General features: G+C 40.6%; 3 long non-coding RNA genes across 3 annotated transcripts; 2 read left to right on the forward strand and 1 right to left on the reverse strand.

Annotated features, from left to right (window-relative positions):
* Window positions 1–36412: 36412 nt before the first annotated feature.
* On the forward strand, window positions 36413–42768 carry LOC125753338 (uncharacterized). The gene is made up of 3 exons (XR_007404928.1): window positions 36413–36460; window positions 37117–37272; window positions 42500–42768. It is a non-coding gene; the product is annotated as an uncharacterized LOC125753338 (long non-coding RNA).
* Window positions 42769–49496: 6728 nt separating this feature from the next.
* Window positions 49497–112194, reverse strand: LOC118351893 (uncharacterized). The gene is made up of 3 exons (XR_004808087.2): window positions 112056–112194; window positions 51318–51402; window positions 49497–49569 (listed from the first exon to the last, which is right to left on the reverse strand). It is a non-coding gene; the product is annotated as an uncharacterized LOC118351893 (long non-coding RNA).
* On the forward strand, window positions 62995–72588 carry LOC112678750 (uncharacterized). Its single transcript, XR_003147809.2, has 3 exons — window positions 62995–63100; window positions 65289–65455; window positions 72451–72588. It is a non-coding gene; the product is annotated as an uncharacterized LOC112678750 (long non-coding RNA).
* Window positions 112195–144179: the final 31985 nt, after the last annotated feature.

Genomic DNA, 144179 nt, shown 5'->3' on the forward strand with positions numbered 1-144179 from the left:
ATATTTATCTTCTAAGAGCAGAGTCCACATTAGATAGACCATAAATCCAACTGAGTTCTGAGAAATAATATATTCTCAGACTTGCCTGAGGTGGGGTTTGCATGGCTGTATGTTTTTCTTGGTTTTATTTGCATGAGAAAAAAAAGAATAGAAAAAAAAGCTTACCAAGCACAGCTGTAAGACTTTAGTTTCAACAAACTATTAAAATTACTCCTCCACTCAAAGGGTAGATTTTTTATTTTTCATGAGTATATCTTATGCCAAAAGGTAGCCCCATAATTTTCTTCCAAATTTAGGTTATTTTGTAGATTTTCTGTCTGTCTTTCATTTAGTCTATCATCCAAAATGCTTCTATATAATCATGAGTAAAGGAGAAAGGAAGCTAAGCGTTTTTTTTTTCACTCCTTAAAGAAAAATTGTCGAATTTATCAGTTCAGTTATGATTCTTTAGATAGATTGGCTGCAGTAAAAAAGGCTTACAAATGAGTGCTAACCATTTTTCTGGCTCATGTTTTTTACTTGTTTATATTCCTCATCCAGTAAATGCTTTAAATTATTTTCCACTTCCTCATTCACAATTATTCTTTGTTCTGAGGAAGAAAGTTGTTTGTCACAGGATGTAATAAAACATTATAATCAGCTTGAAACAGTAGAATTAGACATTGTAGAGTGGGACATTGTGCTTGGGAAGTATTGGCCTGACCTCTTGCATGTCTAACTTGAGGGGCAATGAATGTCTTCTGAAGTGGAAGAGTGATCACCCATGGGGAAGTGAAAGCAAGTGTTTCATTTGAAGATGCTCTTGCTGATAACTTGCTTGCCAAGCACACAAAGTTGGCTAGAAAGCAAAACCAGTTGCAACACAATATTTGGAGAAAACTTTGAAGTATAACTAATTTCCCCCTTTAATCATAATTTGCTGACCAAAAACCATGTTCCATAAAGAAGCTAAAAAAAATCTATTGGAAAGAAGTTGTATTTTAAATATAACTCCTCATAATTCTCTGTCAAATCCCAGGGAGCCAAGGTTAGACCCAATAAAAGTTATACAACATTCTGATACCCAGATGCTCCAATCCAATGAATCAGACCATAGGGATAAAGGGAAGTCTTTGCTCCACTAGATTCTTGTACCAAAATTGATGGTACCATGACCTTTTGACTATTTGAATCTTCTGGGGGAAAAAAGTGACAGCCCATGTATTCTAGACAAAACTAACAATTATAACTTCCAATAGGTATATTGATTGTCTAGGTGCCTGCCAAGTTTGATTCTTTCAGTTTTATCCTGTGAGCCTTTATTAAAAATGAACAAAATTGTTCAAGGACTTCAACTATCATTTAGTGGACTTGTCAAGTGTACCACTGGCAATAATAGGAGATTTTGCCTCGCCTGTGCTAATGAAATGCATTTGGCCACAATTTAAGGATTTTCATTCATTTTAACTTATTCTTACAGAACAAAACTCTTCAATTTACGTTTCTAGTAATTTCACAAATTAATACATTTCTCTCCCTCCAAATAACATAGTATAGGAAGAGGTATATTGATTTTAGAGGAAGATGGAAGTAGATTGAAATTAAGAGCTGTAAAAACTAGACAAATTACTAACCACCCACCTTCCAGCACTAGACACTTTTCTTCTGTACAATGACAAAAAGTCACCTGAATGGGATAATATGTGTAAAGTATCTGGTAAAGTGGTATATAATAGGTACTTGATAAATACTCTTTCCAATCATTTTTTGGTTCCAAAGAGTCTTATGCCCACAAAATAGACAGCTTTACATTTGAATTTTATTTGCAAATACCTACCTGTCTCCAAGGGTCAGACTGTCCTGCTCCAAAGACTAGATGACAATCTATTTAATGCACCTGCAACATCACTCCTGCAGCTACTAATGCTATCCATCTGTTCAGTGAACCCCTGTTGAGCATCTATTCCCTGTAGGCCACATGCTTGTGGATTCTAAGATGAAGAAGATCCAGAGTCAGCACACAAAAAGCTGACTTCTTGCAAGGGAGATGAGCAAGAAAGTTAATAGTTACATCACAGTCATAAGTTTTATCCAGGGGGTCTGCACAAACATATGAGAGAGTCTGGGCTCCCCAGTGACAACGGAGGGAAGCAGGAAGTCCAAGAATGCTTCAGCTGAGTCTAGACCTACCAGGAGTGATAACCAGGGCAAGATGGGGACAGGAGGAGATGCAGGAAAACAGAGCTCTGGGGGAAGAAATGATCTCTTTTTCTGGTAGCACAAAACCCATTACACTCAGTGTCTATAATCTTGTATTTCTATTTATCCTGAGAGAAAAGTTTTGAGCATCTGTTGTGGTCAAGGTAGACTGTTTAAAGGATGTAAAGATGGAATTAAGGTCTTCAGGAAGCTTGGATTCTAGCTGGAAGAGAGAGATGCATGTATTGCAATCCCCATGTAGCTTGAAATCAACACTTGTGCCTAGAACTGTATGTGCTATCCAAAATTGGTGATTTATTGAATTTATTTTACAGAATTATCACCTTCCCCAGAATAAAAACATTGCATCCCAAAGTATTAGAGCCCAAGATTTCCAAACTCAGTCTCTAAGACAAAGTTGGAGCAGATTCCAAATCACTAGTCTGCTCAAAAGGGATGTTTTTAAGTTGAGAACATGAAAGTGACTGAATTGCATGTCATATTATATTTTGAAATAATAGAAAAGTTGCAAAAATGGTTAGAAAATTAAGCAGTAGGGAAGAAAACAGATGACCTAAGCATCTTTGGAAAACAGTGTTTTGACTGGATACTGTAAGGCTAAATACAAGAAGAACTGCCACAAACAGTGTATTGGTAAATTTGTTCCTCACAGGGATATGGGTTCACAACTCTGAAACTATTTTATATACATAATAGGGTTGAACTAATGAATAAACATATAATGAAACTCTAGAAAAATATATTGTTGACAACTAACATGGCATATATTTCCAAATTATAATTGGAATATTTATAATTAAAATATTTATATAAAGAATAAAATATAAAGAGTTCACTTATAAGATTAACACAGAAATGATATTAACTAAAGATTATCTTAGGAAATGTAGTTTGATGAAGGTTTTTTTTTTTAATTTTTTTTTTTTTTGATGAAGGTTTAATTTGAGTAAAAGATTAGTTTTATAAGTATAGTCTTTTTTTCACTGCTAATGAGCTGGAAGGTACTTGATAAATACTCTTGATAACTTTGCCTGAGGAGAAAGTCCTTTATTTTGTGTTTTGGTCCAGGAAGTCCAATATTCTTTAGATTTGGAGAAATGAACCATGAAACAACCCACTGTTGCATCTGGCACGTGAAGGTAGAGGAACTACGTATGAGAGGGGGGCTCTCCTGGATCTGCAGGCCTCAACAACCTTCTAATGGAGTTCAGCTCTGGAAGGCACAACACCTCAAAACCTAGGGCCACTCTTGGGGAAGGGACCTTCTGGCAAGTTTGGAAAAGCTCCTTGTGACGTAGTGAGTCTCATGATGTCTTTTGGGGCCTCAGGCATTTTAAATATCTCCACCATCTCTTCATCTTGTTTTGAGCATTTGGATTTCTCCACCATCTCTTCATCTTGTTTTGAGCATTTGGATTTCTCTTCTTTCAGCTCTTGAATCAGAGAAGTTAATTCTTCCATCAACAATGAGTTGGTTCTCTTGACCTTTCTGTAAGTGTCCATAAGGCTAGTTATATTTAAAGACTCTTTCTCTAGCCTGGTATTCTCTGAAAAGGGTTTAACCCCAGTATCCTCTTTAGTAGCCCTCAGCTTGTCAACTAGTTGGACTTTCTCTCTAATCCATGTAACCAGCATTTTTGAAAGCTGCTTTTCATGTCTTACATAAAGCCAGCTTCTAACAGACTGAACAAGTCTGAATAGAAATAAGAGACCCACCAATAAGGTGATGACAAGTGGACACATCACTATTTCCCACTGGATGTTGTGGAAAGCCAGTTGTGGACTCAGATAATTGGGCAGCATTTTCTCCACCACCTTGCCCAGCTTCCCAAGAATCAGCCCAAATCCAAACTTTGTAGAAGATAACAGCTCCTCCATGGCATGGATCTACCACTGGGTTCTGCCCAGTAACCATGGAACCACCAGCCACAACAAAACCTTGGGAACACCCCAACATTCCACCTAGAACCCAACCAAGGCAACTGACAGCCTGGAATGGTCAGTGATATGGTCAATGGAGGAGGGAGATTTGCAAGTAAAATATACTTGTCTTAAAAACATAAAGTAAGTAAATATATTTATAGCCTGGTTTCTCACAGTTGGAAACATAAATTCTAAATAAGAAAAGGGAGGAAGTTAAAACAAACCATATGATGCAGGATTGGAGTTAGAGAAAACAGTATGAACTGATTTAAAATACACACACACAGAGTATATATAAATGTGTATATGTGCATGTGTTACTTTACATATTCATATCTCTAGCTTTGTCTGCAATGAGGGCTTAGAAGTAATGACACTCCAGTAGCAATAAGCACGCCTAGTGCCCAGATCTTGGTTGTTTCCTGGGGGAGGGAAAAGTCAAGGTGAGCTGTACTAAAAAAAAAAAAAAAAAAAAAAAAAAAAAAACCAAGAAAAAGAAAATACAATAAAGGCACATTGAAAGGGCACAGGAGCCTACTTGAAAAGAGTTCCTAATGCCCAACTCTGAAACAATTTTAGCAACAAAATAATTAACAATAGGATTGGATCATAACCCAAAGGACTAAATAAATATCCTTGAGTTCATAAATAAACAAATAAAAGGTAAAGAAGAGACAACACTTCCTTACAGAACTCCCACTAATAAATGTGGAAGGAATAAGGGAACTATAAAGTCTCCATGATCATATCTGAATAGTAATTGCTGCTGGGAATAATCATGGATGGATAATAAAATTAGTGGGCAAATGTTTAAGGAGAAACCAAATATTTTTTTTTAATTTTTTTTTAATTTTTATTTATTTATGATAGTCACACACAGAGAGAGAGAGAGAGAGAGAGAGAGAGAGAGGCAGAGACACAGGCAGAGGGAGAAGCAGGCTCCATGCACCGGGAGCCCGATGTGGGATTCGATCCCGGGTCTCCAGGATCGCGCCCTGGGCCAAAGGCAGGCGCCAAACCGCTGCGCCACCCAGGGATCCCCCCAAATATTTATATAGTCTTAAAGTACCTCTCCTAAAATATATTTTTAAGTGAAAGATGAAACTATGGTAAAAAGGCCTATAGCCAAGTGATCAAGCTTAGCATCACCAGTAATAAGATAAATCAACATCCTGTATCCTTGATATGATGGCCTGAGGAAGGCACATCTCTGCGGTTTTCTTTACAATAATATATAACTTCAATTTAATCATAAGAAAACATTGGACAAACCCATATTAAAGAAACTCAACAGGCATGAAAGACAAGGAAAGTCTGAGAAACTGTCATAGATTGGAAGACACCAAGGACACAGGACAACTAAATGCAAAGTGGGAATCTAGAATAGAAAAAAAAGGACTTTGGTAGAAAAACTGGTAAAATCCATATAAAATCAATAGTTTACTTAATAGTATTACACCAATATTAATTTCTTAACCCTGATCATTCTACTATTTTATGTTTACTATGTTCACATCATGGAAAGCTGAGTAAAGGGGATATGGAAACTGTTCTATTGGCAACTCTTTGTATATTTTTTTCAATTTTTTATTTATTTATGATAGTCACAGAGAGAGAGAGAGAGAGGCAGAGACACAGGCAGAGGGAGAAGCAGGCTCCATGCACCGGGAGCCCGATGTGGGATTCGATCCCGGGTCTCCAGGATCGCGCCCTGGGCCAAAGGCAGACGCCAAACCGCTGCGCCACCCAGGGATCCCTATTGGCAACTCTTTGTAAGTCCAAAATTACGTCAAAATAAAAGTTTAAAAATAAAAACCAATAAAGTTAAGCATTCTGACTCTTCTTTCCACAAATGGATTTGAGATCACTCAAGTACTATTCTAGTTTCCTATGGCTGCTATAACAAATTACCAGAAATGCGGTGGCTTTTAACAATGCAAATTTGTTATCTTACAGTTTCATAGGTCAGAATTCAATGTGGGTCTTGTTGGACCAAATAGGTGTCAGCAGGACCATTTTCATTTCTGGAAACTCTAGTGAAGAATCCTTTTACTTGCCTTTTTAGTTTCCAGGAACTGCCTGAATAGGATGGCTTCTTCATCTTCAAAGCCAACAACGGCAGGTCACACTGCCATCTCTCTGTCTGACTACAGCTGGGAAAAGTTTGCCTTTTTTAGGGACACGTGTGATTAGACTGGACCTACCTTCATAATCTCCATCTCACAGTCTTTAACTTAATCTCCCCTGCAAAGTCCCAATTGCTATGTAACGCAACATATTCATAGGTTTTGGAATTAGGACATCCTTGGGTGGGGGGTATTATTCTGCTTACCATACGGACTTTTCAGGGAAAATGAGACTTAACTCTCTCTGTCAGCACCAGGGAACTCCTAAAAGACAGACAAAACAAATTCCCAGAGTTTTCCTATGAAGTCAGTTGAAGTATCCTGCACAGTGTTGGCTCTTAATTAATGATCAATGATTTGCCCTGAAGATGAAACTACTACACTACTACCATCAGTTCTTTAGTCAATGTTGGACTACCATCCAGGTGGTTCATTTGTATCCAGATGGTGTTCCCATTTCCACTAGGAAGTTCTCAGCCTTTGTTAGAACTACACCTCCAGGCCCTCCCATTCTCATTTTGGCTGGGTCCTGTGGCCAAGTTGAGATCTACTCAAGTGCCCTGCACTGCACCAGGCACAGGGTAAATATGTAATAAATAATTGTTGAGACGAACTATCATGAAGGTGTTGCCCATGCAGTAGACCTATATGTCCTTGTTTCATATCTGCTTTGGCCTGTTAAGAAATGAAAATCCATTTTTGCCCTGCTTTCAGAAGAATGTAAGAAAAGAACAGAAAGTGGTTCTTTCCATAATTTTGGTGTGATAGAGCAGATAATGTTTTTTTATTATGGTCTTTGATGCAAACAGGGAGAGTCAGGCTGAAAATATGATTTTCATGGACTATTTAAATGTTAAACCTTAGCACTTTGAAGCACCTTATACAATGCCGGATCCTCAAATTATTCTCAGATATTTATATGAATAAATGTACATTTTATTCATGGACCCTTTGCAAAAACCATTAATAGTTTTTGGATCCACTTGCCAACGCAGCTAAATCTGAGCTAAACCATTACCTGAGGGGCTTTTAAAACTACTGATATCCAGATGTCTGCACTTGCCCTAAAATAATCCTGATTTAATTATTCCAATAGGGTCTCAGTCATTAGTATATTTATGCTTCCTAAGTGATTATGATTGAAACCAAGAAGCAAAACAACTAACTTAAAGAAATGGTGCCTCTCAAAATGTGCTTTGCAGAAGAAATGGGTGTGAGGTTGCCCTCCCGCCCCCGGTTGAATTCGGCCTCCATTTCTTATGTACAGGTGACATCCATTTAGTAATCCGATGGCTTCTTCAGAGGTCTAACTGGCACAGTCCTTTTCACTGCTTGCCCAAGTTGTTCATTCTGGAAGCATCACTCTCTCTCGGTTGTCATTTCTGCCCCCACCTGGCTTGCTTCAGTTTGCTCTGTTGCTAGACCAGGACTAATGTTCTATGCAACACCCACTCTGCCCCCTGCAGCCACCTTCATGCATCCTCATTTGTCACTTTCATGGCTCCGATGCTTTCTTTCATCCTTCTGTGATACATCCTCATCCATTGTAATCCTTTACTATTTTCTTTTTGTTGTTGTTAGAGAAAGTGAGTATGCGTGTGTGCATGTGAAGTGGGGAAGGGGCAGAGAAGGAGGGAGAGAAAATCACAAGCAGGCTCATATCCAGTGCAGAGCTCAAGAGGGGGCTTAATCTTATGACTCCAAGATCATGACCTAAGCTGAAATCAAGAGTTGGGGACTCAACCAACTGATCCACTGATGTGCCCCTCTTTGCTATTTCTTAGTCCAAATGATGGGAAGAATTAGAGTGGGAAAGGAATTCAATGAGGTGCTGTGGCCACCATAAAAATATGTCTCCCAGATCTCCAACTACAGGAAGCTGAGTTGACCTATGGGTCCAGGTGCTATGCTTAGGACTCCACTATCCCATTAGCACAAGGCCACCCTTCCTTTGGATGCTCCCAGGCTATGGCTTAGCATTACAAGATGCTAAGTTTGACGTATCCCTGAAAGCCTTCAGCTCCTCTGACTAGTGACTTGGGTTCAAGGGCTCCTTATGGGCCTTGCCAAATGTACCCAGAACTGCACCATCAAGTGAGACTCTTCCCCACCCTTTTCTCCTTTCTTTCTTCAAAGATCAGGACTACAGCCAACATTTATGGCTCTCCCTGTCTTCCCAGCTCCCTCTGCATTTTTTCCCTCCCATGCATCTCCCTAGATAAATTTATTACACATTTAATCCCATCTTGGTCTGCTTCTTGGAGAACCCAAACTAGCATGTGTACTATAGGGGGATATGGAAAGAATAAGTGAATTTCAGTCTAAAAGAAAATAATAACTATTCCTAAATTCATTTATTTAATCATCATCAACTAATGCATACGTGTGTGTGTGTGCACATCCATTCACTTTCAAAGAAGAGATGTAAGGAACAAACAAATTGGGCAATTGGATAGCAAAAGGAAAAAACCAATAATATATGCCAAAAGGACTCACAGCACTGGTTCTCAAACCCTGGTTTCACATTAGAATCACTCAGAAAACTTTAAAAAGTGTCCTTCTTGAGTTTCCAATGCAAATGGGGGGATGATCCTGGGAATTTGCACTTAAAAAGCTCCCCAAATGATTCAAGTGTGCAGTAACATTTGAGACCCTTACCCTATAGGTGTGCATACAGATAGGCCACAATTTATGGTACCTATAATACGTAAACTACCGAGTTGCTCAGGAGAAATGTGGTTAATCGCAGTCCTGAGGGAAGAGAAAAATTTCTTCAGCAGATCTTCACAAAGGAAATACTGTGGGATGTCATCAACCACATCCTTAACAACATCCTTACAGTAAACACAAAAATGACTTTCAAAGAGTTGCTCCCTATGACATCCTTCAATGTTGCCAGGTTCTTTCCATGTGCTACCACTTAGCACAGGCAGGTTCTGCTCACGTACATATTTGGAGAGGAATTTTCCACGTTGGTTAGTGTATCTCACCCCAAGAAGGCTTCACGCTGTCTTAGGGTAAAGTTTCATGGTTGAACTCCAGGGGTAGCAGAGAATATACACTTTTATCTTTTTTTTTAATACTGGGATTCTGTATAAAATTGTTTCTTCAGAAGATTCTACTGCTAATGAGCATTTGAAAATCACTCCTCAGCCTAAAGAAAAAGAAACCCTCCCACTTTTCAGCAACTCTAGGTTGACCTCAATTGAACCCACATAAATCCTGACTTCAAAATCATGGAAATAATTCACTTCACTGTGGAATGATCAATAGAGATGAATTTCAGACTGACTTGATATCCAAATAGATAGGGCATGCCTGGCCAGGAGTGCAGAGGTAGGTGCCACACAGCTAATGCTAGGCTACAACACACGAGAGAAACACATTCCTCTTACATGGCTGAAGTTTCAATGACAGTAACTCAAAGACTGACAGAGTCCCCATCTTAGAGTTAATTCTTTTCATTTCCTCACAGCCGTTCAGACAAACTATATAAAATCTGAATATGAAGAAATGAGTTTGTAAAAGTCCAGGTTTCTTGGGACTTGATACATCAAAATAAGTCACCTTGTTGGGATTCTTACCTCTAGACTCTAATCTGGCCATCCTCTATCTTCAGAAGGAACACCCCAGGGAACCTCCTCATCTGGGCATGGGCCACACCTGCACAGATCAGATGGGTCTCACCAGCTTCCTGTGCCTGGCTCATGTCAGTGCTGCATACTGAACTTCTGGCTGCTTCCCCTTCCTGAACTTTTCTACCCAGCACCCTTGCAACAAACCTGGAATGGCAGGTTTTAAGAAGTTCAATAAATTAGCTCTCCATCACTTCAGATTTACTAATCTCCTTTGCTTATTGAGCTGCAGTTCACAGCACCTCTGCTGAAACTGATTAGAAAAAAACTTAATATACAGTTCCATTACCTATGAATTAATGTATGCTTCAAGGATATTGCTTTTCAGCCAATGGAAGGTGCATGCTATTAACATTTTGGAATGACCCTAGTAGTGACTTTGAAAAACTTAAGCAGGAGGTGTATTAAAAATCACAGAACCAGGCAGCAGCAACAGTTGAATGTGAGTTCCAGGGTGGGTCTTTATACCATGCCAAACAAATGAGCAAGACTGTCCAAAGAATCAGAGTTCAAGGATACCCAGAAGAGAGGGGGAGAAAAGAGTCATTATATCTGCTGATCAACTTGGATCTTTGTTATTATATCACTTCTATTCTTGCTTCAAATGGACATGCACAGAAAATGCTGATGTGGAGCAAGAGATTCATTTTTTAAGTATCATGACTTATAATTTGAAATGACCATTCACCTACTCCACCCCTATTCCATATTCACCAACAGCCTATCATTCTGCATGGATGGTAGAAGTAAAAAGAGCCATCATTACTTTCCTTACAAGAAGAAAGGGAGTCTTGTTTGACTGCAGAATTCCAGATGCAAGGCAGATGCCTCATCCTTGCCTCCTACTCCAGTTTACCAACACTTGCCTTCTGCTAAGGCATGGGGGTAAAAAAACTTACCAGATTCTTTCTGGAGAGAAAAGTCTAGATAGTGCAGAAATATAAAAAATTGAGCTTGTGAGTAAAATAAAGCCACCACGGGAGGATAAAGGTAGAAAATGACTGAAGAGCCAAGATACAACATTTTACCGACATCACCGCCATCCTGGTTTTTACCCTATGCTGGCCTATGTATAGTCCTGATGTTAGCGGAGCATGGGTATGCCAAAGGGCTCACTATTCTAGCCCAGCACTGACATTCTTCTGGAGTGAGCCTCCCCCTTTTCAGTTTTGGGTTCCTGTCATCCCTTCTCTTCCCCTTGCCACTATTCTAGGTCCCCATCCTGCTGCCCCAGTGTGGCCACATCAGGATGGCTTGGGAAGCAGTCACATGGGGACAGGTTCTCCCCAAGAGTTTGCTCAAAGCTTGTGGCAGGTTTACCAGTTAGCAAAATAAAATCTGCTTCCTCACTTCTAGTTTTAAAGCTCTTCAATGGTGCACGTGAGTAATGACATGGGTAGAATTTAATATCTAGTGATTTGCTAAACTTCTTTTGAAAACTGCAAAACCTTTTCAGAGGCAATGCAAGAACACACTTTGAGATCCCCGTTTCCATCCTAAGTGAAAGACAGGGACCAAGAAGTTAAAAGAATAGAGCTGTAATAGTGCCAGGCTGAGGGCAAATGAGCAAAATGCCAGGCTGTGGAAAATCTCAGTAAATCAGTTCTGGAAATTGTTCTTCTCCTTTCTTGCCCCGAGACCAAAAAAAAGTGAAGTAAGGAATGAGAAATTTTATCAAATTGGACTTCACTTCATTATTCTCCTTCTCACAAATCCACCACTCTCCAGGGCAACCTAACCCCAGGTGATGCTTTTTTTTTTTTTTTTTTTTCAGGTGATGCTTTTTAAATAAGGTGTTCTGTCTCAGATTTGCCTGGTCACAATTCACTGGTGACTGCACAGGAGAGTTAAGGGTGGGAGGTTTTGCCACCAATGCTTTTAAGAAAGGCCTGCAATGTTCTTAATTTTATTGAGCTTTTCTACTGTGTGTCCGTATATGCATGTGTGTGGTCAACGGCATTTGTGAAAATAATCTTTTAAACATAGATATAGATAGATTGATTGATTGATTGATTGATAGATAGATAGATATAATATATATTTATATATAACAACAGGAACATTTTATTTTTTCATTAAGCTTAGTTTCTTTTTTTAAGATTTTATTTATTCATGAGAGACACAGAGAGAGAAGCACAAAGATAGGCAGAAGGAGAAGCAGAGGAGCCCGATGAGAGACTTAATCCCAGGACCCCAGGATCACGACCTAGCCAAAGGCAGATGTTCGACTGCTGAGCCACCCAGGTGCCCCAGCTACTTAGTTTCTTATTAAATATTTTTAAAAAGTGTTTTCTATCTGATTATAATTTTTTAAATGATTACTGTAGAAAAGGTACCATAAGGAAATACTCAGAAAGGTACATAGGATTTATTGACAAGGGGATTTTTCCCTTGCAACATTTTTCATTCTTAAATTGTAAATAACCCAGATAGTCAAAAATAGGGTTTAGACAAACATAGCTGTACAGCACAGTCATTAAGAATCATTTAAGGATATGGGATAGTGATCACAATATATAAAGAGGGAAAAATATGGTTATAAACAATATGTACTTTATGATTCCATTTACTTTTTTAAAAAGATGTTATTTATTTATTTATTCATTCATTCATTCATTAGAGACACACACACACACACAGAGAGAGAGAGAGAGAGAGACGCAGAGACACAGGCAGAGGGAGAAGCAGGCTCCATGCAGGGAACCTGATGTGGGACTCGATCCCAGGACCCCAGGATCATGCCCTGGGCCAAAGGCAGCCACTAAACCGCTGAGCCACCAGGGATCCCCTATCCCATTTACTTTTAAGTATTTATTAATTTATTCATGTAAAAAAGAAGAGCTTATTCCAAAAGATTAAATGTTATAATTTCAGGTCGATTCCAAGTGATTTTTATCTTCTTTACAATTTCTTTGTGTGAAATACTTGCAGTTACCATGTGTTATTTTTGGAATTAAAAGAATAATTCTTTATTACTTTCAAGTTCAAAAGGGATAATTACTCCAATACCTAAAGAACTAGTTGTGTTCATAGTGGTTAAGTCTATCCTTTGAGGGGCTGGTCTTCCTTCTAAAAATTAAAGAATGAGGTGTCCCTGCCTTCCTTGTAGTGAAGGCAGTGAACTTCTCACTAAGCTCCTTGTCCTTCTAGGTGTTTGGCTTCTCAAACATCTCAGAGCCTCTGTCCTCCCTTTTCTTTCTAGGTCTAGCAGGCAGGAAGAAGATGCACGCACTTTGCCGCAGCTGTTCCATCCAGGCACTGACTGTGCACCTCCAAGTTTCTCTGGAAGACAGAGCGCATCACCACCCACCTACCATCACTGACAGGCAATAAGAATTGACATGTTCCAGGCAAGGAGTCTCAGGACCAGAGAGATGAAGTGATAAAAGTTCTAGAAAAGCACCTCACTTTCCTGCTTCTCCAACACCAGCCACATCCACTGTCATTTGCTTTTAGGAAACCAGGGCACATCTAAGTGAGAAAATGAAATGACATAGTGACTACTCTCTGTGATAGTGAATCCAGGTCTCCTTACTTACATTCCTTCTCAGGTAGTTAGCCATTAAATCAGTGCTCCAAAATTTTAATTTCAACACACATGGGTGTATCCATCCTCATCAACAAATTCTCATTGGGTACCTTCTCTGCACTTGGCAAAATCATAGGTATAAGGAAATAACTGCAATTTTCCTGCTCTGAGGAATTCGAATCAAGGGAAAGTTATGTAACTATATGGGAGCATGAGTTTACTGTGGGTGGAATATTATATGGGGACTTTCATCTTTTTATTTTAAATCATTCTGTGCTATCAATAAACAGAATGACCAGAATAATCTGAATCAGTTTTACTGTGCAAAATTAAAATTCAAAAACTTTTTATTGTATTCTCCCCAGATCTCAAGAGTAGAGTTTAATGAGTGTAGTAGTTTAGAGATATAAATGAGCCATCACTCTTCTTTTTTTCATAAGGATAGTGATTTTAATGATATCATTATCTCCACCAGCTTCTAACACAAGGAAACATAAGATTGATCCATTTTCCCCAAATCTTTTGTGTAGTAAGTTTTTATGCAAGTGGAAAACTTAATGCTAACAGAAACAAATTTGACCACGCTTTTTAAATTATAGGATAATTACTAATTCTGTGGTCATTCATTCCCATGCCATCAACTCCAACACAGGAAACTATGAGAAATATAACCACTGGTAAAATTAAACCTGCAATTATAGCACCAATTTCTAGGATATGTTGATTTTTCTCTGTTTTGCAACATGTACATAGATATATAAAATTTTCTCATTTATTCCTCACAATTTGACTTTGTAAGTGCAGAGTTTGTCATGTTATAATGATTTTAATACATTTAAGAGGGTATTTGATCCTTCTTATAGCTTTCCTTTTCAGTTTTTAATTTGAGAGTTATAGTATCGTCAATGTTTTCAGTTTCCATCCAAACCGCCCTTGAAAACACTAATAAAAAAAGAAAGAAAGAAAACAAAAAAGAAAAAGAAACAAACATGAGGCAAACATGCTTTATCTTAATTCATCATCATCATTTTAGCCAATAATTATCCTTGTCATCTACCATTTGGATCAATCACTGTGTTTGCAGTGAATTCCCATCACACTTGATATTTTTACTAATACCTACCATCTACTTGCAGAATTTTTTCTAGGTACTCTATATTTCTCCCATTCACTACCCTCAACCCTTCTCAGTTTTGAGGGCAGTGTATTCAAAATTTCATTATGCCTCTACTTACAACCATTCAAACAGCTCCCCAGTTTTCCTCATTGGTTGAAGCTCCCTCTAACCAGAATCCTCACTCCACCAATACTATTTGTATAATTGGTTTTTGGTCTTTTTCCTTTTCTATAGCCAATATAAACTATTAGTTTAACAAATTTCATTCAATTCTCCATATTGTTCTTTCCTCTCTGGATCAGTATTGTTAGTCTTAAATTACCAGTTCCATTGGCAGGGGCCCTGGCTAATCCAAATGCCACAACTACACATCTGACATGACATAACCTTACCCACAGACTGGAAGTGGGCAGGATGATAATCTTAGTAATAATAGTTAGCCCTTGGTGCTTTGTGTGTGTTATCTGGAACTGAACTCAGTTTAAATGTGGAGCTATTGTGATGTGATGAAGAAGAGGACCAAGAAGGCAGAGAAAGAAGCAAGAAAAGTAGAATAGCTGTGGTTAAATCTCCAGTGCCAGAAAAGTACTGGAATGGAATCTTGGCTCCCTAGCTATATGCTACACACTGTCTGGTGAACAAAAAGTGATAACACCCCTGCCCTCCCAGTATTAGCAGTTTAGTACTAGAGATAGGTAAAGGGGCACAGAAGGACACAGGATCAGAGAGTCTCCTTGAGGGAAGTGTTGTCTGAAAGACAGGTCTGTGTTAACCAGGAAGAGGCAGAGAGGAGCATAGTAAGCAAAGGTCCTACTTCATATGAAAGATAAGGCTTATTAAAATAGTGCAAAAAAAGCACCCAACATGGTTTCTAGTACATGGTAGTGGTTGATAATGTTAACAATGGTGATAGTGGTAGTAATGATGATGATGATGGTGATAGAGATGGTAGTAGTGATGCTGATGCTGCTGGCAGTGGAGGTGGTGGTGATGATGGTGATGGCAGCAGTGGTGGTTGTAGTGATGGTGATGGTGACGGTGGTGGTGGTGTTGGGGATGGCGGTGGTGACCACAATAACTGTGATGGAGGAAATCTCCTTTCAAATTATTGCCATCTCATTCTCTTAACCAACAGTAGAACTGATTACTGACATTTATTCTTTTTCCCAGGTTCTAGGTCATGCTTTAGTGAAAGTACTTATTTGAAGTGCATTTCCTTAAGAACAGGCAAGACAAAGGAAAAAAAAGAACTAAAAATCTGGATTATGGACATCTGACTAACAATTTCTTTTATCTGTCAATTGTTAGTGCAGTATTGCAAAGCTTACTGATATAATCTTTATAAATGGAAGAAAAAAATATAGACAATCTATTGTGTTCATTAAGGTGTGAGTGTCCACTTTCTCCAGGGGAAAAAAAATCTCACTGGAGCAATTAGATAAGACATTTGCCTAATACTACAAGTTCCTCAGTCCTAGTAGAACAAGGAAAACAATATTTCTTCCAGAATAAATAATATTTTTCCAAACCACTCCCCCTTCAGACCACTTCTGGGTAATGGTCGTTAATGGCAGCATGAGTTTTCTAACAGTCTTGCAGAGACTATGGAAATCATGGTCCATGAAGTTTCCCTGTTCACCTTCACATTTACCAGCCATTTCAATAGGTAGGCACTTACATTAAAAACTTCTGAAGTGCTGTGGCAAAATATGCAGTGAAATATAATTTGCCTGGATGATTAAACCCCTATCCATGCCCTTTACCTCCTTGTACAGCTGCTGTACATATATCAAGGTTCAAAGGATAAGAGAATCTAACAGTTACAAACACTGAGTTCACACACCCAGAAGATTTCCATGAAAGCCAAATAAAAACACACAGACAGGTGTGGTTGTTCATCCTTGTTTTCTTTTAAGTAGAGTGGCTATTTTCTATTTAGACCTTACCTGATTTGTTTATGTAATGTTTATTCCCAGTAGGCAATTGCCTGAAAAAAGAGAAGGTGATCATTGTAAGCATGAGCTAGAGGAACTGCCATCTTCCTACCAGTGTGTAGGAAATAAATCAATTCTTTAAGGCAGAAGTTCTAGGAGAAGCATTCCTCCCACCTAAATCCTGAAATTATGTGTCCATATGCACAGGTGAATTCCCCTCACCCTGTGCTTCCTCCCCCCAAAAGGCCAATGCTTTCTTTAGATCTTGGGTGGAGTCTATAACCACAGAAGAATTGCTAAAACCCATTGCTCAGCAGAGTCTTCCTTTTGTTATTCTTCCACTGGGCAACTTTTAAACACCTAGAAAGATAACTTTAAAAGGGCAGTGCCTCTGTTTAATTGCTCATAAATTAGGTATGAGCAGCATAATGTGCAATAAGTATTAGAATGATATGGATGTTAAACAGGTAATAGAATAAAGTGATCGCCTGTCCAGTCATCAGAAAATATCATCAAGCAGGGTAACAATAAGAATACACGGCTATTTAATTTTTTTCAATTGCTATTTAAAAACACTTCAAAACGTCAGGGTGTGTGTGGATGATTATGCGATATCCTTCTGACAAAACTCTCTTCAGTTGACATATAGGGCAGGAATTTGAGTGCTGTAGAGAAATCACCACATTTGCTGATATTATGCTTTTTGCAATTGTCATGGTCTGTGAATTTTTGAAGTCATATTCCCGCACTCGGTCCTTCTGTGCTTTGCTCATTTTTTCCAATGCACTTCATGCTTCAGTGGTTGTCATTTTAAGTTTCCTTAAAAGCAGGATTCTATGGATAATAACTGAGTTCATGTCCACCTATAACTGGCAACCTCTACTGGAGAACCAAACCAGCAGTTCTGGAACAGAGTGAGATACTGGAGGGCGGTGGTTGTCTATTTATATAGGTGGTCCTAGTCACTCACCTGCAGGGATATAATAAGTACCTTGGATTCCTTCCCTACAAAAGTAAAAGATTTCACTGGATTTATACTAATTATGCGATGTGTCTTTTAAGATGTCTTTTAAGGTATATCATAACTAATGATGTGGCTTTGTAAAAGAATAGAAAGTGTTGTTTTTAAGGGGAGGAGGTCAAGAAGAAGAAAGAAGACAAGAAAGAGAAAAGGAAGAAGAGAGGAGGAGGAGGTCAACTGGGGGTGGAGGGAGAGAAATGGAAAGAGGGAGAAGGAGAGAGAAAGGAGGGGGAGAGAAATGAATGGCCAATGGAAAAAATGTTTTGCAATACAGCCTTCAAAGAACATACTGGGTCAATATACACCAATGTCTTAGAGCTACATTTCTGTGAACAGAAGCTTAAAATGAGGGAAAGAAGCCAGGTGATGGGGCTCTCAGTCTTTTCTTCTGAGTTCTATAGAGTGGGAAACAGATATGAGGAAATATAAATGGTGCCCCCATAGCACTGAGACTGTGCACAATGAAATTATTTCTCTAAAGCTAGAGTCCTAGGAGGAACATTCCCCCATCCAAATCCTGAATTTATACTCAAAATTGTGTATTCAAACTGAGAGTTGCTGGAAGGGAGGCGGGTGCAGGGATGGAGTAACTAGGTGATAGGCATTAAGGAGGGCACCTGATGTAATGAGTACTGGGTGTTATATGCAACTGACAAATCACTAAATTCTACCTCTGAAACTAATAATACACTATGTGTTAAGTAAATTAAATTTAAATAAAAATTTTTAAGCTTATGTGTTCATATGCGTAAGTATATTTTCCCCTCCAAGAAGAGGAGACACAGCTTTCTTTAGATATTCAATTTAGCCCATGACCTCAAAAACTTTGTTAAAACACACTGCTCAGAGTCTGGGTTTCCCAGAACCTCTCTTTCCAGAAGGGTCCAAGTTTCTCTGCTTCTCCTAAACTTAGATTCTAACAGAAGGGGGAGATGCAACAATGAGGGGCTTTGGAATAGCTTTTTTCTGGAGTGTAAGTAAAACCTAATCCATAGCCTCATTCTCCCGAAGCTCATGTCCTAACCTGGTTTACAAGCCCAGAATGCAGATAACTGCCACAGTTCTATGTGGGAAGTCCTTTGCAATTTCCCAAAATCTGTTCCCATTTGCTATGCATTTGTTATTCATCACACCTCTAGAGATAACTAGGTCACCTTACCATTAGTTCACATTTACAGAACAGGAAATTGAGGCCCAGAGAACTAAAGTAGAGTCACTTAAGTTCACAAGTAGTGAACTTGTTTAAGTAGTGGTAGCCTGCCAGGCTAAGAATCTAGGCCTCTGACTCCTAGGTCAGTGGTAGTCCTACTGCAGCACAGTGAGCCCAATTTCCATTGTGTGCAGGAATTCAAAGAAGGGTAAGACATGTCTGTCCACAAGAAAGTTAAAATCAAAACACAGTGTGTTTGTTTTTCTATCCCAGTAGCAAAAAGATTTGTTTAATCATCTCAACCCAACCCTACACATATCCCTGCAACATACCCTGCCCTTTCTCAGAGGCACACAGAATCCAAATCATTTAAAGGGAGACAGTGCTCTTCCTAGACAATAAAGAAAGGAGCCAGAGCTTATTATGCTGCCACAAAATTCCAGGCAGATCAGAAAAACAAATAATGTTCTTTATCACATTTTTGAAGATCTCTTTTGTTTAAAAGAACAGGGCCACAGCCTTGCTAATAAGGGAAATCATTTCCCTTTAATAAACATTTTTACAAATTAATATTTTTAGGAATATGTTTATTTACTGGAATCTGTGATACAGAGTGTTATTAGCTTTAATTTTTCACCTCTTCCTCTATCCACACTATTTTCCACTTAACTATGCAATGTACACCCAATGCGGGTGGGGTGTGCTTCTGTGATTCTTGGCAGAACATTCTTGGGTTTGGACATATGACTGGGTATTGCCAATAGAATAAGACCAAAGTCATATTGTGCCTATTCTGAGCCAATGCCTCAAGAGTCCTTATGGTTTTTCACTAGCCTCATGTAAATCTGCCAACACCTTGAGAAGGCCATACCAGGCTAGCCCACTGGTACCAGTAAGAGGAAGCTGAACATTTGGGACAAGGCTGCATCAACCAAGTCACCTTGGCTGAGCTAGCTGAGTCCACATTTGCCAATCTCTCAAAAGAAGCCTCTCTGAAGATGTCTTCAAGACTAAGTTATCAGCTGTGCTTTTTACAAAGTGAAGTTCTTTTCATAACAGACCATGTATTTTTTGTCCCAATGCAGCAGATAAGGCAATTTTAGTTTAACTTTTCCTGTTGCATTTTAACAAAGAAGTTTCAAGACTTCTAGTTTCACTCTCACGAAATGCTTTTATAGAGGGAACTACCAGATATACCTGAGGGGTCTGGTCCAATTATGAACTAGACTGTGAACCAGTATCTCATCTACCATACTCACCCATGATTCTAGTCCACATGAAAGTTTGTGACTAGGAAGATGGAACCATAAAGAGGATAATTACCCAGTTGATAGGCATCCTATGATGAAAATGCCTCAATTTTTCTATGGGAAAATTATTTGTGCCTGGGAATTTCATACCCAGCTAAACCATCATTCAAGTGTATGGGTCGACAAAGACATTTTCAGATATATAAGAATTTCCTGAGAATATGTTTCAGCAAAATAATGGAGTAAACCAAGAAATATGGAGTTCTAAGATTTAGGAAACAGTGGATCTACTCCCAGGTATGGCAATGAAAGAAAAACTGAGGATGACAACTTTGCAGCAGATTTTGAGAACTACTAGATATGATCAGAACAGGAAGACAGAAATCCTAGGGAGAAGGTCTCCAGGGAAAGTAAAAAGTTAGTATAATGGAGCAAAATTAGAACGTAGGATAGACAGGTTACAACAATACATAACATAAAGAAGCTGGATATAAATGAATGATAACTGAATCCACACAATGAGGAGAAGATTACGTATAGTTCACTCTAGATAACTTTAGCATTATTATACAAAAGTAACCTCAAATCATATTCACTGAGATTGCAATATTAATTACCAGGCCCTCCTGTTTAAGGATTTGATGAAAACACTTATGTAAGTATGACAAAAAACTTTGTTTCAACCAGGGTCTCATAACAGAATTAAGCTTGGAGGGATTATTTTTTTTAATTACCCTGTAGATACATAGCTAGTACCATTTGTGGATGCAAAAAATATTCAGAATGAAATTTCTCACAAGGAGCACTTGGGTGGCTCAGTGGTTGAGTATCTGCCTTTGGCTCATGATCCTAGGGTCCTGGGATTGATTCCCGCATTGGGCTCCCCACAGAGAGCCTGCTTCTCCCTCTGCCTATGTCTCTGCCTCTCTGTGTGTCTTTCATGAATAAATAAATAATTTTTTTTTAAAAAAAAGCTCTCACACAACCTCAGTTGAGAGGAGCCAGTAGTAAGGATAGTTTCTGATCTGATTAAATCCTTATTTCTCTGCTTTTAATGCCCAGTTCTACTTGTCTCCTATGGTCTTATATTTTATCTGCTGTTGGCCCACATCAGTATGATTCATACCAGTCTGTGTATCCATTGTATATATTTAGATATTTGTGATTGCTAAAAATTCCCTATGCACAATTTTTAATCAATTGTATTGCTAAGAGATCATTATCAGGGAAGTTCCCCACATTGTTCCAGCTGGACTTTTATTCAGATGGTATGATTATACTTCCCCTGACTTCTTGAAGTTAGATGTGGCCATGTAACTTCCTTTGGTGAAAGCAATGAGTGTTATTTCCAAAAGGAGTCTTCAAGAGCTAGTGCATATGTTTTCCGGGTCATTTGACTCTGCCTTCTGCTGTCCATGATATGTGGAGGGCTATTTCTTTTCCAGAACTGTACCAAAAGCAGGGAATTGGGAATTATCCACCTCAGGTGAGGCCAGCAAGGTGGCGAATTGTGTGTAGAAAATTCTAAAACAATAATAAAATGAATTAAAAATCAGTGTGCATTTTAGTATCACCACGTGGGTGTTAGTACAAGACAGTATGAAAGTGCCCATTGCATAGCCTGCTTAAGATCTCCACCAGCAATATGCAAACCAGCTGGGATACATAAATGCATTCATTTATTTACTCAGCACCTTCTATGTGCAAGGTGCAGTGCTCTGCAACACCGATGAAGTAATGAACACCACTGGCATAGTCCCTGACCTCACAGAGTTAACAGCTGGGGTGCTGGAATTCAATGTGTGTGCAAGTTGTCTTAAAAAGGCATTTTTCAAAAAAAAAAAGGCATTTTTCTGTCTTCTTGAGAAGATGACATTTGGATTAGACCTGAATGACAAGGAAGAGACAATGGTAGAAGATCTAAGAGAACATTTCAAGCAGAGTGAACAACACCAATGCAAAAGACTTGAAACATGAACAAGGCTACACTGGAAGCTTTGTGAATGAGGTGGTGAGTGTAGAAAGGTAAGGGAGAGAGAGAGAGGCCAGAAGCAAGCACTTTGCAGAATTTTGTGCAGAATTTTATGCAGAATTTTGCAAGCCATGGTTTCAAAGATCTGGATTTTAGTCTGGTTGCAAATGGAAAATACTGGATGGCTTTGAGCTACAAAGCAATATAATATGACTTTAAAAAGACCCCCCCTGGCTGCTATGTGGAGTACAGAGAGGCAAGAGGAAAGCAGGAAACCAGTTAGGGGGCTGTTGCATTGAGCCAGAAGAGGGATGATCATGCCTTGGCTGAGGGTCTTGGCAGTGAATATGATGAAAATGGTCAAATTAAAGAAATCTTATGGGATAGGAAGGTTAAGACTTACTAATGGCTTGTATATTGGTTGTGAGAGAAAGAGAGGATACATAAATGGCTCCTGGTTAAAATTATGGATTAAACAATTGGGTGGGTGGTGAGCATTAGTTACTGAGAAATTGTTTTCTTAACTTACACTCTGCTAAACTAGAAAAAGAAAAAGCTGATCTGCCTTCCCCAAATTTCTCCTGTACTGGCAAAAAAATTACTAAAGAAACAGGATGAAAGAAATATTTTTCAGTTCATTAACATTATCATATTATTCAGGCTACCAGACAATAATCATAGGCCAATCATCTGGGAGTCACCATCCTGGAGCATCCAGGACTGAACTCAGACAAGTGATCTGATTGGCCCACAGTGATATCACGATTCTATTTCAGAGTAGAACTCAGGGTCTGAGTGTTAGTGTCCAGAGCCTGAGGTCTGGCCACCCACTGGTCCCTAAGCCCTGGCAAGAGCCACACTGTGAAGAGACCATTCTATGAGCTGATAAAAAGCTCACATGGCTGGGCCTTGGGTCAGAGGGTTGTGTAATGCAGTCCATAATGGCAGTGGAGGTAAGATTAGAAACCAAAAAATATATGTCAGTGTGGTCTGACCCTTTGCTGGGTTCACATGAAAATCCCATTTGCTTTCCAGAAAGTAGTGGTACAAACCATTATTGCTGCTCATGAGCTTTCTGGGGGCAGTTCTTCTAGGACACAATCCTCTCTTATAGTAGAATTTTTTTTGAACTAAACAACACAAGATATCATTATTTAAAGATCTATCTATCTATCTGCCTTTTAGAAATGACACTGTTTAATTCTGTCTCCTAGATGTGGCCAGACCACCCATGATCTCCACCTTCTTTATAGATCAATAAAGCTCTTTGTAGTGAAGTCCATTTTTGTGCAACTATAAAAGGTTTCTAGAATTTTAGAGCCATATATATACATACATATATGTATGACATATGCTGACACAGTGCAGGTTTTCAAAAGTAATGCTACTCCTACAATTACTTGTTAGCTTCCCCTCCCAGAAAACTAGTAGCCTCTCTCAGAAGACCTCATGGCCAATGGCCATTTTACTATTTAAACATGATTTATTGTCATTCTTTTGTAAAAACAAAAAACAAAAACCCTCAAAAAAGCCATAACATTTTAATTCATTACATATATAATAAAAGAAAAATAGTGGCATGTGCTTTCATAATTAGCATGTATTCACCGTTTAGCCTGATATATTTGACAATTGCTTTTTATTCCTCCTGTAGCTTTTTTTTTTAAACAAAAGAATAAAAGTTAATTAAAAAGAGAGAAAAATGAGGTGATGGCCAATACTTCCGAGATGACAGGGAGTGATGTAGTAATCTAGGGGGCTTATCCTAACTATTTACCCTGAATGAATCAATGGCTTTTCCAACCAAATCTTCAGACTTTGAGGGATGTGAGTCTTACCATTTTGAGGACAGAGGGGCTGTGAAATGACAGATATTTCGATATCACTAGCCTTTCCTTTTGGTTCCAAGGCAGTAATGGGGATGTACAACTACACAATATATACAATTAAGGCCCTCAGGCTTGCAAACATGCCTAGCATAGCAGCAGACACTGGCCACAACACACAAGGCCAATTGGCCTCATTGATGATTATATATACAATTGTGTTGAGTTGGGTGACAGAAGGTGCCAGGGGTTAAGCAGCCTGACATGAGGTGAAGCTTGACTAGTACTAGCATCGGTATGGCCCATATTTGACAGGACAAATGTGCCCTGGGGTCAGGAGAGAGACGCCAGCAGGGATAAGCCATGAATCTAGAAAGGAACTCCTTACCAGAAGAGGTCACTTTTTCAACTTCTAAATATGATACACCCTTCTGATGACCTAGAGAGATTACTGGGGCTCCCTGCCCCAGCAGTATTGCTGCACTATAATCACAGCCAAACCAATCAGGAATTCATTCCCTCAACAAATATTTATTGAGTATCTATTATATGAATAAAATATGTCAAATTTCCATGGCCTAATGGTGCTTACATTCTAGCAAAGCAAGACAGATAATAAATAAGTAAATTATTTAGTATATTGGAAGATTAAAAGTGCTAAGAGAAACAACAAATAAGGTAAAGGGGACTGAAAATGTCAATGTAGGGCTATAGTTTTAAATACAGTGGCCAGGGCAGGGCTCGTTTTTTAAAAAAAATGATTTTTGAGCAAAGACTTTAAGAAGTGAGAGAGTAAGTCACCTCATAATCTGAGTCAAGGATGTGCCAGGTGGGCTGACCGCCCTTGCGAAGACCTAAGGTGGAGCCCACTCAAGGCCAGTATGGCTGGAGCACCAAAAAGGGGCTATCAGACAGATGACAAAGGTTTGACCAGGCCGTGGAAGAGTTTAAGAACTTCAATTTTTATTGAGTAAAATGTGGAGCCATGCAGAGTTTTGAGCAGCGGAGTGACATGATCTAACTAATGTTTTTAATTATTTAAATTTTAATTGGAGTTCAATTTGCCAACATATAGCATATCACCCAGTGCTCATCCTGTCAAGTGCCCCCCTCAGTGCCCATCACCCAGTCACCCCAATCCCCTACCCACCTCCCTTTCCACTACCCCTTAACTAATGTTTTTTTTGTTTTGTTTTGTTTTGTTTTTTTAAGATGAGGAGGCTGTTGTACTAATGCAGGTAAAATACAAGGGCAGTTTAGACCACAGTGGTAGCAGCAGAGGGGGGGAGAAGTGGTTCAAATTTTTAACTTCTGAATCAGGATTTCCTGATGGATTAACTGTTGGACATGGCAGAGAAGACTTGGGAATGACTCCAAAGTTTTTCTATCCTGGACAGCTGGAAGGCTGAGGTGGTTATCAACTAAGATTTGGAAGGAGCAGCTTTTGGGGGAAGATCAGAAGTTCAATTTTTGACATGATAGATCTGAGCTGCCTGTGCGATATGCTAGAGGAAGTGTAGACCCTTGTGCATGATAAGCCTAGAGTTCAGGAGGGAGGTCAACCCTGGAGATTCAATGGCAAAGGCTTTATGGCAGGATGATATCTCTAAGGTAAGGGCGCTGACAGAGAGGAGAGTCAAGGATAGGACACTCCAATTTTAAAAGGTAACCAAGAGAAGGAACCACCAAAAGAGGTGAAGGGTTGACCAGTGAGGCAATTTCTTGCAAAGCAGGAGGGAGAAACTTCTCAACTGGGAGGAGGGAGGCTATTCGCCAGACTGTCTCTACAATATAAAATGTGTGATTTGGGGTGATGTGATGTGATCCTTGTGTATGGCTCATGGTGGTTTCATGGAGGCTCTGGGGTTGGGGAAAGCAGCCTGGATTATGTTTTTGTGTGTGTTTTTTAGCATGTTTGGATTATGTGGCTGGATGGACCCACATGCCCCAAGAGATTGAACCTCGTGACCAGGGAAGACCTCTGGATACGGCTGCTGGGGGCATCTCCTTCCACTTAAACAAAAGGGATAACATTTTATTGTTTTACTTTTTCAGTTGAAAGCATTTAAAAAATAATTTCCTAATCTTGTGCTAACATGAAGTCTGTTAGGCATAAATGGCCTACATAAGCCTTTTCTTCTGAATTCACCGTCTCTTCACACAAGGGGGTTTTCTTGGTGTTACTGACCATTACTGTTTTATCTTCTTTTGAAAATCCTCCTCCTTAATTTATGTCCTTTTAATCTTTTTTTTTTTTCTCTAAGTCAAGAATCACTTACTTCCAATTACTTGGCTATACAATCGACAGTCGTGTCCCATTCCATTTAAAGAAATTTGTCACTAAACTGGCTCAGGTCCAGCATCAGAACCTAAAGATTACCTCTTCATGAAATGCTCCCTTCATGGGAGCAATTGAAAATTACTTGGTCCCACAGACACAGGATATTTCTCTATAACTTGAGATAGTATCTTCCAGGTTTTCCCTGGGGTGGAACTATGCAAAAGATTGTAAATGTTTCTGTTTCTTATCCTAAGTATTTAACAACCATCACACAGCCACTATGATGGGATGGGCCAGACCTAAGAGCTTGACTCATTTTATCCTCTCAACTACTCAAGAGGTAGGGATCTTTTTCATCATCATCCCCATTTTGTGGATGAAGCGGATGAGTATCAGAGAAGTCAACTTATTGACATAGGACACACAGGTAGTAAGTAGCAGAGGCCGAATTTGAACCTACACAGTTGGGCTCCACAGCTCCTGTGCTTACCTTCCTTTGCTATGGTCTGTGCCTCTTCTGGTAGTTTTCCACCATGTGAGCTGCTTCTTTTTTGTGTGTGGGGTTTTTAGGTTTTTCTGCTTTTTGGTGGGATCAGAACGTTATATCTGGCACTTTTGGATTGCCTTTAAGTTCACAAAACAACAGCTGGAAAACAGGTGAGCAAACATGCTTCAATGACGACATGGTGGACCAGTGAAGTCGCTGACCTTAAAACAAGGTGGAATCACTCGGTCAGCAGATATTCTCGATGCTCCTAGCTACAGCGATGAGAGCTATTGGTATCTTACGCCCATCCCATGCAAAAGTGACTGCTTCAATGCTCAAGAGAACACGTCCCTATAAAGATGAAAATGTCTAGTCTATCTCTTCTCATCTGATTTTTTTTAAATGAAAGCCTTGTGGCAAGAAACTGTGTTTGGAGGTATTTAAAAGCAACGCTGCTCAGAGGGTTCAGTCCCTGGTGTTCTCCTGCTCTGAACACTGTGCAGTGTGACCGCAAGAGCATGCTTCCTGTTTCTGCAGATGTTTGGTTCCCATCCTACAGCCAGCCTGACAAAATCTCTCCACAGGGCCTGATTTCTCCACAGGTGTCCCTCTGCATGCCCAAGTTTGTCAAGTCCCCTTGTTAGATGCAGATGCTGAGTCAGCAGTCTCCGGTGGGGCCTGAGAGTCTGCATTTCTAACACGTTCCCAGATGATGCCCCTGCTGCTGGGCAGCCCAGCTCGGTCTGAGAGGCAAGGGCCCAATGCTGTGGTCTTCAACCTTGGCCGCTTCATTGGAAACACCGGGAACTTTTGAAAAATACAATTGCCTGGGTTCTGTCTTTAGAAAATCTGACTCGTCTGATCTAGGGCGTGGCCTGGACAGTGGGATTTTTCCAAGCTCCTCAGGTGAATCTACTGTTCAGTGATGACTAAGACTCACTACTTCGGAGCAGTGGTCCCAGGCCAGCAGCACCAGCAGCATCTCCTGGGAACAGGTTAGAAATGCAAGTTCTTGGGCCTCACTCAAGCCTCTGTGTGGTGACAAGACTGTGTGATCCTGACGATCACCCAAGTTTGAGAACCACTGACTTAGAGGCTCAGAGAATAGATTTTCCATTTCTCTCCCTTCACCCTTCACTCTCCCCATCTTTTCTCTTCCCTCTGTCTCTTTCCACACCGCCTCTCATCTGTGCATGCCAACTGTTTGGAATAGTAGGATTGTACCAAAATACTGTGATAAAAACCTCAGAGTCTGAGGGGGGATGTGGAGAAATGATGAGATCATCTCAATAATTAGAGTTGGACACTTTTAGTGAATTCAAGCATTGTGTATCCCAAGCTGGAGTAAACCTGAGGCCAGAAATGTTTGTAAAACCCTTGTTTGCACATGTCCACATTTTTTTTTATTTTTTTTATTGGTGTTCAATTTACTAACATACAGAATAACACCCAGTGCCCGTCACCCATTCACTCCCACCCCCCACCCTCCTCCCCTTCTACCACCCCTAGTTCGTTTCCCAGAGTTAGCAGTCTTTACGTTCTGTCTCCCTTTCTGATATTTCCCACACATTTCTTCTCCCTTCCCTTATTTTCCCTTTCACTATTATTTATATTCCCCAATTAGAACCAGTCATGTCAAACTGTATAAATAACTGGAAAGAAACCAAATAGGGATTATTTTAGTATATGCTTCTGCCCATCACCGTCTAGTTCTTTTGATGAGTGCCACCTTAATCAATTCACTCAGAACATGCCAGAGTCCAGGCCAAAGCAGTGGTACTATCATTCAACCATCAGTGAGCACCCAGGGTGATGTTCTAAAGGCCCGTGCAACTAGGTTTTCAGTTACATCTTCTTTAGCTCTTGATCTCTGAGACTGCGAGTCTCCAGATACTTGAATGTCATTGATGTTCGCATCTGAGGAAGAGGCAGACATTCTTGGAAGGAAGACTAGTCAGGCTGCCCCGGGGGCTCAAGGAGGCAGAGCACTTCTTGCTGTGGAGTTTCCATCCCAGAGGAGTATGAACATAGTCCACAGAAATCAAGAAAGCCTAATATGAACACAGGGTCACCTGGCAATGCCATTTACTCCAGGAGAAGAGCCTCATGGGTGTGGCCCCATGGGGAGGAAGGATCCGTTTTACATGCGTTGTGCCCAAAGGCATTAATAGTAGGCATTAAAAAAAAAACAAAACCTTGTGACAAAATACACATAACAATATTTGCCATCTTAACCACTTTTGTGTACAGTTCAGTAGTGTTAAGTGTATTCACATTTTTGTGCAATCTCCAGAACTTTTTCATCTTGCAAAACTAAAACTCTGTACCCATCAAACAATAATTCCCAATATCCCCTTCCCTTAGCCCCTGGCAACCACCATTTCACTTTTTCTCCCTATGCTACTCTAGATACCACACGTAAATGGAATCAAATAGTGTTTGCCTTTTAGTGATTAGCTTATTTCACTTGGCATGGGATCCTTCCATTCATAGCATATAACAGAACTTCGTTTTTAAGGCTGAATAATATTTTGTATATGTATATCACATTTTATTTATCTACCCATTCATCAGTGGACATTTGGGTTGTTTCCAAATTTTGGCTATTACAAATAATGCTGCCACAAATATATAAATGTCTCCTTGAGACCCTACTTTCAGTTCTTTTGGATATGTACCCAGAGTGGAATTGCTAGATAACATGCTAGTTCTGTTTTTGATATTTTGAGGAACCGCTATTTTGTTTTCCATAGTGGTGAAAACATTTTACATTCTCACCAACAACGCACAAGGGTTTCCATTTCTCTACATCCTTACCAACATTTGTTATTTTCTGGGTTTCTTTGATATTAACCATCCCAGTGAATATAAGGTAATATTTCATTGTTTTTTTGAGTTGCATTTCCCTAAAGATTAATGATGTTGAACATCTTATCATATGTTTTATTAGCCATTTGTGTATCTTCTTTGGAAGCACATCCACTCTAGTCCTTTGCTCATGCTCAGGTTGTTTGTTTCTTCTTGTTGTTGAGTCATGGGTGTTCTTTATATATTTTGGATATCAACCACTTAACAAACTATGATTTGTAAGTGTTTTCTCCCATTCTATGGGTTGCCTTTTTACTCCATTGATCACAGCCTTAGATACACAGAGGTTTTAAATTTTGGTCTAGTCCAATTTATTTATTTTTACTTTTGTTACCTGTACTTTGGGTGTCGAAACCAAGAAATCATTTTCTAATTTTTTTTTAATTTTTATTTATTTATGATAGTCACAGAGAGACAGAGGCAGAGACACAGGCTCCATGCACCAGGAGCCCGATGTGGGATTCGATCCCGGGTCTCCAGGATCGCGCCCTGGGCCAAAGGCAGGCGCCAAACCGCTGCGCCACCCAGGGATCCCAAGAAATCATTTTCAAATGCAATGAAGCTTTCCTTCCATTTTCTTCTAAGAGTTTTATGTCTGGGTCTTTGACTTTAATTTTTGTATATGATGTAAGGTAAGGGTACAACTTCATTCTTTTGCACATGATATCCAGCTCTTTCAACACCAGTTGTTAAAAAGACTGTTCTTTTTCCCTCTGAAAGGTCTTGGCACACTTATCAAAACAATTTTGACCACATATGTGAGGGTTTATTTCTAGGCTTTCTAGTGATTGCATTGGTCTACTTGTCTGTCTTTATGCCAGTACCCCACTGTTTTGTTTGCTGTAGCTTTGCAATACGTTTTGAAATCAAGAAGTGTGAGGCCTCCAGTTTAGTTTTTTTTCCAAGGTTATTTTGACTCTTTGGAGCAATATTAGACAAACTTTTAAACCAATATTTATATTACTCCCATCTTAAAACTTTCCAATGAATTCCCCTAAAATGCAAATCCAAACTCCTTACCAAGAGGACCCACAGACCTCAACTCTCAGCATCCTCCACCCTGTCCATGGTGTTGCAGCCACACTGACCTCCTTCTGCTCCTCAGGCTGAACTCTCTACCCCAAGTACATTTTGCTCACACATCCATCCGTCCATTCATTCTGCACCATTTAGTGATGTCCTACTGTGTGTTGTTAGGCCCTATGATAGGCACTGCACTTATAGCAGCTAATAAACACTCATGCTGACTCTTTCCCAGTTTTTAATTGATTGAGAGACCTGCCTCCCCCTTGTGTCAAAATTGGCTCTCCTTCTCCACCTCTATACTTCAGTCTCCCATCTTTACACTCTTTTACTGCTTACATAGACTTTCATCTATTCTTTATTTTGTTTACCTGGGTATTATGTGTATCCTTCATGAGACTTTAAGCTCCAAAGAGTCAAGGACCCAAGGGAAATTTTGCAGGGGGCCCTCAATACACATTTTTTGAAATAGCAAACTGAGTTTCACTGACAATTTTCTAAGAAGACAGTAAAGCTGAGTAGCAAAGATTCTCTTTGAGAGGACAGAGTTGTCAGTCACATTTTTGAGCCCTGGACATTGCTATAGAATGGGACGGAGGCAAACCACCATTTAGAAGGTACTTCAAACCAGTACAAAACAAAGAGTAAAGTATTGAAACCACAATTGCATTGTTCGAGTATTTCTGAAGTCCCTGAACTTTTTTCCTCATCTTCCAATCTAACCCTTTCTAAAGGAAAAAGAGAGATAAGAAATGTACCTACCCAACAGCAAGAATCTGATATCTTCGAACAGGAGAGAAATTTCTTCTGAAGGACTAGCCTATATATATATATATATATATATATATATATATATATATATATATATTTTTTTTTTTTTTAATTTTACTTATAAATACTACTGACTGAGTCAAGGTCATTGACTTAAAGTAGAGAGTTGTAGATTCCATTAGTCTCCTAGAAAAAAAATGCTGTAAAATGTGAGTCAATTCAGGTTTAACCAAAATAAGAGGGAATGCCTCCCAATTAACCCCATTTTTGAGAGTCACTCAATTAAATGTAGCCATTGAAATTACAACTCCCCAAATTACAAACATGCCTATGCCATTTTTATGTTACCTGAGTAAACTGAAATTCATGAGGCCTTTTTACCACTTTCTTCCCTCGGGTTCACAATCTAAAAGTATTTGCTCGTAGTAGAGGAGTATAACACGGATTCACATGTGCAAGTTTACCTCATAGCCAGCCACAAGGTGAATGGATGTGTCCATGAAGTCAAAATACCATATTACATCTTTGCACCATTAAACCTGCTAAAAATTACATTTTATATCCTTCCAGAATGTGCAGCCCTAAAGTACTATTTTTTAAACAAAAGAAGAATGTCAGACCCCTTTTTCCTGTGTAAAACAAATCATGTGAGCTCTATTATTTTATCATACTTTGTTTTCACTCAGACAATTTTGATCTCCTGCAATACATTCAAGCTAAACTGTTTGTTTAGTGCACTCTCCTGGTCGATTACTCACGAAAGAATCAGATACTCTAGTGATTATCTTGTGGAGCCTCACTCATTGCTTTTGGAAACAGGCCATAGATGAAGTAACAGTAACCACACTGACAAAAAAAAAAAAAAAAAAAAGCTAAACCAGCAATAAGTATTATGACAACAGATCACATCTTGATTTGGAAAAGCAGAGGTGGCATTCTGGCTTTTTTGACTTTGTATACACATATTTCTCTTGACATTCTGCCTCTATTTACCACCAATAAACTTTCATCCAGGAAAGATAGGCTAAATTTTCCCTGAGGATCTTCAGGAATGACTAGCTGAATGTAGCTGACAAAACATGAGAAATTTTATTTTAAAAATAAGTATTTCCATTATGCTTCCGTAGGGGATATGTGAGGTCAGGATGTGTTACAGAATTTAGCTTCACAGCGTTTTACTAATTTTCACCACAATTATTTCTCCTCAACAAACACACTAGAGCCCCTGCCAGAACTTTCCTTACAAGATTGCTTAGAGTAACTAAAAATGAAAAGCAACCCAGATGTCTCACACCAGGGGAGATGGGTTGAATAAAACCCGATAAAGACGTATGAGTGAAATATGATGCAGCTATTAAAATGATGCTGTAAAAATATTTATTAATGTGGAAAGATATTCCCTGATGGCAAGTGATGCAGAGCATTTTCTCATATGCATGTTGGCCATGTCTATGTCTTCCTCTGTGAGATTTCTGTTCATGTCTTTTGCCCATTTCATGATTGGATTGTTTGTTTCTTTGGTGTTGAGTTTAATAAGTTCTTTATAGATCTTGGAAACTAGCCCTTTATCTGATATGTCATTTGCAAATATCTTCTCCCATTCTGTAGGTTGTCTTTGAGTTTTGTTGACTGTATCCTTTGCTGTGCAAAAGCTTCTTATCTTGATGAAGTCCCAATAGTTCATTTTTGCTTTTGTTTCTTTTGCCTTCGTGGATGTATCTTGCAAGAAGTTACTATGGCCGAGTTCAAAAAGGGTGTTGCCTGTGTTCTCCTCTAGGATTTTGATGGAATCTTGTCTCACATTTAGATCTTTCATCCATTTTGAGTTTATCTTTGTGTATGGTGAAAGAGAGTGGTCTAGTTTCATTCTTCTGCATGTGGATGTCCAATTTTCCCAGCACCATTTATTGAAGAGACTGTCTTTCTTCCAATGGATAGTCTTTCCTCCTTTATCGAATATTAGTTGCCCATAAAGTTCAGGGTCCACTTCTGGATTCTCTATTCTGTTCCATTGATCTATGTGTCTGTTTTTGTGCCAGTACCACACTGTCTCATTTTGTATTGTCTATTGAAGAGAATGTACTAGGCAATATCTGTATTATATTTATGTATCTGAGAAATATGTTTATACTGCATGAAATTACGTAATTATTATAATATATGAAACACTATGTATTACATGTATGAAATACATTGTAACATGCTTACCATATTATCTCTTTAGGAAAGCCTTTCCTGACCTCAGACTACCTCATGCCCTTGTTAGACACTGTCCTACCACACTGTATTCCCCTCTCATAATACTTAGAAGATTGTAAATGAATATTCGATTGCTTCAGAATTGTTCATGTTACTTTCCCACCTGAATATAATCTCCTTGAGGGCAGGGGTATGTCTATCTTAGACACTGCTGTATCTAGCTGCACCCACCTTTTTGGTAAGCAGATCAAAATCTATTTGTTGAATGAAAGAATAAATTAATATACACCAAAAAATCTGGAAATATGCAAATCAAAATGTTGATGAGGGCTTTCATCTGGACAGTGGAATTAAAGGTGACTTTTCTTCTCTTCGTTTTCTAATTTTTCTACAATGGTTATGTGCTTTTCTAAAAAAAGATTTTATTTATTTATTTGAGAGAGAGAGCATGAGCAGGGGGGACAGGAAGAAGCAGACTCCTTGCTGAGCAGGGAGTCCAACGTGGGGCTCGATCCCAGGACCCTGAGATCATGACCTGAGCTGGGGGTAGACACTTAACTGACTGAGCCATCCAGGCACCCTGGTTATGCACTTTTTTTTTTAAATAAAAATGATTTGATAGAAGTTTTAAAATAGAAATTGTTTTAGTCAAACTTTGGCTGTGATAATGCTATAATTAATTCCAAAATATTAAAGTCTTACAACAATGAGTCTTCATTTCTCACTTAGTGTCTTTGAGTAAGCTTGGGTAGCTCTGTTCCAGATTCTAGGTCAAGTTCAGGTCTGCTCCACAAGTTTTTTCCTAAAGGAAACAAGGGTTCCTATCTAGGACATGCTATCTTCATGAAAGGAAGCGGAAGCACAAGAGGAACCAGCAGAAACACGGTTTTGAAACCTCTGCTCAGAATCAGCATTCTGTCTCTTATACCTTCTATTGGCCAAAACAAGTCACATGGTCAGGCCCAAAAACCGTGAAGCAAGAATATGTATCTGCCTCCTGTGAGGTGTAATTAAGTCATATGGCAATGGGAAAAGTGTGCTGCAGAGAGGAAACTAGGATTTAGGTACCCTAATCCAATCTATCGTAATACATAATAGTTTCTAACACATGTGGTCAATTCTATGCCAGCCAGGTCTAAGTCTAAAAGTCAGAATCACAAACAATGAAGCTCTGAACAGAAGCGCTGAATCCCTGAACCAAAGAACAGCTTTTCAAATACACACACATTTCAATATAAATAATCAGCATGACTTCAGAATGCAAAGTTAACAATGGGGCAAGGAAAGGTACTACATCAAGTGTTGTATGGGGTAGGCTGTTGCATCAATAACCTCTACTGATTTATACCAGATTCATATCTCCCTATAAACAAGTGACTCTGCAATGAAGGTAATTTTGTAACCCCGATTGGCAGTGTCTAGAGACATATTTGGTTATCATGACCTAGGGGCTGTGGAGAGGGCTGTCATTGACATTTGATGGGTAGGAGTCAGGGATACTGCTGAACATCCTACAATGACAGAGTTGCTCCCACCACAAAGAATTACCCAGGCCCAAATATCAAAAGGGTGTTGATAAACCGTCCTGAAAACATACAGCCTTGGTTAGTCCCCTCCCACATCTACTCAGGGTTTGGCCATGTGATTTGCTTTAGCCAATGTGACATTACCAGCTATGACATATAACAGAGGTGTGAAAAGTGAATGATCACTGGGGCTTGCTATCTCTTGCTGTATTTGAAATTTTAGCCACAGTGTAAAGAAGCTGAGACCTCTTGCTAACAGCTAGGGACACATGGGTTCCTTGCTGCCATTGCCCCAGCTAACTGTCAATCATATGAGTAAGACCATACAGAGTCAGTGATCCCCTAGAAGATTCACCAGTTACCTGTAGTCATGTGAGTGAACTGTGGCAAAACTAGTAAAAAGATTTCCCAGCTACAGCATAGCCTAAATTGACAAACCACAGTAACAAGAGCTCATATACAATTGCTGTTTTAAGGCACTATGTTCCAGGGAAGTTTATCATGAAGCAAAGGTATATTGCACTTTTGGGGATACAGGCTAAGATGCTGTGATCAAAAGACTCAGACATATGGTAATTTAAAAAAGAAGGTTTTACATAGAAGTTCAAGACTCCAATATGTTTTCTATCTCTGGGTCCAAGTTGGCTTCTCTAGCTCCTGACATCGCATCTATATCCCAACCAGCATAAAGGAGGAAATACAATGGAGATTCATATGCAATCTTTTGGACTCGAATGTACCATATATCATTTCTGCTCACATACCTTTGCTTGAATAAAATCACATTGCAAAGGGGGCTGACAAGAAGTGACTTAATTTATCTGGGGCAAGATTCTTTGTGTCCAGGAAAAATTCCAGTTGAGCCGAAGAACAGAATGAATACCGGAGAACAACTGATTGCCGTAGTTATTTTAAACTTAAAAAAAGTTATTTTAACTCTATCACATGCATGTAGCAGATGCAGTAGTTAGCTGGTAGTCAGAGAAATCCAGAAAATTGAGTCAGTATTCCATTTCACTTTGCTAATATAACCCTCACTTGGTCCCTATAAAAAAATCACTTGCTCTTGAACCTGTAACACAATCTTTACTACTTTGTGGGGTAAAAGTTGGTTTCTATCAAAGCGGAAGATAACATAAGTTTTCATAATGCAAATATTGCTTCCTCGTTTCCATTGTGAAATCCAAATACATTCCTAAGGAGACATTCCCATTATGCCTTCAAAGGAAGAGTGAGTGCCAGACCCTCACATCTGGAAGGCTTTGGCATCATTTTCCCAATTTTATCATCTTCTTTCATAAATTGTTCCCTCAATTTTTCAGTCCGTGTTAAATTCTCAGATGCCTAGATACCAGGTCATAGAGCCTTGTAGAGCCTGAGAAGGGCTTAACTTTAACTGAGTAATACACTTAACATGATGTAACACTAGACAGCATGTGGATGAGAATGCATGGAAAAAGAAATCTGAATGACTTATAAGCCTAGAAATATGTGTATCCTCCCCTCATGGAAGGAGTGGCCATGGAAACTACACTGAGATAATAGTTTTCTCTTCTAGAACTCCATGTCTGAGAACACCTGTTGGTGAGAATGGGGAGGGACAGTTACTCTTAGGCATTGCTGGTAGGAATGTAAAACTGTTCAACCTATGGGGAGAAAAATTAAGCAGAAACTACAGAATTTCAAAAATTCACATCATTTTAATTTATCAATTCGAGGAATTTCTATCCATTTCTAAGAATTTATCCTACAGAGATACTTACACATATAAAAATTTATTTATGTTTAAGATTATTTCCCAAAGCAAGCTTGTCAAAGGGGAAAAAAAAGGAAACAATCTAACTACTCATTAGCCGGGGATTTATTACCTAGGACACATAATGGGATATGATACAACTATAAATGAAGAATAGACAGTAAATGATTACTAAAATACTCTGTTAAATTTTAAAAAGCAAAGTGCGAAGTCATGGAATGTTATACATAATGCTGTCATTTGTTTTTAAAGAAAAGAAATGTTCATAACCAATAAAGGCCTTCGACAGATAAGCCAGAGCAAGCACCAATGCTTACTTTCTGAGGGAGATAGGAATCAGGTTGATACAGGATGAGATGGGAAGGAGAAATTTCCAATAAACGCACTTTCACACTTTGTGGCATTGGAAACACGTGAAGATATTTCCTCTTTGAAGAAAAGGGTTTTGGGTTTTGTGGGTTGTTTTTGTTTATTTAAATGAAAAGTGCCACCAAACAATTACCTTTCTTGTGTATTAATGCAGCCTAAGGCGCTATTTCTTTACTCTTCATCATTACATCATATTGTGATCTTGGTAATACTCGTTCTACTGCTCCTGCAGCCACAACGCCTCACTGCAGATGCATTTGGTTCTCCAGTGCTCTACCTTCCCCAGGGAGCAGCATCTCCCTGTTTCCAGGTATTCTTTCATTGTCCTTTTGTGCCCAAAATATGTTTTCTACTTTGTTCCAAACACATTTCCCTGGCTCCTGCTCCACGCCTCACTTCCTCGTAGCTTGACACAACCCCCGCTCATCTTTCTAGACTCAGCTTCATCTGTGGATGGAGCTTGACTTTCCCAGCAGAGTGAGTTGCTTTGGCCAGGTATTCCAAAGGCTCTGGGTTGTTATCTCTGTAAGGGCACTATGTTCTTTGCTTTAAGATTTACCTCTGCACAATGGCTCTGGCCAGTGGACCAAGAGCTCTGTTAGGACAAGCCTCAGTCTTCTTCCCCAGCACATCCCCCAGGACCCAGGCCAGCGCCCAGCAGAGGGGAAATACTCACTGATTGTTTACGGAAGGAATTAATCAATTCTATTATACAGGTGAGGAAGTCAAGGCTCAAGGAGACGGACTACCTTGGTCAAGCGATACATCCATTCACTCCTATATCCTTTTCAGTTAGAGAAAGGCTTCAATGCAAATGAAATCTGTTAAAAATAGGAATCAGAAGGAATTAAAAATAAATTGAAATCCTGTAAAGGGCTCAGCTTATAAATGGTGAGCTGGGACCCACAGCCACGCTTTCTGCCTACAAACTCAGTGCTTTTCCACTGCGCCAGGCTCTTACCAAAAGTGGGTGTATGTCAGCTGGGTTGACTGGCAGAGGTTTATTTCTTATTTATTGTTTAGGTGACTTCAATCTTAAGGGTTGAACCAGAATACACTCGGGGCAGCATGTTTTCCCACTAATATTTTGCTACAGACAAGGCCATGAAACCTATGGCTTCTGGCCAGTGAAGCCCTCTGGTCACCACAATTGCACAATGAGGCAAATGCAATGTGTAAACAAAATGGCTTAAAACACAGAATGTAGAGAACTGACAGCTGCATAAAGCAGTAAGATACTCCAGCAAGTATCCCCTCGACAGCGTCCTGAGGAAGCAGACCAGTGCATTTATCTGGTGGCCACTTGGCTCCCAGAAAGCAGCTCGCCGACACAATTTGGCAGTACTCCCTGGGGCTGTGCTCATTCCTGGTGGCGTTGGGCAGGGTGCCAGGCATCACCCTCTGTATGCAAGACAGCAGGGCAAGGTGCCCAAGGGTTAGAGACAAAAACATCTGTTGGAGTCACCGAGTTGTTGGTTGCCTGAGTTCACCCGCAGGGAACGTGGGGGGAGTCAACTGCCAGGCCGCTTCCAGGATGTGTCCTGACCCCGTGAGGGACACTGCAAGCTCCAGAACCCAAGCCCAAAGGTCAGCCAACATGGAAACAAACGCAAAAGCCTCCCCACCAGCATCAGCAAGCAGACAAGGGTTGGGGGCAGAAACCTAGCCCCTGCTCCTCAGACTAAGCTGCAAAACCAGGTTTGGGCCAAGCAAATGACAGCCAACCAACCAGTAGAAAAGTAAAGAAAAAGGGCCATCACGATTTTCTTTTTTTGATTTTGTCTTTTCAACAAGTAACAACTTGATGAATTTTTTTTTTCACAGAAAATACAGCTTCCAAGAGCAGCTGTTTTGTCTTATTGTGTGGGTTTTTATGGATTTAGAACATTTCAGGGATGTGAGGGTCCATAAGGGTCATGTCTTCCAGCCCCTGACCTTGGAGCTAGCTCAGTCATTCGTTGAGTTAGTGGTTGCTCCCCTTAGTAACAGAGCCATTGGATGTAGAGGAGTCCGGCCCAGCAGGCATCAGCTAAGACACCTCCTTGGAAGGAACCACATTCCTCACCAGTGAACAACCCAAGTCACTTAGCCATTCAGGGCACTTTTTTGCTTCTTTTAAATTGTAATTTATTCCTAATTCACATAATTCCCATGCTTTGATTATGATCTGTGGACATGATGTGATCATTTGAAGGGTAAAAGCAATGTGACCAGTTTATTTACAAAATAATCTATTTGCTAATCAGCCAATGAATAAATACGTACTGAGCTTTCAAGGTCAGTTTACTTCATGTTGGCAAATCTAAATGCACCCATTGGTTCAATCAAGATACCTCAATGTCCACTACTCTTGGGGTATTGTCTTAGTCCATTTGGACTTCTCTAACAAAATACCATAGACTGGGTGCCTTATAAACCACAGAAATTTACTTCTCATAGTTCTGGAGGCTGGGAAGTCCAAGATCAAGGCGCCAGCAGATTCGTAGTCTGGTTAAGAACCCACTTCCTGGTTCATAGACGGCCGTCTTCTGGCTGTGTCTCTTCTGGCTGTATCCTCACATGGCAGAAGGGACAAAAGAGCTCTCTGGGGTCTCTTTTATAAGGCCACTAATTCCATTTTTGAAGGCTCCACCCTCATGACCTAAGCACCTCCCAAAGGCCCAGCCTCCAGATACCATCATATTGAGAATTGGGTTCCAACAGATGCCTTTTGAGAGGAACTAACTTTCAGTCTGCTGCAGGCACCATGTAGGCACTGGGGCTAAATGCTGAATAAAAGCCTGCAGCTCCTTCCAGAAAACTTAAAGGTTTTGCCAAACCTTTTAAAGGTTTGGCAAAAAATTCTTTATCTACCAAATCTAAGAATTCGAAAGATGGAGAAGGCATGGAAACTCTATTTTGGCACAGTCTGGAAGTGGTAGGGCAGATCCGATGACCACGTTGGCTTCCAAGGAAGCCCAGCATTTGCCTTAGAGAACTCAGTAAAAACAGTGATCTAAATAACACACGTCTTCAGTTTTTCTATTTTTAATCACTCACCTCAGGTCGGGCTATAAATTCTTGAAGATTAAAAGTATTAGATCTCACAATGCAATAGCAGGGCTGTACTTATTGGGTAATTCCAATTTCTAAAGCTCTTAAAAAAGAGAGAGAGAGAGTATTATATGCAAATAGCACGCGAGACACAAGGTGCCAAATCTGGAGCATAAGCCTGAGGCAGGTCGTAGCTCACAAAGTTGGTTGCTGCAAATATAACACTTGGAACTGGGTGTTGTGTAATTGTGACAGAAACCCAAACTGGGATTTGACTTGGCTAATGTAACTTTTATTCTAATTGCTCCCCAGCTCACTATGATCTGTATATTATGCCACTGAGCAAATGTTTCCCCTGTTCTCTCATTTGTATAATTCAGATACTTTTCCTGATGGGCATTTGGCTATATGATTCTCAGTAGCATAGCTAAGATGGAAGAGTTATCCTGGAAGATCTACATGTAGTCTAGGGAGACATTCCACTCAGATTTACTAAGTTTCACAGGAAGCTAGCTGTTGGGTTAAGAAAACATATAGGCCAAACATACAATGACATCAGGCCTTCTTCCCTGACGCCAGCCGGGTGTTTGATGTGGTGACATCCTGCAGCCATGTGATGCCAGTGTTAGTTTCATGATTCACATTGTTAACCTTTGGAAATGCTGAACATAAGTGAATGACCCTCAATTCCACCCAGCTGTATGAGAAACACTATTTGTAAATAGTCTCTCCCCCATGGTAGTACTTGGACTTGAAGACAGTTACTCCGAATTTTCGGCAGTTAGTTCAATGGCTCACAGATTTGCAAACTGTGACTATGGTCACAAGTTGCAAGGGCTTTGGCTTCCCTTTGTCACTGTTGACAAACCCTAAACAGAATTCATTGTAACATATCATTATTCTCACACCCCTACTTAAAAGAAGTGAATCAAAAGCAATGGCTTCAAGTTTGGAAGGTCAGGTTCCCTTGGAGGTACCACCTCATCGTCCAGATAGAAGAAATCCTTAGAGAGTCCATATGACTGAATATTTGAGTCCTAACACACTCTCCAATCATGCAACTACAGAGAACATTTGGAATGGTAGGCCAGCACCTGACAGAAACCTTTCATTGTTTGTCCTTTCAGAACAAACGATGAGAAATGCTGCTACAGTTTCAATGCGGGTTGGATTTTCAGTGACCTGTGTTCAGAAAAGTCATGTGATAGCTTGTGCTTCGAAAATCATTTTATGATACAGATTCACCCAGTAAAAACAGTTTTGATGATATCTCTTTTATTTTTATTTATTTTTATTTATTTTTAAGTAATCTCTGTGCCCAACGTGGAGCTCAAACTCACAACCCCCGCAATCAAGAGCCGCCCACTGTACTGACTGAGCTAGCCAGGAACCCCAATATTATCTATTTTAAATTTAACTTTAGTGCAATAGAAAAATTAACAGACATGCAACATCCAAAGGTATTCAGTAAGTCATGTTAATAGGGATAATATCAGAGGTCAAAGTTTATAACAATATTTCCGAGAGTCATTTATAGTTTAATTCTTTTATTAACACACCTAGTCATAATTTCACAAGCAAAACAGCAAATAATTTACCCAAATATAATTCTTTGTTGCCTTTACCCTCCCATATATATTATTCTCAAAAGACCAGTAGCCTGATACTTCATTTTTCCCACTTTGAGATGCCTCTAATACACAAGCTTCATAGAAAGTATCCAATTTTAAGCATCTGGGGACTTTCAGATGTGATCACAACTGCATGTGTAAGTAGCCATCGGCTATATTGACTGTGCCAGACATCACATTCAGTGCTTTACACACCAGATCTTTCAACCTCAAACCCACCCTATTATTTTGTAGACTATTATATACCCTATTAGGTTATTATTCTATTATTATTCTGTTTCTCAGATGATAGAACTGAGTCACGGAGGTTTTAACAAGCTCTGTGTAGCCTGACAGTAAGGATATGGCAGGGCTGGGATTGAGACCTAGTTTTAAGTGGCTGTCAGATGTCCAAACACTCAACCCCTACCCTATGTGATCTCTTAGTAAAGAGGTCACTTGGTAAAGGCACTTTCCTCATCTTCTCATTTCTTCTGGGGCAAAGAATATCATGCTATGCTGTTTAATTTGTCTCACGTTGGCGGAGAGATTGGGATTTGGTAGGAAAGACAAATGACACTTTGAATCGGGGAAGTTGAGTTGGTGCTGCTGCCATGGTAACTGACCAGGAGAATTTCCTGATAGTTGAGAAACCGCTGGAGCTAGAGAAAGGCCCCTGCTGGTTAGCAGGCTGGCTTAAAATGAAGCAAGATTTTTTTTTTTAAGTCATAAAATTGAAGCTACATCCAAATCACAGAGACTATTTTCAATGTGTTTAATATTTCAGTGTGTTCTGAATTTGATTATCCCACCGGTGGAGATGAGCTGTAAAAGCCACATGAAACTACATAATGAGTATGACTAAATCTTTAACTGGTTGTCTTTATTTTACAGATAAGAAACAAGATAGAAGAGTCCAAAGATAAATTAAATAACACTGAGAAGTTCCCTCTATTGTCTGCAAATCTCAAACTGTTCATAAAAATAAAGTCTCTTTGAATTTTATTTAAAAAAACAACTGCAATCTCCCCATCCAGAGCAAACATGGTAATGTATTTGGATCTGTATTTAGAAATGTTTTGTCTGTGTATACATTTCCTTTTATAAGAAAAAGGGATCAAACTATTTTGGACCATGTTTTATTCTTTTTAACAATAAATGATGAACACTGTAAGTATTGAGAAATATTTTTCTACAACCACATTTTTAGTGGTTGCATATGCATATGACTGAATTTCTTTAACTACTGCTTCAAGGACTTTCATTTTCTTCTCCCTCTCCCCCCGCCCCCCCACCCCCCACCCCCCCCACCCCCCGCTTTTTTTCCGAGAGAGAGAGAGAGAGAGAGAGAGAGAGAGAGAGAGAGAGACCTCAGGAGGTGAGGGTGAAGTGGAGAAGGGAAGGGCAGAGGGAAAGAGAGTGTCTTAAGCAGCCTCCATGCTAAGCACAGAGCCCCAACTTGGGGCTGGATCCCATGACCCTGAGATCATGACCTGAGCCAAAATCAAGAGTCGGATGCTTAACTGACTGAGCCACCCAGGCGCTTCTGTTTCCCATTTTTTGACACTAATACACAACAGTGTTTAGGGTTTTGTCTTTTTTGTTTGCTCTATAAAATGTACAAAATGGAATCATGTCACACATGGTGTTTTCTATTCTGCTTATGTCACTCACAGTACATTGTAAACATCTCTCCAAGTCAATGAATATGATCTACAACATACAGAGCCAAAATCTGGGCCCTCATCAACAGCTGCATCCAGTAGCTAAGAATGATCGATGTTCTTTCAAGTTGAGACTTCATAAAAAACCATGAAAGAACATAGAATTGTATCATGAATTAAGCAGAGTTTATTCTTAGATGAACTTAAGTAGGAATTTGCATGAAACAACCCACATCCACAACACTCATTCAGCTATGATACGACTCTCGTCTTAACTGGTAATGTCTCGCTAATAAGAGATGTGGCCAAGGGCCAGGTCTCTGCTCTGGTTCTGGAGTTCTGTTGCCCTATTTTGAAGTCATCTGCCGATTCTTGTTGCACTACTTCTGTGCCTACAAACCACACATCACTGGTGGGTATCAGGATTTACCTACAAATTTCCAAGAATTTCAAACCTTTCTGTAGTTACTCAAAGACTAGTTTTTTTTAAGCACCGAATCCACGTCTATTTTTACTTGTCACTTTATAGATTCCAATTATATACGAAGGGATAAGCTATATAGAGCACACAGCATGGCACACAGTAATAATTCCGTAAGTGCTATTGGTTACTGTCATCGATACAAACGCTGTAAACACAACTCTCCTGTGAGTCCACAGAATGACTGCTCTAAAATGTCTCACTGTGGTAGGAGAAAGAGCTTTAAAGCATCTCCTAGCTTTTGGCAGGAAAGGATCAATTTCTGTTCTGTGTAATTCCTAAAAGACCTCCAACTTCTCCATTTTATACATGTCAGTTACTCTATATGTATTTTTCATATATCACAATATCCCTCTGCAGCCACTCTAATTATGGTTAAGAAAGCAACCCTTTTGCTGCCTCACCAGGTTTCTTCTGTGGAACATTAATCATAATGATATGCATGTTGTATTTGCACATCTGAACAGTAAATTGGATTTCAGACTTACAGAGGTACAAGGAAGGTGTACATCTATGACACAAGTCATAATCTCCCTGTGTCCTCATTATCCCATTTGTGACGTGGGAATTACAAATCATTTGCAATATCCCTGTTTACATAGCGACTTCAGAAATATTGAAATAACCCCAATTAAGCTCTGGTGAGTGAAAAGCCTTCAGAAAGAAGTACTCTAGTACACAGACCTCACTTACTCACGTAGGTCTGGTTTTGCCACTACAGTATTTAGATAGCACTGCTTAAGTGCAAGAAGGGCTCCGTCTGCATAGTTTGCTGTTCCCCAACCCTTGTGTTTCTTTAAGTTAAAAAAATCTACTCATATTTCCATTTCTTGTTTATTTGCTATCAATCTATCCACTGACATCCCAAGTCTCAGTCTACTTATGAGTTAAGCAGGTTTTATATCGCTCTGTGTTTCGACTCCCCTGTATGGGTGCTAATCTCTGTGGGTTATCAGTTTTTTAAATACTTGACCCTCCCTGGCTTCTCCTTCTGTCTCTGTCATGTTCTTTGTTCTTTCCGGGACCCACTTCACACAAAGCTCCACCTAAGCTTTGCACTCTTCACTTCGCTTCTGATTAGATGACATGATAGAGCTACATCACCTGCTCCCACCTGAGGCTCCATGAGTGGTGTCCCCACTGCGAGAATCCACTACCCACAGAGTTCTCGGAGGCTCCATGGAGCTCCAGCTCTGTTCCTCCACATGGAAGGAGGTTCCTGGGCATATCGGGGAAACAGACAGAGTGTATCCTGGACCCACTTGGGCACCTCCCAGCTGCTTAAGCCCATCACTGCTCCTCTGGACAGTATAAGATTTTATTGTTCTCCTTTCTTAAAATGTACTGTTCCCATATTCTAAAACACCCTGCAAGGTATTTACCTGACATCCATGTTGATGTGTGAATGAATAGGGACATGCTCAGTAAAGATAACCACACCTTAATACAAAATCTTCTGGAGCTAATGTCATAACCCAGAGGAAAGCCTGTGAAGAAACAATTTTCCAACTTCCAAGACTGTGGTGGGACAAGTATCTGAAGCACATAAAGTTTTCAGCACTTCCAAAATCATAGGATGTGAGCGGCTATTTATTATTTTTTAGTAGGCCTCCTTCCAGGGCACATGTGTCCTTATAAGAAGTGTCACCAGATGCAAAGCGGGCGGAACAGTGGAGAATTAATCATATGTACATCAGGCTGGAGGAGAGATAATCACTAGGTATAGGATTTACTTTACTGCTTTCACCTGGGAGGAAAGAAAGGCAATGAACATTTATTGAACCTCAACTGTGGGCTAGCCATTGTACCAGGAACTTCATATGTACCATCTCATTAATCCCAAGAATAGCTACCATTTATTGACTGCTTGCTTTGTGCCATATCCAAATGTGTTACTTATTTTAATCCTTCCAATAATCCTATAATCAATTTTATACTATCCTAAAATATTGTATAAGTATTATGTAAGCATATAAAATACTATAAAAGCCAGGAAATGAGGTTAGAGAAGTCCATTTGCCCAGAACCATGGAGTTAGTAAATGGGAGAGCAAGACTCAAACTTCGATGCAACTATAAAACCTGTGGTCTTAAGCCAGTTCTGTAAGATAGTGATTATGCTTCCACTTTTCAGATAAGGAAACTGAGACTCAGAGAGGTTAAGTGGTGTGCTCTATGTCTCAGAACTTAGTCAGTTGATAGACCTCACTTCTTCAAACTTGATTCTACCTAGGTATAAAGCCCACAAGCTCCGTACCTGTTGACTTGGCAGGAGTCGAAGACATGCTGTCCTCCCGAAGACCTTTGTTTAAGTACAAGACATCTCCAAGATAAATAACGTGGGTGAAAATAAAATAATATATATATGTCCAGAGAGCACAACGACCAGTCCCTAAAAAAAAAAAAAAAAAAAATTGACCTAAATGCCTGGGATCTAATCTCTGGGCATATTAGTATGCCAATGTCCAAATGTCTGTCTCAATTTTATCATCATCATACTTTCCAGTACATGGAAAGTAGACAAAATCATCAAGTCACCATATAAGATAAGGAAGGACTTGTTGAGGGAAGGCTCCCAATACTATTTTCTGCAGTTAATTGCTTACATTGCTTATTCTGGTACAAACAAGGATAGTAGGAGTTCTGAGGGCAGAAATGGGAGTAGAGCCCATGTTGAAATGAAATGTAAAGCAATGTGTATGGGTACGTATACAAATTATTCTGCAGGAAGGGATTAGGGAGTGTGGTGGGAGAGAAATGGATAATTGAGAGAAGAACCAAACTTGTGGACTAGAGGAGAGAGGAAGAAACACATGGGAAACACAAACAGGCTTCCAACCATTCTGTGGTGGGGAAAAGAACACCAGCAAGGACCTTACCTCTTTCTCCAGAGCTATTCCTGGGCAGCTGCTGGTTCTCAGCAATCCATGGGGGCTGCTGGGTGGCATTGGTCTGCACTTCCCTGGCTTTGGTTTCATGACCCCACCCCTACTCCCCACTGTAGGTAGGCTGGGGACACAAAGATAGACCCTCCAAGAATTTAATACAGACATGGGTGGGAATGACTGTATGAAGCAAAGGTTGGTGGCCAGGGGAAAGAGTGTTGATCCAGGGGCCAGCAGACATGCTTCAACACTCAGCTCTAATAGCCAAGAGTTTAACGTCTCAGGGCCCCCAACTATGACTAATTGTTTAACATTCTCCCATAGGGTTTAGGTAAAAAAAAAAAGTAGTGTTCTTCAAAATCTGTACCAAATTATTTTTCATATTTTCATGATACCAACCATGGTCTTGATTTGGAGAATTATCCAAATATCTCTAAGCATCAAACCTGGTAGACAAGATTTTTTTTTAGTTTAAAAATATAGATGGAAGATAGAAAGGAAGGAAGGGAGAGGGTAGAAAAAACGGGAAGAAGGGAGGAAGACAGACAGAAAAACACCCTAAGGCACTGACTTTTTTGGGTGACTCAAACTGACAAAATGTTAGCCCAAAAGCGTGTTTCTAAAAATGGCTACTACAGAAACAACACTGGAATAAGAACCTACTTGAAGGGAGCAAGAGGACTGCATTAGTGGATATGAATGTTGTTTTGTACTTTGGATTAAAAAAAAAAGAAGGCATGCAGCTTGTAAGCCTCTGAAAAGAGGACAGAGGGAGGGCGGAATGATGGCACTCCTCACTCATCCTCCCTCTCTCAGAGACCCTATTGTGTTGCGTAGTCACCTGGTTACATGTCTGTTGGTGACTTTCTGTATACCTCTGGATGGTAAAAGAGACTGCATTGTGTCGACTCCTACTATTTTCTCTGTTTTTACAAGGTATCCTGAAATATAGCAGAGAAACATCAGCCTGAAACTTGAGGTGAACAGAAGCGGATTCAAATGCTAATTCTTACACTCATGAGGTTGGGTCTTACCCTCTCTGAGTCTTGTTTCCTCATCTATCCATCTATATAACATCAGGATTGACTTTAAGGTCCTTCTGGACCAGCACTTCCTGGGGTTCCTGCCACATCCCTTTCTTCCCAGAGAAGCAGCATGAATCCCACCTTCTAGGGGTTCAGGAGTAGATTTTCAGGAAAGTAACGAAGCTTAAGATTCAGGGCCACTCCCCTGCCAAGGCCCTTCCCGGCCTCTGTGAGGGGCAGTGTGTATCTTTTTGTAAAACTTGCCGAAGTAGATATTTTCGTATCCCTTTCCTTAAACAGGACCTATGGAGTTGAAGGTTCAAGTTCCCCAAAGTTTGGGTCTGCTCCTGTACAGAGGAAGTATTTCTCACCAAACCCAACAAGAAAATGCAGAGTACATGGCAAGTAGACAAAATCATCAAGTCACCATGTAAGTCCAGACACTAGCTGAAAAAGCAACTGCTCTTGAGTTTCTCTGTAGGTCATCTCCCCTTTGGCTTTTCTGCTTTTGTTCGGGGAAGAAGCTCTGACCCCAAACAGCAAAACGGCTGACCCAAATTTGCAGCCTGAACTGAAATCATAAACTGCATTCTTAATGACAGCGTGCTGTTCTGTGCCCTCGTCCTGGGGGCCCCCCAAAGCCCTGAAAACATGTGGTTGATCTAATTTACCAACAAGAAATTGAAAACTGTACGGGACCACCAGTGAAACTGGATCGAGCCAGTTGCCATCCCTAGAAGGCCGGGTTTTCAGTTTTCATATTCACCTCATGTTTTTCTACATCATTTAAAATAGAGTCGCTGGTGGCTGTTTTTCAGGCACGGCAGAGATTATTTTTACTCTCAATTACAGTGACCAAAATAGCAACTGCAGCTCTGGGAATAGAGAACGCGCTGGCATTTATTTAATTGGTTTTCAAGGCAGAGTCAGTTTTCATAAAAAAAAAAAATTGGTTAGTTTATTATTATTTTTTAAAATATTTTATTTGTTTATTCATGAGAGACACAGAGAGAGAGAGGCAGAGACATAGGCAGAGGGAGAAGCAGGCTTCCCGCAAGGAGCCCGATGGGGGACTCGATCCCAGAACCCTGGCCCTGATCTGAAGGCAGATGCTCAACCACTGAGCCATCTAGCAGTCCCTATTATTATTATTTTTTTAATGGTTTCTCCCAGTTGCTTTATGCTCCTTGGGGCTTGCTTTCCTGGATGACATCTGCAAGTGCCATGACTCTGCCTTGCCTTTGTGCAACTACCTGTTGGTGCCCTCCTGCCAAAGCTTCCTCCACCATCTCGAGGCTTTTCACTTTTGCACAGAAGTCCTGGGACCCCCTCCTGCAGGCTGCACCCAGCCTGTTTTCCAGCTCCTCTTCTCATGGAGAGCACCCACAGTATGGGGCATTCCATTCCCAGAGGAGTCAGTCGCCGCGCGATTACTAAACACCAATTCTGAGTCCAGCGTGGGGAAGCCAGGAGAAGCGTCCTCGGGGGTTAACTACACACAAACATATTTATTCAACTTGTTGGGAATGTAAGCTGCTAAGTGATATTTCACAAGCCACTTATGCAATGGTCAGCCTCCTTCCCGAAACTTATACTGCTAGTGGTGCGGGTAGGAAAAATCTATCAAGGAAAATTTTCTAAACCAACAGTAATTATGCAAGTATTAAACTCTACATTCCTTTGTCCTTGCAAACTGTTTCTTTCCTCTGTCTTAGGCTCTGCCATTACTCTGGCTCTCTGCTCTGCCTCTACCCACATGTAGTATTGTCCTCTAGAGACATTAGTTGTCAAACACATTTAGTGTTCATTCAAAAAAAAAAAATTCATTGAGGGCCTACCTTTCACCAATGCTAGGTTTTGAAGGAGGAATGCCTTCTGCCCTCGTTGAGTCTAGTGGGAGTGCTGGAGACCTAAAAACAGCACAGGAGTGCATTGTAGTAAGTGTTTTGACAGACAGCAAGTTTCACTGATGGGACATCAGTGCATCTACATCTGAATCTGTGCGAGTGTTTGTAGGGCCTGCCTCCAAGGAGAGTGTCTTGGAGCCATGCCCTACATTTGACCTGCATTGAGCCCTGCAACAGTCCAGATATTTCATTGGAAGAAAATGTTCTACTTCTTTTAACATAATTAATATCTGGTTGTTGGTTTGTTTTTTTGTTTTTTTGTTTTGTTTTGTTTTGTTTTTGCTGCCATAATAAATTAACACAAACCCAGCAGCTTGAAACAACACTACTTTATGACCTTGCAGTTCTGTAGGTGTCAGTTGGCCTGGGACCTTGCCTGAAGGCTCTAGGAGAGAATCTGCTTCCAGGATCGCTTGGGCTGTTAGTAGAATTTCTTTCCTTCTCATGGCCCCGAAATGGCCCCCTCTATCTTTAAGCCAGTAATGGTGAGTTGAGTTTTTCTCATACTTTGAATCCCTCTGCTTCCCTCTTCTGATTTCAGGGATTCACAGGATTACATTGGGTTCCCCTGTACAGTCCAGGATAATTGCCCAACTTCAAGGTCATCTGATTAGTAACCTTAATTACATCTGCAAAGTTCCTTCTGCGTTGTAACTGCCGCAGAACAAAGACCAGGGGCAGAGAGCATGGGCTACCAAAATTCTACCCACCTCAGTCTACTCTAGCTCCCACCCCCACTCCAGGATTCCCACCCACCTCCACACAAAGTACATTCATCCCATCCCAGGATCTCCAAAAGTTTTGAAACAAGTAATCGAAGGGTTAATGGGAATAATAAATGCAGCCACAACTTTTTACCTGGGCTTTTTTGCATTTTTCTTTCAATTTCCCTGATTCTCCTCCTTCAGAGAGGCAGGCTAAGGCTTGTTCTCCTGTCCCCTCGTTTGGCTGCCTCTCGAATAATCTCTTTGTTGCTGCGTACTCCATGTCTCAGGAATTGGCTTTCTGCACATTAGGCAGATGGATTTGGGTTCCATTATGGAATGGCCTCAAAACCTATTCTAGCCTCAAAACCCCCCTAAATCTCATCAGCTCAAAGGTCCCACTTCTCATTCTCTCAGTCATCTAAATATGATACGCAAGAGGCTCTGGGTATACTCCATTAAGTACAACTCCGAGGGTACAATCCTCCACCTGTGAACCCATGAAGTTAAAAAAACAGGTTATCTGCTCCCCACATACAAAGGTAGGACAGGCAAGGGATTAACAGTTATAGACATCTCTGTGCAAAATGGAGAAAATAAAAGGTAAAAAGTAGTCCATGGTCTACAACAGCAAAGACTCTTTTAGGTTTCAATGCTTACAATTGAATCTCCATGGCTCTCAATTCTCCCATCTGAGTCATCAGGTAAAATGAAACAGCAGCAACCATATTCCGGGCACCGTGCTATGGGTTTTCCATATATTGACTCATTTAATCCTCCAACTACTCTATGACATACACTGTTATTAATTATCCCCATTTTATAGATAAGGTCTCTGAGACATTATGTGGGCACAGAGCCTTCCCAAGGTCATACAGCCAGGCAGTGGAAGACCTGGACTCAACCCAAGTAGTCTGGCTTCAGGACCACTACACTTACACTCTACTGTCCTGCAAAATCAGTAAAAATTTTAAGGCACTGAGTTCTGCTCAGGAAGGAAGGAGTTTGGAAAGTGTTCCAGGCTTTCCCCAGTACCCAAGGCATTACCTGTGCAATGTGTGAGTGTGGTTGGTTATATATCACTGTGTAGTGCCCAGCTTCGGTACAGGGAATGAAGAGAACACTTGCATCTCTGTGGTGGGTAAACATATTAAAGAGGTAAACATATTAAAGGAAAGTCCAAGTCTTGGGCCACTCACATGCAGGACTCTTTTTCAGAAAACATGAGTCTATCTATATGTGTTTTCCTCCTACCTAAAATAATCCATTCTTTCCTTTTAAGAAGAAAAAATCATAACCCTTTGTGTATATAAAGACAATTATTTTCAAGTTACCCTTTAGTCTTTTCCCCTGAACAAACTTGTTTAATATTTCCTCATGGAGAAGTAGGATCCTACTGTGGTTAGGAGTGAGGGCTCAGGGATTGGGCTGAGAGCAAATGCTGGACCACCTCTTCAGAGCTGCTTAATCCCGTATTACCCACTTCAATTCTCTAGGATTTGTTTGTAACATAGGGACACAGTGAACCTATTTTATAGAGATTTTGTGATAATTAAATGTGTATAAACCCTATGTTACTGACATCCAGTAAATGCTCAATAAATCTTAGTTACTATTATTTTCCTATGTAAAATCATTTTCCTTGTTTTTATTTTATATCTTTTGCAAGCTCTTCAATGCTAAATTGCATGTAATATAGATATGAACCTGTGGATCAAAGACCTATCTTTTTATTTATTTTTATTGTTTGAAATATGCGTGATTTAGAAACTTTCACCAAGAAAATGTTTTCTATAAAGTAATTTATTCCACAGTCTAATAATGATCTGCACTGTAACACCAACAGTTTTCCTTAAATTTTACATTTTGCATTGTTTCTCATTTTCATATAAGCCCAGTTTCATTGTGGCTTTTCAGGAATAATTCACTGATACACAATACCTTACAAACCTCTTTATCTTGCTTGGGTAGTATGTCAGTTTTTCCCAATATTTTGTCTGCAGAATTTTTGTTCTAACACTAAGTAGAAAGTTGGCAGTTAACCATAACGTAATGGGTAGCCAAAATTCATGGAAGTTCAATCACGAGATAGAAATCTGTGATAGAAAAGATAAAAGGTTTTGAGTTCTACAACTTATAATCATTAAGATGGTTACTATCTAATAATAATAATAATAATAATAATAATAATAATGGCCATAACAGAAAATAACAAATGTGGATGAAGATATGGAGAAACTGGAAACTTTGTGCACTATTAATGGGATTGTAAAATGGTGGAACCACTATGGAAAACAGTTTGAAGTTACAACTGCAAATAGAATCATCATGTTAACCCATTTCTGGGTGAATATCCAAAAGATTTGAAAACAATGTCTCAAAGAGATATTTGCATACCCATGTTCATAGCAGCACTATTCACAATAGCCAAGAGGTAGAAAGAACTCAAATACTGATTGAGGATGATTGGATAATCAGAATGTGGTATACACATATAGTGAAATATTATTCAGCCTCAAAAAGGAAGAAAATATTGACATTCTACAACATGGATGAACTTTGAGCAGATTGTGTTAAATAAAATAAGCCAGTCAAAAAAGACAAATCCTGGATGATTCCAGTTTTATGAGTTATCTAAAGTAGTCAAATTCATAGAAACAGAAAGTAGAATAGTGATTATCAGGGGCTTCAGGGAAGGAACAAAGGAGAGTTGTCTTTTAATGGGCATAGAGTTTCTATTCTGCAAGATAAAAAGTTCTAGAGTTCTCCTTCACAAAAATGTGAATATTCTTAACACAACTGAACTGTACACTTAAAAATGGTTAAGACAGTAAAGGTCATATGTTTTTACCACAACTGAAAAAAAAAGTGTGAACCTTAATGTAAACTATGGGTGTCTGGTGCTGATGACATGTCAATCTAGGTTCCTCAACTGTAATGGTGTACCACTCTGTTGGGGGATTTTGATAGTAGGGGGAGGCTCAGGGGGGACAAGGGTATATATGGAAACTACACTTTATGATCAAATTTTCTATAAACCTGAAACTGCTGTAAAAAAATTAATGTTTTTTATTTAGTCCTGAATTCTCCACTATGTAAATACTGTAAACATTTAACAATGCTTTCAGAAAGATTTAATTTCATGTGCCAACTAAATGGGTGAGGATGTCAGTGGATAGCCTCAAAGCCATCAGCAGTGTGTTGTAACACAGCTATAACCATGGTTAATTCATGCTCATTTGGAACTCACTCCTTTGGAATAGGCAGGGCTACCTGTTTCTTCATCTGCAGTGTAAGGGGCACATTAAATGACCACTAAGGCCAATTTGACCAATACATGACCTTATGAGGCTATGAGTATAGGTCATATACGTGATTTCCATTGAGTAAAAAAATGTAAAATAGATGACTTAACTTGGGATTTGTGTTTGTGATTCATGGTTATGTAATACTTCCCAGATTCGCCATTTAGAGATGAAATAAAAATGACTATTTCTGTGAATACCACTCTGCTATAAGTTGAATTTTCATTTACAATACCTAAGAGCAATTTAGTGGCCCTTCTTTTAAATAATTCCAGCCCCAGTATAAATCTCAATACATTTTTGTAAAGGTTGAAATTATACAAAGTCTTTCTTCCAATCACAATAAAGTGAAACTAGAAATTTATGGCAGATGGAAAATGAAAAGATCCACAAATATGTGGAATTAAACAACACACTTTTAAACCACCAGAAGACCAAAGAAAAAGTCAGGAGAGAAATTAGAAAATATCTACAGATAAATAAAAGTGAAATTTAAAAGATGCAGCAAAAGCAGTGTCAAGAGGGCATTTTATAGCAATAAACACATACATTACAAAGAAAGTAAGATCTAAGATCTTAAAATAACTACATTTTAACAAATTAGAACAAGAAGAACACACTAAATCTAAAGTTAACAGAAGGAGGAAAATAATGAAGATTAAAGCAGAGATAATGAAATAGAAAATAGAAAAAACACTAGAATCACAGAAATGAGACAAAAACTAAGGCTTGGTTTTTGTTTTGTTTTTTTTTTTTTTGAAAAGATCAGCAAAATCAACAGGCCCTTAGATTAAGAAAAAAAAGAGAGAAGCCTCAAATAGTGAAGTCAGAAATGTCACAGAAATAAAAAAATTACAAGAGAATATGAACAACTGTATGCCAACAAATTGGATAACCTAGAAGAGATGTATAAATTTTTAGAGCACACAGCCTGCCAAAACTGAATCATAAAAGAAAATCTGAACACAATGATAATTAGTAAGAAAATTGAATCAGTAATCCAATACCAACAAAGGAATTTCCAGGACCAGATGGCTGCACTAGAAAATTCTACCAAACATTTAAAAAAGAATTAACAACAGATCTCCCCAAACTCTTCCAAAAATTGAAAAGGAAAGAATACTTCCAAGCTCATTCTATGAAACCAGCATTATCCTGATACCAAGCCAGGCAAAGACACTACAAATTAACATCCCTAATGAATATTTATGGAAAACTCTCAAAAATATAGTTGAGCATTGAAAAACATGGGAAGTAGAAGCTCCAACACCCTGCATAGTGCAAAATCCACGTATAACTTTTGACTCTCCAAAACTAAACTACCAATAGCTTACTGTTGACTGGAAACCTTACTGGTAAAAACAGCCAATTAACACATGCTTTGTACATTATATGTATTGTATACTGTATTTTTATAGTAAGATAAGCTGGAGAAAAAAAAGTTATTTAAAAATCGTAACAATGAAAAATCTTCTCATATCCCTTAGGATAGTCACTATCGAAAAATAATAGCAAGTTTTGTTGAGAGTGTGGGAAATTTGAAACTCTCGTGCATTTTTGATAGACTTGTAAAATAGTGCAGCCACTATGGAAAACAGCATGATGGTTCTTCAAAAAATTAAAAATAGAACTGCCATCTGAGCCAGCAATCCCACTTCTGAGTACATATCAATAAACCGAAAGCAGTGTCTCAAAGAGATATTTGCATACTCATCTTCACAGCAGCACTATTCATGATAGCCAGGATGTGGAAGCAACCCAAAATGTCCATCCATGGGATAAATGGATAAAATGTGATATGTATGTATGATGAAATACTATGCAGCTTTAAAAAAGGAAGGAAGTCCTATGACATGCTACAACAAGAATTATGCTAAGTGATATAAGCCATTTGCACAAAGATGAATATTGAATGATTCCATTTATATGAGTTATGTAAAGTAGTCAAATTCATAGATATAGAAAGTACAATGATGAGGAATCGCTGTTCAATGAGTAGAGTTTCGTTCATTAGGTTAAAAGTTCTTGGACAGCTGTTTCATAACACTGTAAATATCCTGAACACTACTAAACTGTACCCTTGAAAGTGGCTAAGATGGCAATTTGATGGTGTGATTTCTATCACAATAAAAAAATATACTTATGGGGATTCCTGGGTGGCTCAGCAGTTTGGCACCTGCCTTCGGCCCAGGGTGTGATCCTGGAGTCCCGGGATCGAGTCCCACATTGGGCTCCCTGCATGGAGCCTGCTTCTCCCTCTGCCTCTCTCTCTCTCTCTCTCTCTCTCTCTCTCTCTCTCTCTCATAAATAAATAAAATCTTTTTAAAAAATAAATAATAAAAATATACTTATAAGTCAGGTTTTCCACTACAGTTGAATAGTGTCCCTAGTTTATCACTCTTGCCCCCAAACACGCATTCATTGTGATGTGGTTGGAGAGACTTGTGAAGATCCCAGGACTGAAACTACATCTAGGAGGAGCTTCACAAGCTGGAGAGCCCAGTGGGGACCAAGGATGCAGGATCACACCTCCCGCCCTCTCCTCCGTTGCCCCGGAGCCACCTCATCGCATCAGTGGGCAAATCCTCTCCTACCGACAAGCAGGCAGGATCAGATTCTGCTCCTGACTTCATGGGACCCAGAACAATTGCTCCCCGAGGTTCTGTGTTCTCTCTGCTATCTTCTCTTCCACATTTTCCCTAGTCCTTGGGTGCCTTCATTCTGCAGTCAACACCTCAGACTCTTCCAAAGACACATCATATTCTCCAACCCCTGGGCTTGGAATGAATTTGAGTTTTCCCTGGAAGGATTTGCCTTCTGCTGGGAATCCTCTCCAAAGAGGCTGGAATTTGCATAATGGTGGGCATATAATAAAAGCTGAATGAGTGAGTGAGTCTCTCAGTGGCTTCACCATATTTTTATGGCCTCTGACAAGCTATAGCTTCTATCCTTCTCGGAAGCTAGTTTATCTTTTTTTTTTTTTTTTAAGATTTTATTTATTTATTCATGAGAGACACAGAGACAGAGACACAGGCAGAGAGAGAAGCAGGCTCCCTGCGGGGAGCCCATGTAGGACTCGATCCCAGGACCCTGGGATTATGACCTGAGCCAAAGGCAGATGCTTAACCACTGAGCAACCCAGGCGTCCCTGAAGCTAGTTTGTATTAATCCCCCTTCTACCTACAAGCTCTCCCTCTCTCTCCCTTCTTCTCTCCTTCCTCCCTCCCTCCCTCCCTCTCTATTTCTTCCTCCTCTTTAGTGTGCAGACACATTCAAGTCTTTCATCTTAAAAAGGACCCTCCCTTAATCTTTCACTTTCTTGCCTTATTTTCATGTGAAGTTTCTTAACAAGTGTGTCAGCGCTAGATACCTCTACTTTCCTATCCTCTCATTTTATAAATTTTCATCATGACAAATTATTACACACAATTACACAGTCATAACACACCATACATATAACATAAAAATGAATACTCTTAATATTCACATTTGCTTCGAATCTTATTTTTTAAGAAATAAGGTAGTTATGGTTGAAGTTTCTGTGTACACCTCCATAACTTCATTTTTTCCATAATGAGAGTAACAATCTCTTTCAAGAGAGTAACAATCCTGATTCTAATGTTTATCAATCTGATGAAAGTGATTACACTACTATTGCAGATGTGTATTCATATACAATTTATGGTATTTTTATAGATTTTTAAACTTTTCATAAATGGTATCATTTCTCTGTCTCATTTATTCATTATTTGAAATACAATTATGGCATCCTGGCTATATGCCATGCACACCTCTAGGATCTTAGAATATACTAGTGAAACATGATCAAGATCTCGCTTTTCTGGACTTCTCTGTTTTTAAAGGAAAGAGATGATAAAAAGCAAGAAAATAAATTATAAAATACATTAGACTGTGATAAATATTATAGAAAAGAATACACGGAAACAGGTAAGGGGGTCAGTGGTGGAAGAGTTTGCAATTTTAGGTAGGGTGGTTGGGACAGACCTCATTGAGATGGTGACATCTCACCAAAGAAGGTGAGAATGGGGAACAAAAGTGCTTCAGGCAGAGGGAACATACAGAGCAAAGGCCCTGAGACGGAAACACATCTATGTTTAAGGATCGGACAGGAGGTCAGTGTGGCTGGGATGAGAAAAAGGAAAAATGACTGGATTATAATGGAGACCAGGATCCAAATAGCATCACAGACCATGATAAAAACTTTGACTTCATCTCCAAGATAAGAAGCTACTGCAATTTCGAGCAGAATACCATATAATAGGTATACATACTCCAGTTAATGAATATTTAAGTTGTTCCCAATATTTTTCTATTACAAAGAGCCCTAATGAATATTCTTGTACATATCTTCTTGAGTCCATGTGTAAATTTCTCTGGAGAATATATCCAAAAAGAAGATAACTAGATCAGAGCTATGCATGTTTAACAGCTTTTTTTTTGTTTAATATTTTATTTATTTATTTGACAGAGAGATAAAGAGAGCCAGAGAACACAAGTGGGGGGAATGGCAGAGGGGCAGAAGTCTTTTTCTCTCTCTTCCAAGAGAGTAACCATCCTGATTCTGATGTTTATCAATCTGATGAAAGTGATTACACTACTATTGCAGATGTGGAGAGGGAGGGGGAGAGGTAGGCTCCCCGCAGAACAGAGAATCCAATGTGGGGCTTGATCCCAAAAAGTCTGGGATCATGACCTGAACCAAAAGCAGACACTTAACTGACTGTGCCACACAGGCGGCCCTATTTTTAGCTTTATTAGAGGGTACCAAATTGCTCTGAAAGGGGGTTCTATCAGTTTGTTATCCCACTGAGCACCAGAAGACAGTCAAAGTTTCTCCAATTTTCTACAATATTTGTTCTTTTCAGATATTTTGTTAATGATATGATATGACACTGCTTCGTTGTTTTAATTTTTAGGTCAACATTAGTGGTAAAGCTGAGCATCTTTTTGTATGCTTATTGACCATATGTATTTTATTTCTTGCTAGTGTCCAGTTTATATCCTTTTCTAATTGTGTTTTGAGTTTTTAAAATACTTTCTTATTGATTTGAGGGAGTTCACATATTATGAGTATCAATCTTCTCTCCGCTATATGCATGTATCAGTTTTCTTTTGTGGCTATAATAAATAAATCATCACAAATTTAGTGACTTAAAACCACACAAATTCATTATGTTACATTTCTGTAGGTTGTAAGTCTGCCACAGGTCTCAGAGGGCTAATATGAAAGTGTTGGCTGGGCTGCTTCCCTTCATGGAGCCTGAATGAGAGAACCCAAGTTCTTGCTTCCAGAAGCCATCCACAGTCCTTGGTTTGCATTATCTCTCCCTTTTCTCTTTCTTTCTTACTTCTTAAATACTGATTTTTTTTTTTTTGCAGAGGTAGAATTTACATGCAATAAAATAACACAGACTTCAAGGGCAAGATATAGAATATTTCTATATTAGCCACCTCAGGCTGCCATATTAGCTACCATAGACTGGGTGGCTTAAACAACAGAAATTTATTTTCTCACAATCCTGGAGGCTGGAAGTCTGGAAGCAGAGTGCCAGCCAGCCTAGTCAGGTTCTGGGGAAAGCCCTCTTTTTGACTGCAGAAGGCTTCCCTCACAATGTGTCTTCACATGGTGGAAGAAGTAAGATATTTTTCCCTTTTTATTAAGACACCAATCTCATTAGGTTAGGGTTCCACTCTTAGGGCCTCACTTAACCCTACTTAAAAAGCCTGACTTCAAATACAGTCCCACTGGGAGGGCTAGGGCCCCAATATATGAATATAATAGAAGGCAGGGCACAATTCACTTGAAAGTGATTTCTATCCCCAGAATGTTTCTTCATGCCCCTTTGCCATCAATCCACTCTCCGCTCCACCCCACACCCCCAGGAAACCACTGTTCTTATTTCTGTATTAAATGTAACATAGTCTTTTTTGCTTCTTGATTTTTTTCACTGAACATCATAGAGATTTGTTCATGTTGTTGCCTATTCAGTAATTCATTCCTTTTGATTGCTGAATAATATTCTAATATATAAAGATTTCACAGTTTACTTATCCCTTCTACCTATTGAAGGACATTGGGTGGTTTCATGTCTGGGTTTTTATAACAAAAAATATGAATGTTTTTATGAATTTTTTTATGGATGTGCATGTTTATTTCTCTTGGGTAAATACTGAGACATCATAGGATAGGTATATATTTCACTTTATACAAAAGTCAGTGAGATAGATACCATCAAACAATTTTACAAAGTACCTACATACGTATTACTAATTTCCCAGCAGCAACATGTGAGAATTACCATTCCACATCTTTGTTTACATTTGTTATCATCAGTCTCTGTAATTTTAGTTATTACTCTTGGTCTGAAGTGGTATTTCCTTGTGAGTGGTCTTTCCTCATTTGTTATATTTCCCTCTAATGATGTTGGGTAGCTTTGCATGGGTTTACAGGCCTTTCATAAAATATTTTTTATTTTTATTGTTGGTAATTTTCTCTTCGAGTTAGGAGAGTTCCTTATATATTCCACATATAAGTCCTTTGTCAGATATAGACAAATACTTTTAGGAAATAAGAAATATTGCAAATATTTTTCCCCAATCTATGGTTTATCGATTCATAGTTTATATATCTTTTTTCAATTTATTGAGGTATAATTGACAAAATCCTATGATATTTAAAGTGTACATTATGATGATTTGATATACACATACATTGTGATAGAACTTTTCCTAGCTAGTTAATTAATATATCCATCACCTTTTTTAAAAATTTTGATGAGAACATTTAAGTTCTACTCTCTAGCAAATCTCAATCATAAAATTCAGTGTTATCAACTATAGTCACCATGTTATACATTAGATACTCAAATTTTATTTATCCTTTTTAAATGTTTATTCATTTGAGAGAGAGGAAGAGAGCAGGGGGAGGGGCAGAGAGAGTTCCAAGCAGACTCTAGGCTGAGCACAGAGCCCAACACAGGACTGGATCCCTGTCCAGACCCCAAGACCCCGACCTGAGAGGAAACAAAGAGTTGGATGCCCAACTGACTATGCCACCCAGGAGCCCCCAAACTTTATTCATCTTATAGCTGAAAGACTGTACTGTTTTACCAACTTCTCCCTACATCCCCAGTACCTAGCAACCACTTTTCTACTCTCTAAGACTTTGACTTTTTTGAAGACTCCACATATGAATGATAGCATGCAATATTTGTCTTTCTCTACCTTACTTCACTTAGCATAATGCCCTCAAGATCTATCCATGTTTGGGCAAACAGCAGGATTTCATATATTTTTTCATATATCTGTATATGAAACTCCCATACTTCTTATCTATTCATCCGTTAATGGACACCTAGGTAGTTTCCATATCTTGGTTATTGTGAATAATGCTGTGAGGAACGTAAGAATACAAATAATCTCTTTAGTATCATGTTTTCATTTCCTTTGAATATATATTCCAGAAATGGGCTGGCTGGATCATATGATATTTCAATTATTTTTAATTTTTAATTTTTAAAATATGTTATTTATTTATTCATGAAAGACATAGAGAGAGAGAGAGGCAGAGACATAGGCAGAGGGAGAAGCAGGCTCCCTGCAGGGAGCCTGGTGTAGGACTCGATCCCAGGACCCCGGGATCACACCCTGGGCCAAAGGCAGATGCTCAACTACTAAGCCACCCAGGTGCCCCTGAAATTTCAATTTTTAATTTTTGACAAAACCTCCATACTGTTTTCCATAGTGGCTGCATGAACTTCTATTCCCACCAACAGTGTACAAATGTTCCCCTTTCTCTACATTCTCTCTTAACATTTATCTTTTGTTTTTTTTTCTTTTGACAACCATTCTAATAAGTGTAATGTGATATCTCACTGTGGTTTTGATTTTCATTTCCTTCATGATGACTGATATTGAGCATCTTTTCATGTACTTGTATGACTTCTTTGGAAAATGTCTATTCAGTTTCTCTGACCATTTTTAAATCAGGTTTTTTTATTTTTGTTTTTTGGGGGTTTTTTTGTTTGCTATTGAATTATGTCTTTCTTGAATTCTGGAAAATTCTCAGATATTGTCTTAAAATCTTACAGCTCTAACACTTTACCTAATCTTTTCCTCTGGAAATCCTCTTGGCACAATATTGAAAACCACTCATCTAGCTGTTGTGGCTTTTATAACTTTTTCATATTTTTAAATGTCTTTTTGTTCTACTTTCTGGGTGAATTATTCCATACTACCTTATGGAGACATAAGACTAGTACTCTCTTTAATTGTGTTCAGTCTGCAATTTACCATATTTATTGAAGTCTTTGTTTTGGTTTTGTTTCAGTAACTGTTTTTCAGCCTGGTTATATCTTCTGAATTTTCTTCTTTTATTTTCTCCCTACCATTACTATGTGCTTGAAACAGAAATATGTGTGTCAAAATAACACTTTATGCAGCCATCTTAATCAAGATGACTTCTATTCACTCTTCAAATCCCTCCTGATAGGTGTCTAACTCCCAGATTTCTGCACTATTTACCAAACCTCCTAGTTTGAAACTGTCTTCTCCCTAGGCTTCAGTGGCAATGCTCCCTCCTCCTTTTCCTCCCACAGATTCTTTTAACATCAAGGAAACGAATAACAGCTTGTCAGAGATTCCCATGGAAGAAAGAATTTTTTAGATACTACCATGAGGTAATATGGTAATAGGCATATTTCCATAATAGCAAGTGGTGATATATCTTATCCATATCTTTGGGCTGCTGCAGAATTGAAGGTATTAGACAAAGCTGTGATAGTTTATGCAAAGACTGGCTCTAGATATTTGAGGAGCATAATACAGAGATTTTTAAGAAGTGATTTTGTAAGATCTACACTAATGGTCTCTGTCTCCCCAAAGTAAGTACTTGCGATTTGTTCCTCATTCTGCAGTGAGTAAAAGAGAAAAACAAAACAAAACAATCAACAGTATAAATATTAAAGTATGTTTCAATGTTAGTTTTAGATGCTAATAAAACTTATTTGTTTGAATAAAACCCTCCTCCTCCACCTTCCCCTTCCTTCTGAGTTTCCTTTGGGTTCCTCTTGCCCTGGCTCTCCCTTCAAATGGTTGTTGATACCATACAGTTCTATCATTCTATAGGCAAGAACTTATCAGAGATTTTTGAACAGAATAGAATATTTCAGACACTTATGTAAAATGGATCTTTTAAAACCTGTATAGAAGAACCCCTTTGCTGCATTTGTGTCTGTGTGTGTATTTCATGCATATATATGGGGGAAAACAATAAGCACAGGAAAATTGCTCTTCCCAGAGCACTAATCATTCTTCTCCACTGTAGAATTAGAACAACAAATTATCTTGTACTGATAATTTGTTGTAGATTCTTTCTCCATAGCAACTGCGTGATTCGCCTTAGGATCACCCATGCAGGAATGCAAATGCTTTGTCACAATAGCCCCTGGCAGAAATCAGGCATACAGCTCTTCTGAAAGGCAGATGCTTCGCTTGGCAGTGCAGGTATTTGAGGCAAGATGGGCACACTAGTTTGGAAAACTGTCTGCTATCCAATACTGCTACCAAACAATAGTCACATGCATAAGTCTCTTGGAAAAAGGGGTACCCAGTTTCCTTCTTTCCTACCCTTCCAAATCATGAAAGTAAAGTCCAAAGGATTAAAAAAAGAAAAAAAAGAAAAAAAAAGACCAAGATGTACTTGGTTGCCTTGGACTAATACTAACAGTCTTAATAATAATGATTAATAATAGTAATTAACATGAGCTGTGTTCTTAGGTACCAAGTATTTTTCTGAGTACTTTACATATATAATTACTATAATATGATCTTCATACCCTCCCTATAAGGTAGGTACTATCATTATTATTATCCCCATTTTACATAAGATAAAACTCAGGAACAGAGAGACTGAATAAGTTCATCATGGATATAATATGTCTTAGAGATCCCACACTGCTCTGCCTCTTTTCTCTCCTTCAAGAACTATCTTTCACTCTTCAAATCACCCAGAGGAAAGGTGAACAGATAAAATACAGGACATCCAGTTAAATTTGAAGTTCAGATAAATAGCAAATAACTTTTCAGTACCAGTATGTCTCATAGAATATTTGGGACATACTTAAAATTATTCTGTATTTTTATTTGCTAAATCTGGTAACTACCAAGAAACTTGGTGCACTCTCTATCTCATCAAAATTTTTCATCAAGAAAAGTATAAGAAATATATATATATTTTTAAAGAAATTATAACTATCTCACTTATTCTTTGAAGATTGAAGTCAATTTGTTTCCCTTTCTAAGTGTAGTTACAACTTAAGTTTCATTTCAAATTGTAGAAAAGGACCTGATGAAATCATCTAAGGCCTCAGTGAACAAGTGAGGGAGACTGTAGGGGAGGGACTGAATGCTTTGCGTTCATAGCTTCTAGAACCCACTGGAGGCCTCCATGCTCTGAGTCTGATCTAGAAATATTCTAGATAGATATTCAGGATAAACATCAGGAGGATCTTTGTGCAGAAGATCCCTGTCAAGCCAAGAGCATCTATTCTAGGGTTTCTCATCTCCAGGCCCCCTGACATTTCACCAGATCATTCTCTGTAGTAAGGGGCTCTTCTGTGCAGTGTAAAAGGTTTAACAACATCCTGGGCCTCTATCAATAATGCCAGTACCACCCACCACTCCAATCGTGGAAACTAAAAATGTCTCCAGACACAGCCAAATGCCCCCTGGGCAGGCAAAAGTCTCCATTGATTGAGACTCACTGATTTAAAACAGTATCATAGACTGGAACTTCCTGGAAGGTAAATCCAAGAAATCTTGGAATGAAATAAATAGGACTCCATCCTACCTGAAACTAACTGGGTGAGCCTGTAACCAATGTTGGTATTGTCGAAGGAGTAGGGTACAGAGGTGCCCTTTGCTGCATATGCCTCGTTTCCCTTCAGTGGGCCAGTATGGGGGCCACAGTTTTCAAGGAATGGTCTCACCCATAAAAATAGATAAGGGATGGTTGTAGGAACTTCCTTATCTAATTAATTTATATATAAAACCTAGTAGAGTAAGTCATGCTAGATAGACTCTATTCTTAGTTCTGTTTTGTTTTCCAGAAATCTCAGCTTAAGGTCATTAGAGCAGTGGACAACCCTTAGAAATCCAAGGCAGTTTATTTAGGCTTCAGACAGTTTGGGTATGGAAAGCATTACAAAGTGTTGATAAAACTATCCTTTGACACATAACTATTTTCCTTATACTTAATTTACATATTGAAGTTTTTTAAAAAGTCATGCCATCCTTTGACACATAACTATTTTCCTTATGCTTAATTTACATATTGAAGTTTTTTAAAAATTCATGCCATCTTTGCTTATAGCTTCAGAGTCCAAATAATGAAGTTTTGATGCAGTAAGACAATGCCTATAAATATGTAAAATATTAGTATCCACATAGCCCAGAAACACTGTCAGTTTTTACTGGCTTTGTGTCTCTGGGTCATGCTGGGCTTCTTTGAGAACTAGAGTGGTTTGGATTGCTCTAGAACTCATTCAATTCATCTTTCACCCTTGGTTTTAGTTCTGGAAGAAACCTCTACTTCCTCATATCTCCAACTGAAATGATACATCAAATCTTACCTTCACCTTTTCCTTTCATTCTTTTTTTTTTTTTTTCCCTTTCATTCTTATACACACTACAGGCACTGGTTTCTGTTCCACAACAACTTTCTGAATTTGGAGATAGAAAATGATGGAGTTCCATAATAGCCTTCAGTTCCATTTTCATTGCTGATCTTGAAGAGAAGACAGCTGGACTTCCAGATGCCTCCAGCCTCTCCCAGATCCCCAGCTGGGTCTGCAGCTGATGGTTGGTATCATAACTCATGGTGTAGCAGTCATAGTGGTTAACATTTCTGAGAGCTTATTATATATCAGACTTTGTCCAAAGTGTTCTACATGTATCATCACAAACTTCACAGCAATCTTATGTGGTACCATCATTATCCCTACTTTACAGATGAGATCACTGAGGCCCACAAAGATAAGGCAACTTACTCAAGGTAACATAGCAATAATGATGGAGCCATCTTTTGAACACAAGTGCTTGATTCCAGGGTCTTCCCTGGGACCCGCTATCAAAGTAAGTCCCAATGAACAGCATTGAGTATATCTTGAGAATAACAAGGGGTCATTGATTATCAGATGTATACTGCCAAAAGATTACTTTATCTGCAATGTACGGCAGAGGACTGAGGCAGAGAGGCCAATCTAGAAGCTTCACAGATATCAGGCATCAGATAAGGTAACCTAGACTAGGACAATGCCTGTGGGAGGAGAGATGATAACATCAAGGAGAATTGTGGAGGATGGTGCAACAGAACATGGAGATTAGGTAGGTAGAGGGAGAGAAGAGAATCAAGGATGCTGCCCAGATGCCAATTTATTGGTTCAGATTGATCCAAGGAACATAAAAGTACAAGGGTAAGGGGGAATGATGGATTTAATCAAGGATATGTTGGAATCACCAAAATGATTTCTTCTGCACAAGCTTCTACTGCAAATGAAATTTTACATGCCTTATTAAATGGTTCAAGGCTAATCTAAGGGTGAACTAATGGGCATGAAGCATCTGTAGGCAGGTGGTAGTAAAGGTGTATAGATCTCCATGACAGAAAGCTGCCTGTTTAAAAAAAATGAAACAAACTGTGAGCCTCGTGGAATGCTAAGAGCCAAATACCAGATAGGCATGAGCTGGGACAAGAATCAATAATCCACTACGAACCTATCATTCACTTTCAAAAAACCATAGATGGTCCAGGCACCAAGCTTGGCAAAGACAAAAGGCTCCTGAGTGAACTCGAGAAAAAAAGATAATGAAATTCTAGTCCCATAAGCAGGTCAGAAGGACAAGAGGAGAAGCAGGAAAGAATGCAGATGGAAATAACTTTTGATATATGGAGGTTTCATAGGCCTAAAGGGGATTTCCACAGAAATAGTACATGGATTCTAAGGCAAGGGTTAAACATTAGCTAAGCCCTCATCTCCCTTTCTAGCTAATGTTCAATTCCAGAGAGATTCAAGTTATCAGAGAACATCCATTAGAAGTGAACTCCTTTGCACTATAACTGGCTCCTAAACGTTCAGACATCAAGGCAGGGAGGGAGGAAGAAGTTTCGGAGTCCTGGCATACAAAGAGTATTAATCATCAAGAAAACCTCAGAAATTTGTGTAAATAGAATATATTACAGCAACATTAATCAAACATTAAGTATTATGATAAAGCTCTATGCTAAGTGCATTTCATTCATTAACTCATTTAATTTTCACAAGAGCACGAGTACCCCTAATCTAACCCCAAATAAGGAAACTAAAGCTTAGAAGGGACAAACAACTTATCCCATAACATACAGCTAAGAAAAGTCAGAGTTAGGATTTGAACCCACGTCTGTTTATCGCTTCTCCATCTTTTGGCTAAGATCAAGTGGGAGCCCAGGTCTCTTTGACTCCAAAGCCTGAGCTCATAACCACGGTGTTAGCGGCCTGACTTTGTAGCTCATGTTAAGGTTCTTGGGCTGTTCATATCACCATCCTGAGGAAATCAGTGGAGAGCTGCTTTGTGCAGCAATGAGATGAAAGGGGGCTATTTCTTCCTGCAAGAAAATAGCCTCCTTCTTCCTTCTGGCAGTGCAAAGAGCTGCTAGAGAAAATTGAGCTCATTACACTGAACACACCCCTACTGCTTTACAGTTGGAGAATGTGGTTAGGAATGGAGATATTTCATGATGAATATAGCAAAGAAGTAAGAACCTGTTATTAAGCCCCTTTTAAAAGGATTTCTGCAAGGCAGAAATGTAGATCTCTAAAGAAAGAATTTGAAAAGACAATGGAAGTAGTGGGTTCCTACTAAGCTAGTCTAGACCTTTACTTCTTATCCATGGACTCCAAAAGGTCCTCCAAAAGGTATTGGAATAAAATCTACTTAAATTAAGCCTATAGGACTTATCTAGGTCAATTCCACTTTGACGAAACAACTCAGATTCTCCAATTAGTGGGCTGAGTAGGTTTCTGGAAGCCAATGGGAAGAAAAAAGAAAATCTATTTTGTCAGGTGATTACCTCTTTGAAGAAAAAGAACCAAAACCTCATTTAAATTACCACCAAAGTAGGAGGGGAAAAGACGTTAATGTAAATGTTAGTGCACCATCATTGCTTTCATTTCATCAAAGAGCCAAGAGACTAAAACTCGTCATCTTTATGCAGGGCATAGGGTGTGTGCAAGTGTGTGTGCGTGTGAGTGTGTGCGTGTGATTCAAGACCATTTGATAGATTTCACTAATATGAAAATCAAAGAAGCATGGGAAAAGAGATGGCAATACAGGTGAGAATGGTCTTGAGGCACAAAGTGGTCGTGAGTCATAGGGAGGGTATGTAAAACACAGTTGTGTTTTCCTCAGTAGAAAGAATGAGGATGTGGCAGGGAAGGGTGACAGCAGGGACTACTGTCCTAAAAAAACTTTATTTACTGGGCTAGATCCGTGGGCATGGGCCCTGGATGCTTCACAGCCTTTGTGTTCTGATAACAGTGTTTAAAAACGAAATACCTGAATCGCAAGTACATACCTGGCCATTGCCCAGGACTAGTGTTAAAGCACCATATAGGATCAGACATTTAGTGTCCTGAGAATAATAGTAGCCCTGACAAAAGAAAAGAGATGGGAAAGCCTCTGTACCTTCTAGGCATTTTCTTCACTCTTCTTTTCTTCAGTATCACACTCTAGCTCCTCATATGGTTTTGCCTCCGAGGCCAAGCCAACAGGCAGCCAGCTCTTTACAGAGATCAGCCCCACCTTGGAGCATGCAGGTGAATCTGCTGAGCTCCTCTGGGGACAAGCAACAGAGAGCAAACATTCCCCTGTATGCTGTTTGGAGAGGCGCAGAGAATCACTAAGGGGCCATACGAAAGAGTATTAAACCTTTCACACCATTTAATGGAACACTGTCATCTGCAAGTTTTATCAGTGCCTGCCAGAAACAGAGAACAGTGCTGACTACACTGAATAATAGGAATGATGAGACACATACCCAGTGCATAAGATGTCTGCAACCTTTGGGGGCTGAAACATTTACATCGCAACCCAAAGCAAACAATGAGTAAACGCCAAAGGGTATATATTGGGAACCATGGATGCATAGTTGGCAGCTGAAGTCACAGTGGTATTGTTGATAGTGGTCAGAATGGCATTCAGATTCCTGCCCTGCTGACCTTTCCCCAGCTCCTCACGCTGCCAACCTCCCTCAAACCTCTGGGATCTTAACAGATACTCTTTCCTCAATCCAGGCTAACTGCTAGACCTTATTTTTTCCAGAAAGAGTTATCTTTCCCCTCGTATGTGTTCCTAACCTCTCCTGTAGTTCCCCTCCCAGATCACATATCACACAACACTGTAATTGTTTATTAAGCCTCCTCCCTGATTAGACTAGAGCATTGCAGACTAGAAACTACACATATAGCATAAGGTCAAGCTGATTTTAATTCTGGATCTACACTTGATCCGCTGTGTAATATTTTTTTTCTTTTTTCTTTTCCTTTTTTTTAAAGAAGAGGAGAGAGAGAGGAAGAGTGAATCTTAAGCAGGCTCCCTGCCCAGTGTGGAGTCCAACTCAGGGCTTGATCTCAAGACCCTGAGATCATGACCTGAGCCAAAATCAAGAGGTAGACATTCAACTGACTGAGCCACCCAGGTGCCCCTTAATCTAGAATTACTAAGGGTCCATTTTACCAAGAATAATAATAGTACTTGTCTTTAGGAAGTTGTGTCAACTGATAAAATGAATGGAAACACTGGCGTACACCTGGAAAGGGTTCTGGAAAGGCCGAAAAGGTAGATTGTTAAGAGTAATTGTATTCCAAGTTGTTACAGTTTTATTTTAGGTTCTATAAAGACTTTCATTCATTTGTTTCTTATTGTGTAAACCGATTCCTTGCTGCGTTTCAAGGGTCAGGATAAGGTGTGCACACACTGTGGACTTCAACGTTCATTGAATAAGTAAGTGAAAAAATGAAAGTTTTATCTATGAGACTTGAGCAGACCAGGGAACACTATGTCACAACTCCACTAATTCTGCATTTCTGAGCTATTCCCAATTAGGAATCAGTGTGTGTGTGTGTGTGTGTGTGTGTGTGTGTGTGTGTGTCTCAGTGAACATGTGTGGACGACGTATAAAACTGGTCAAGTTCCTACTTAAGAAATAGTCCATGATTTAAATCGTTTGCCAAAGTGACGAATGTTCCTTCAAAATACAGCCTACATTCTTGTTTGACTTAAACTTAGATCCGTTTATCTGAGGCCACAAGTCTAGAAAAACCATCATGTAGTGTAGACTATCATCCATAGTTTTCCTGCCTCACAGCACATCCTACAATCACCTTCCTGTGTTCTCCCTCTGCCTATGCTCCCACTTCCCAGAGCTTTTATCTTGTTATATTATTTATGAGCCCAAACTATAAATATACTGAAATGACGAACATTCGTTGGTTTGGTACAATTTAAATTGCTTTTCAGTATCATATATATTTACAACATCCTATAAATATTTAAAATTATCATGACAATGGTCCCGCTGACTCAAAATAAATTCTGTATTTTGTATGGGGATGATTGCCAAGTTGATAATCTAGAAAATTGGAAAACCCCGTCAAACTCGGTGACCTGTCAGTCCCAAAAGAATATCTTTCTAATTACTGGAAGAGCCTGAGCATAGAGTTTAACCGTCTTAGAAGTTGATCTTAATAGATAAACATCATGAAATTTACCTCTTTGGAGAAGATAAGTAAAAGAAATAGTTTCTGCTGAAGAATTTGTACATTGGACTGTATCTTAAAAGCCAGATAATTTTCAGGAGTTCTCAGGCAGGGTATAAAAAGAAAAATCACAGAATCATGAAGTGCCAGCTGTGCTTGGGAATGGAGAGTTCCAGGTGTGGTGGGGAAAGGAATAGGCATGTGAGGGCACACAAGCAAATAATGCTGCAGCTGTGTCAGGGGAGCCCTTGGGAAAGAGCCCTGAATGCCATATGAGGAGTTTGGAATTTATGACATAGGGCAATGTTTCCCCAAGTGTGACCCCTGAAAACCAGCACCATCAATACCACTTGAGAGCTTATTAAAAATGCAAATTCTTAGCCCCCATCAGACCTACTGAATCAGAAACTCAGGGGCTGGGGCACAGTGATCTATGTTTTCACAAGCCCTCCATGTGACTCTGTGCAGCTTGAGTTTGGGAATTTCTGCCATATGGAAGTTTCTAAGTACTTGAAATATAGGATCCGATCTGGGCATGCTGGTGGCAACGTGAAAAATGGACCAGAGAGGAAGAAATTGAAGTCAAGGAGAACTGAAAAGAGTAGTGGAAGTACTGGTTCATTAGGGAGCTTTGCATTGGATCCTTTTCTATATTTTTGCAAGTCTAAGATATAATCAATTTTTAGTCACAGCATTATTTTATTTGCCTCTAAAAAGAAAAATTCTACCAATTAAATGAGAACACAATATTCCTTCTCACCTGGAATTTTTATTTTGTACTTCCAGAAATGGCTCTTTTAGACTCATACTGACAAATTTTTGTCATATAGCACCCACATACATAAAAAGGAAAATATAAGAGCAATCATTTGGTTAAAGTATTCCTAGCACTTTTTCCTATTCAGGGCCTGACTCTTCCCAAACACTGTTCCACTCAAGAGCCGCATGGCCTGTTAATGATGCATCGTTTCTTTTAAGAATGTTCCACTAATGTCTCTGGGGTTTCCAAGTGACTGAAGCCCTTTCTGCAAGTCTGGATGCGTGTGCACAGGCTGTGCTATTGACCTCATGACTGCTGCCCGGCCATAGAAACTCAGAAATGCATCCCGATTTGGGAAATGTTAAATGTGGGAGATGGTGTTCATCTTAAAATTGATGGATTCCCAAGGAGAGCTAATCCAGGCCTCAGTGGGGGCAGTAGCAGGAATAATAGAAAGGGAGAGGCAGACACAAACAACGCCTCAGAGATGGATTCTAAATGAACATGACCAATTACATCAATGTTGAGGAGAGGCAGATGACTCTGAAGTTTCTAATCTGAGTAACTAAATGGATGGCATGCCCTTAACCGAGATAAGAAATTCAATAGAAGGAGCGGATTTTAAGAGCAGAAGGGAAGAAGTGGATGAGAGCAAAATAAATTTAGTTTCAACTTTTTGAGTTGGATTCTGAGGGACGACCAAGTAGAGATGACTAGGAGATACATGTGAATACCAACTTATAAGTAAAGATGGGGGATGAGGGGGAGGGGTCATGGTTAGAGATACATCTTTTTTTTTTTTTTTTTTAGGATTTTATTTATTTGAGAAAGAGAGCAAATGAGAGAGCACAAACAGAAATGAGAGGCAAATGGAGAGGGAGAGATTGACTCTCTGCTGAGCAAGGACCCTGCTGTGGGGCTCCCTCCCAGGACCTTGAGATCATGACACTCAAGTTGAGGCAGACACTCAACTGACTAAGCTACCCAGGTGCCCCTCATTTTAATCAATAGCATATAAATGGTAGTTGAAACCACAGGAATGAGTACTATTTTCCAAGGAGAGTACAGTAGAGTGTCCCCTTATTGACAGAGGATACATTTCAAGACCCCTAGAGGATGCCTGAAACCAAAAATCGTACTGAACCCTATGTGTATGTGCTCTGCTTTTTCCTATATGTTTTCCCTTAATTTACAACTTAGGCATAATAGATTAACAATAATAGCTAATAATAAAATGGAATAATTATAACAATATACTGTAAGTTATGTGAACATGTTCTCTCTTTAAATATCTATTACAGGGCAGCCTGGGTGGCTCAGCGGTTTAGCGCCTGCCTTCAGCCCAGGGCGTGATCCTGGAGTCCCAGGATCGAGTCCCACATCGGGCTCCCTGCGTGGAGCCTGCTTCTCCTCCCTCTGCCTGTGTCTCTGCCTCTCTCTCTGTGTCTATCATGAATAAATAAATAAAATATTTTTTAAAAAATCTTATTACATGTGCTCATCCTTCTTGTGATGCTGTGAGATGGTAAAGTGCGACATTTTGAGATGAAATGGGGTGGATGATGTAGGCACTGTGATGTTGTGTTGAGTGACTACTGAGCCAGCGATACATCAGGAGGATCATCTGCTTCCAGCTATAGCTCACCACAGGGAACAGAAATCATGGAAAGATAACCACAGATAAGGGGGAACTAGTGTATACAAAAAATTTGAGGAGAGTTGGTGATAGAACAAAAAAAAAATTGAAGAAGTGACTAGAAGTAAGAAGGAGAATTCAGAGAGAGAAGAAATTGTTAGATTATGTTTACATATCTTGTGAGCTCATCAAAGACAAAAGCTGTCTTGTTCCTACTCTTGAATCCCCAGGGCAATGCTTAGCCCAGTAATTTGGGTTGAACTAACATGGAATGATGGCTCAAAAGCTAAAAAAAAAAAAAAAAAAAAAAAAAAAAGTGAACATTTTAAGAAGGAGGAAGTGGTCAGTAATACTAAATGTTATAGTTGATCATTTTATTTTTTTATTTTTTTTTATTTATAATAATCACAGAGAGAGAGAGAGAGAGGCAGAGACATAGGCAGAGGGAAAAGCAGGCTCCATGCACCGGGAGCCCGATGTGGGATTCGATCCCGGGTCTCCAGAATCGCGCCCTGGGCCAAAGGCAGGCGCCAAACCGCTGCGCCACCCAGGGATCCCTAGTTGATCATTTTAGATCAAAGGGCCACTGGATTTAGTAAATCTAATTTAATTTGTAACACTACCGGGAAGCCCAGAGACTTGAACGGAGAAGGCCAAGGCCAACAGCTGGCTGAGGTGAGCCAGAGGCAGAACTCTGGTCTTGTGACTCTTGTCTTGTGGCAGGATCTTCCAGACTGAGCTTTCCATCTCAGAGGAGGGTTATGTCCATGGCTAATAAACTTCTGTATTCAAAAGACGTCAGACAAGGTCAAATCCACCCATAAAAATGAACTCTACTAACATGGCCGAATCACTCCACAGAGCAGGAGAAACGAGCTATAAAGAACTCAGAGCAAAGAGTCTGGAGTCACACAGGCATTCTAGGGCTTGCTCTAATATCTGGACATTGTCTATGGAGCTTCCCCATGAAAGAAAGGATTCATATGACTTAAATATTTGTGTCATATCTTGAGCCAGAATTTTCTCTAACTCTCACTACTTATAACAAGACAGGAAGAGATGCTGCAAGTAGGTGGGAAAAAAACAAAGCCAATTTCTCTGCTGTGATACGGGGTTGTTAAACAGGAAGCTTATACCTGATTCTATACGTAGATGAGCAAAATTTGAATTCAGTGAAGTCAAAACAAAGATACTGACATCGTTCTCTTTAATGATAATTAAGTTATTTTACTGTTCACACAGCTAATGACATCCTGGGAAAATGAGTGATTTCTCAAGAGCAGTGTTTCTTAAACATCAGAGCACTCCTGAACTACCTGGGTAGGTTCCCGTCTTCAGAGATTCAGAGGTGGTCTAAATGGGCTCGTCCATTAAAGTTTAAAATTCTCTGGAAATTTGTTCCAAGAGAAATGGCAAACATGATATTTTCCATGTTTTAAAACACAAAGGTTTCAAAGATCAGACTCCACAACTCATTTCCGTCTTCAGGATCCTTGCGGGGCCAGAGGATCTGTAGGATGAGACATCTGTGGTCACAACCCCTGTGGCTTCAGTGTTTCATCAACAGAAACATGTATAGCAGCACAGAGATTTCCAGAAGCCCCCATCTGGCAGAGATGACTAATGGGGCTTTCCCACTGACATCTTAGCAAAGGTGCCAGAAGTATATTGGTTCCAGATCACAGCCCTAATAGGGCAGTTCCTCCCAGGACATTACACTGACACATGACCTGTCTTCCTTTTACAGCCTATATTCCGACCCCCATGCACTACCGACCTGTCCACAGTGTTGGGCATGAAAATGCATATCTGACCTGCATCTCTGAACTCGCTCCTTCATAGCAAATGTTGGCCTTGCTATAAACAAGAAATAGTGCAGTTTTTCCTCCATTATGCAGGTTACAATTGTCACTCACTTTTTATCCCATGGCCACAAAAATTAAAGGTAGATACGGTCTAGCTAAAATTCTAGTCAATCAGAGGAGTTCCAAGGTGGTGCAAAAGCAGTGCAAATTCACACAGTTATTATTGGCTGGTTGCTCAAAATCATCAAAGACGTTTTATAAAGGAGAGGGAAGAAATTGAGTGGTGGGTGATTTTTTTCACTGATAAGCCCTATCCCATCAGTGCTCATAAGAACACGTTAAGCTATGAAATACAGAATAAATTTATCCCAAGCCCACTCTCACAGAGATAGGCAAGGTCTCAAACTAGAGATAAAGCCCATGTTACCATTGATATAATCTTAGTCCATTAATAATTGCTTTTTCCCCCTTCGGTTTGGAAAAGAAGATGAGCCCAATAGCCTTAATGGGAAGTAGGTATTTTATTATTAACTGAGCGACCTTGGGAAAGTCACATTTCTGGGTTTCAGTTTCCTCATAAGTAAAACAAGAAGGCTGACTTACATAACCGCCCTCTGAAGTTCTGTGTCTGAAGTTCTGAATAAATGGCACAGTGTGGCCACTAAATGGCCACTGCCATTCAGTTAGTGTGCCAGGGAACACTGGCTACCGATGAGTTTCACAAAGACATGAAGCATGGTGGGGTGTGTCTTAGAATATCAAAACAATTAATCTTTCAACAAGGTCAAGAACACAAATAAACATGTAGAAGCAGGAACAGGATTTGAAGAACCGTGTGGACACAGGAGCAGGTCCTGGAACACCATATCCAGATACGGGGTATACCTCGCCAAGGATGCCGCATTGTATTTTCTAAACAGTATCTGGCTGGATGGAAGCTCTGCTGGATATAAAAGGTTTGCTAAGTGAACAAAGTCAGTAAGTTCTTTTACCACAGGATGCCTCGGAATGCTTCTGCACTGTTTAATAGAACTTTCTGCAATGATGGAAATATTTTATATATGCACTTCCCAAGATGGTAGCCACTAGCCACATGTGGCTATGAAACACTTGAGTTGTAGCTAGTGTGACTAAGGAAGTGAATTTTTTAGTTTTTTAAAAATGAATTTCTAGTGGAATCACCACATAGGGCTACTATGTGCGTATTAGATGGTACGGCATATACCATACACATTTGCAATGTTAACCCTGACGGTGAGGTAATGGGTACAGCAGTTCCAAACTTATGGAACTCTTTTCAGAGGGCTGAAATTCCTTGCAAAACTATTTGGGAAGTACTAGTCTATGAGCCATCTTGCTGAGTGATTGAAAGGGTGTCAGTCACCATCCAGGGATAGAGACCAGGATGTCCTCTGTTCTCTATGCATTGTGAGGTCACCCCACAGTTCAATCATATCACAATTTCCCAAGTCCTGACAGATACCCGTTGCCTCTCAGTACAGGTCTGGTCCAAAGAATTCCACCAATTTTTCCTTTCCACCAAACATAAAACAATGATCATCTATTGCTGCTGGGCTTCGCCATTGGCCATGCACTCCTCCATACACTGGGATATGTCATTATTTCAACAATCCAGTGAGATAAGGGGCATTCCTTTTATGTGTGAGAAAAGTGGAGCTCAGACAGACAGGGGGCCCAGGTGCTCAAGGTCACATACTTAGTTAATGGGGGATAGACCTTCATATTTTAATTATGTCTCATCAACATTCTAACAATACCATTGTGCATTGACTTTTTCCTCAAAATACATAGAGCCCATTAAAAAGGTGTTAAATTAACACATTTTCGAAATACCAAAAAATCATGCATACCTGAGAAGAGCAGTTTGTTTTATTCGGCTTGCTCACATATACCTTGAGAATTATGATAAATGCAAAAAAAAATTTAATAATCATGGAATAAAAGGCCGATATGATTATTTACAAATATGTATAATTCTTGTCCTCCAAGAGAGCCTTCACTGGACCTGGAATAATTATGTTCTTCTCAACTGAACATCCACATTGCTGTGTAAATAAGCAGGTAAAAATTTCATTTGCCCAATTATTTTTCCTCTCCTGAGTATGCGATCAATTTGGTGCTTCTGAGTGCCATTTATTCAGATGGCAACAGCACACATAACTGCTCATTTTTGCATCTAATTTAGGCTTGGCTCCTCGAGTGGTAGCATGTGGGCCAAAGTCCTTGAATCAATTTGTTGTCACATCAGATATGAGTACATTTGACTCTGACCTACACAATTGCAGAAATCAAGGGTTTTTTTTTTTTCAGTGAAATATTGCTTCTTGAACCATCATTTGGCCTTGTAGGAAAATGACTGGGATCTGAAGTTACACTGTGACCCAGAATTCCAAATCCAGGCATTGCCCAAAGAAGACAATGCAAACCCTGAAGCAGAATGTCAATGAGGTGACCCTTTACAAATTATACAGGCATGGCCAGCTATTAACAGGGCTCATTACACTCACTTTGGCTCTCTAGATTAAAATACAATCACTTTCAGTCAAGTGCATAGGAGTCATTATTTTATCTGTAATAAATCTGTATACATTTAATATAATATTGGACTTTATTATGACATACTCTGAAAGCAATTCATACTACAGTTCAGTTTTCATTACAATATGGCATACACATATGCCATCTGGGCTCTTCTCAATGGTCCTGGGAACCTAAAGGAAAAGAAAAGCAGGGGTAAAAAGCAATGAATAAGGTGCGCCTGGGGGGCTCAGTCGGTTAAGCATCTTCCTTTGGCTCAGGTCATGGTCCTGGAGTCCTGGGATTGAGCCCCACATCAGGTTATCTGCTCAGTGTCTGCTTCTCCCTCTGCCCTTCTCCTGCCCTGTCTCTCTATATATATCTGTTGCTCACCCTCCCTGCCTCTTAAATAAATAAATAAAATCTTAAAAAAAGAAAAAAAAAAAAGCAATGAACGAAGAACAGAGGGTCACCTGGCAGGAGATATAAAGGAGTTCAAAGGTGAGGTCTGGTTCGTTGGAAAGAAACCTTGTGTGAAGTGAGCAGGCACACTGAGAGCCTGGAAATTCTCAGAGAGAGGGTGATTTAAGTAACCAGCACTCTCAAAGTCCCAGCGGAGGAAAAGAGGCAGGGTGGTGGAGAGGGAAAAGGCTGGTAAAAGGGGAGCCCGAGAGAGCAGAGGAGAACAAAACAGCTCCATGCACAAATTCATTCAGCCAGCTGCAAAAGCTCAGCAGGTCCAGGGGAGGTGGGGGTGCTTTGTTATACCATTTCCAAGTCTTACCACATGGGACACTTGTTAATATTATAGATTCCTGGTTTCCATGTCAAAGGCCTGGGAATATGTGCTTTTAACAAGCATCCCCAGGTGATTCTCATGAGAGGCAATCTGAGGGAGCACTGCTAGTGGGGAGGGCATGAATTGAAGGCTAACAGGCTAAAGTTGAGGTCCTGACCCAACCACTCACCAGCTCTGTGAACTTGAGAGATATGTAACTCTCTGGGCCTTGGTTTGCTTGTCTATAGAAATAAAAATATAGTTATGCCCCATAGAAATTGTACAAGTCAGGTACCATTATCATCATGCCCATTCTACAGATTCGGGAGCTAGAGCACAGAGTGGTCGGCTGAGTACTTTGCCCAAAGTCCCACCTCTGGTAAATGCAGAATTGGTTTCCCACCAGAAGCCACCTGGCTCCAGGTGCCGTGCTTTTAGCCCCAATGGTTCTGTCTCTCCTCCTAGAAAGGAGCACTGTGCTGAGAGAGACAGAGGAAAAGCTTTCCAGAGAGGCAATTTATGTTAATTCTCATTCAAATCAGACGATAACTTGATGTTCCATTTACATAAGTTACTCCATAAACTAGTAACGTTCGCTCAAATTAATTTTTGAATCAAGCTTTCTTCCCCAAGATTAATAATTTATAGGACTCAAGCCATAATGCCACCTGGGAAATGGCACAGGCATTATTAATGCTTCCACAAACTTCACAGCTACTAGTAATGCCACAAGTGGTAGAAATAAATATTAAATAAGGTACAAAGTGCTTCCCCCACACCCGGAGGTGTCGACTTGGGTCTAGGCCAGCAGAATTCACCAATGTGAGACCACCTGCCTGAGTGGATGCACTTCTACACTGCTTTACACAGTCGTATAATCTCTTCAACATATTCCTTGGCTGGAAATTTGCATTCTCTTTCAAATCAGGCCTTACTGGTTCATTTCTGAAGACGCTGCAGCATATATCAAAATGAAGATCTAATCACCTGCTGTTCTGACAGAGAAGATTTATTTTACTAGGATGTGTGAAATGATTGTTTCTCATTTGTCATCATGCTCTGTACTCTGAGTTGAAAGGAAGATGCAGCCTCAAAGATAGGATATGACACCAGAAACTAATTCTGAATTTTCTGTTTAGAAAATACATGTATATATATCGCAGAAGACAGAGCTATTGGGGGCAGTTTTTTAAAAACTCCTCAAGGTTCTGAGGACAAATAAGTGTAAAGAAAGAGAGGCAACAGCCAAATTTCATGGACAAAAGAAATATAAATTTGGGCAAGTAAAGCAAAGTAGAGGTCAGCAAAATCCAATGAGAAAAGGAGACGGTTCTATGTGATAACAACAAAATGATTCTAGAGCAAAACTAAGGAAGCAGATAGGAACCCATGAGGTAAGATTTAAAGCGCCTTTAGCTTTTCTGTAGACCTAAAATTTCACACTAAATATTATTGCTTTCTTTGGCTTCAAGCTATGTAACTCCAGAAGGTATCTAATCTTTGCCATTCTTCACGTACTTCTTAAAGGCTCCATCTCCACCTACTCATGGGTACCCTGTGCCCCTAAGCTGTAGCTGATTGGCGCAGGCTTATTCACTTGACCATTCAGCCCCAAATTCAGGACCATTCAGTCCAAAGGCTGGGTTGAGCCAACTTGAATCTTTTTTCTGTAGACTTAAAGGAGTCACGAACAGCTAATTCTTCAGGAGGGAGTTGAGAGATTAATTCAGGTAGATCCAGGATTCCAGGTAGTGAGAGATGGTGACATAGCCTGCCCAAAACTATGGGGAAGAAGTTATAAATAGGATAGAGGGGGAGCCAGCCAGTCTGAGAAAGGGTAGAGCAATAAAAACAAGTAGAGGAAAAGACCATGTGTCCTAATCATCTTGGTTCTGGAATTTACAGATTCAGCTTCAGTGATCGGCCAATACTTTGTTTCTGGTTCATGAGATGGATCATTGTATTCTTATCCTACATCTTTTTTTTTCTTTTTTTTTTCTTTCTTTCTTTTTTTTTTTTTTAATGTGAGGCTTGAACTCACAACCCTGAGAGCAAGGCTTGAGCTGAGCTAAGATCAAGAGTGGGACGATTAATTGGCTAATCCACCCTGGTGCCCCACCCTACATCTTCTTCTTGATCTCTTTGTCTCCTGGGGTTTTATATTCCTTGTCACCAAAGAAACTTAATTAAATATAAGTAAATGCAGCAGACCTTGCTTACACCTACCACCAAAGCCTACTCCTAAATCCTCATAACATTTCCTACAAGGATTATCTGGACATTCTGAACTAAAAGAATGCCTTCTCATTCCTTCACACTGGCAGATGGTCTGCCTTCCAGAGGTTTTATAGCGTTCTGCTTAAAATATTTAAAGGAGACTGCTATGTTCCATAGTTGTTGATGGTCATAGTTGTGAGTTTTGTGTCATAAGAGATATTCAGGCCAAGGGTAGTTGATAATCTGGCAGAGATATGTAGAACACAAACACCAAAGAAGTGTTTAAACTAGATCAGTTTCTAGGACCATTCTGGCCTCTTTAGTCAGGTTGCAAAGGCCCAAATCTTCCCTAATTCCTCCCACAACATTGTCCTCATGTTTTCTCACCCTTTTTTGGATGTGCCCCCATTTACCAATGTCCCTTTTAAAGGATGACCCTGAGAACAGAATATACATGATCTGACCAGTATAGAATATCCTAAAACCACTACCTCTTTAATCTGCACCCACTTCCATAAATGCTGCCCAGGAGAGCACAACCTATTATTGGCACTAGGCTTCATTAGGAGCTCCAGTTGAACTTGGGAGTCACCTCAAGTGTTCAAAGTAGTTAGGCTTTTCCAACTCATTTGCCACATTGTCCATAAACTTGGACACAGAATTTGATAGGAGGCTGAGGAAGGAGGCCCTCTGTGCAGCGGGTTGGCGCACCATTGGTTTGCACCGTTGCAAACCCATTACCTTTTGGAAATGCATCATTACCCTGGGAAAGAGCAGCCCATGGAGGGGAAGGGAGGTGAGAAACTTTCAGAGGTAAATTTCATTTGGCTGTTTTCCCTCTGTTTGGCCCTGGGAATTCAGGACCATGGAGATAGCCATCCAAGACCTCCAGGAGAAAGTTTTCACCCTACCTTCAACCTAAGTAATAACAAGAAATATCCACCCAACACTTCTCCATATCCACACCTTCAGGTTCACTGTCTGACCATATTTGGACCCTGGAGGTCCAAAGGTTCCATTGTGGAAGCATTTTATGATTCAAAATACAGAATCAGAGAAGAGGGTGTCCCAACACACAAGAAATTATCCCAGGATATAGCATGCCAGAATGACGGAAAGATGGAAGCTTCTGGTAAGTCAGCTGTGTGCTGCTTCACTGCAGAATAGTGACAGGATCCAATTTGCCACTCCTCCTCCACACACACACACACACACACACACACACAATACTCATACTCACATTTCATATTGTCTCTTTGAGCATTAAGGCAGACAAGGAGCTTGTGCAGATTCATGATTCCATGTTAAATTTGACCTATCACCCAGGAATGATGGGCCAAGTAATTTTCTTGAAAATTATCCACAAGAATTCTACTGGGACTCCTTTCTCAACTTCAGCTCTAGTGCTTCCTCAAGCCCAGGCACACTTCCATTTCATGTATGTGCATAGGGCCAAATCACAGGTGTGCACCCAAAAAAATCCCAAAGAGGGCAAAATTCATCTCTTCATTCATCCATTCATTCATTCTAAAGCACTCCGCATCTACTACAGGCTTTCCCTTCAAGAACTTACCCTGTAGCCAGGGTCACAAGATGTCTCTGCGCTAAATTGTCCAATACCACACAATACTTGGCAAATGAGTTGGAAAAGCCTAACATACTGTAGGAGCTAAAGGGAGAGGAATGCTAATGGTTCACCAGCTCTAACCTCCTGTCAACCAGGGGATCTGAGCTGGGTTATGAAGGTTCAATCAAGGAACTAGATGACAGGAGAATGGAAGAGTCTGGCTGCCATTTCCACTGCCAGCCTGGAAGGTTGCAGGGAATCGTGATCATCATTGCAAGCTTGAAGAATTAGGTCTTGAGTGTTCCCGGCAAGTCAATTACGGCATGCAAATTTTCCGCGGAGTTGACTTCTCGGCTTCAGGAGCCACGCACACGCTCCTTTGGGCTTTTTCGCACGAGGAAAACATTGTTGGGAAAGGAGCCTGAGGACCAACCACTGGAAAGTGCACTCAATAGCACTTTGGTTGAGATAATTGCTGCGTTTTTTTTTTTTTAAATTGTAGGCTTTGGAGGTGACCACAGGCAAAATTTGTGACAGACATTTGACACTGAGAAACTGCCGTGGATGGGTGAAATTTTTCACAGCCCTCCCTCCACCGAGACCGGTTTATTGACTAACAAAGGAAAATTATATAAAACCACTGGAGTACGTTGGCCAAGTCCTCTCTTTTGTCATAATGCCCTTTTGCCAGGCACCAGGATTTCTCCTCATTACGGTCATGCAGACTCTCATCCAGGCAAGCTGGTTCAAGTCCGCTGCATGGGTGACGCTGGGCAGCCCAGGGCACACTGTTGCAGTGTTGCTCTGTGAGCACAGATGTGCAGATTGCCCCCAGCCCCGTCACCCACCATGGGTTCAAAGGACTTTAGAGCCCTACTCAGTTCCTGCAGAGCTGCCTCCTTATCCCCTGGACCAGACGCTCTCCTTTATCCTTTATGCCTGTGGCAAGCTCTATCGAGAAGAGAATAGGCTGTCGGACAGTGCGAAGGATGCAAGTTCATCAAATAATAATAATAATAAAAGATCACAATCCAGGAAAAATAAAAGACAGAACTTGCAAAGGCTGTTTCCCTGCCCACGGTCATCAGGATCCTGTGATGTAAGTTAGCATAACAAGGATATAATCAGAAGAACTAAGGGAGGACTTTGGAGAGACATTCGAGTGGCAGGTCTCCAGCCTCAACTGGGGCCATGAGTCCAGGCCAGCGGATCGGAGTGGGCCAGCAGCTTGCATAATTATTCACTGAGGCACATCCAGCAGGTTCCAGGGCTCCTTAAGCCAACTTCCTAAGCAGGCTTCCTTCCTTGGACAAGGAAGCGTCCCTGCCACTTAGCCCTGATAATCCCATTCAAGCTCTATAGATAGCATGCCATTCCCTGGCTTGGGAGACCCCCGGGAAGCTCTTCATGTCTTACTTGCACCACCTAAGAAGTTATCATGGTATTTATCTCCTTGGGTCCTTGGGAAGATTCAACAAAACAGTGGAGTTGAAAATGCCTCATTTGCCCGAAATGAGAGTTAACATCCATACAAACTACTTTTACAAATGAATCGGCATTTCTGGGGTGCCTTGTGTGTGCCAAACAATGAGGATGACAGAAATGAACAAAAATTTTTTTTCCCCTCCAGGAACTTAAAGACCAGTCGAGGCAATGGTACAAAGAGGCAAAGATGAATTAAAACACAGCAACCAAGCATCCAGAATGGATGTCCGCTGCATTTGCTGTGGGAATCTTGAAGGAGAGATCAGGACAAGCAGAAAAGCTAGAAAAAGAAGAGTTCTAGCAGCACTGCTTTGATGAATCAAGAAGAGGTCCCAGATGGAGACAGGCTTTCGGGAAAACATTGGTCTCCTAGGAGTTGATACAATAAAAGTTGATCTTCCAAGAGCCCGATGGCCATGGACTAGCTATTAAACCTCAAGACGAAGCCCCATGTGTAAAGAAAGAAAGGTTATCTACTTACTGTCTCCTCCATCAGGCTGTCTTTGATTCAGTACAGGAGAAAGCATATCTAGGGTTTTCTAATCCCAGCAAGAGAACAGAGGCAAGAAAAAGACAAGAGAAAATAAAGCGAGCGGAGAGATAACCATCTGTGTTTGCTGGTTTAGTCTTCCTTCAAATGTGTAATTATGATTCCAAGGGCTGAGTTGGCCATTTGGAGAGATGATAGTCCAGGTCAAGCCAATAACCCACAAAGGAGGTAATCAACCTACAGACAATAGACCGTACGTGCATGGTTTTTCTCTTAAACAAGATTTGTGTTTGCCAACTAAGAACAAGATGCTTCCTCAAAACATTTTAATTTCGTAGGAAACATCAAATTCACAAGTCTTCAGCAAAGTCTAAGGCGGTGTCAACCACCTCGTCCCTGGAATAAAACATAAGAGTGTATTATTTTCATTTTGTATGAAACATTCAAAGTTCAGGGCTGGAAAATTGTGTGTGGGCCGATGCCTGATAGCGCAGCCAGTTATTATGTAGTGACTCACGATAAATTTCCAGAGCCACCACACCTTAAAGTCAAACTCGCTCAAGCCAGACAGTAAACTATTAGCAGAGATATTTTTGTAACCATAATTTCTAGTCTTTTAACTAATTTTTTTTTAACTTGCAGCATGGCCAGTTTTATGAAAGTCATAGAGCTCACTTATCTGACATCAAGGTCTTGGAATATTTATCCTTTTCAAAACAATACAAAATAAAAACATGCCCCTGGGGTATTTTAAGGAATTTTTCAACTGACCAACTTGGTCAACCAGCATAATCCTGGAGCACTGGCTCCGTCATGTCAGCCAGCCCCGGCTCCTCACCACAAGGAAGACTCAGCGCAGGACTCCTGTGGTTGTGGCCACGTCTGCCCCAGGTACCCGAAAGGAAGTCTCTCCATGGTGAGGCCAAACAGGAGATGGCACCATGCGGGGAGAGCTACTGACAAGACTTGAGAGCCCTGAGAGAGGTTTCTAGGCAGAGCGGAAGCTGCCAGGATTTACTCTGATACAGAATAAGGCAACTGGTAAAGCACCCATACCTCAGAGAAAGCCCTCATCCCTTGGCCTGCACCCAGTTTAGGTCTCCTGCCTTCACCCACTTCACACACCCACCAGGAATCCATGAGGAAGTCGTATCCTGTCTGGGCCCAAGAGCCCAGAGTTGGAAGCTTCTGTGTAACATCAGTGTGTGTTCAAGAACCTTCGAAGAGCCCTAGAACAGACTCAGGCTCCAGATGTCTATATAGCAACTGAATCAACCAGTTTTCCTTCATGTATTTTTCATTCTCATCATGACATGCTTCATGGGTTACTGTGGCAGGTCCTTTGACTCTATTTCTGAGTTGGGTTTCATGAGATGCACCCACTGCTACACTGGAATGAGTGGAAAAGAAATACTGTGTAATACGTATCGTCCACTTAGTCCCATCTCTGACACCATGGCAAGGATCTCAAATGTGTCACAGATGCTTTCCTCGTGCAATTCTCTCCCACTTTTTGACACGTTGAATCAATGGAGTGAATGATTGGTTTTTGGCTTCCACCAAGTCTCCCTGTTTGGGGGCATGGTTGGAGGAGCCTAGGGAAGACCTTGATGGTGTTGAGGCCAGCCGAGGCTTCCTGCCCACAGTCAGCCTGAGGCACCACAGTGGGCAGGACAGAGGCTGGGAACAGGAGCCAGGGGCAGGGTGTTGGTGCACCGCAGACAGCTCAGAGTTTTTTCTTGGCTAGGAACACAGACTGTGCACACACCTCAGTCACCAGCCCCTGTAAGGGGCAATCAGATGGAGGGGCTCCAAGGACATGGGGGAGTCAGAAAGGTGGAGGCAGAAGCTGTATCTGGCCCTCACTGCCATGTCCGGGCACTGAGCTGGCACGTAGCATGTAGGTGCCGAATGCATGATGCATGGCTGAGTGTGTGGACCAAAGGCCAGGGGTGGTTGAGGAAATGCCTTGTACACATGGGGAGACAGGCAGAAGTTACCAGCCTCCCAACAAAAGGTGTCTAGACGGAGGGGGCAGGCCACGTTCCCGTGTTCTCTGGGTGCTCTTTCTTGTTTAAATGTTGATCGTGGCTAGGATGGGTCAGCGCAGGAGACCTCCTTGTGGCGGGAAATCCCACACTTCCTCAGCAGGTCTCCTCTGATCCTCACCCTCTGTGCTCTACGTGGGTCAAGACCTGAGGTCCGGGGTCTCTCCTAAAAGTCCATCATTCCTTGCCTTCCTCGTATACCTCGAGGGCTGCTTCTGGCTAAGAAACAGTCTTCACTCATCTCTCTCATCCTCCTACAAAACCACTTCCTCTCCTGTTCCATCCTCCTGAACCACCCCCATGCTTTGCCCTCCTCAAAGACAGTTTCAATGTTTCTGTTCCAATCCATATTAAGATTTAGGGGTCCCTTCATAACATAATGTAACATGACGCACAGAAGGAAAGAACAAGATTCTAATCTCGAATCAGCCCTCCTCCTCACATCTGCTTTGCCTTACACACTCATTTCTGTGCCTTCTTACCCTGCCCCTCTTCCCACCCCACTACAGCTGTGTGGGCCTGAGTCAGAAGCTCCACAGATTTTGCCAGGAGGTGGCAAGCTCAGAGGTTCCCTGTCCTGTCTTCCTTATCTTGAACCTCTAGAAGGTCTACCTGGACTGCAAGGCTTCCAGTCACACAGACCATGCATATTGTGTCGTTCATCTATGGGAGATCTTTCCTTGCTGTTTGTAGAATCTCATGCCCACTTTGGCTTTCTAACTGCTCCTTATTTTTTCCCCAAGGCAGGGAGGAAGTGTGGTCTGCTGATTGGAAAAGTTGCCTAGAAAATGGGACACTGTGTGGACTGGGGAAAATAACTTTGACTCTCTGGATAAATTGGCGTTTCAGCAGCCTCGGGTGAGCGAACAGAAATGTAGCTCACGTGTTACATGCTACGTGCCTTGGGTGATACTTGAAAAACAGTAAAACAGAGAGGGGCACCTTCAGTTGCTGAGCTTTCCTCTGGCTTCTGTATGGTTCCAAGAACAAGCAGGTGCTCAATTTCGTGGTCCCATTCCTCTTCTCTATCTCCCCAATTTTGACTTTGGCTCCTCCCACTTCAGTTGATCAAATAAGTTGACTTATTGGGCAAATAAATGCTTGCCCATTAAACTTCATGGACTGCTACCCTGGGTGTGCCTGACATTGAGGCATGCATCATAAGTAGCTTTGGCCTGGAAGGGGTGAATAGGTACATAGAGCTTCCTGTCAAAAATTTTGATGAATGATTCCCACTCCTGACTTCCATGCATAAGGGTGAAGACATTTTCAATCTCAAGGGACAGAAATTCAACTCAAATTAGGTAAAGCCAAGAAAGAAATCCGTGGGCCTACATACTTGGGTGCAATTGACTTCAGGCAGGGCTGAATATAAGGTCTCAAACAATGTCATCAGAGGCTGTCATCAAAAAGGTAAACAATGACAGCTATTGGTGAGGACACGGTAGGAATGCAGGAATCTGGTTGGATGAGGTGTTGGTAGGAAAGTAAATTGGTGCAGCCACTATGGAAAACAATATGGAAGTTATCCCCACAAATTAAAAATAGAAAAACCAAAAAAAATAGAAAAACCAAATGAGCTAGCAATTCTTATTCTAGGATATATCCAAAAGAAATGAAATCAATACCTCCAAGATATACCTGCATCCTCATGTTCATTGCAACATTATTCATAATAGCTGAGATATAGAAACAACCTAAGGGTCTATCAACAGATGAATGGATAAAGAAATTGTGTGATACACACACACACACACACACACACACACACAGTGGAATATTATTTAGCCTGAAAAAAAAAGAGATCCTGTTATTCACAACCACTTGGATGAACCTAGAGGACATTATGTGAGTGAAATAAGCCAGCCACAAAAAGAAAAATACTGCATAATCTTATTTACATGTGGAATCTAAAAATGTCAAATACAGGGGTGCCTGTGTGGCTCAGTCAGTTAAGCATCTGTCTTTAGCTCAGGTGATGATTCCAGGGTCCTGGGATCAAGCCCTGCATCAGGCTTCCTGCTCAGCCAGCGCCTGCTTCTCCCTCTGCTGCTCCCTCTTTTTGTGCTCTCTTTCTCTCAAATAAATAAGATCTTTTTTTAAAAAATTAAAAAGTTAAAATATCAAATACATAGAAGTGGAGAGTTGAACAGTGGTTGGGGGGGGGATTTGGAGAGATTTTGGTCAACGGGTACAAAGTTGCACTTATGTAGGATGAATCATTCTAGAGATCTAATATACAGCAGGATGATTATAGGTTAACAATACTGTATCAAATATTGGAAATTTGTTAAGAAAGTAGATTTCAGATACTCTCATGAAGAAGAAGAAGAAGAAGAAGAAGAAGAAGAAGAAGAAGAAGAAGAAGAAGAAGAAGAAGAAAGGGAGAAGGAGAAGAAAAGAAGAAGAAGAAGAAGAAGAAGAAGAAGAAGAAGAAGAAGAAGAAGAGAAGAAGAAGAAGAAGAAGAAGAAGAAGAAGAGAAGAAGAAGAAGAAGAAGAAGAAGAAGAAGAAGAAGAAGAGAAGAAGAAGAAGAAGAAGAAGAAGAAGAAGAAGAAGAAGAAAAGTAACTATATAAAGAGTTGTTAATTAGCTTGACTGTAGTAATCATTTCACTTTGTATATCAAGTGTATGTTGTGCATCTTAAATATCTACAACTTTTATTATAAATTTGAAATAGAAATAGAAATGTCTTTTTTTAAGATTGATTGATTGATTGATTGATTGATTGATTTTAGAGAGAGAGTGTGTGCAGGGGGAAGGGCAGAGGGAGAGAGGGAATCCTCAAGCAGCCTCCCCACTGAGCTCAGAGCCTGACGTGGGGCTCGATCTCACAACCCTAAGATCATGACCTGAGCTGAAACCCAGAGTCCAAAGCTTAGCTGACTGAGCCACACAGGTGCCCCAAAATAGAGATGTCTTCAGAGCTCTGCCTCTGTCTCCACCTGCTGGACAACTGTTCTCCAAAAGGTTAGAAGATGGTTGCTGGCTTAGAACCCCAGTGGAATGAAAGTGTTTTCCAATAATTCCAGCAGAAATGTCTTCTTTGGGTTATGTACCTATTCCTAAATTATTCTTGGATCATGTGGCTTCTTCCATGGCAGGGGAGACCTGTCTCAAGTTGCGGAATATATTCTCCATAAGAGAGAAGCATTCAGTTCCTAGAAGGATAGAAATGGATGTTGGACAAGCGAAAATATGCAAGGTCTCCTATACCGCCTTGAGCCACATAGAAGCCAAACCTGCAGAAACTTGCAAATGTATCCAGGGCTCAGTCTTCTAAATTTCATATATTTCCAACAAGGGCAAAAAGAGCTGAAGCCATGTGCTAGATATATAGAGCCATAACAAAGTGGCACTCTCTTTTTTTCTATAGTTGGATAAGGCTCTTCCTGCTTGGTGAAGTTAAATACAAATAGCCATTGGCTTTGCTGCAATCACGAAAATATTTCTATGACTCATGAGATAAATGAGAAAAATACACAGAAGAGTCAAAGTTACACTGAAGTTAGATTGTAATCACACCCTTGAGTTCTGACAACCCACTGACAAAGTTTCCTGCTGAGAGAGTATTACTGACTTCTTTTTCTCCACAGAAGGTACTTGATTAGCCTAAAGCAGATTATCTTCTCTATGGATTATCTGAGATCCGCTCTTCACACAAGTAATCAGCAGCTCGCACCTCCACCACCTAGTTGTCCATTGAAGATAAAGATCCAAGAACCCAAATCTGAGGCTACGAACCATCTGATGAATGACAAATCAGCTTACTGGACACCACTTGTTCTTTCAACACTGACACTGAAGTCTCTTAAGTGGATGAGGACGCTTTTCTACAGTAAGAGGATCAGGACTCTCTCTAGTATTGAAAACACTTTAATACCCTAATGATCTGCGGGGAACTAGGGATTTCTGAAGTAGGCTTTCAATTCAGAAAAGAAAGGCGTCAGGCGCCCAGTGGAGTATGTGAAGCCCAGTCCAATGCACAGAACTTTCCCTGACTTGACTTTTCTCACCCTCTGGCCTCTGTGATTCCAAGGGGCCCACATCTCAGTAGCAGCCAGCCATCAAAATTTGTGGTGCACCTGCCATGTGACAAGCATGGGAGCACAAAACCTGGAAGAGGCACTTCTGGGCGAGATGCTGTCGTAAGCTCAAGTTCTGAACTTTCCAACTACCCCAAGCACAGCAGTGATATCTGACACATTCAATGTTATGTAAAAACACAATGTTATGTAAAACATATAAAAACACATGGATGACTTACCAAAAAAACTAAATGTATTGTTTCCAAAGCAATGGAAAGAAAGCAGAGTTGGGGAGAAATCAAAATATATATTTATAAGATGTTAGCAGTAACTCCAAATATGACAATATCACAACCAGTGTCAACACATTAAGTAAGTGTATTGATGAAAAGACAAACTATCAGGTTGAATTTTTTTTAACTCATGTGTTTTAGAAAGTTCACTTCCTTGGCATAAGGGGTGGATAGAGCAAAATCAGGTATCAGGGCATCAGATAGAAAGCCATGGCTCTTCCAGACAAGAGGAGGCAGGGCCTCACCTAAGGCAGCCCTGGGATGGGGTTGGAGGGAAGAAGAGGGTACAGGGACACGCAAAAGGGAGAACTGATGGCAATGCCAGTTTATTAGAGCAAGCTGAATTAGAGGGACTTCCTGAGGAAGATCAATAGTTTTATACTGGGCATCATCTACATGTAGCTGGTGGTTAAAAGTGAAGATATCAAATTGCCTAAAATGATGGGAAAAAGATAAGCATCAAATCCTTGGCAAACCAGTTCTTGAAGGACACACGGAAGAAGAGAACCCAACAAAGGATCCTAAGACAGAGAAGATCAATTTTGTCACATAGCCACTGAAAAAAAAAAAAAAAAAAAACTTGGCGGGGGCGGGAGGTGCCACCAACATCAGATACTTTCCAGAGATCAAATAAAGCAAGAACTGAAAAGCACATGTTGGATTTTATAATAGGGAGGTCACTGGGGAGCTTTGCCCTCATTAACCTAGTGGGTCTTGATTGAAGTGTCAGATTGAATGCAAACACTGATGCCCACAGGTCCATCCACAGGGTCTCTCAAGGTTACTTTGGGTGTTAACCAGTTTAATGCCCTTAATAAAATGCCACTGCCTAGTAGCCAGGATCACATTGGTTTCTCCCCTAGGCTTTTTCAAATTCCATCTTCCATCACCTTCAAACAGCTGACTCAGAGCACAGAACTTCGAGTTCCATTCTCTGATTTATTTCCTCCCCTTTCAGGGTTTTCTCACTTTTTCTCTTTCAAGGAAGGGACAAATCCTTCTTTCTTTTGGAAGGTGGAATGAAATCAGCCATCCTGCTTTTATATTCAGAGCAACCAGTATTTACCAAGCAGTTTCTACATGTCAGGCACTGAGCTAGGAGTCTTCACATATTTAATTTGTTTCTTGTGGAGCCTGTGGTGAGGCGGGCAGTATCATTCTATTTTGCAGAAGAAGAAATTATCCAGCAAAAGTTCACAAAATGCTCCCTTTTCTCAGCTAAGGGTAAGTAGGAGTGCTCATTCCTGGGTCAAGGAAGTTCCACCACTGTCACAATAAACACAGATAGCATCCTATTGATCCAACACTGTGAGCCAAATGCTGGAATTATGCATAGTTTTTTAAACATCTTTGATATAGTGTGGTAGTGAAACTGCTCAAGGAAGAAGGCTTGGGAAGGGAAGTGTCTAATCTGTTCAGGCTGCTGTAACAAAATACTAGAGCCTGGGTGGCTTAACCAACTAACATTTATCTGTCACAGTTCTGGAGATTGAAGATCCAAGATCAGGGTGCCAGCATGGTCGGACTCCAGTGAGGATCCATTTCCTGGCTTATAGACAACCACTTTCTCACTGTATCTTCACATGGCCCAGAGAGCTCTGGTCTCTTCACCCTCCTCAGTGGGCACCAATGTCATCATGAGGGTTCCGCCCCATGACCTCATCCAAATCCAATTACCTCCCAAAGACCCCATCTGCAAACAGCACCCCATAGGGGTTGGGGCCTCAACATACGAGTTTTGGCAAAATACAAACACACAGTCTATAGCAGGAAAGAAAGAGGACTTAAGAAAGAAGGAGGGGGAGAAAGGGACAAAAAGGAAAAAGAGATCGTGGGAGCAGGAGAAAAGATTCTGGTGCACCAGGGACTTGGGCCAGAAATGCACAACCACCACAGGAAATTCTCCTCAGGGCCTGGGCAGCACCCCAGCCAGGAAGAGGAGACAGCTCACACCTGGCTTCAATAAAGAGCCCCTCCTGCCAACCCTGCCTCGGTCTTGCAATGGTCATGAAATGCTGGGTTTTTTAAAACCCAAAATGCAACTTACCTGGCTCTTTGCCACTTGAACTACAATCTCTGTATTTTTTGGAAGCAACGGATTTTTTTCTGCTCTACTCATTAACATGCTGTTTGGCGGGGCGGGGGGTGGGGTTGACTGTCTGCTATTTAAGATGCCCAAATTGAAATACCCTTTTCCAAAGAAGAGAATGCAGGTAGAAAAGCTCATTGATCATTTATTTCTCCTTGCTACCCAACACATTAATTTTTCAGTGGACTTCCAAGTTAGACAAACTGCCCATTCTCTTACGTTCTGCTGACACAGGCACTCAGGGAGGACTGAGTGCCTTAAAGGCACTTCTCTGCCCTCCCTCCTGGTAGCTCTGTCATCAATACCATTTGAATATTCTCTATTTTGTTGTCTATTTTATTTTTATGGGTTTGAGCAAGAGCCACTTTCATACTGGTCACTTATGGTTTCCTTAACTTTGTGATTAAGCCAGAAAAATTCGGTTTGAAACTGCATATAATTTAAGGCTTCAAGATCCAACCATGTATTTCCACTTGCCTGTGGTCCAAAATGATTTCAGTATTTCTAGTCATCTTTGAGACTCCCCAAATCAGTTGATATGACCTCCCACTGCCCCACAGCAGCAGCCTAAGGAAACTGGGGAAAGACTTATTCCACCTAAGACCACAATTTCTGAAACCACTTCCTCTCCTCACTCTCCTTGAATTTTTCTTCGCCATGAAGCCCCATTAACCACACCCTCCTTGAAACACTCTCCTTGTATGTGTAAGAGCAATGATTTCGCGTCAACAAATTATGTTGATTATGAGTTGCAGTCTGGCACTTTCTAACTACCAGATATTGAGGAAATTACTTAAAAACCTCTGAGCCTCTGTTCCTACATCTCTAAAGGAGGGATGAAAATCACCACTTCCTAAGAGTTGTGATGAGGACCACATTTGTTGCTTGTAAAGCGTTTCCAAAGGTGCACAGTCTCCATGAGGTGACAATAGGCTGATGTTCCCCACCTCACATTTGTGTCTCCTTGGCTTGCTCCTAAGAAATGACTTCACCCAAGCCACTTCAGTCCCTAGCTCCCTGCTCATCCCTCTCTACCCTTGGTCTCTGCCCCCCACCCACCTACCACCCACCCAGACCTCACTTCTGGGCCAATAGACTGGCCTAGGACCTTACACTCACAAAGTGACCCTTGAAGAAATGGTTTCACCTCTAGGTCTCAGTTTCCATGTCTATAAAGTGAGATGCTGAGTGGGTGAATGATAAGGCAGGGTTCCCTCTTGCCGCTTCCTAAATAAGTGATTTCCTCCACCTCTTCCCCAGTTCTCCCCTTGTCCCCTCCTTCTTCTCCCTCATTTCTGAGGCCTGGAATAGAATTTGGATAGTTTACCAGATTACAATAGTTTGGTTGGAAAATGCTAGTATAAGGCTCTATCTCTAAGCCCCCACCACCTAGCATAGCTATGATGGCTTTAGAGATACAGAATGACTGGGATACTTCTGATAAGAAGGGTTTTTGAGAACTTTCTTAAGAAACTTAGCTTAGGGGTACCTGGGTGGCTCAGTTTGGTAAGCGTCTGACTTCGGCTCAGGTCACGATCTCAGACTCCTGGAATTGAGCTCCACACCAGGCTCCATGCTCAGCGAGAAGTTTGCCTGTGTGTCTGCTGCTCCCCTCCATCCCACCGCCCGCACCCCCCCCCCCCGTCGGCTTGTAGTCTCTCTTTCTCAAATAAATAAATAAATAAACAAAATTTAAAAAAAAAAAAAGAAATTCAGCTTAGTGAAGGACATAACATTCATGAAGCTACTGAGGTGCTCCCTCCCTTATCAAGCTGAGCTACATATGTTAATAAATCATTTCCATGAGAGAGTAAGTTTGGGCAGCCAACAATTGGCACTAGTGAAGCAAAGTGACTAATTAGTTATGCTCTATCATCCAGCAGTTCCACTGCAGATATAAGGGTATTAAACTGTACGAGAATGGTCACCATGGCAGAGATTTGAAAGCAGTCTTGGTGTCCACTGGGTGAACAGATAGATTAAATAGTTGATACACATCCTGGGATACCACTCAACAAGTAGAAGATAAGAGCTAGATGTGCATCCAGAGGCATGAATAGATCTGAAAAACAGTGATGAAAAAGAAACAGAATACTTATTGTGCAATACTTAGCACAATACCATTTACATAATTAGCAACATAAGCCCACATAATTGGTCACCATTGGATAATTCAAGGGAATCAACTCATTCATTTTGAAAACTGCTACATGAAAGGAAAGAATCAAGCATTTAGTCTGACTTTCCTCTATGAGTTACACCGTGGATAACCAAGTAACATATCAGGGGAAGTTTCTTGTTCTAGAAGTGTTCCAGCCAATAAACAAAGAAGGAGTGCTTAGAATTAGAGTGTCGCCATTTTGCAACATCTAATTGTGGCAGACTCTAAGGCAGCCCCCATTTAGCCCTGGTATTTATGCCCTTGTGTGATCCCCTCCCATGGACTATGGGTGGGACCTATGACTTGCTTCTAACCAGTGAAATGCAATAAAGGTGAGAGTCTGTGTCCTCTGTGATTACATAACATAAAACTGTACATCCATCTTGCTAGCAGACTCTCTCTATTGACTGGCTCTCTTGTTGGCTTTGATGAAGTAAGATATGGAGAGACCCAGGTGGCAAGAAACTTAGGGCACCCTCCAACCAACGGTCAGCAAGGAACTGAGACCCTGTCAGACAAACCCAAGGACCTGATTTGGCCAATAGCCACATACACTTGGAAGTAGATCTATTCCCAGTCAAACCTCAAATGATTTCAGCCTTGACCAAGACCCTGTTTATAGACTTCTAAGAGACCCTGAATCTAAAGCTGCAGCTTACTCCTGCCTGGATTTCTAACTGTAAAAGAATTAATGTGTTTCATTGCAAGCCACTAAATGGGTGTCAATATTGTTACACACCCGGTGGCTCAGTGGTTGAGCATGTGTCTTCGGCTCAGGGTGTGATCCTGGAGTCCGGGGATCAAGTCCCGCGTCAGGCTTCCTGCGTGGGGCCTGCTTCTCCCTCTGCCTGTGTCTCTGCCTCTCTCTCTGTGTCTCTTATGAATAAATAAATAAAATCTTAAAAGATATATAGTTACACATCCATAGATAACTAATATACTAATAAACTAAGCTTTGATCATGAATGGCTGCTAATATCATACACCAAAAAGGAGACAACCAAATATGCATATCCTGATGGAAGGACACAAGACAAACCATGAAATATTCTGGTCAAAAAAATTAAACATTATTCAACCACTAAAAAGAAGGAACTCCTACCACTTGTGACCACATGGATGAACCTTAAGGCATTATGCTAAGTGAAATAAGTCAGACGGTAAAGAAAACATACTGTGCATTCTCACTTATATGTGGAATCTAGAAAACTCATAGAAACAAGGAATAGATTGGTGATTTCCAGGGGCTGGGAGTGTAGGGGCAAGGAGGAGAAGATTGGTCAAATTTCCAGTTATAAAATGAAAAATGTCTGGGGATATAATGTAGAGTATGGTGACTATAGTTAACAATACCTTATTACATACTTGCAAGTTGCTAAGAGAGTAAATCTTAAATCTCCCTATCACACCTATGCACACACACACACATACACACACACACATAAAACAAAAAACTATGTGAGGAGATAGATGGGTTGACTAACCTTGTTGTGGTAACCACTGCACAAGCATACTTGTATCAAATCATCACTTGTAGACCTTAAACTTACACAATGTTATAGGTCAATTATATCTCAATAAAAATGAGGGGGGATGAATATGAAATGAACAAATAAGAAAAGAAGAAATGAACAAATAAAGTCAACGAGGGCCTTACCAGAACCAACGATGACAGTGGGTTATAAACAGAAGAGTAGGATTAACTCTTCGCCGTTGAGTTCAAGAGAAAAGCAGTTTTTCCAGGGCTTCTCCTGTCGGCCCTTTCCCAGCCTGCCCTTCTCTGGAGCCTGACTCTAGGACTGGATTTCTCTCAGGCCCATCCACTTTCATCCAGCGCCTCTGGAATCCATCCCCACCCACCTTTCCACTGCCAGCTCCCACATCCTAGTACAGCTGTGCATCACCAGAGTCCTTCAGTGGTCTCCTGTCCTCCTTCTACAACATTCTCTCCCTGCAATCCTCCTCTTTGGCCTCCACCACGCACCGACTACATGACGGCCATCTAATACAACTGCATCACTGCTCTGCTCAAAATCCAACACTAGTTTTCTGGGAACCTACAAAATACTGTTAAAATTCTCTTCCTAACATGCGAGGCCTTTACCTATGGGCTGCAACCCCTTTTCCACGATTACCTCCCACCACTCCTCAGCATGAACTCAATCCCACCTCCCCTCCCTGCCCTGCATCCCCATTCCCCAGCTTCGCCAAACCAAACCAACCCACCCACCAGCCCCGAAGAGCAAACGGTGCTTCGCCCTTGACTTCTTTCTAACCCTCTCTTTAGCTGGCACACAAACCCTCTTTAGCTTTGCCCCAAGAAGCAGGGCTGCTGATCTGATTGGGTTACGGGTCCCATGCCCGTAGAGTGCCACTGGTCCTGTGGTCTATGGCCCAGCGCCTAGTCTCTGATGCTGTGGCCATCCATTGGCTGAAGCCCTTAGCAGAATCTGGAGCTGCTACCCCAGGGCAGCTTGAGTCCCAAAGTTGCAATTTTGAGGATTTTCTCAGCTCTCACCTCTGAAACAGCAAGAGTAAACTAAACTAGGACTGCCCCGCTCTGGGCCAATCCAACCATCTCTCTCTCTATGTCCCCTCTCCTATGTAGGAGAAGTAGGCTGTTAGCCGAAACAGGTCGCTGCTGCCCCAGGACAGAGAACCCCCACAGGTAATCAAACAACCTGATTGAGGATGACAGAGAGCGATGGTAAAGCCTAGGGCAGCACTACAGTGAAAATTACAAATAGTCAAATTACCCTTGAAACTTTCTTAAACTGTCCCTAGAACATTGCCTAGAATAAAAGGCTCTGGGTGTATAATCCTGTGTCCATCCTTCCAATTCTTTGTACCTGTTTCTCCGTGACCTTCAATTAATTCTTCAATTTATTCATCGAGCGTGCCAAGCCCTCTGTCATCACCCTCAGCCAATCCTCCTGGGCAAAGTGCTTCCCTTCTTAGTGGGCGGCTGGAAAATCATTAAAAATCACCTATAAGAAGGAGAAGGGGAAATTGGAGTGGAGTGGGGGAAGATCAGGCCGCAAGGGGAACATCAGGTGTGTTCAGTCTATCATAAGTAATCAGAATGCTTGTGGTTGGTACACTTTTCCATATGCGTATTATACTTCAGTTGTGTGTCTGTGTTCATTTATTTTTATTAATTTTTTTAATGATTTCTTTTTTAAAGATTTTATTTATTTATTCATGAGAGATACAGAGAGAGAAGCAGAGACATAAGCAGAGGGAGAATCAGGCTCTCTGCAGGGAGCCTGATGTGGGATTTGATCCCAGGACCCCAGGATCACGCCCTGAGCCAAAGGTAGATGCTCAACCACTGAGCCAGGCAGGGGTCCCCATTTATTTTTTAAATACATATTCTTTCCTTCGATTTTCCAGCAAGTCTTGACTATTTCAGGCTTGAAGCTCAGGACCCATCCATCACATTCCACAGAACAGACAAAGCTCTCTCTCTCTCTGTTTCACTCCCCACCCTTTCCCCCCCACCCCACCCCACCCAACCTCACCCCACTAAAGCCTCCCTTTCTCTGTTTTCTTTTACCCAGTAGTTGAATTCTAGTCAATTAAAAGAGAATAGAAGGAAAGTCCATTAGAAAAAAGTTTCCACCACTGATTTGCTATGCATTCTGACAAAATGGCTTAAACTCTCATATCACACCAGTTTCCTATCTGCAGGGTGGGGGTTATAACATACCTACTAAATACCATTTCACAAAGCTGTTAAAAGAAGATTAAATGGTGTATTTATAAATTGCTTAGAAGAGTCCCCGACTCCTAGTTAGCACTCAGTGATTTTAAGATTTTTGTTTTGTTTTGTTTCAATTTCTCATTTGTCACTTTTCCCTGAGCATGTATTTCCATCGGGAACCTCATCAGGAGGAAGAGCGCAGCATCTAGACAAGAGTCATGACTCTGGATCCCTCAAGCCAAGACAATCAAGTAAGACCCAAACCTTAAGAATTCTTCCAACACCCTTTTCCCACCCAGACACCCCTAGTCCTCCAGACCCTGCTGCCATCCACTTCTTCAGGAAGGTTTCCCTAACCACTCCAGCCCCTGGGCTTTCTCCTTCCTATGAAGGCTCTCTGGGAACCTCTATGGCTCATTAGCTCTGTTGGAAAAGCCCTCCTAAATCCCTGAGGCAACAGGACTCCACCTGCAGCTGCATTCTGCATCCTGTAGGACCCAAGGACTAAGTGAAAGACCAGAAGTCAGCAGTTTGCCTCTCGTTCCAGCTTCTTTCTTGAATCCTTACCCTCCTCTTTAGCCTCCTTCCCCCTTCCTGGTACATAACCAGAAACTTCCTCCATCTTCTCCCTTCTACCAAACCAGGAAGATTCTGTGGCCACTCATTCACGCTTGCTGGTTGTCTACTTACACCTTGTCTGACGTTTAGTCACACTTTCTGGGCACCTCAGCTAGATGTTCATGTTTTTGAAGCCATAACTATTTGTGCTTGAAATCACTTGACCCAGTTTGCAGAATGGTAGCTTTCTTCCCCTTTAAGACATTTCAAACATCAGTGGAGTTAACGAATTATTTGGAAGAATACTCTGAAAGTGATCTAGTCCATTGGTGGACATCCCAAACTAAAAATAATTTGCATTTTGTTGATCTCTTACTATGTGTCATTCCTGTGGTGCTTGGTATACATCAACTAACTTAATTTACAACCGATGAGATGATTACTGTTTCAATTTTATAGATGAGAAAACTGATACTTGGTGAATTAGTTACAATGACCAAACCATAGTCATAGACTGTGTGTCTCATGGGAGGAGATCCAGAACTATCCAACCCCTAAAACCACTCTTTTTGAGTGACTGTGTGGAGGGCAGCATGAGGTCTCTCCTTCCTATTCTATCCCCAAATATCTCTTGTCTCACATCTCCCTGGAGAGCTTCCTGGGATGCTGGAATTGGGGAACCTTGTGACTCTTGACTTCTTCTGGGCAGCCCTGGGTACGTGGCCCAGATTTCTTCTCCAACCCTCCTCACACCACTTTCCCCATTCTCTGTGTCATGACCTTTCATTCATTTATCTAGTCAATTACCATTTACTGAAAATGGTCTGTGTCAGCTGGTAGCACTGAATTAACAAGACAGATGTGGTCCTTGCCTTATGTTAACCCACAGTCTGGTTCCTTCCATAGGAAACATTTTATTGTGCTTTGCTTTATTGCAGTTTGCAAATATTGCATTTTTTATGAATTGAAGATTTGTGGCAACTCTGCACCGAGTAAGTTCATTGATGCCATTTTTCCAACATATCTGCTCACTTCTTGTTTCGGTGTCGTGCTTTGCTAACTCTGGCAATATTTGAAACATTTTTATTATTATCATATTTGTTATGCTGCCCTGTGAATAATGAACTCTGACGTTACTATTGTGATTATTTTGGGGCTCCACCAACCACACCCATATAAAATGGCAAACATAATCAGTAAGCATTGTGTGTGTTCTGACTTCTCCACTGGCCAGCCTTTCCCCTGTCTCTCCTCCTTTCCTTGGGCCTCCCTAGTCCCTGAGATATAAAAATATTGAAATTAGGCCAGTTAGTCACCCTACAATGGCCTCTAAGTGTTTAAGTGAAAGGAAGAATCAATCCATGCAGCAAACTTCATTGTTGTCTTGTTTTAAGGAACTGCCACAACCATTCCCAGCCTGCAGCGAGCACCAACCTGATCAGTCAGCAGGCATCAACAATGAGGCAAGACCCTCTGACACCAAAAAGATTACAACTCACTGAAAGCTCAGATGATGGTTAGCATTTTTTTTTTAGCAAATAAGTATTTTTTTTTAAATCAAGGTATGTGCTTTGTTTTTTAGACATAATACTATGGCACACTTAATAGACTATGGTATAGTGTAAACATAACTTTTACATGCACTGGAATATTAAAAAAATTCATTTGACTAGTTTATACTGTGTTCTAGAACCAAATCCACATTATCTCAAAGGAATGCCTATAATTCCCTGCTCTTCCTCCCCAACTTATTCCCAGCCAGGCAAACTCCTACTGGCCCACAAGATCCGGTTCACAATCTTACCTCTTCTTCCACCTTCCACAACTCCCCAGGGGTACATTCAAAATACTTAGCAACTAGTTTAGCAATCATAATGGACACCAGCTGTGACCTACCAGTCTACCATATGTCCAAGCTATGGTAGCTATTTTTGCCCTGCCACAACCCTGGTCAGAGTTAGTCACCCTGCCCTTGGGGGTCTTCAGCTTCTGGTCCACACAAATATTGATGTTCTTGATCTTTCCCACAGAGGGGTCTCCTGCTTTATGCTCCAGCAACCCTCCATACTGCACTCACACCCACAAACACACAAATGTGCCTATCAGCTTCCAAAAGGAAGGAATCATTGTTTATTTATCCAGAAGCCTAGCAAAGCCCAAATATATAACAGTAGCTCAAATAAATCTGTATTTAATAAATATGTTGGAGTAGGAGGTAATCTGTCCTTTATCCTGGAGAATTTCCTAAAATATCACCCCTGTTCAGATCAACAACATTTCTTACTTTGAGACTTGAGAAACAATTTCATGTGTATTGGGCCCATTTTCCTTTATTTTAGTTATCACTTAAATATTTTTTTCATCTAGTAGACTTTATATAATACTTTGGAATGAGTTTCTATGCTTCTTATATTTCTACCTCTGGTTATCAAGTTATAAGAAAAGAGTACTGTTAGGGCTGAATTACGTCCCCTCTCAAATTCATATGTTGAAGTCCTAGCTCCCAGTACACCAGAATGTGACAGTGTATGGAGATAATATATTTGAAGAGGTCATTACATTTAAATGAGGTCATTAGGGTGGGCCCTAACTCAACATACTACTGCCCTTATAAAAACAAGAAATAAGGACAAAGACACAGAGAAAAATCATTTGAAAACACAGGGAGAAGACATCCTTCTGCAAGCCAAAGGAGAGAGGCCTCAGAAGAAATCAACCTTGCTGACAACGTGATCTTAAACTTCTAGCCTCCAGAACAGTGAGAAAATAAATTTCTGTCATTTAAACCACCCAGTCTGTGGGATTTTGTTACAGCAGGCCTAGCAAACTAATAGAAGTATAATCTCCCTTGTAGGTGAACTATTGCTGTCATAAATAACACAACTTTTCATTGTGTATGTACTGTTTCCAAATAAATTGGAAACTTGATGTCAATGGATATGACTTTTATTTTTAGACTCTCTTATAAAACCTAGCACCATTCATGTACATAATAGATGTTCAGCAAAAATTAAGAAGCCATTTTCTAAGCCTCTGCTAGCACAGAATATATATGGCAAATATATATATATATATATATATATATATATATATATATATATATATATATGCCATAGAATATATGAGGATATTTCTCTGTCTTCATCTATTCCAGATCTTTTCAAACTCAGCCTTATTGACATTTGGGACTAGATGACTCTTAGTTACAGAGAACTGTCCCATGCGCTGTGGATCTTCAATAGCATCCCTGGTTTCTACCCACGAGATACCAGTAGCACACACTTCCCCATTGTTGTGACAACTCAAAACGTCTCCAGATGTTGTCAAATGTCCACTAGGATTCAAGACACTCCTAGTTGAGAACTACTGATCTATTGTGACACTATCTTTCTCCTCTTCTTGGGTATTTTGTTTAAGTACCATCTAAATCTTGGAATTCCCTAGAGAAACATGCTATGAATCAGAAGGATAACAAGAAATGGACAAAGCTTATTGGTGGGGTGGGGTGAGGGGGCAGCTGGCACATCTCAGAATACTAGCTGGTAGAGATATTTTGTCAAATTCAGCCTGTAGGAAGAACAGTCTCTGCAGTAGGACAGGACCAAAGAGAGGCTAAAAATGTCAGATGGTGGTTTCTGCTGAGTCAGAAGCCTAGCCCTCCATTCCCAAGATTTCACCTCCCAGTCACTGGTCACTAGCTAGGATCAACATAGACAGGGAGTTATTTCTATCTGCAGTAGGATTGACTATTTTAAATGAACTTGCGGTTCCAGGCCATTTCTTAGTGGACAAATCCCCACATCACAAAAACCACCAGAGAAATTGCCACTAATCAGCATGCTTGTTAACGAGCTTAGGAAAGAAGGCGGCGGCTAAGAGGGCTGGGGCCCCAGGACTGTGGTCTCCCCTCTAAAGCTGGCCTGGCACACTGGGGCTGCAGCTGGAAGTGAACAGAGAGCTCAGTCTCTTACTTCCTAAACCACCTCTTTCCTGGAGAACCATCTCAGGTCTCAGAATCGTCCTCTGGACCCCATCAGAGACTCTCATGGGTATAAAAATAAAATTATGGTGGGGAAGGTCATGGGGTCAGTCTTATTTACCAAGAATCTGAAAGAGCGATGGGTCATGCTCCTCCACCAAAACCCTACTCTGATGGTTTCAGTTACCTTTACCATCTAAAATCATATCATATGGCCACAGAAGGCAGAGAGGCTGGAAATAAGGCAGCCTGGAGACTATGAAGGGCCTAATATGCCAAAACTAAGGGATTTACGTTATTTCCAGAATCATCATCATTTTGTCTGAGATTACTAGGTGAACCATGGATGGTATTTAAGACACAGGAACTTGATTACAGCACAGGAAGCCCCTGCAATCCCTGTCCTACTACAATTCCTAGCAATACACTTATCTAAATAACTATAACATGAGACAATAAAGAGCTACCTGCAGAGGAGAAGGAAGCATTTTTTTTTTTGATGCGAATCCCAATAGCAGACCCAGCAACATTCTCTGTTTCCACTTTCCGAATGACTCACTGAGCTGTTTACCATCCCAGGTGTACCAAGGGTATGGGTGAGACAAAAATGAACCGGCACTTGACCTAAAAGGAAGTCTGTCTTGAATTCTTACTGTGGCCTGTCACAGCTGCTCCCTTTCCCTCTGCTCCACCCTGGGTGACAGATGCAAATCTCCTTCCGATTTGAGAAAAGAGCACCCATACATCTGGAGTTTGAGCAAATACCCACAGGCCACAGCCTAAATATGTCGGAGGGAGTTTTAGAGGGGTCCCCACAGCTTCTCCATTCCCTTTCAGTAAGCAGCATGATGCACATGGTTCTTCTGTCTGTGGGACAAAGCTTGGGGTCTTGGTAAATGCAAGTTGAGTGCATCTCTTTAGAGAAAGGTAAGGTTGGCTGCCATCCACCATATGCTTAGTACAAACCACTCATATTTACCTCATTACAGTCTGCATCATCCCCTCCACCATTTTCCAGGGCATGCTGAAATGCCCATGCAAAAGTCATTCTTCCTGTGGAGTTCTTTCCCTGTGGTCCAACTTCTCTAGAAAAAGAAGTCAGCGATGGCCACTTAGTGCTTAGTAGCTTTACTAATTAGTAGCTTTACTAATTCTGTGCTAGATTATAAAAGCCATAGTATAGTCATTTTAATTTCTTTTCACAAACTACAGGGGGGAAAAAAAAGAAACAAAGGCTGGTGCAGACACTGAGGACACAGAATATGCTACAAGCACCTGTGATGGGAAGTGGAGCTTTCCCTGCCACCTTGGGAAAGAACAGGAGAGCAGCCTTTCTTCTTTTTCCCTTTTAACACCTGCTATTTCTCACAAGCCCTTCATCCAATAGGAAAACAGCAGGTGTGGAAAATTTAGAACTCCTCTCCCAATTAAGGCAGAGCCCAAGCTGCTGTGGCACGGCCACTTCTAGAACACAGTGCCTTGTCGAGCAGAATGGAAGCGTGTTTTCCTCTGATGGAGAAGTACGGAGGTCATGGGCAGGGCAGGCCAGGAAACCGACTCTGCTCCATGGGATCTTTCAGGAATCCAAGCTCTTCTGGGGTTTTTCTTTTCTTTTCTTTTCTTTTTTAATTAAGGTCTAATTTACTGAGAGCCAAATTCACCTTTGAAGTGTACCCTCCTACCTTGTCCCCCATGCTGTTGCTCTCATCTGCAACAGGAAAGTCAGAGAGCAAGGACCCCAGCTTCTTTCCAGAGGCAGCTCACATCCCATTGAGTAGAGTTTAGTCACCTACCTAGCTTCAAGGGAGCCCAGGCAAAGGGGTCTGCATGCCCAGCAGAACTTGGGAGGGTCTGTTATCGACAGGATGAGGGGAAATGAGTATAATTAGGGGGCTGTGCTATGGCATCAAATCTTAAGGAAACTTAAGAATTAAGTTATTTTCCAATATCTTTTAACAAATAAGGTTGTAGTAGTGAACACAATTTGCAAATCATCAACAAAGTAGAGATTTTGTGCAGCAGTATCCACCTCTGGCAGAGCCTTTGTTGCTATTTTTTGCCTATCACTTCCGGTTTTCCAAAGATCTGAATCAATTAAAAACATGACATTTTCTGTCGAATTACAAGAAACTGCTACCACAGTGTCTTTGCTATTTTCGGGTAGCACAATCTGAAATTCACTTTCAATGACCCCTGCCATCAAAATGAAGAAATCTGTGGCACAAGAGCCCTTTCAAGTCCAAAGCAGTTCTGCAACGCTTGGCAAGTGTCTGTAGTTCAGAGTTATCTGGTGACAACAAGAAAAATATCCTGTACTGTTTTCTGAATCACGTGTTTCCCTGCCATAGGCTATGTCTCTCTAATCGGATCTTAATTTTCCATGACAATTATGAAAATACAAGGAGGGTGAGGTTTTGCAGAATGTCAATATTCCTTTAGGTAGTCATTGTTTTCGAGAAAGCATGACTAGCTGTTGGCAGAGAAAACATTGTGTAAAGGAAAATAAGAAATGCTCTCAGGGGCCTCAATGAAGAGATTCTTTTTTGATGAGACTATGGAATAAATATATGATGATGTCAATTCTGAATTATCAAAGCAGCAGCTGATAGTCGATATGATGTTTTATCTGTTCAGAAAATGTCCATGCCTAGGAGCAGTAACTGCTCTGGTCCATTGGCGTCATGTGTCATACTGAGTGGATGGCTTACCAGAAGTTGATAACCTGCCAGCCTCAAAAGTAGTAATAACACAAACAATAATATCAACCATGGTAACAGTTATAATTTCTTTAGCTCTGTGCTAATTACTTTTTTTTTTAAGATTTTATTCATTTATCTGAGAGAGAGAGCGCACATGAGCAGGGGGAGGGGCAGGGGGAGAGAGAGAGAGCGAGCATCTCAGGCACACTCTCCTCTGAGCGTGAAGCCCAACTTGAAGCTTGACTTTACAACCCTGAGATCACGAGCTGAGCTGAAATCAAGAGTCCACCGCTCAACCGACTGAGCCACCCGGGCGCTCCTACGCTAATTACTTTTAATGTGTTCTCTTATAATTTTTGCAATGATATTGCAAAACTGTATTTATTATATAAATAAATTGTATTTATTATAATAAATAAATACAATGGAAAAATACAAATTCTCATTTAGTTCAGCCTGCGGTTGTGATGGTGAAGTAACACATCTCGAGGGCTGCTTCTTGCCAGGCCATATTCTAAGCACAGTGAAGCAGAAGTCATACCTGTGACATCCTTGCAGGGCACCTCACAGAATGAGAGCTCCATTATCCGGCAGAAGCCAGATGTGTCACAGCCACCAGGCTTCAGCCTGCTGTATGCAGCCGCTCAAGTTGTCTCAGGAAGTGTTGGTTCTGAGCATGCTAACAAGTCTAGCAGTGCTGTGGCTTTCTGAAATAAATCTGACCCCTGGAGCGCTTACTTCTGCAGTGCATCACAAGTGGTTGAAGTGGGTGACGGCCAGGCCAGAGCAGAAATGCTGGGATGACATCTGTAGCTATCAGCAGCTGGGCTTTATTTCCAATCCCGCAAATTGATCGGAAGTAGCGAAAAAGGATTTTGATCAAAATGGTATGCCCTACATCCTCAAACACTCAAAAGTGAAAACACATTTAAAGGAAGCAAATTCGAATCAAGTGCCATGAAGAGAGCTTCTGTGTCATTTTCCAATTCCTTCTCTACTTAGCACAGTACCTCTCCTATGGCTGATGCTCAATAACACTCGATAAATAATTGTGATTGGCTTGTAAGGGGGAAACTGCCTTGCCTAGGCAGGTCCCTTGAAAGTCTTTCTCCGCTGCCTGGATTTTTTAAGCAACTGGATTTATGACTAGTAAATTTAACAAAGGGATTTGATTGACTGATTGAAAAACTGAGATGATGGTACCTACAAAGGTGGAATGGCAGGTTTTTCTGTTACGATTGTCTTTCATTAAATACAAATAAAGACCTTTTTGCTGACAAATTGTTTTTATTGCAAGAGCCTGCATTTGGTCATCTAAAACGTAAGCTTCTGTCTGTAAACCATATTTTAATCGTTTTTAGAAAATCAAGACACATGGCCAGGTGAAGACATAAAATAGTCACAAATTATACTTTATTGTTCATTATTTTGGATGTAACTAAATTTCAAATAAACTTGTCAAGTTTGATTAGTCATTATTACTATTAGCAGTATTGGTCGTATTTATCTGAATCCTACCACTCCATGTCTTTATTTTTTTAATTGTTGTTGTTTTTACTTAAAAAATTGTTTTAACCCACAGTTTTTAATTGTTGAAATGGTGGTTATGATTTTGTCTCCCTCCTGCAGGAGGTCACAATAATAAGTGTTAACCAAACAGTAGTGCTTTGGACAGGATCTGCCTCTAAAAGTTCATGCTTCGACGTGCATTTCTTTTACTATGTCTCCCCACGCACACAAGGAGATTTTGGAGGGAGCGGTCTCCCTCTTATAAGACATTGTACTGGACCCTTCCTACCACAGCCCCAGTAAATTCCCACAAATCTTTCTTAAAAGAATAATCACCTTAATTTGTCAATTCCTTGAAGGGAAGGATTTTGGGGTGTTTTTTTTTCTAGCAGTGACTATGAAACTTCTTCTTCAGGTTGGATGTTTGATCACTAACTTTGATAAAAAGGAACAGAAACCAAAGTGAACATGTTAGTCATCACCTGAATTGATAAGCAAACTGGAAGATGATTTACAGTGATAAAATACCAACAAAGGCAAATATGTAGATGTTTTACATTTCCAGTCACACACAGTTTTTCAAGAATATATCTATTGAAATGGTGAGCTGAGCCCATATATTTAAGGTCCATTCTGTGACCACAGCCACAGAAGTGCAGCTTACAAAGTTGAAGAAGTTCACATTGACTCTACTCATACTTATTGAGCACCTACTAAGCCCAGCACTACCTTGGGCACTGTGAGAAATATCAAAAAACAAATTCTGTGAAGAAGTTACTAATATTAAGGTAATTAGTCCCCAAATTAATGGTGTATGCGGCCTTGTTTTGTTTGGCTTTCTAACCTTTCACCCTGGGACCCCTTTGCATTCTTAAAAACTATTGAGGACCCCAAAGAGCTTTTCTGTCAATAATTACCAAATTAAAGACTAAAAAATGTTAATGTATATTAATTCATTCCAAAATAATAAAAACAACCCCATTGCATATTAATATAAATAATGTTCTTAAGAAAAATAGCTATAGGTTTCAAACAAAAAGAATCAGTGAAAAAAGTGGCATTGTTTAACATTTTTGTATACTTCTTTTATGTACATAGAGAAGAGTTGGATTGTTAAATCCACTTGTATATTCAAACTGTTACAATACTTTTGATTGAAGTATAAAGAAAATTTGGCTTCACAGAGATGTGTAACTGCAAAAGGAGAAGTATTTTAATGGCCATTTTAGATCACTGGGTATTCTTCTTCGATACTACACCAAATGTTAACAAGTGAGGATTTCTTAAATGTTGGCTTCAATGTGAAATCTAAAGCCATTACATGAAAATCCATCAATCTTCCTTGCAATTCAAATTTTGTAACATCGTGAATTGGTCTTTTGAAAAATATCAGCAGATCTCCGAAATGTTGACACTTCAGTTATACAACATAAAACCATTAATATTTGTTCGTGTCACTATTGATCTCACTGGAAAAGTCTTCTAGTATTTAGAAGAAAAAAAAAAAAAAAAGTATTTAGAAGCTGTTGACCTCATCAGTTCTTGAACTAATTTTCATTTTAAATAAAGCTCAAATTTTATCATTGGCCGTAAGTACTGTCAGTTGTTTCCTTTGAAGTGCCAGGCTCAAATTTCTCAATTTTTGAGAAAAATGAAAAACTGCCCAGGACACAAAGCTGTCAATCATTCTCTCAGATAAATATGGTGTTCCATGGAAAAAGCAGCTAGTTGCTTGCAACTCAATTGCAAAAATGCTCTAGTTCCTCCAGAGCCTGCAGTTATTCATCTAAAATGTAAATTTCTGATATTTCCTACCATTTCTTCTCCCTTCCCCTCTATTCCCTTTCACTATTATTTATATTCCCCAAATGAATGAGACCATATAATGTTTGTCCTTCTCCGATTGACTTATTTCACTCAGAAAGGGAGACAGAACGTGGAAGATTCCTAACTCTGGGAAACGAACTAGGGGGGCGGAAGGGGAGGAGGGCGGGGGGTGGGGGTGACTGGGTGGCGGGCACTGAGGAGGGCACTTGACAGGATGAGCACTGGGTGTTATTCTGTATGTTGGCAAATTCAACACCAATAAAAAATAAATTTATTACTAAAAAAATAAAAATATAAAATGTAAATTTCTGTTTATAAAACATCTTTTAATAATTGGGAGAAAGTTGTGACTTGTGGGTCAGGGCAGGACATGATGATAATCACAAATCACACTGCTGGTACCTGGTAGGGAAGAATGCGATGGCTACTGGTACACCTTGGTACCGCTGCCTGGACTGGTCCTACGGTTTGAGCAATTTTATCCACCATCAGTGCAAATGTCAACCTAGTGAAATGAGCAAATTATGTCCTCAAAGTATTAGGAAAAATGGTTTTTATCTTGCAGTGCAACTGCAGAGGACCCTGCCCTGAAAACTGCTGACTGAAGGAGAACCTACCACACCCAATCTAGTTTGAACTTTTAGGGTTTTAACGTCCCTTGGCTTCATTAGCTGCACCAGTGACTATTAGGTTAAGTATATGAAGCAATGTATTTAATAGCCCCTGATAATAGAGCTATGCTTCTGAACCATTAAAGTCACAGAGGTTTCAGCACCAGGTGATGTATGGAATTATTGAATCACTACATTGTACACCTGAAACTAATATAACACTGTATGTTAATTAACTGGAATTAAAATAAAGACCAAAAATAATAAATAAATACATGAATAAATAAAATCACTGAAGTTCCTTTTGTAACTGGCCACAGCAACTACTGTTAAGTGCCAAAAAATAAACAACCAGACAAACAAAAAACAAATCCCGTGACCAACTCTCTTTGGTCCCTAAAGACAAAAGCATTTTCTGACCTTCTTTCTCCAGATTACCTCTGATGGATGGCTAGCAAGATGAGTTAGCCCATCTCATTTCAACAAGCTCCACAAAGGCAATCAAAAGGGAAGAAGAGGGTTACATGTCACCTACCCCACTTACTAAGATCAAAAGGTCCAGAGTCCCAGCAATTCAAAGCTTCTTTTCAAAACCTTTTATCAAATAGGCCCATGTGCTTGCTACAAACTCATTTAAAAGCAAGAGTGTTAGAAAATGGATCAGAGATTTATAGCAATGCCAGAAAGAGACTCCGGCTTGGTTTTGAGCCCTTGTTACCTTCTTTATATGGCAAAATATAGTCAATACAATAAGTATTTTTGGACATTTTATATAGAAAAGATAGTATACTCTATTGCCAAATATTTTACTGCATAGGAACCAAAGGGCTTGAGTATTCTAATTGTAAAGACAAAATCTAAAACAATATATGCTAAGAGTTAGCTTAAAGAGAAGGATAAGGGACCCAGGTCATAGAAGGATAAGGAGTTCATCCTGCCTCCTGCTAGTTCAGTCCAGTCTGTGTCTTCCTGCACCCTGTTACCTCTCTAGAAAAGCAACATTTGGTCAAAACTGAGTGGGCCAAATAAACAGACTTCACATTTTTTAGAACAGCTTCAGCTTTACAGAAAACAAAGAGAATTCTCAAATACCGCCCCTATACCCATGCACACACACAGCTTCTCCCATAACAAACATCTTGCATTGGTGTGGCACACTTGTTACAATTAATGGTCTAATATTGATGTACTGTAATGGCCTAAAGTTCATAGTTTACATTAAGGTTTACTCTTGAACTATATGTGTCATATAGTTCTATGGGTCTTGACCAGTGCATAATGTCATGTATCTACCTCCATAGTGGCATACAGAATACTTTCACCATCCTAAAATCCCCTCTTCCTCATCTATTAGTCCATCCCCCTTGGATCCCTGACAATATACATCAAAGAGAAGAGTAGACTTTCTTTTCACGGACCACAGACACCTGGTAATTTTCTGAGTGCAACACAATAGCATAAACTGACAACATAATAAGATTTAAAAAATATCTTCTTGAAAATGAAAACTTGATCTATAAATAATTCTTTGGTCAAAGGGAAACTAAAACTTGTATTACACATTATTTAAAGACTAATGCCAAAAAAAAAAAAAAGACTAATGCCAGTAAAGAAACAAACAAACAAGCAAAGGGAAAAAAGAGAGAGAGACAAAACAAGAAACAGACTCCTCACTATGGAGAACAAATTGATGGTTACCAGAGGGGAGGTGTGACAGGGTAGGGGTGGGGAGTGAAATAGGTGGTGGAGATTAAGGAGGACACTTATTGTGATGAGCACAGGGTGTCCTGTGGAAGTTTCGAATCACTATATCATACGCTTGAAATTAATATCACATCGTATGGTAATTAACTGGAATTAAAATAAAAACTATAAATTAATCCATTAATTCAAGATTAAGAAAGGCTCTTGGAAAACTGATGAAACCTTCAAATATTATTTCTCAAAAATATTTTTGGAATAAAACAAAGACTATAACCCTGCCATAAATGTGAAACATGAAGTTAAGTTATTTCTGGAATAGTTCTGTCAGAAATATTTTATTCTGTAAACTGGCATGGAGTTTTCATTAAAATCTTAAGTGTATTATGTCTAAGATTGATTCAGTTTAAAAAAAAAGAATTAATGACAATATAAATACTCCATGGAAAACTCAAGAGATACAGCCAATGTCATTTTCAATAGAAAATCCATAACCTTAGATAGTATTGCTAATACATAAGAAAAGTTTCAATTAAATGAAAAGAGCATTCATCTTAAGAAGCTTGAAAAAGCATAATAAATAAAAAATAGTAAGAGTAAAGAATTAATAAATATTAAATCAGAAATAAATGATTTGGAAAAAAAATAAAAGCATCAGTGAAAAAGATTTATCAGTGAATATATACAAAGAAAACTAACCTGTGAGAGAGAAAGCACAACTATATAATACTAGAAAAAATTGTTAAGAGTTTACAAATCATAGGTACAGATCAAATGTTTTGTAAAGAAATAATGTGAAAAATTTATAATTTTTATAACTATTTTCTAGAGAAACTGAAATTAACAGAATTTATCCCCCCCAAAAAAACTATTTTTTAATTGAAAACACAGTTAAAGATTTACCCTAGAAAGTAGATAATACCTGATTAATTTTATAGATGAGTTACAGCAAACCTTCAAGGAATAGGTAATACCTTTGGTATTTATTAGTTCCAAACAAACAAAAAGTCTGGAACGTTTCCATTCCTTTAGGCTTGCATGGCCCTGATTCCAAAATCTGAGCAGGACTACAAACAGAACTAACTGAGGAAGTCTATTTACAAAAATGTCTTATTCCTTTTGAGCTGCTATAACAAAATACCATAGAATGGGTGGTTTATAAACAACAGAAATTAATTTCTCACAGTTCTGGAGGCTGGGAACTCCAAGATCAGGTGCCAGTAGGTTTATTGTTCAGTAAGGGTCCACTTCCTGGCTTACAGCTTTCTTCTTGCTGTATCCTCCCTTGACAGAAGAGTGAGGGGGCTCTCTGGGGTCACTTTTATAAAGGCACTAATCTCATTTGTGAGGGCTCCACCCTCATGACCTCATCACCTCCCATAGGCCCCACCTCCAAACACCACTGTATTGGGGGGATAGGATTTCAACCTATGAATTTTGGAGGAACACATCCAGTCCATACCAAAAAGTTACCATGTAAATTGGTCATGGGAGAAAAATATGTATATTATATAATATAATAATATATATAATGAGAATATATTATAACACACAATATAATAATATATGTAATGTGAATCTCTTTAAATTTCAAAAAGACTTTTGATAACCATTCCTATTGATCAAAATAGTAAAGTAAAAATACATGGATACTTCTTTATCACAATGCTTATTTCTCTCCCAACCCCACCCGGCGTGTCCGTGTGTGTGTGTGCGCGCGCGCGCATGTATAAACTAGAGCCCAATATAAGACATGTTTCAAATTAGGAACTAGAAAGGTGTCTTTGATCAACATTTATATTTAATACTGGACAATCTAGTTAATATTTCTCACACCAGCAAGGCTGTAATTTCACTTGCAAAATTCAGGTCCCACTGCTTGAATATGGGATCCTGTCCTTCCCAACTCCCCTGTAAACAATGAAGGCAGTGAAAGATGGGGGTCCCTCTTCTGGTGCTCAAACTCCAGTCTGCCAATCTATGGACATCCCACCAGTCCTGCATCTGAAGCTTTCCATTCCTCACAGATCCCTGAGAGCCTGTGCTTATGTCCTTTTCCTTTCTGTCTAGTGGTTGGGGTTTGGTCAGGGAAGCAGAACTTCTGTGAGTATTAAGGAATAAGGAACTTATTATTCCAATTAGACCTTGGAGACTTTGAGGTGAACTAGGAAAGTAAAGTTCTGGAAAGGATCAGAGAAAACTCACTAACCAGCCCTGGGGTGGGTAACTGAGTCAGTGCTGGCAGGCAGTTAGGCACATCCAGCTGCTGGATGGCAGGGACTGGTGTAGACATGCATGGAAGGTCGGTGGCTCCTCATGGCTGTCACCTGTGTGAGCTGCAACAAAGAATCTGGTGGTGCACATGGAGTTACTGTTGGTCGGTGGTCAGCAATGGAAGGAAGGAAGGAAAAGGAAGACCATGTGGTGTTGGGAGAAGCCAGGACAAAGTGGAACCTACCAGCACCTCGGTCTCCCACCGCCTCAGACCAACAATGACCTTCAGAACACAATAGCTGCTGATTCATCTCTGACTCCTAAACCTCATGCAAATTTCTCCTTTGGCCAATCCTAACTTGGGTCCACAGGGGAAAGAATTCTCAGAAGCATAGATCCTAATTAGCTACATGACAAAGAACAAAACATCACGATTTGCTGAACGACCAGAAATAAACTTCAGCAGCCATACATTGGATTTATATGTAAAAAAAAAAATCTGAAACAAAACATTACTGAAAGATATAAAAGGAAATATGACTAAATAAGAGGTATTGACGGATTAAAAAGAATCAATATGGAGATATTAGATCTCAATCAAAAGTTTTGTGCAATCCAATCAAAATTATAGTCAATCAAGAATGCTTCTAAAAGAATGCTGGCAGACAGACAAAAAAAAATCTAATCTGAAAAATAAGAGAAATTGGAGGTGGAATTGGCAATACAGAATTTGTCCCCACAGATATTTAAAACCACATATAATAGTAAATTTATGTGAGTCACTAGCACAGGAATGGACAAACTAATAAATAGAAATAATAAATAATCTAATAATAAGTCCAGATATGTATAGAAAATAAAGAATGCGATCATTTAAGAAAAATATTGGAAAATTAAATCACTATTTGGAGCGGGAAAAGAAATATAGCAAGATCCCTCTGCCTTTTCCTTTATATCAAAATAAATCCCAGATATCTCAAAGATTTAAAGATTTGAAAAATTAAATTATATAAAGTATCATAAAATGCTTTGGTGTAATATTTTCATAGATAAGCATATCACACACACACACACACGAACAGAAATAAAAAGACTGATAAATTTAAATACATAGTTTGAAACTTCTATTTAAAAACACACCACATAGCACTGGGTGTTATTCTGTATGTTGGCAAATTGAACACCAATAAAAAATAAATTTATTATTTAAAAAAATAAAAATAAAATAAAATAAAATAAATAAAAACACCCGACATGTGTTGGCAAATCGAACTCCAATTAAAAAAATATACAGGGATCCCTGGGTGGCGCAGCGGTTTGGCGCCTGCCTTTGGCCCAGGGCCCGATCCTGGAGACCCGGGATCGAATCCCACGTCGGGCTCCCGGTGCATGGAGCCTGCTTCTCCCTCTGCCTATGTCTCTGCCTCTCTCTCTCTCTCTCTGTGTGTGACTATCATAAATAAATAAAAATTAAAAAAAAATCTTTATATAAAAAAAATATACAAAAAAATAAATAATAACTAAATAAATAAAAACACACCACAGGGGCATGGGGTGGCTCAGTCAGTTAAGCTTCTGCCTTTGGCTCACGTCATGATCCCAGGGTCCTGGGATCGAGCCCTGCATAAGGCTCCCTTCTCATTCGGGAGCCTGCTTCTTCCCCTCCCTTTCCTTTTCTCTTTCCCTCTCCCTCTGCCTGCTGTGATCTCTCTCTCTCTCTCTCTTTCTCTCTCTAAGAAATAAAATATTTTTTAAAAAGTAAAACAATTTTAAAAACTAAAACATACCATAAAAGGGAGTTGGAAATAATTGGCCTAGAGGAAAATATTTGCATCATATACAAAAGACAATAAGGGGGATCCCTGGGTGGCGCAGCGGTTTAGCGCCTGCCTTTGGCCCAGGGTCCGATCCTGGAGACCCGGGATCGAATCCCACGTCGGGCTCCCGGTGCATGGAGCCTGCTTCTCCCTCTGCCTATGTCTCTGCCTCTCTCTTTCTCTCTCTCTCTCTCTCTCTCTGTCTGACTATCATAAATAAATAAAAATGTTTAAAAAAGAGGTTTGGTGTCTATTAAAAAAAAGACAATAAGGGATTTATATTTTGGGTAAGGTTGTTGGAAACAGGTACACAGGTATCACTATAAAATTATACATTTATAAAGTATATGGCAAAGTATAAATTTTGATAATATGTATCAGAATGTAAAACGATGCAATAAACTAACTTCATAGGAATTTACCTAAAGCACTTACCTGGGGAATTTTATTATAGCATTGTTTGTATCACTAATCAAAAGGTAACTCTTTGGCAATGCTGGGCTGGCCCCAGTCAGAAGAGTTTATGACTCTGGATCTTGGGGATATGGGTTTCAGCCCCACCTTGGGTGTAGAGAGTATAAAAAAGATAAAATAAACCTGAAAAAAAATGAGACTCACTGGAGTAAACTGCTGCATGATAAAATATTATGTATCAATGATGACAAAGATCTTGATCCTTTGACAATAGAAACCTAAGACACATTGTTGAGTAAAAAATGCAAGTTGCATAACCCCATTTATGTAAACACATATACATATATCTAAATTATACAAATGCATAGAAAGATGTCTGGAAATATGTTTATCACCTTGTTCAGAGTTATTATTTCTAAAAATTTGGATATCAGGTTCCTAACCCCCCCTTTTTTGAATTAATTAAATTTTTACATTAAGCAAGTAGAGTCTAAAAATTTGTTAAATTTAAGATTTTTCCAAAGAAGGCATTTCTTTCACCTCCACGATAATCTCTCTCCGGGATAGCTTCCTTCTTAGTCACTTGGAGAATCAATCACCCTCAGACTCATTCTCACCTAGAGATATAGAATATCTTCCTCTGATGAGTTCCCTTTAAACAACTGACAATACTCATAATACATGTTGATTGGAAAACATTTTTCAACACATTCACCCAACATATCGTTAAGAGTCACTTCAATGTAGTGTCTCATTGCCATGTTTCCCCTTCCCATTCCCAGACATGTCTTTCCACGTTTCAGATTACAAAATTTGAGAAATGTATCCAGGAAATCATATCATACACTTCAGCAGCCCTCTCTCTCTGCTTTATGCAGCATGGGCTTCCGGACAGGCCCTGGATAGAAAATCCTACAGAAGTAAGTTTGCTGATATAGAGACCTAACCATCTCTTTTAGAGCCTTATTCTGGGTCTGGATCCTATGTTACATGTAGAAGCTGGTGCCTATAATAAAAGTGCTTTAGTAATGGAGACACTATTCCACATGACAACAGTCATATCTCATTGGGAGTATAGAAGAATCAACCACTGAGGGTTCCTTTCTGCATCTGTAAACATCTGTATGAAAAGAGATGAGACCAGACGAAGGGAGAAGTAATAACCAGTACTAGCTATTTCCCTGGAAATTAGACCAGAACTCCCCAGACGATCGAAATGTCTAAAGCAAGGATAATTTGCTATCCTTGAAGACCTCAAAGGAAAGGAATGGAAAAGGTAAAATGGCAGTAGAAAAAAAATATTTGGAGTGTTTACCACATGCCAGCTGTTTTACTGGTGCTTTCAGATGCTCAGAGACACATATCAACCTTTTGTGAGAATGATACTATTAGCCTTGTTTTACAGAAGACAAAGAGGCTCAGAGAAGTGAAGAAACATGTCCAGAGGCCACCCATCCGGGATGGCCTAGAAGTTGTCAAATATTGGGACCGATCAAAATGTGCACCTCCCTCTAGTCTCATTATGTAATTTCATTTGTATGAAATGAACATATTTGAACCTGATTTGAATAGATGAATCTAGGTGAAAAGAACATCAAGAGAAACTCTCTAATTCTTTGGTTTAGGGTAAAGCTGAGTTATAACACTGCAGTACAGCTGAATTCAATTCAACATATTATTTATTGCTGGTATCTGTGTACAGGACAATGTGCTTTATAATCTTGGAAGGAATAAAACTGAACCCAGTTAATTAAAATACACATCAGAGAATTATGATGAACTAAATTACCACAACTGAAGGCACCTGAGAGCAGCATTTTTGAAGTCCAATTTTTATCAAGACTTTTAGCTTACTTATCAGGGTTTAAAAAAAAAAAAGGAAATTTACTTGGCTTCTCTCCCTCCTTTTTTTTTAATGATTAAAAGAATATCAACCTCCTATGATCCTATATTTGCTCTCTCATCTGCTTTTCTAGACCCATCTGCTGGTCTCCGTATGTCTTTCTGAGCCGTTGACTTAACACATTCTACTAATGTGTCAACTTCTAATATGAATGATTTTCATTCTGATCAATAGTAACTAACCTGAGGTAGCTGGGAGGGATTAATGCCACCCATTATAACAAAAGGAGGAGTAGTCTTGACGGAAATGAGAAGATAATGTGTTTGATTATATAATTATCACTATTAATGACAATGGTGGTGGCAGCCTATCTCAAGCCCAGCGGTGACATGAGTCCCTCATTTTGACACAAGTGGTCATGTAAGTTCAGAGAAGCCACTGCAATTTTCCTTCATTGATAGATAAAGAAATTGATCTAAAGAGTTAAGATATCTAATACCTCTTCCAACTCTAAGGCACCAAGATGGTAAATCCATGTAATTATTTGAAGCCACCACTCAAATGGATATACATTTTATTCATGCATTCAATTCAGTGTTTATTGAATTTTCCAGGCAAAATATTAGGGGCAAAAAAAGGCTTTCCCAACGAATCTTCTAGAGACCACCTGCTCTTCCACAATGTTTCCGCATTTTCCATAGCTTGATCTGTTTGCACTCCCTGTTCATCCGCTGGTGCTCATCTTTGGACAATATCTGGGTGGGCTGCGGACTTGTGATTCCATGAAGTCTTTCTGATAAAGCAGGAAGTTAGAGACCTAACATTACTCCCACCAGGTCTTCCAATTTTCTTCTCACATAGATTCTAATTTTCAGTTCAATTCCTCAAACATTTACTAAATGCCAACCCATGAGCCAGGCAAAGGCATGATGCCTTGGAATTCTAAGAATAAACAACTTAGTCCCTGTTCTGGACACTTTTGTCAACAGCAAATAATAGTTCACACATATTGAGTGCCTTGTTCTAAGGGCTTTACATAGATTACTTATTTGACCATCATAGCCTGTCAGTTAAGTGCTATTATTTTCCCTGTTTCACAAATAAGGTGAAGAAAATGGCATCAGATGACTCAGCAGCCAGGTAACAGAGCCAGGATTCAAAAGCAGGTGTTCTGGAGAAAGAGCACCTTGCTCCACATCGCTGTGGGGAGAAATCAACAGGGAAGCAAATAAATTTCACATCAGTGGGCTTCTCCATTCCTGTGGTATTTGTAAAATCCCACCCAAACCCCTGAATCAAAATCTCTAGCCATTAGGTCTAGGCATCATTATTATATGTTAGAAGTTACACAGGTGACTTTGATGTGTAGGTCCAGTTGAAAAGCACCACCACACAGAGACTCCAGTAGACATGGCATTGGAAGCATGGTGGGGGCACCAGAGTGGTTTAGTAGGGGAGTTCAGGAAGGATTATCCAGGGAAATGACTCATAAGCTGAATCCTCAGGTGAGGAAGAATTTGTCTAGAGGATCAGGGGAGGAAGAGCAAGGGGATCGTGTGTATGAAGGCACAGAGGCACACACATTAGGATGCTCTGGTGTAGCTGAAGGTGCATGGGGCCAGCACAGAGAGCTAAGTTGGAGGTGGGTCACAGCAGGCTTGTAGAGTCCTGGTAAGAGTTTGACTTTATCCTATGGACTAAGAGGATTTTAAGCAAGAAAAGATTGGGATCCAATCTGCAATTTAGAAAAATGTCTTTGAGGGGCACCTGGGTGGTTCAGGTCATGATCTCAGCATCCTGGGATTGAGCTCCTCATCCAGCTCCCTGCTGATGGGGAGTTTGCTTCTCCTTCTTCCTCTGCCCCTCCCCTGACTGGTGCATGGCTGTTCTCTCTCTGTCTCTCAAAGAAATAAAGTCTTTAAAAATTAAAAAAATAATAAAGAAAAAAGAAAAGAAAAATGTTTTTGACCTCTACATCTAAGAAGAACTAGATGGGAAGAAGGTTGGAAATAGACAATCAGAGTTTATGAGAAGCCCAAGTGAGAGGTGGTGAGGGCTGACCCGGGGCAGTCAGACAGGGGAGGAGGAGGGAGGCACAATTCCGGACTAGATTTAGAATCAACTATGACTTAGTAATGGGCTGGAGGTGAAGGAGATGGGCCAAGTCTAAGAGGACTCTGCGGTCTCTGGCTGTGGTGAGGGGATGGTTGGAGATGCTGTTAACCAGAAGAAGAAGGAAAGAAGTGCCAGTTACTGGGGGGAGCCCCTGGAGAGCTCACTGTTGTACCAGCCCCTGGTCCAGGAGGAACCATGAAGCAGGGGGCCAGCAAAGAAGTGTACTTCATGGGAAAGTAAAGGGCAACAAGTTTTCAGTGCACATTGTCTGACATGATGGTGGGTGGGTGGTCCTTCCAGTAGACACAGAGATACCTGAGGAGCCTGGGGTCTCCTTCAAAACCCGGGAGGCCTCACCGTCCACTCACCTGTTAGGTTCTGGATATAGACATATATCGGAAGCATTGGTTCTAACAACAACCCTTAGTTCAAAACGAAAAGCCTAATGCTCAACAACCCCTCATGATTTATGGAGTCATGCTCATATACATTAATATGGCAGGTCCAACCTCATTTCCCAGCCGTACCTCCTTCAACTCCGCTTAAAGACCCTATTCTTTTCTCCTTCCTCCTAACCAACCATGCTCCTTCATTCCTCCCTATAATGAACTGATTCCCCCAGCACCTAATACAGTCACAAAGCAGGAGCCCCCAAAAGTGCATACTGGGTGAAAGGAAGCATGGGCAGTAGTGTGGGGGAGCACAGACCTTGCCTTTTCTGGCTCATATCTCAGTTCGTCCACTCCCATCATGATTATTTTCCCTGGTGTTCCTACACTGTGCCAGTCCCTGCCTGGGGTCTTTTTTTTTTTTTTTTTTTTTGCCTGGGGTCTTTATGCTTCCTATTCCCTCTGCCTGGAACCCTCTTCCCAGCACATGCCTGTAGCCAACTTCTTTCCTTCTTCCCGTGTTGGCAAAAATGTCTTCTTATCAAAAGGCCTGCCAAGACCATTATAGCTAAAAGAGTATATGGGCACACACACAAATCTCCTTCTATCACTCCCTAACCCCTTATCCTGGGTTATTTTCTTCCCAGATTTTAGCAACATCAGATATGTGTTTTATATATTTTTTTTACATTTTCTGTCTTCCCTTCCCCTACTTCATAATGAAAACTCCATGAAAGCAGGGACTATTCTGGTCATAGCTACTGGTAGGTGCTCAAAAAATATTTGTTAAATAGATGAACAACAAACGAATAAATCCCTGAAGCAGCTTCAGGCATCATGTCCAAGTTCAAAGCAAAAAGAAGGGGAAGGAACTGTTCTAGCAATCAATAAAGGAAATTTTCAACCTTTAGGTTTGTGGGTCCTGCTCCTGGGGCTCCCAGGGAAGCTGCTATACTTTAACATTTACCAAGGTCAGAATGACTCGGCAAAACCTCAAAGCACAGGCTCTATTTCTGCCCCAGGCACACATTGTATGTCTGCTTTGTTAAAATAAATAAATAAATAAATAACCAAAAAGGAGCATTCCAAACACAAAGATATGAGAAAAAAAAAAAAAAAACTCTCCGGTTCCCATAAGACCAAAGTCACACAGCTTTGTGCCTACTAAAAACGTAAGATAAAGTCTGTAACTTTCTGGAATGTCCTTTGTCATGATAGTCTGTAACTCTTTATGGAAAAAGTATATATTAACCCTGCACCAAATGTTCTTTCCCTGGAGCACTCTCTTCTTTGTGAAGATTGTGTATCTTGGGGAGTTGTCCTAAACCGGGCTTGAATAAAATTCTCTTCCTTTCTCTTTAAAATTTTAGAAAAGGGTTGTTCAATTTGCATGGGCACAGTGTTTGTGCTTGTATCAGAAAAGCAAAATTTTGCCAGGCCCCCTGACTTCCATTTACGTCCCTTTGGCCAGAGTGTGAGTACACTGTACACTGTCAACCCCCAACAACAGCCAACAAGGGAGGGTTGGCTAGGAAAGCAAGTATTTAGCTTTTCCCACCTGCTAATGGAAGCACCCAAGGGAGGATGATTAGGAATGGTGTTGGATTAGCCAAAACTCAGTGTTGCCACAAGAGACAACACTAATTGAAAGAAACACAGAAGGATTGCTATATATTTAAAAGAGATAAATTCTGCGTAAACCCCTTAAAACATCTACCAGGTTTAAATTATGTATGTATCTATTCTTCCCACAGCTGTCCAGGATGAGTATGTGGGACCCAAAATAACCAGGGGGCCAAATGATCCAAACTCCTTTTCTATTGCTATGAGGATGTATAGTTGCCAATTAAGACAGAGATCAAAAAAAAAAAAAAAAAAAAAAAAAGAGAGATCAGTAAGATCAATAGAGACATAGATTTGGGGGGACTTAGGAAGCACATAGCCAAACACTGTCATTCTATGGCTGAAGAAATAAGCAAGGTGGTCATACAACTTACTCAAAGCCACCCAACTAAGTTATATAATGTATATAAAAAAAGATGTATATAAAAATAATATATATAAAAAATGAAAAAGTTTAAACCTTACTCCAAGGGCATGGGTGAGTGTGTTAATTTTCCTATCACCACTGTAACAAATGACCAGAAACTTGGTGGCTTCAAACAAGTTCATGCCCTCACACTTCAGGAGGCCAGAAGTCCAAACCACATCACCTCAGCTTCTATATACACACATACATCACTTTTTTAAAAAGATTATATTTTTTTATTCATGAGAGACACAGAGAGAAAGGCAGAGACATAGGCAGAGGGAGAAACAGGCTCGCTGCAGGGACCCCGACGTGAGACTAGATCCCACAACTCTGGCATCACGCCCTGAGTCGCCCTGACACTCAACCACTGAGCCACCCCGGCATCCCCATACATCACTTTTTACCTTGGCTAACTCCCATCCCGACTTCAAATTTTGGCTAAGGTGCTGCTTTTGTCTGGATTAAGTTTGCCTGTTGGGTCCCTGTTTCCATATTATAATTTCTCTGTCACCTTATCTAGATCCTTGAGGGGCTGGGGTCTTATTTTTTCTCTTTGTATCTCCATCTTCTAACGTAATGAATGAGCACTCAATAAATGACAAATGGATGGATGGATGGATGGATGGATGGATGGTCTGATGGAAGGATGGAGGGATAGATGGATCTAGAGAAAGTGAGAAGGTATAACACACCAGAGATAATGGCTAAGAATAGAAAGTTAGCATTTGCTGCATAAGAGCTCCAAAACCTAATGACTTAAACCAATCATTTATTTAGTTTGTGGTTCTTCAGGTCACAATTACAGCTGGATTGAGCTGCATCATTTTTCTGATCTGCTATGGGATCAGCTGGTCTTGACTGGGCTTGTTTGTGCTTCTGCTGACAACTGGTGAGTTGACTGAGGCTGGCTGGTTTAAGATGTCCTTGCTAGGCCAGTTGGGACAACTGGGGCCTCTCTCCACATGGCTGTTTGTTATCTTCCCACAGGCTGCCCAGGCACGCTCCCATGATGGATTCAGGGCTCCCAGCAGTAACAGCAGAAGCTGCATGACCTCTTGAGACCCAAGGTCAGAACTTCCCCAAAGATGAAAGGAGAGAAAATGAGTGGGAAATATCAGAGAGGGAGACAACATGAGAGATTCCTAACTCTGGGAAATGAACAAGGTATGGTGAAAGGGGAGGTGGGCGGGGGGTGGGGGTGACTGGGTGATGGGCACTGAGGGGAGCACTTGATGGGATGAGCACTGGGTGTTATGCTATATGTTGGCAAATTGAACTCCAATTGAAAAATAAAAATAAAAAATAAAATAAAATATTGGTCTAGTTAGTTTTGGAGGTCAAAGGAAATCTATTCGTTCCTTATTATTGAATATTAACATGTTTGTTAAAGAAAAAATAGAAAGTAGAGAGAAGATATAACAATACCAGTAGGTAACCCTTCTAAATTCTCACTTTAAGATTCTGCTAAAGCTATGTTGTCTTGGGGCACCTGGGTGGCTCAGTGGTTGAGCATCTGCCTTTGGCCTGGGTAGTGATCCTGGGGTTCTGGGATCGAGTCCCACATCAGGCTCCCCACAGTGAGCCTGCTCCACCCTCTGTCTATGTCTCTGCCTCTCTCTGTGTGTCGCTCATGAATAAATAAATAAAATCTTAAAAAAAAAAAAAAAAAAAGAACTTCCCCAAAGACACTCGACCCAGGAAAGTCACAAAATAAAATACAAAGTATAGGAAAATAGAGATCAACTCTTCATAAAAAGAGTCGCAAAGTCCTGTGGCCATTTCGAAAATCGACCTTAGAAGGGGGTGAAAGGAGCCACTGACCATCACTAGTCCATGCTGTCCCTTCAATTTTTATGTATCTTTTCAGCTCCAATCTCCACTCTCATTCCTCTCCCCCTGCCCAAACCCTCCTGTTTTGTTCATTGTGCATCTTTTGTTTGTACGCCTTCTTACAAAATGTATATTGGTGTTTTGCGTGCACGTGCTTTTACTTAATGTAAAATTTCATTTGTGTGCGTCATTCTATTTCTTGTTTTACTCAGCTTTATGCCTTTAAGATCCACCCGTGATCCTGGGATCCATCTAATGTCATTCTTGTGTTTATGGATCTATCCCCATTCGATCAAGATATGCTTATGGCACCATTGCTGGATTCAGTTAGCCCACGTTTTAGTGAAGGATTATGCACTGACATTCAACAGCGAAATGGACCCATGATGAGCGCTGGGTGTTGCATGTCCGTCATGAATCACTGAACTCTACTGCTGGAACTAATATCACACTGTATGTTAACTAACTGAAATTTAGATTAAAACTTGAAATAAAAACAAATAAAATGTGAAAGTGATTGTTTAATATGAAAAAAGGAAATGGGCTCATATTCGTAACTGTAGAACATAGCCTATATGCTACTAATCCTTTGGTATTTCTGTGGCTTTCTTTGTGGCTTAATAAATGATCTGTTTTCTTTGTGGAACTTTTCCTGTGTCCTTCTTATAATGTGTTTATGTGTGGGGCTCTCTATATTTCGATATGGGTCTTTTTAACCTATTCATTCATCTGTAATTCTAGAAAGTTAATCTCGCTGGTTTCTCCAAACATTTCTTCTTTTCCTTTTTCTTTTCTTTTTCTTTTTTTGATATTTTTCTATTTCTGGGATTCCTATCACATGAATAATGACATTTGTGCTTCTATCTTCTGGGTCCTGGGTTTGGCTTTTCTTTCAAATTTTCTATCTCTTGACCCTTTCCTTCAAGGAGAGTTATCTGACATTCTAACTCATAAACTTGGTCGCAGTTGTACTTTTCCACGTATTTATCTCTTCACTATGTTATTGATCTCAACTATTATGTTTTTCATACATGCTTCCATTTTGTTCTTTTTCACTTCGTGGTCTTGTTTTGTAGTGCCCCTTACCTCTCTAGGTGCGTTTAATTATGTGCCAAGTGTGTCAGTGACAGTTTGGAATGGCTAATGCTGTCTGACTTGTTACTGTGACTCAGAGCTCATTTCCCCTGGGAGAATGAGGTCCTTTTTCAGGGAATGTGTTTTGGGGAAGAGCCAAGAGCCCTAGTTTGCGTCATTGTGGATGAGTTTAAGATGAAGGGGGATGGGCCCGTAGCGGGGAGCTCCAGACACCATAGAAGCTTTGCTGCTTGTTCTCATTTGTCACTTCTTCATCAAACAACTACTCTAGCTGGAATTTTACATTTAAATACTTAGGGATGCACAAAGCTAGAAGGACTTAGTCTTCTTACCCCATGACTGACTGGGAAGGAGACAGAAGGCTGGAATCAGCAAATCAGTCTGCAAGTTAGTCTGCACCTGTTTCCTGACTTCTCAGTGCAGCAGGGCTTTTGCATTGCCCTGAGGTCACACAGGTGCAAGGCGTACCACTGTCTAGTTTCCTATTGCTGCTATAACAAATGACCACAAATTTCATGCCTTACAAGAACAGAAATTCTCTTATAATTCTGAAGGTCAGAAATCCTAAATCAGTTGCACTAGGCTAACGAGTCAAGCTGTCAGTAGGGCTGGTTCCTTCTAGGAAATCCAAGGGACAATCCATTTCCTTGACATTTCCATCTTCTCATGGCCCCTTCTATCTTGGCCCCTTCTATCTTCAGAGTACATCTGACCTCTGCTTCTATGGCTACATCACCTTCTCCTCTGATTGAATCTTTCTGTGTTCCCCTTATAGGGGCTGTTGTGATTCTATCAGGCCCCTAGAAAATTCCAGGATAATCTCTTCATCTTGAGATTCTTTTGTTGAAGGAAAAGGGCAGAGGGATACAGAGAGTCTTTTTTTTTTTTTATTTAAATTCAATTAATTAACATATAGTGGATTCATTTCAGAGGTAGAGGTCAGTGATTCACCAGTCTTATATAACACCCAGTGCTCATGACATCAGATGCCCTCCTTAAAGTCTATCACCCAGTTACCCCATCCCCCTGCCTCCTCCCCTCCAGCAACCCTCAATTGTTTCCTATGATTAAGAGTCTCTTGGGATGCCCTGGTGGCTCAGTGGTTGAGGTCTGCCTTTGGCTCAAGGCATGATCCCAGGGCCCTCGGATCAAGTCTTGCATTGGGGTCCTTGCAGGGAGCCTGCTTCTCCCTCTGCCTGTGTCTTTGCCTCTCTCTCTGTGTCTCTCATGAATAAATAAATAAAATCTTAAAAAAAAAAAAAAAAAAAGCCTCTTATGGTTTGTCTCCATGGGAGAGAGAGAGAGAATCTTAAGCAGACTTTACACCCACCACAGAGCACAATGGGGCTCCATCTCACAACCCTAAGATCATGATCTCAGCCAAATCAAGAGCCACCCAGGCATCTTTTCTCATCTCAAGATCCTTAACTCAATCACATATGCAAAGTCCTCTCACCATATCGAGGTGATATTTACAAGTTCCAGGGATTAGGATATGAGCATATTGGGGAACCATGAATCCACCTACCGCCACCACCCAGACTTATTTTAACTGAGGAAACTTAGATTACACAAACATTTTTGAAACACCTACTAAGTACAGATTGTTATGCTAAGCCGGGGAGAGGTGTTGGGAAGCACAGAACTTATACATATAAATGAGATTGCATGTCTCCCTCTAAAGGAATTTACAGGACAGATGTAGTATAGGAGACAGACATGTAGAAAAATAGGATGAATTAACATATGAAATTCACCATTTTCAAATTTTAAAACTTATATTTCAAGTCTCTGGTGGCATGGCCATGCTAGAAGGACTTCCAGATTCTCTGGACTTGATACAAGTCAGGAGGCACTCTTCCCGAGCCATCAGTCTTTGTTTGGAGGCAGGTTCTGAACACTTGGAGGCCAGAATCAGAGACGTGGTATAAAAATGGATAGAGCTCAGCTCCTGTCCTTTAAAGGAGTTCAGGCTAGTGAGAGAGACAGACATACAACAAATGGTGGAGAATAACATGAGGTGCTAGAGCAGGTTGTCACCAAGGGTCAGGGAGATATGACTAACCACCAGGCCCCAATACCAACGAAAGCTCCACAGGTTCCCAGATGAGGAGGGAGATAAGGGAGGCCCCCCTGGGAGAACCGCAACCACACCAAGGCTTGAAGAAGTAGATGCATCCTGCAAACGGTGAGCAGCCAGGTGCTCTGGGCCCTTTCAGAGCCTCTCTCTACCTTCTGGGCTCTGAAGAAGAGATCAGCATCAAAGCCCTCCCTTTGCCACCCCCTTCGACCTTCTGTCTTTCCCTCCCTTCTTCTCTCCCAGAGACATTGCAGGTGATTAGAGTACCTTCCCCACCACCCCTGAACTAAGTCCTTACATTACAACACACCGAATGCCCAAGGGCTTGGCAAGACACAGAGGAAAATCAGTTGTACTCATGCTGTCAGCCTTCAAAGGGCCTCCTGGCCATCATTTCATCTCCAGAAATTTTTATCTCGTGTGCTTACAGCACCTGCCTTCAAAGGCCGAAGTGCCTCCCACAAGCTATTTGCCCCCTTGAACTTAGGCGGGGCTCAGCCCTCTGATCTTCCCTCACTGCCGAGAAAGGGGACCAGCGGGACCCCAGACCTCCTGAGCAGGCCCTTCCCAGAGCTGCCCAGTGCTCAGACCCAGAAATTCACCTGCCTCTAGGCTGGGGACTGTGGGATCACAGAGGATACCTAAAACTACAGCTTTGTTGTCACAAGACAGAATCAGAAGACAATAAGGAATCTCCAAGCTGACTCTGGCTGAGGCCTTTTTTCTACCCCACCCTGTGGTTCCAAGACTGAAAGACTGAAAAAGCGCCCCCTCCTTCCATCTTCCTCCCATAGCATTATCTCCACAGCATGGCAGAGGAGAGCTCACGGAAGTCACCCAAGTGTGGGAAAATGAACAATGACTGCTGTATGATACAAATTGGACCAGATACTTCACCAGATATCTTAGACCATTAAGAGTGTGTCTCCTTCGTAAACACTGAGCCAGGAAATCCACAAAGACCAAACTGACGTCATCGTCCCTTTCTGGCTAATAATCATTCCTTAACTTGACAGAAATAAACAGCACCCAGCCCCTGATGCTGAGCAAACATGCACACCCCCTCCCTGGGAGGACCCTGACCAACTCCCCACATGGGCTGCCTTATAGACTGTTCACTTTGTACACTGGCCGAGGGTAGCAAATGACTGCTGTACCCAGTACCCACTGGGGGACATAATCCCTAAGTGACCCTTGCCCCGTGTGTGTGCTCAGGGCATTGGCCAACCGGGGGCCAGGGCCACATGGATTACCCTAAACAACACTGGCAGTCAGGTCAGGGGATGACAGCACGTTGGCTGTGATTCAAGCCCAGTTCAGAAGCACGGCTACAGAGGAGGGGACGCTGGCACTTCTCCCATTGTGGACTGCCTGGTGGCATTCAGAAAACCACCATCGCAAAGTTGTTATGCTCGTTTATTCACAATTTCCGTGGCTTGCTTGAATGGGTTATATTTGCTCCATGAGTAACACAGAATGCACTGCCATGTTTTTACCCCAGATGTGGAATTAAATCATCCTACTCTTTCAATTATCTATTTCCTAAGTTTGAAAACAAAAAGTTGGTTGTAGTTCGTCGGATAAGCCTGGGGCTTCCAAGGAGTCTGTAATTCTTAAGCATTTGATCTGGATGCATTTGTGGCATCCAAGGAAATGCCTGGACCAGATAATGTGAGAATCCCTAAGAATATTGATTTTTTTAAGCCTATTTTGCAGATTGTAAGAAAACACATGCAATGATTTTTTTTAAAAACCATAGGCTTACAGACAGGAAAGAAAGAATAAAAACTGATTTATGTCCTCTGTGAGGGCAAGAAACCATTCCAAACTGCAATTTCCTTGCATCTCTTAATGTCCTTAACCTAATAGGTGTAAAGTAAATGTGATACCATTTGCTTACTCAAAAATGTTTTTTGAGCACTTGTGAGCAAGACACTGCTCTAGCCCTGAAGACACAACAAAGAATGAAACAGACTCCCAAATCCTTGCTATGTAGGTCTTATATTTTAATACCTTCCAAATCATCACCAATAACAGAGAGTTGAAAGCACTGGGACCATGGATTCTGTGCCTCTTTGGACATCATGACTCTTTCCACCAAATGGCTGGGGCCTGGGGGCGTTGGAGTTGCAGTGGGGGGCAGCTAGGAGTTGGGGCTAGGGGCTGGGGGGGTGGAAGGGAACTTAGCAGGGAGGCAGTTGATTTACCACAGCCTTTACAAGGCTGTTGTAAAATAGGTTATTGCTTCTATTGCCTAATCTTCTTTCAAGAACCTCTGGATAATTTCTTTTTCTCTACATCATGCAAGTCTACATTTTTAAAAATTTTATTTCAAATACTGTGCAGTTCAGCTTGCTGTATATATCAAACTCTATTGGTCCAGGAAAAGAGCACTCACTCAAAATATTTAGGGATTAAAAGGGAATGCATGGGGGGTGGGGAGGGAATGCATCTGCTCGCATAATTGGGACATCTAGGAGGTCATGCTAACATCAGGCCTCACTGGATCCCCGAAGTTCACAAGCTGCCTTCAGGCCACCAGCTATTTTTCCTGATCTTTCAGCTCTGCCTTCCACTCTGCTGGCTTCATTCTTGGCAAGCTCAGTTCACATAGTGGCAAAGATGGTCTCCTACAACCTGAGATCTTTGCGATTTTTTTTACCCCTCTGATCTGAGGAATAAAACTGGCCTTAGAGACACCAGGGACTCCAAAAATGTAATCAGGTCATTCTATCTCTGTGTTCCCACCCACTAATCTCAGCTCCGCCTCTCTCTGTATGTCAGCCTAACTCTCCCTGCTATCAGTGTACTTCCCCCCCAGGCAGAAGGAGAGGGGGCACCCTGGGTCATGGATAGTTCCAATCTTGCACAATCCTAGCTCAGCAGCTCTGGAGGAAAGGGAGAGTTTATCATTTCCATGTTCATATAAAATCCCCGGAGAGGCCCCTAATTGCCTTGACTCAAGTACTAGACTATCGGCCCATTTCCTTGGCCTTGGGAATAGAATACCATGATTGCCAGACCTGGGTCATGTACCCATTACTGTAGCTGGGGTAAAGGAAGGCAGCGCCATCAAATTCAAATGCATCCCACTCCCCACCCTCACTGGATTTGCACTGCTCTTGGGAAGATGACCCAAGTCTCTCACAAGCCCACCTCAGCTGCCTTTGCTCAGTAGACACCTGTAGCTCTGGCTACCATGGTCAACATGGCTGTAGACTCCTGGCCTGGTCTCTCTTTTACCCTGAGGAGCTCAAAGCATTTACTTAAACAAGAAAGTATTATATTAGTTTACTATTGCTTCTGTGCAAAGTACCATAAAGTTAGTGCCTGAAAATAAATAGATCTTCTTATCTTATAGTCCTGAAAGCCAGAAGTCTAGAATGGGCTCCACTGGGCAGAAACAAAGGTATAGGCAGGGCCACACTCCCTCCAGAGGCCTAGAGGAGACTCTGTTCTCTTGCCTTTCCCAGCTTCTAGTGCTGCATTCCTTGCCCATGGCACCTTCCTCCATCTTCAAAGCTAGATCATAGCATGTTCAAACCCATCTCTGCTTCCATCATCACACTGCCTTCTGCTGTTTCTGTCAAATTCCTCTCTGCCTCCCTCTATTGATTACCGTTAGGGCTCATCCTGATAATCCAGGATAATCTTCCAATTTCAACATCTTTAATGTCATCAGAAAAATTCCTGATACCATATAAGGTTACATTCACAGATTTTAGGGATGTGGACCTGGATATCTTTGGGGCCATTATTCAGTCTCCCACTGAGGGGCTGGAGGTAGAATAAGTATTTCAAACAGCCTATGTTAAGACCTGGTTGTGGAGTGGAGAGGGCAGGTCCTTATAGCTGCAAGGCTAGTGAGACTGAATTGTCAATAAAAGGGAAGGGGACATGTGATGAGACCAAAAGAGCAAGCAAAAAGTGGACTGTTCAGAGATTGTGCCATGAGAAAGATTCGGTTCTTTTTCCTAGAGCATTGCAAACCCACCGTGGATGGGGAAGAAGAATGCATTTTCATTTTTTAAAAGATTGCTCTAGGCCCCTGGGTGGCTCGGTTGGGTAAGCATCTGTGGCTCGGTTGGGTAGGCATCTGAGTCTTGATTTCGGCTCAGCTCATGACCTCAGGGCTGGGGGATGAGCCATGCATCTGGCTCTGAGCTCAGTGGGAAGTCTGGTTAGGATTCTCTCCTCTCCCTCTCCCTCTCCCTCTGCCCCTCCTCCTGTTCTCTCTCTCTCTCTCTCTCTCTCTCTCTCTCTCTCTCTCTCTCCTTTTCTCAGATAAATAAATAAATCTAAAAGATCATTCTATATGTAGTATAGAAAAGGACTTGAGAAGGGGGTACAGGGAGGAAGGTCAAGTTAGGAGACCAACACAGCAGTCTCAGTGAGAGGTGGTGGCAGCTTGCCACCCAAAATGGAGAGGAGACAAATATGAGAACAAATTAGTGAGAATGCTGATAAGACTTGATAATGAATCTAGAGGAAGAGTGCAGCAGAGGGCAATATAAAAGATGATTCCTGGACCTCTAGCCTACATAAATTGTGTCATTCAAGAAAACTAAAAGAAACCTAGGAGGAGATCTTGAGAGAAGAATGGATATCATGAGCTTAGTTTGGAACATAAATTCACAATGCCCTGGGGATGTCTAGTAAGCATGATACCTTGGAGGTGAAGATATGAATTTAGACACCATCAGTATAGAAGTAGTCACTGAAGCTCTTGTCTTAGCTGATGATGCATTAGTAGGAAGAAGGAATGAAAAGACAAAAGAGTCTAGGACCAAGCCTTAAGAAACATCAGTACTTAATAGCTGGATAAAAAGGGAAATTTTTTTTTTTTTTTAGAAAATCCACAAAGAGGGGGCTAGATTACAAAAGGCAAGGGAAGAGTATGTTTCAAGAAGGAAGTGCTCAGAAGGGTCAAATGGCGGTGAGAGATTAAACAGGATGAGGGCTAGGCGCAGGCCCTCAGTGCTATAGATTTACAACCTCCTCATCACCACCATTAATACACATAGACCCATCACCTTGCACTAAGTATGTATTCACCAAATATTGACACATCCATCATTTTACCAATATGCACTGCATAGTAGGAGGCTGTGGTGTAGGTGAAAGAGCATGAGCTTCAAATTCCAAACCATCCACTTGCAAACTGTAGTGTTTGGAACAAGTCCTCTTTGAGTCTATTTTCTTCACCATTAAAATGGATCTGGTAATAGGGGGTTTAGCATGGACTCAAAAAATGATGACTATTAATAGCACTTTCTTCTTCAATATATTTTCTTGTGCATAATATTGTTTGATCTTTAGTACAAGCCAATGATTTAGGCAAATAATAGGTTAAGCGAGGTATCCAAGGGCCCAGCATTGGTCAGTTGCCAAACCAGGGTTTCTTGACTGCTAGTCTAGTGCTCTTGTAAGGGAAGTACTCTTGTAAGGAAAAGAGAGATCTGGGAAGTCTTGGTAGGTAAAAACAGGGCTTAAAAATATATGCCAACTTATACTATGATTTTCCTTTTTTTTTTTCTTTAGAATCATAGAATTTCAGAGCAAGAAAAGACCTTTTAAATTATCACTTTCTTATACCAAAGATGAAGATCTGAAGACCAGAGAAGTGAAATAACAGTCCAAGGACAAAGATCTGGAAACATATCCAGGAGTCCCAATATCCAGTTCAAAGTTTGTTTTTTGTTTTTTGTTTTTTTGTTTTTTTGTTTTCCAGTTCAAAGGTTTTTAAAGTTGGGAATGGAGTTGCCTAGCACAAAGGGCTCTGGAAGCACTCAGAAGGGCTGGGCAGCCAGTTTAGGCAGGAACAAACTGCCCTAATCTTAAAGAACCGCTGGAATCATGAGGATCAGAGCCTGGTGGCATTGTTGGGCATTCACTGGAAGGTGGTAAGAAGTATATCATCACATTTCTATGAGAGACAAACTGTTTTCTTCCCTAGAGTAGTTTATGTACGTGGCATTAGAAAAATGAGAAAAACAGTAGCATGGGGAGGCCTTGCAGAATAACTGAGGATAAGAACATGCTGGAAATAAGGACAAAATGGCTACTTATGACAAAGTTTCCACAATTAAAAAAAAAGAAAAGATGGAAATTCAAAGTCCATCATTTCAAGAATACTCAATATAATAAATTCAGAAAATGAAGTATTAAAATAAGGTATTGACCTTAATAATCTAGACCCACATAGGGAATGACAGAAAGTTAGAAAATCTGACTTTGAAAAACAGAACAAAATCTACCATTTCAAGTAGACTAATTGATGATTGTCATGTAAAGCCCTTGGAAGTTACATAAAAAGATTAGATAGATCAGTAATGGTGGATACCACACACCGTTTGTTTGTGAACAGACACCTGTACCAAAACTTGATGATACTTCAGAAGTTTGTTTTCCAAGAATTTAACCTAAGTCATTCACTTTGTAAACCCTATCTTCATAGATGGTAAAAACATAATCTGCTATCAGCTCCTTTCTGAACTGCAAATTCCATGTGGAATTCAAATAAATTAATTTGGAAATTCCCCTGAATTCTTTGGAAAAGAATCAGACCTGTGGGTCGTTTATCTGAATCTTGCTATGGCCACTGTCAATATTTTATGGTGACGCTTTCTTAAACAACTTGAACAAGGAGGGAACAGTCTAATCCAAGACAGTTAACGGAGCAATAAGCAAACAGATCTGTCTGAAGATAGTATTTTTTTAAATAATAGTATATGTTTAAACAGACTAAATACAGCAAAGTCTCTTTCATCCAGCATTGCTAAGCGATGACTTTGACTGTATACGTGCATTTCCAAATGGCAGCTGATTTCCCCTTGAGGAAGATTATCTTAATATGTACTACACACTTCCTCACTAGATTACTTGTGTGAGTCTATTATGTCTTTCCTAAGCCCTTGTACTCAATGATTTCAAATATTAACATTTATTGGAATAGTGGAAATACAACATGTCCACAAAACTGACTAGAGTTCCTCAGGTCTCTGCTGTAAACCCAACTGCTATGCTTTCTTAATTCTTATATGACCGTCTTCATTGCCTGTCCCCTTTTCTCATGATTGTTGGTGTGCCTTCCTCCAGCAGTCTTTTCCCCCTTTTTAATCTGATATTTATAAAAGTATGTCCCGGGGCACCTACCTGGGCAGCTCAGTCAGTTAATTGTCCAACTCTTGATTTTAGCTCAGGTCGTGATCTCAGGGTTGGGAGATGGAGCCCCTTGTTGGGCTCTGTGTTGGGCATGGAGCCTGCTTAAGAATCTCTCTCTCCCTGGGTGCCTGGGTGACACAGTCAGCTAAGCATCCAACTCTTGCTTTTGGCTCAGTTCGTGATCTCAGAGTCGTGAGACTAAGTCCTGCACTGGGCTCCATGCTCAGTGTGGAGTCTGCTTGGGATTCTCTCTCACTCTCCCTCTGCCCCTCCCACTCGTGCCCTCTCTCTCTCTCATTCTGTCTCTTTCTCCTTCAAATAAATAAATAAATCTTTAAAAATAAAACTATGCCTTATTTCCTAAATTCAATTATGATAATGAGGCTCGCTCTATAAAACTTAAAAAGTTACAAAAAAATGTTTTAAGTTAATGGAAAATTTCAAAATATTTACCTACTCATATACAGATATTCCTTCCTTGTCTCCTTTTTTTAAAAACTCATGGATTTGTTTGGTGTATTGAGAAAGCAACAGATGCCATAATAACTTGATAAGAGGTGTGTTCTGTTTTTTGCACTTAACAAAATGTTTTCAAAAGAAGTATTTTGAAGATACTCCATCAGAGAGAGTTTCTTCACGAAAAAAAATTCTCCTTATAGCTCACATCTGGGCAACCTCTGTTGAAGGTGAATCCAACACTTCATATCACAAAGCATAAGTGGAAAATACAAATTGCACTGAAAAGTTCCTGGAAAGAAGGAAAGAATTTACTTCCTAAGTTACAATTCGATACTATCCACCAAACTGAAAATGTATTAAAATGATCATGGGTACATTGTTTGTAAACACAAAGACAAGGTAATATTCCACTTATAAGGCGCTGGATTTATATACATGAAATGAAATACTATGTTATCATTTAAAGTAGTTACATAGTCCATGTTGTAGACAGAATGATCACTATATCTTAGTGATACTTGTATATTTATAACATATCCTGTTATAAAGTGAAAACACAAGGTGTAAAATGACACACATAACAGTATACTTGTAAATATGCATGCACACCCACATATTTCAGATTCAGAGAGAGAGAGGCACACACACATATATATTCTAGAAACTCCAACCCACTCTGGAAGGATACAAGAGAAATGCAACAGTGACGGCCTCAGACTAGGAAGTCATTGGAAGCCTGGGCATGGGGGGAGTTTCATTTACTGCTTACTCTCTGCACTAATAGAGAGTTGTGGTTGTGGCTGTTGCTTCACCATGTGTATGTATTACTCTTTTAGTTCTTTCAATACCAACATGAATAATTCATTTAATTTTTAAAAGCATAATAAGAATAGCAAAAACTAATTATGTATTCTGTGCCAGGAGGTAAGGGCTTTTGCATGTAGAAATTCATTAATTCCTCACAATAACCCTGAAAAGTGCAAACTATCATCTCCAGTCTATGGAAAAAGAAAGTAAGAAATGGGAGAGCCAAGTACTTGGCCCACCATCCAACCTCTGGGAAGCAGCAAAACTGAGGTTTCAACCAGTTTGGCCTCCAAGCCTGCATTCCTAGGCCGCAAAACATACAAGCTATAAGCACAAAACAAAAATAAAAGGCATAATGTCATTTACAAAGTCAAAACAGATTTAAACAGATAAATTATTCATTTGGGGGCAAAAAATAAAAAATCCACAGAGACACAAGGGTACTGGTGCATGCCTAGTGTTTTCCATGTCTTCTACAAAGCTCAAAACTGTAGGTAAGAGTGTGCTGGTGAGTAATAGCTGCCTCCCTCTTGAAGAGAATTACGTCGGATAACTTTCTTGGATATACCAAGTACATTTTACATGGTTATCACAGAAAAATGGAAAAACATTCCTCTACTGGGGAAGCCCCCAACAGTGTCACCTCTATATCCCCTCCCATTCCTCCTCCCACCTTTCTTCCCAAGTGCCACCTAGTCATAAGACGGACCCTAAGAACATGCCCTACTCCTGTTGCTCTGCTGTGTCTGAGGCACTCTTTCGACCAGCCAGCCAGAGGCCTAGACACCCTTCAAGGTCACAATCAAATCCACCTCCTGCAAAAAGACTCCCCCAACCATCTACTTGAAAGCCCACCTCTCTGTCCTCTGAAGCTGTCTTAATGCTCCACTCAATAGAAATACAAGCACAGATAAATAATGCAAAAGAAATGTAAATTATGAAAAAGTCCATCCACCAGCTACCTACCCCTTGCGACGTGGGTCTCGGGAGAACAAGAACTAAATCTTTCCATTATTTGCAGTACCACCCTCACACTGTCTGGCACAATATTTGACTAACGATTCAACGAAGGTTTGCAAGAAATGGAACACGGGGAATGGCATGAGTCACCAAGAAAACCCAGGCAGATGGAAACGCGGGAAGTATGAGCAGTCACCACTGGGCTCTGGGATGTTGGTTATCCTTGCTCTCTCTGAGGAGATGAAGGTGTCCCTCTCATAAGAAGCAGGAACCTGCTGCCAAAGGAAGTGCCATGTTTTGAAAGAAACAGAGGCCACATGCATCCTGCTTTAGGGAAACCTATATGACACTGGATCCCAAACCAGATAAAGCTGGGCATCCTCAAGGCTACTGAAGACTTGCCAATGGAGTAAGATGAGCCTCTGTTCACACTCATCCCCAATCTGTGTATTGTGTGTGTTTGGGGTGGGAAGGTAATGGCATAACACACACCAACCTTAATTTGAGTGAGGAGGTTTGTTGTCATCTTAAATCTTGTGTATACTTGGCTTGGAAAGAATGTTAAGGATTGAGAGTTAATGGAGGTTGTCTACACCCAGACAAGAAGAGAGAGTGCCCTCTTTGCAGGAGGAAACAGACCCCTGAAGGGAGAGAGAGAAATGGAAAGCAGACAGAAGGCCAAGAGGAAAGGGAACTTCTGGGAGCCCGTGCAAGGTTGGCTTCCCTTGTCCATAGGAAACCCAAGAGGAACCCCCAAAGACATGCCTAAAGCACCCTCTGCTCCTGGGTGTGCTCCCAGTTGGCCACGAGGAAGAAGGAAGCCTTTTGATGATGGACCAAGCCAGCCCATGAGTTGCGACCACCATTGCAGGGTAGGACCCAATAGCCAGTTTCTGGCATTTCCATGCTTAAGAAGCCAGGCGTCACTGAAGACTGGAACCTGCCTCAATGTTTGGTAAGCATTCTAGGTGCTCTCTACCAGTTTGGGGAGAAGAAATGGGTAAGGGGTTAGCATGGAATCCCACTGAGACCTCCCAGAGGAAGGAAATGAAGGAGGTGACCGCAAGGTCAGTGCTGGGTGGCTGGAAGCCCAGATGAGCATCCGCAGGGAACAGGCAGGAAAGTACCTTCTCAGTGGGAGATGGGCCTGGAGAGGATTTGGCACGGGAAGCGCAGCGCAGCTTGGGGCCAGACGAGAGGGCCCAGGAGAAAGAGGTGGGGAGGCAGATCCTGGGCAGGAACTACGGGCCACCATCCTACAGACAAGGCCCCTAGCTCCACCTAGCGCTTTGCAGAGCCACCAAGACACAGCAGGATCTCTCTTTCTTTGTGTTTCCACCCTTGTGGTAGTTCAATTATTGGTTCATTTCCGGGGGTTCTCCAATGAAATCATCATGGGACACCTTTAGGATGTTTATGAGTTTGAAAGGGAAAAACAAGAAAACCCTTACAGTTTCCTCTGCTGTAAAATGAGGGTGGTCCATCGACCTCACACTGTCATTGTGAAAATGGAGTTGTGCGGAAAGATGTTTTATCAACTAGACACCATTCAACAAAAGTAAGTTACCTTGCTACCGTGGCTGACCCTACTTTTACCATCAATTATTCCAGGCCTTGAGTGGCAACTCAAAGGAAAGCTTCCCACCAGCAGATCCCAAGACGTGGATAAGTCCCACAAATTATTGGAGCTGCTGGAGTTGCCGGGGTGTTGGAGCAGCTGAAGGGTGCTGGCACATGCCTGCATCAGATTATTTCAGATGTGCTTCTTTTTCCCCTTTACCTCAGGAGGGAAATGACAAACTCCTCCCAGGTGGCAGCTGGAGAATTAAAAGTACAGCCCATCTGCATTCATGCCTCAAATGGAGAAAAATGAAAAAAAGACAGCAAGCCCTTTTCAAATGAATCTCTGCCATAAACTCCAGCCCAGCAACAGATGGGAAAGAGCCCTGAGAGACAATATACAACATCCCCAACCCCCAATAAAAATAATCAATAGTGTCTACAGCGCTAAAACCCACAAGTGCTTCCAGAACGCTGTAGAGCGTGCCAGGCGTCATACCTGGAAGGCAGCTGCTGCTGAGGACGTAGCCTGCCAGAGGAAGATCACCTGGAGGAGGTCCTTACTTATCCTCTGCAGCACAGAGGGAGCATGTGTGTTGGAGGAGGGAGGCAAGGGGGGCAGGAGGAGTGGCATTTGGCTAAAGAGAAGGAAGAAGAATCAACATGGACAATACGGCGGCGGGAGGGGGATACATAATAACAACAGGTAAGCAATTCCTGGCTGCAACGTCAGACAGTCTGCAGCTTAAAATGCCACGATGTCAAGGAAGATGTGTGATTTGTTGTTATCACTGTTTAGAAACCCTACCAGAAGCATTCTGAAAAGGTAAGCAGATGTTCAGCCCCAGCAGGGGAGCCAAGACAAATATGGAAACCAAAGAAGAGCCAAGCCAAGCAAAAGCTGGTTCTGTGTGCCGTGGTTGCATTTTCATCATCGCTGGAGAAGGTTAAGAAGAATCTAAAGCAGGTACTTGGGTGGCTCAAGAAGTTAAGCGTCTTCCTCAGGCCGGGGTCATGATCCTGGGGCCCTGGGATCCAGCCCCGCGTCAGGTTCCCTGCTCATCAAAGAGCCTGCTTCTTCCTCTGCTTCTGCCCTGACCTCCCACTCGTGCTCTCTCTCAATCTCTCTCACATGCACATGTGTGCTCTCTCTTTCTCTCTCAAATAAATACATAAAATCTTTTAAAATTTTTCAAAAAATAAAGTGAATGCTAGATGTACCTCCAAGTACCACTATGGATTGGGTGTGTCCACACAGCACTTGCATTCTGCAGCAACAGGCTCTCAATCGAATCCAGTTATGAAGAGTAGATGGCAGTGACCACCAAGATGGATGGAAGAAATATTTCCCTATGTGTGTGCAAGTCTGCATGGACACACACACACACACACACACACGCACATGCACACACTCAATACCTTATGCAAACACAGAGTCACTTCCCATTCCCACACCACAGGCTCGCCCACAGCCCCACTTTTTCCTCACACAGCCCCGCAGCTCCCAAGAAAATGCTTCATGGATGATGCTCCTATGTGAATCCTCAACTTTTGATTGGGTTTGAATCATGGCCTCGTTGTACATGTCTTCGCGGTAGATGTCATGGAATAAACTGAGAGAGATTTTTGAAGATACACATCATTCTATGAGTTTTTTAAAAATGACACATCCACCAAGAAGCAGGCCATTTGGAAATTTCTGGTTGTGAAGGCTGAACACAATAAATCTTTAATTTTAGAATGTGTTGGAGCCTGTTGAAAATGTGGATTCTTGGAGGATCTTTCCATGGCAGAAAGTCCAGGAGAGCAAAAGACCCCACAACAATGGGAATATATGGAAGGGATACAGGAGCACCAACTGAAAGAGTTCCCCACAGACAAAGCTGGAGTGATTTTTTAAATTTTTATTTAAATTCAATTAATTAACATATAATGTATATCTGTTTAGAGGTAGAGGTCAGTGATTCATCAGTCTTTTTTTTTTAAGTTTTTTTTTTATTTTTTTAAATTTTTATTTATTTATGATAGTCACAGAGAGAGAGAGAGAGGCAGAGACATAGGCAGAGGGAGAAGCAGGCTCCATGCACTGGGAGCCTGATGTGGGATTCGATCCTGGGTCTCCAGAATCACGCCCTGGGCCAAAGGCGGGCGCCAAACCGCTGCGCCACCCAGGGATCCCCGTGATTCATCAGTCTTATATAACACCCAGTGCTCATGGCTTCACACCCCCTCCTTAATGTCCATCACCCAGTTACCCCGTCCCCCACCTCCTCCCCTCCAGCGACCCTCAGTTAGTTTCTTATGATTAAGAGTCTTTTATGGTTTGTCTCCCTCTCTGATTTCATCTTGTTTTATTTTTTTCCTTTCTTCCCCTATGATCCTCTGTTTTGTTGCTTAAATTCCACATATGAGTGAAATCATATAATAATTGCCTTTCTCTGACTTATTTTGCTTAGTGTAATATCCTCTGGTTCCATCCACATCATTGGACAAGATTTCTTTTTTTTTCTTTTGGTGGCTGGGTACCATTGCATTGTATATATGTATACACCACATCTTTGTCCATTCATCTGTCAATGGCCATCTGGGCTCTTTCCATAGTTGGGCTATTATGGACATTGCTGCTATAAACATTGGGGTGCAGATGCCCCTTCAGATCGCTACATTTGTATTTTTAGGGTAAATACCCAGTAGTGCAATTGCTGGGTCATAGGATAGCTCTATTTTCAACTTTTTGAGGAACCTCCATATCATTTTCCAGAGTAGCTGCACCAGCTTGCAGTCTCACCAACAGTGCAAGAGGGTTCCACTTTCTCTGCATCTTCGCCACCATCTGTCGTTTCCCAACTTGTTAATTTGAGCCTTTGGGCTGGTGGGAGGTGGGATCTCATTGTGGTTTTGATTTGTATTTCCCTGATGCCGAGGGGTGTGGACCATTTTTTCAAGTGTCTGTCTTCTTTGGAGAAATGTTTGTCCGTATCTCTTGTCCACTTCTTGATTGGATTATTTGTCCTTTGGTTGTTGAGTTTGGTAAGTTTTCTGCCAGTACCGTTCTGCCTTGATGGTAACAGCTTTGTAACAGAAAACTGGAGTAATTTGATTAAAAGTAATATTGGCTTGGGGATCCCTGGGTGGCTCAGGGGTTTAGCGCCTGCCTTCTGCACAGGGAGTGATCCTGGAGACCCAGGATCAAGTCCCATGTCGGGCTCCTTGCATGGAGCCTGCTCCTCCCTCTGCCTGTGTCTCTGCCTATCTCTCTGTCTCTCATGAATAAATAAATAAAATCTTTTTAAAAAGTAATATTGGCTTATAATCCAATATCCATGAGTCCATACTGATGTAAACAAATGACTGAATAAATAAATAGAGGAGAATAGACAAATTTCCTATGTAGAAGAATTCCAAATAGTTCCGTAGCTACTCTCTCCCGCAAGGAGCTACAATAACCCCCCACTCCTTTAGTGTGGGCTACCCACAATGACTTCCTTGCAAAGACTACAGTGTGCAAAGGTAGGAAAAGAGCGTAATTTGATAGTGGAGAAACCTGTCAAAACCACCTCAGTCAGGGGTCAAGGTTACCATCAAGAGTGAGTCATGTTGATAGTACATACCCTCGATGTGATGAGACAAGAAGGGCACTTTGCCTCTGTGGTCTTCCTTCCAGAAACCCATAACCCCAGTCTAACCAGGAGAAAAACATCAAACAAATCCCAATTGAGAAACACTCTAAAAAAATACTGTCCCGAACTCCTCAAAACTCTCAAAGGTCATCAAAAACAAAGAAAGTCTGAGAAGAAACTGTCACAGCAAAGAGAAGTCTAAGGAGATATTTATATGACAGTTAAACATAATGTGGTGTCCTGGATAGGATCTGGTAATAGAAAAAGGGCACGATGTGGATAAAGTGTGGACGTTAGTTAATAATGTGTCAGTACTGGTTCATTAATTGTAACAAATGTACCATACTAATATGAGATAGTCTTGATGAAAATTGGGTGTGGGACTTCTCTGTACTATCTTTGACTCTTCTGTAAACCTAAAACTATTCCAAAATGAAAAGTTCATTTAAAGCAATTGGGGGACACCTCAGTGGCTCAGTTGGTTAAGTGTCTGACTCTTGATTTCAGTTCAGGTCATGATCTCAGGGTCATGAGGCCGAGCCTCTTGTCAGGCTCTGCCCTGAGCGTTGAGCCTGCTGGAGATTCTCTCTCCCTCTCCCTCTGCCCCTTCTCCCCAGCTCTCACTCTCATGCTCTCTCTCTCTCTCTCTCTCTCTCTAAAAACAAAAACAACTGTAACAACAAAAAACAAAATAATAAAGCAATTGGGATTCCTGGCTACCCCATCCTCAAAGGTTGTGTCAGTAGGTCTGGTGTGAGACTCATCAACCTGCTAGGGCAAGCTAAGCAGATGATGCCATTGCAGGTGTCCATGCAGTCTGTTAAAAAGCTACAATCCAGATACACCTGTTTAAGCAGAAAAACAAATGGTTATTGAAATGTCTACTTCCCTCTACCCTTGAGTGCCAGTGGCATCCAGGACAAAAAGACCCGCCTTGTATCTGCCCGGGCTGTGGGTAGCATTCCCAGTGCTGGGCCATTCTGAAAATGTTGCGATAGTATTCCATGGCCATTCACCAAAGGCCACATTTCCTTGGGTTTTGACAAGCCCCATGTACAATCACATCCACAAAGACAAACGTTAACCAGTGATGATGATAACAGACCGTGCCACGGCCTCTGCTTGCTAGCAAAATAAAGGAAATAAAAGGGGAATAAAAGACATCGCTTCCAGCAGCTCTCCAACTGAACATAACATTACATGGACAAAAGCTGTTCGTTCACCAGAAGGGGAGTAGGGGAGGGGATGTAACACGTACATCTTCAAAGCTGGATCCAACTGTGCTTAGTCATACAAGGGCTACTGGCATTCTCCGAAACTCGAAGACATTAAAAGTCTATATTTAGTGAACTAAAAGAAACATAATTTTAACTAATGAGTGGCCTTCAATTTTTAACAGGAGACTTGAGACTACCAAAATGGTTTAGTTGAAGAGGATAAACATAGGCAGGTATTATAAATTTCACCCATATCATTAGAATAGGTGGTTATGGGTTAGTAAGAAATAGTTGGATTGGGTCTCTATTCTTTTCTCCATGAGTAGTTAATGCCTTGATCTCTTCATTTAATACAGGCTGGTTTTTGGTGGCTATGTTGTTCATTCCCTGTGACTATGCATTTTCATAGTGATGGGATGGTCAGCCACTCCCAGGCCATATCATTTGTCTTAACTTACAGACTTTCTGGAAGCATCAGGAAAACATAACTCTGCGCACGTGTGCGTATGCGCGTGTGTGTGTGTCACCAACCAGCCCTGCTGTCTGCTGCAGACAGCTCTGTGAGCAGGGCTATGCATATGAACACACGCTGTCTTCAATTACCAGACCATCAGCACTTTCTCACTGGTCACGCATCCCATGCCCCAGCATGGGGGTCAGACTAATGAGCTCAGCCTGTGTACCAGGCAACAGTCTCCACTGACAACACTGTCATGACTAATTCACTTTCTGGCTCCTGGGAATAAATTGTGACACTCTGTTTTTGACTAAAATGCAATGAATTCTGAGCCTCACCAACCTTGGAGAAGGGCTGACTGTGATATCTGATAGGCTAGCAATCTTTCAGAGGGCCCGTGTGTAGGTTTGCCTTTGGAAAACAGTGTCGAGCTGGAGATTTTTGGTCTGAAGTAGAGAACCATGGAAAAAAATTCATTGAAGAAATTTAGCCCAAATCCACGTTGTCAACCTCAAATTATTAGTTTCCATATAGAAAACAAAAATAAAGACAAGGACAAGATAAAGTTTATTTCTCAGACTGTTCTGCTACATGAATCATCCCAACCAAGTAACCAGGATATTTCCGTCCACAATACCTCAAAACAGACTCAAATGGCATTGAAATCAATTGTATTTCCCCATTTTTAATGGCACAAAGTTCATTTCAGTTAAGCAAATGACATCACACGGGGAAAAATAACCAGCAACATTTAGCTGCATATAACCATGGTGGATGCTTTCAAATATGGTACATTGGCCCTATAATAACTGTTGAACCACAATTGGTCCCGCAAATGTCAAAGTCAGGGCTGCAGCAAAGCAACTGATCAGCATCCCAACTCCTGTGCCAGGATAATTTGTTTTGGAGGCAAATTACCCCTGATATTTTTTTAAAAAAAATACTTCTAATTAGAGCCACAAATTCATTCTCACAGCACTCTGTGCTGATAAACAAAAGCATGTACCTCTTTAGGCAGGCATGATGAAGGAAACTGCAGGGAAGCTAAGTTGAGCACGCAGCAGATCAGAGAAGAACCAAAAGTTCAGATGAATTTGTCTCCTGATTCTAAGCTCAAGCCATTTATCTCTGCATTACTGAGAAATTGCCACCGAGATAAGAAATAGACCAGATAGAAATCACTACATGGAATGTTTCTGGATATTTGGGCTCAGACTTTGAGGCGGCTTTTTGGT

The sequence above is a fragment of the Canis lupus genome, chromosome 22 (assembly GCF_003254725.2).
Source record: "Canis lupus dingo isolate Sandy chromosome 22, ASM325472v2, whole genome shotgun sequence".
Classification (NCBI taxonomy): Eukaryota; Metazoa; Chordata; class Mammalia; order Carnivora; family Canidae; genus Canis; species Canis lupus.